This window comes from Schistocerca nitens, chromosome 2 (assembly GCF_023898315.1).
Source record: "Schistocerca nitens isolate TAMUIC-IGC-003100 chromosome 2, iqSchNite1.1, whole genome shotgun sequence".
Classification (NCBI taxonomy): domain Eukaryota; kingdom Metazoa; phylum Arthropoda; class Insecta; order Orthoptera; family Acrididae; genus Schistocerca; species Schistocerca nitens.
Window position 1 is genome coordinate 470,748,355 of NC_064615.1, and position 137,974 is coordinate 470,886,328.

The 137,974-nt window shown below is 40.5% G+C and overlaps 1 protein-coding gene across 1 annotated transcript; it reads right to left on the reverse strand.

The window, feature by feature from the left end:
• Nucleotides 1–16,209: 16,209 nt before the first annotated feature.
• Nucleotides 16,210–97,549, reverse strand: LOC126236388 (probable aconitate hydratase, mitochondrial). The gene is made up of 15 exons (XM_049945674.1): nucleotides 97,229–97,549; nucleotides 94,230–94,390; nucleotides 93,746–93,971; nucleotides 92,555–92,680; nucleotides 80,959–81,117; nucleotides 72,173–72,323; nucleotides 69,128–69,303; nucleotides 59,150–59,279; nucleotides 46,579–46,736; nucleotides 43,982–44,240; nucleotides 42,459–42,664; nucleotides 27,758–27,855; nucleotides 26,400–26,536; nucleotides 21,559–21,770; nucleotides 16,210–17,670 (listed from the first exon to the last, which is right to left on the reverse strand). The coding sequence occupies exons 1-15, from the start codon at nucleotides 97,259–97,261 to the stop codon at nucleotides 17,530–17,532; spliced, it is 2,373 nt and encodes a 790-aa protein (XP_049801631.1). The 5' UTR covers nucleotides 97,262–97,549; the 3' UTR covers nucleotides 16,210–17,529.
• Nucleotides 97,550–137,974: the final 40,425 nt, after the last annotated feature.

Consider the following 137,974-nt stretch of genomic DNA (forward strand, 5'->3'; position numbering starts at 1 on the left):
GGACTCTACAGATACGTCTGGTGGAGAGAGAAGAAGAATCATCAGCATCATATGTTGCTGCTACAGAAATAATAATAATAATAATAATAGAGCAAAGTAGATACATACTTTTCTGCTGCTTCCCCCATCTGTTCTGCTGGGCTGACTGGCACTTCATCATCCTGGCTGACTGACTGACTGACGACGATAGATTTTGAGCAGCTGCTGGGCTCTCCTTATATACACCCTGCCTACGTCATCATGATGCTGTGCTCCTATTGGCTGAACTGCACTCATATGACCTATTGCAGCGCTGTCTAGCGGGGAACTTGCGAACTAGCTCAGTTCTTTGGTCTGCTGAATCGGAGGCAGTTGTCTCTTGTGGGGTGGGAGCTTATATGTAGGTTTTAGAAATGACAGACAATTCTAGCAGAAACATGTTTTGATGCGTTGTGTACTGCATCTTTAATGCATCTCGATGCAAAGCATTTCCTCTTCATACGTTCAATCATTAATGCTCGCTTCCATTCTACATGTTTGAGGCTATCGGTGCAGTCCTCGGCTGTATGCTTACAGGCAACATGGCTTTTAAACTCCTTCCGGTCAGACACCAACAGCTCTTCGATAGAACACATTCTGCACAGCCATGAGGATGGGAATGAGCAGTTGCTCTTCAGTGGTATATATCGCGTGTACGAATATCCTTCCACTGCAGCGAATTGACATCAACTACCTGCCTCTTCCGTTTTGGGAGAGTGAATGCTTCATGTTGAATATCTCCACAGTTTGTACATGTGCATGAGCATGTGTTGGTTATGACATGCATCTCGGCTCCATCCCTCTGCATTGTCGCAATTTGCTGAACTGAATTCTTGTGCTTCTTCCTCCTACACTCTGCCATTATCATACTCTTCCATACCTCATGTAGTGAACTGTGGCTACAGGCCTCATTCGAATGTGTACATGTAATGCAGCTATTGAAAGCTGCTCCATCCTTCACATTCATCTTGATGATCGAACACATCACGATGGTTCCACAATGACAGCTCAGCAAAGACTGAACATGCGCCACCAATTCTGGTCACGTGAGTGGAGAAAAAAAAATTTCCTCCAAAATTCGAAATTCCCACCCATTTTCCAAGAGGATGACGCACCATCTTGCAAAAAAGTCGGAAAGGTGGGACCCATAGAAGCACATAATTCAGTTTCCCTCCAAAAATTCAAACTTCCCAACAGAGGGACGTGGCACTTTCCCGCCAAAAGCCGCCATCTTGGATAATGGTACTCGTGTCATCAGCTGACGTCACGGCCACCATCTTGGATGACCTCAGTGGGGTGACACACAGGTTGTCCCACTACTCAGGTCATCCTCCTCCACGATAATGCGCGACCCCGTACTGCAGTTCTGTCTCCAAGCTACAGGAAAAGCCCTGGACTACGCTTGATCGTCCTCCTTACAGCCCAGACTTATCACCCTGTGATTTCCATTTATTCAGACCGCTTAAAGGAGCTCTAGGAAGGCGATGATTTGAAGATGACGAGAGGGTGGAAGACTTCGTGCGCAACTGGTTGGTGGCACGACCCAGTTCTTTTTATGATGATGGCATCAAAAAGCTGCCCATACACTGGGACAAATGCATTTCCAAAGCAGGAGACTATGTGGAAAAATAAATTATAATTGCCTTGAGCTTTTCAATAAATGAATTTATGTAAAAAATAAAATCCCGTTTATATTTGATCCGCCCTCGTATTTTATGACATGTATGTTCAGTAACAACGTCACAAACCTAGCCAGAAACTGAGTGCAAAGCCCTTGAAACTGCAAAAAGCGAACTGCCACCTAGGTCATCTTCGTTTTATTATTTTTAAAAGAATCTTCTGAAATTTTCAAACCTTTTTTACTGGAATTTTGGATACTGAAGTTGGCAGTGCTGGAGGGAAAGGAATGCTTCCCTGCCCCCTGCCTCGCCCGTCTCACACATTCTAGCTGCCTACTGCAAATTTGTGGAATTATTTTTCTCTGGCAAATATGTGGATTGTAATAGGCTGTTGGAAAGGGTGGCATTTCCGGAAATATAGGAAAGAGCCGCGGAACTTTTAGGTTATTCTGGGCTAATCGTATCAGTGACCATTTTTATAAATAACAAGAACAATTGAGATTCTGAAGTCTGAAAAAAAAAACTCTTATCTTGGACTTGCTGGAGGCAAGACGTATTTTACGATTTGTTTGTAATAGAGTTATGGCTGTTAAGCCAGCTCTTTGCTAAATGTACTTAAATCTGTTTCTAATGCGAGACGATACGAGTGACTTACAAGAAGTCTAATGTTTATGTGCGAAGTGTGAATTTTGTTCTTTATGAAGCTCAAATATATCGATAGTTGTTGAAAAGTGTTCTTCGAGTACCTTATTATTCCGCAAGTAGAGAGAGAGAGTCTTTAAGGTTCCTGTAACAAGCATCTTTCTTCGGAGAAGAAGCTGGCTATCCAGAGAAGAAGATCGGCTGTGTACATAAAGTAAGTCGACTCGTATAAGAGAAGTGGGAAGTTTGCACATACACTTCACACACTCTTAGTCATGGTTCAAATGGTTCAAATGGCTCTGAGCACTATGCGACATAACTTCTGAGGTCAGCAGTCGCCTAGAACTTACAGCTAATTAAACCTAACTAACCTAAGGACATCACACACATCCATGCCCGAGGCAGGATTCGAACCTGCGACCGTAGCGGTCACGCGGTTCCAGACTGAAGCGCCTTTAACCGCACGGCCACACCGGCCGGCCTCTTAGTCATCAAAATCGTTCGAGTATGCATGGCATTTTATGACTGGCAATTGTTGGACAGATGTGCGTGTGTCGAATGAACGGCGAGTTGCCCGCACCTTCTCGAACGTGATTCAGTGTTAGAGGTAGATGATGTTTTAACGGACTTTGTTACTTTACAGTGGCTGCAGAATTTGGGTACTTCGGTTGCCAACAGATTAAAACTAACTTCGGTAAGTGGCGTAAATAACGGCCCCAGAACTTATTAAGTAGAAGTGAACGGATGTACACCAGCAAACATTTCACAGCCTTTTCTGTTTAATGTTAAGAGGCCGTGCAGAATACAGTGGTCTATGCAGAGCGACCAGTTTTCGTCCAAAGCTCTGGGCGAGACAGTGTTAGCACCTTTCAGCCAGTCGGCGATGGCACAATAGAGCCGCACACCCTACAGTCTTTCTGAAAGTAGCCTATTTAGATTTTTTAGATGAAATAATGTAATTTTTATGGGCCATCGATAGTTGGTGAAATGGTGAATGCTATGGGGTTTGGAACAACATAAGTGCAGACATTACATGTTTATTTTTGTACTGAGGATGCACTTTTTCATACGCTACTGACCTTACTTTTTCTCAGTTCCTCACTTAATAAACCACTGTCTCAGAAGTCTCTCACAATTGCATCTGAACAACTTGTTAGTGAGGTGACACTGTGTAAATTCTGCTATGTTTTGGCAAAAGAAGCAAATTTTAACATGGTAACAAGAGAAATGTGTAGGTTTTACTCAAAATTACCCACTCGTGATGGTTTTCTCCAAGTCACATATGGTTAACAAGCAAGACAAAAGTAAATCGCTGCTTTTGTTGCATTTCCATCAGAATTCTTTCCATATTGTACCCAAAGCAGAGGTGACAGATCATTTTCAATGGTCGCCACACAAGTGTGAGCCTGGAGGGGCTCCACTTAATATTTTTTTTTTTTTAAATGTGAGTGTAGGCTTCAGTTTACAATGGCACTACCCCTCCAGCACTCAGCATTTCCCCTACAACACGTCCCCATCACCCCCACCACTACTGCACTCCCCACATGTGCCCTAACAATTGCGCATTTACCAGCCAAGTTATTCTGCACACACTCTTGTTGAGTGCAACAGCAAGTGGTGGCCATCACTGCGCACAGTGTACAGACTCCAACATTGCCGTTAAACACAAGCAGTGGCTGGCCAGTGGTGCCATATGCAACAGTCTCGAAATCAGGAGATAGAAGCTTGAAAAAGCAGGCAATAGCAGTAGATACTAGACAGCCTATTCTCCATGCTAATGCTCCACTATCAAATGTTAATAGATTTAATATCAAACAAAAATGGCTACTGCAGTGGTTTCATAAACAATGTTTGGATAAATTCTATTGTCCGATACCACCCGTCGGCTTTGACCAATGACGTCATACGAAAGGCAAAGTTGCTGCAATGGACAATCTATGAATACAACGGATCATACTCGTAAACAAACGAATGTAGCATGCCATAAAATAATACATTTAATGTGACTATTATTTACGCGCGAATTTCATTTAAACGAGTTCAAGATGCCTCAAATAAATAAGAACACGAGAGCAATTATGAGTGCATATATTATATTTTCTACACGTACTGTAAAAACGATCTAAATAATGAACCGTCGAATAGTTGGATTCGGTAACTAGAAGCAACCTATGTAGGAGGTCATTTCTAGTTACCAATTGCAATATTACTGTTTGTTGCGCAAAAATCGTATAACATACCAGAAACGTGCTTAAAAAATGATCTTCTTAGTGAACTACGTAATACGACTAGACTTTCAAAAAATGAAAATCTTTACACACATTACTGCACACACAGAGAAATAAAACGCAAAAATGACCAAACCTTGCAACCGATAACTCTACTACACGAAAGTCACACCAGCTATAGTAGCTCCAAAGAACACTCAGTAAAATCGATACACCAGGAGTGACAGTAAAAATAAGAGAAGTGTTGCAGAAACATCGAAAAGGAAAACATAAAAGTGGCTACATAAAAAGAAACTTACCGCATATGAACTTCCGAAGGAGTCAAAGATCGAGGTTGACAAGGGCGAAATAAGGACATAACAAGAAATAATAATGTTAGAAGGTGAAACTGTAACGAAAGAAGCAAAATCCAGAATAAGTAATGAAAAAAATAATAATAAACACAATCTGCCAGGCACGAATGAGGTACCACACAAATCAGTTCTTCCCTACCACCCGCCTTCAATCAGACGCAAAATTTTAAAATAATAAAAAAAATGAAACCACGAGTCAATCACAAAAGCCCTCCGGCAAAGACACAGCAATACCCCACGGCCCACCATTGTAACCAGAAAATATTAAAACGACAGAAAAACCTCCCTCCAGAGAAGCCAAAGAAGTAGCACTGGCACAATACAGTAACATAAAAAACGCAACATAAAACAAGAAAAAAGTATCAGACCCACCAACAATTAACTAACAAAACTGGGCTTGTACATTTTGCTGACTACTTTCATAAATGCAAGAAATAAACAATAACCTTTAGGAATACTCTTCCTCCAACAGCATTCATCCAAATGGCCTTGCAACACAGAAATCCTTCTCTTTCCCCGCCCGACAATAGATTTTACAGCCCCCCCCCCCCCCCAATACCCCTCGAAAGTATTAGTACATGCCCCTGTCTTATAATCTTTAAACTGAATATTGTGATTCACGACCAAATGATGATAACCCCTTCCACCCAACCCCTTGTACGAGGCAAACCCATCCGACATGACTACAGAACCTTCTTCCACATATTCTTCTATTAAAGATGTCAAGACTTCCTTTGTCCGATTTGGTAAACCCTAAACACAACATCAGCACAATCTCCTCCAGAAACTACTACTCCAAAAACCCAAAGCCCAACAACCTCGTGCACCCTTTCGTACTTTCTCTTTCCAAAATGTGACTCATTTACTTCAACTACAACCACTGCCCCTACCCCCCACCCCCTCCAATGACCCCCTATACTTTATAGATTCCCTGCAGACTTCTCTACAAAACGAGAACCAGTCGACTACAGTGCCATACGAAACCCCTGCTTCATGCATGACAGATTTGCAAGATCATTCATAGCAAAAATAGTAGGTTAGCATGACATGAATTTGTCGGAAGTTCGTGATGACGCAACCTTCGTCAAAACCATATAATTTCCACGGACACTGCACTTGCAAAATTCAGTAAAGACGCCCAATGATTCCAAAAATTTTATAGTCGATTTACGGTCACTCATTTTCTGAAGCAGAATTTTCGCTGCAAAAACAACTGATTCATCCATAACGAACAGCGTCAGAAATCAAGCCTTTATAAATCACGGCTACTTATAAATCACTACTGCTTTCGTTGTGCCGAAAACAAATTATGAGATGAAAACAAAACAATCTACATCGAATTTTTAATATACACGCGTAACGAGGAAATCCAGAGAAATCATTTAAAGTTCATCGACAGCAATCTGCGGCACAAACAAAAAACCTATCACACATTACCTCATAAGCCGACGGGTGGTATCGGACACTAGAATTGACCCCAATGTTTTATATCTATGTACCTCTTTTATGCAATTATTGTTATTATTATTATTATTATTATTATTATCATTATTCATGTTGTTGTTGTTGGGGTCTTCAGTCCTGAGACTGGTTTGATGCAGCTCTCCATGCTACTCCATCCTGTGCAAGAATCTTCATCTCCCAGTACCTACTGCAACCTACATGCTTCTGAATTTGCTTAGTGTATTCATCTCTCGGTCTCCCTCTGCGATTTTTACCCTCCACACTGCCCTCCAATACTAAATTGGTGATCCCTCGATGCCTCAACACATGTCCTACCAACTGATCCCTTCTTCTAGTCAAGTTGTGCCACAAACTTCTCTTCACCCCAATCCTATTCAATACTTCCTCATTAGTTATGTGATCTACCCATCTAATCTTCAGCATTCTTCTGTAGCACCACATTTCAAAAGCTTCTATTCTCTTCTTGTCCAAACTATTTACCGTCCATGTTTCACTTCCATACATGGCTACACTCCATACCAATACTTTCAGAAATGACTTCCTGACACTTAAATCTATAATCGATGTTAACAAATTTCTCTTCTTCAGAAACGCTTTCCTTGCCATTGCCAGTCTACATTTTATATCCTCTCTACTTCGACCATCATCAGTTATTTTGCTCCCCAAATAGCAAAATTCCTTTACTACTTTAAGTGTCTCATTTCCTAATCTAATTCCCTCAGCATCACCCGATTTAATTCGACTACATTCCATTATCCTCGTTTTGCTTTTGTTGATGTTCATCTTATACCCTCCTTTCAAGACACTATCCCTTCCATTCAACTGCTCTTCCAAGTCCTTTGCTGTCTCTGACAGAATTACAATGTCTTCGGCCAAACTCAAAGTTTTTATTTCTTCTCCATAGATTTTAATACCTACTCCAAATTTTTCTTTTGTTTCCTTCACTGCTTGCTCAATATACAGATTGAATAACATTGGGGAGAGACTACAACCCTGTCTCATTATTCATACAATAAAATAAAATTGCAGGCAAAAGCATAAGAGCATAGATGACAGTGAGCATTATTTTCATTACTGTGCTTTATTACATACCAGATGTAACTTACCAAAATTGTTTCAACAGCCACAATTTACTTCATATAATCAAACAGCAGTATTAACGGTTTTAAGCCCATAATAACGCTTATCCACAATAATGCTTATTACACTTCAAATAGTAACAATGAAATAAAATAGATAAAAATCACTCAGCATTTACATGTGTCATGAAATTTTCCCACCAAAGACTGAAAGGCATGGTTATTGTTCCCCAGTATCAACATACATAGCTCTATTATGTCTCTTTAGCACTGAATTTGTAATCTCAAAGGAAAAACACTCGGAATTCTCATCCATCATTGTGTGTGCAATGATCCACATAATGTTTTGGTAACAACTTGTTTCTGCTTTTGGTGTTCATTGGCCCAATTGCAGAAAATACTCTTTCTGCGGCAGTACTACAGAGTGACCCAATAACAGGGCTGTATGCAACTTTGATGTTCTGGAGCAGATGCCATTCAGTATCTAATTGCTGAAATTCATAACCAGCCACAATTCTTGGAAAATATGTTATGGATTTTTGTTGGATCCAATACTTACAGTGACATAATTGCAGGATCCGTAAAAGAGAAATGGGACAAAATTTTCTGGACTGCTTCACTATAAAAATCTAAGCAATGTAGCTTGAATGCATATCTGAAACTTTCATTTGTTCCAAAGATATTTGCACCTTTCCTCAAGAGAAAGAAAGACATGAGGATCTCTGTGCAGTATTTTCACCAAATTTGAGAATTGCAGGTGTTTGTGTCAGACATAGCAGTCAAGTAAGGTGAGCAGTGAAGAAGAAATATTGTCTCTTAATGTATGCATCTGAGGTTCTTCACTTTGAATTTGCTCATTTGGTTGACTGAAAATCGATAGCACCAATTCCAAGGACTCTGCGTAGAGCTTATTTTAAGGAGATGAACTCTAAATACAGCTTATTTTAATGAGATTTCAGTTTCTGAAGAATTGTGTTGCATGTAAGTGACCAAAGTAAGAAAAGAACAAGTGCGTCACATTGCTGTAACACTCAAGAAACCACTGTTTGAAGGAACGACCACCTTGTTTGGCTTGGATGTAACAATTTGTGTGACTTGACTCTCACAAAAACTTGAAACTCCTGTAATACAGATCTGCTAGTATGAAGTAATTGAATATATCTTAAACCAGATCATCAGAGGCCCTTGGTAGTTTAGCACAAGCATAGTAGAAGCACATATTGAAACAATGGCACATGCATTTCATTATGAACAAACTAGGGAAATCTCTTTTCAAAGGGATAAACTGAGTTTTACTTGCCCATAATGACACTGGTTCTGTTGGCATTGAAACATTTTAAGTTTTTTTATATTGTGAAAGATGAAGTATTCAATCAGACAGTTATAAAGATTAACAGCATTGACCTCAGTTACTGGAATGAGATCTAAAAATGCATCTCCCATCCTTCCAAGTCCTAGGTCCAGAAACAACACACAAATGTTTAATACTACTGAGATCACTTGTTCATCAACAATTACTGTAAACTTATTTATGTGAAGCAAGCTACATACCATGTCTTTACTTTCACCACCTGTAATATGTTTCACAGTATTAGAGGCCTTCACTCTACTACATGTAACTTTTTTGACTGTTTCTGAATCAGAACATACTGACTCCAGTAATGCAGGCAAATGTTCCATAATGTTGAAAGATATGTTGTTCTCAGCCATAAATTCACAGAACCTTATTTGCACCTCATTAACTTTGTTGTTCACATTTGAGTCTTGGAATGAAAATGAAGTTACTTTCACCCACTTTACAGTACACAGAATTATTGCTCTTTTAAGATGTAGCCAACATTTAACTTTAACTTCACTTTCGCAATCACTTTTGTAGTTTTGAGTGTACTTTACTTTTTTACGAGCTCCAGGTCTACTAATTTCTGTGTTTAACTTTCATGAGAACAAACTACTGCAATACAAAGCTTTGCGCACAAACTGTAGGATTAGAAATATGCCACACACAGCTGATAGTGAATTGCGGCATCTTAACCTCTGCAGTGAAATGCAAGCCACTAATTGATAGCAGTAAGCACCATGATAACTGATTATGTTGTTTATAAGTTCAAACCCTTCACTCATACCATTCCAGTAACTCTAGAATGTTGACACAAAGTGGCACACCTTACCATCGCCATTACTTTATAACGCTTTGACTCTATAATTTTAGCTATGAAAATACAGGTATCTGGGAACAGCTTTACTTTTTGTAACAAATAACGCTGGGGCTACTGCAGATTTATTTTGACAGCATAATAGGGAAATAAATCACATATTTTATTTTTAGCTTAAGACTATTATGAGAATCTCCTAAGAATCTAGAATGAATTTTTCACTTTGCAGTGGTCTGATATCAAAACTCCTGCCAGATCTGTCCTGGCAGACATAAAAGAGTCTGTTTAGCTTCTCGCGGTCATATATAGGATGGGTAACATTACCCAGGCACGTATTATAAACAGAGACTTTAAATGATGTCCATGTGAGGAATAAACTTAGAGCAACTAGTCAGCACTTAGAATTAACAAGAGAAAAGTTTCTGAGGTGAGGGATTCTCAGAAGGGCTGTCCAAATCTTAATCAGTATCTCAAGAAATACGACTTAATCAAGTGGTGTACCAAAATTCTGCAAACTAAAAATTACTCTGAATGAATAGACACAAACATGATAAACAGGAGAGATACTTTTTTGTTTTTTAGCAGTCAGTCCTTTAAAAAGCAGGAAAGCCAAAACAGTACATCTGATAACAATGTGGCCGGCTAATGCTCTGAGGAATTTTTCATTGCATATTTCCTTCAGTTGGTGTTGACAAGAATAGGCCCTTCTGCTAACAATACCTTAAGTCTTTTGCATATTTGTGATGGGCACAATTTACAGTGCAAGGAAACTGCTGATGGAAAATGTCTCTGACACTGCGCTTCTCTACATCAGTTATATGGGTATTGCAAGTTTATTTCCTTTTCATCTGAGCTCTGTTTGCATTAATTTAAAACACAGTACTTATTTTTCTTATATGAACTGCTCTTAAACATTTGCATTAAGTTAAAACCACAATATCTAGTAATAGGCCATATTTAAATGGTCCTGAAAAAACTAAAAATAAAATAAGTCTGCCGAGTTGAATAAGTTAGAAAGGCAATGAGAAGACGAGGGCTTGCTGTATAAAGTAATGGCTTTGAATTTTTTATGTAAAAACTCTTAACTTTTAAAATAAAACAAACTCTATTCACATTCTGCATCTTTATTCTTCTTGTATACATATTTATTTCTGAACATAGTCATCCGGGTGACGAACACATTTCTCCCAAGAGACCAGTTGTTGATACTGTTGCAGTAGAGCTACACTATGGATACAGGAGAACATACCAATAAGTCAGGCAACACAGTTATGAATAGATAACATTTTATTACGAGAGAATACATACAAGATGTCTACACAATACAAAGGTCAAAACCAGACACTGTTTGATCTCTAGTCCCACAGATATCCCACTTTAGAGCTATAGCTCTTTGGTCTCTGACATCGATAGTGTTGTTGTCGCCACAGAGCCCCTCCTCCCCATAGTACACAGCGCTATTAAGAGAGGTGACTGGCCCACATCGACTGTGGTGTAGTTCAGATGCAGGTGCACGTGACTAGTCATGCCATGGCTCGCTGCAAAACAGGGCATGGCTGGACCATTTCTCACTGTCTGTAATGTGGTGGAGGCAGCATGTACTTGAAAGAGCCACGTGTGCTGGAGGTCGTAGTGTGCACCTGAACCATGGCTGCATTGGAGCAGGTGGTGGCGGTAGGCATCGCTCGGGCATTAACGAGATGCTGCAGGGGAAAGGGGCATACTGGTTGCTAGGAGGTGTCAATAGATGCAGTTTAAATACAGGTATGATGGTAGGGCCCCGCAGTTGACATGAGAGGGTACCCCCCCCCCCCTCATTCCAAAATTGCCACCTGGGCCAGACACCCCGCATGCACATGAGCCCGCTCACAAGTGCTCGAATGAATCTAATGTAAACAGTTGTGATGCTACACTCACGGGAGGCAATTTGTTGTTATGAAGCATTGCATAGTCTTCCTAGAGCCTTTGATTCATTTTGCTATTTGCAGACGCTTCTATGAGCACTGTGTTTTGTTGTTGTATGCGGCACATTTCCTTTGCAACGGAAGTTTTATTTTCGTTTTTTTCTCTAGTTAATGTTTCATTGCTGCAGTATTATTCTGCAATAGCGGTATACAGTAATATCCTTTGTTGGAGAACCGGTTCTTGCCAGCCAAAATTACAAAAATTTAACTGAAAACTAAATCAATGAAAAATTCCCGGAATTCTAAAAACTTCCAGTGTTTTTCCCAGTTTTCTCCTGGATGAAAAAATTCTCGGTTAATTGGTAGTGATTGCCACAGGGCAGCCAAAGGGGGATACCAACGGATTGATGGCTGTGAGACACATGGTCGATGACCACTAATATGTATTTACGGCTTTGTGATTTGGGAAGTGTGCCAAACAGACCCAGACATATGTGCCACAATCGAGTGCATGGTACCTCAAAGCGACTGAGTGTCATTTGTGCATGACACCCGATTGAGCTGTGTTCACATGACAGACAGGCCTGCACTCATGTATGGCAGTTTCATTTGGTATTAGGCCACATGAATCATTCAGTCATCAGCCATATCATTGGTTGAACACTTGGGTAAGCCAGGTTGTGAATTTGGTCAAATAGTGCATGTAGTCTGGTATGAGGGGGCTCACTCTATTTTGTGAGACCTCACACAGTAAGCAAACATAGATGCATCATAGCACACTGCTTGATGCATAAGATTAATGTGTTGTTGATGAGTTTGGTGATTAATGGGCTGATTGGTTGATCATGAACAAGGTAGTGTAGTCTATGCGGAAGAAGATCGTGTTAATGCAAGAGAAGTAACCTGCAACAATATTATCAGCTCCTCAAAAATATCCAACATTGGTAGTATACTGAAAGATCAAGTAAAGGTGACAGAAGTGATGGGTTGATAACCTCTGATGGATTGTGTATTGCATCTGCTACTGGTTTATGGTCCATATACATCACTACATGTCTTCCTTCAATGTCCTTGCACAAGAATCATACCGCTTCATACTCCATGTTTTGTTCTTAGTCAAATGCAGACCACTTTGACTATGAGGTTTTAAGTTTCTTTGAGAAAAAAGGTACGGATTGCATCTCGCCATCTATTACTTGCTGCATAGACTGCATCGACAGCCATTTCAGTTGCATCTATTGTGACCATGAAGGGTGCATCTGGAAGGGATGGGCAAGCACCATTGCTTTTCCGAGGTCGGCTTCTGCTCATTTGAGTGCTGTTTGCATTTGCAGTGTCCATACCAGTTTCTTCCTGCCATGCATGTTTGGTCTGGCGAGAGCATTGGTGAGTGGGGCTTTAATTTCAGCCACATGTGACTGATGGCAATGGTAAAATTTGAGAAGTCGAAGGAATCATTGTAAATTGTGATATTTTTGTGAAGCTGTAGCTGTCAGATGAATTCAGTCCATTGCGGTATGGGTTTAATGCTTGGCGTTCAGAGTGTGTCTGAGAAAGGAACCTCTGATTATTTCAGTTGCATTTTCTTCATTTTTGATGACCCAGTCTCTCAGAGGGTGGTGCGAACTAATTTGAGCTTGTGCGCATGGTCTTGATTGTTGTAAGAGGAAATCAAGAGATATGCATAAGACCAATCTAATTTAAAGAGAATACCATCAATTAATCTCTACCATGTTTGAGCAGCATTTTTCAGACTATAAGGCATGAACAGGATTTTGAACAGGGTAATGATCACTGTTTTATCATCTTCTTTATGCATTTGGTATTTGCAGATATGACATTTTGCAGTCTATCACACTGAAGACTGCACCTGTGAGTGAATACGTGAAGTACTGTGTGTTGAGAATGGGGTAACTACCCTATATAGTTCAGAAATTAAGCACTCTGTAGTCACCGCTAAGTCAGAGAAAATTGTTCTTTTTCAGGCCAAGTTTAATGGATGACACTCAGGACCTGTCAGAGGGGCAAAAACAATCCCTGACTGAAGGAGGTCATTGATTGCTGTCTTGAGTGCTTGCAGGAGCTAATTGGCATGCCTTGTGGCAAGTCTGTGGGCCAGGGTTAGTAAGGAAGTGACGCATTGTGCTGTTGCAAATGGCGCACTGGTGAGCATTTGTGCACATCATGTAGAGGGTAGAATGTGGAGTCCATGAACTGGAAGGCGAAACAGAAAGTGATAACTAACCTGTGTTTGCTGTGCTGAGTTGTGTTGCGTCACCAGCACGTCTGCTTGGTGGCGATCCGATGGGGTGGGGCCGTCAAGAGGGAGGGCAGTCGCTAGCATCTTATGTTACTCGAGAACGTACGCGAGATCCCATATCATGTTGTGAAGTTGAAGGTTTAGGTTTTCATTATCTCTGCAGAGAATCTATGATTGTTGATGAGTGTTGAGGTATTGGTGCTGTGTCATCATGATTGTGCTGACGACCATAATGCTTTCTTGGGTGATAGTCAAGCATTTGTCATTAACATTGTTAATTAACCAGTAGATTCCAAGGAGGAGTGCACTGCCAGAGGTGAAACCAGGGCAAAAAGCCCAGTGACGAGATGTTGGGTCTCACAGCAGCTGCTTGTTTGAGATCAGGTGAGAGGCAGAACATTGAAGGAAGTCCACAAATAATATGTCAGCAATGAGGAAAGTCCATGAATAGTGCAGATTTCTGCCGAGTTGAAACATGTGATTAATTGATCCACATACTGAGATCATGGAGTTGTCAGCAGCTCGTGTCCAGCTAAATATGTGTGAGGTAGCTTATTGTTCATGTGTGGCCCAATGTGCCTACTTCGCTCCACACTTGGCATTTTGGAAGTAGAGAAGCCAACAGTTGCATGCAGCGAAGCCAACAGTTGCATGCAGTGCTATCAAATTGCATTTGGTAGCAGTACAGTTGTGTAGCACTGGCAGTGGGGTTGAGTGTCACTGTGTTGTGAGCTGCAGCATTGATGCCACATGTAACTGGCAAGATCACAGGTTAATGTAAGTGCGATATAAGCCATTGCACATGTGAAATACTGATACATTAATAACCAGTGTAACCACCAGAATGTTGAATGCAGACATGGAAATGTGCATTAATTGCATTATACCGGTGCTAGATGTCAGTTTTTGGGATGGAGTCCCATGCCTGTTATGATTGGTAAGTCGGTACAGGTCCCTACAATGGAAAGTTTGTATATACTTTGTAGTTTAAGGGTAGATGTGCCCAGTACCCCCTTCCCCCAATACTGCAATGCCTTACTATTTCTAATGTTGAAATGTTTGTAGATTCTGGTGGGTGCTAAGGCTTAAGGCCAGCGCTCTCTGCCATCCCCCTCCCCCTCCTGGGCCTGTGCATTTGTGTGCCTGTTGTGTTTGTGGCATACATGCACCACAACAACAACGAAGTAAACAACAGCAGAATAAATACCTTAACTTTCCTATCATGCATACAATAATAAGAATGTGTGAAGGGGATTATGAGAACTAAAAATATGTTTCAGTCTTAAGTTTTGTAATCGTAACTATTCTTAAAGGCCACTCACTAAAGCAGTTAACTGTAGAGTGAAAAGATAATTATTTACGCTCTGATCAGATGGTACCGATGCCAGAACCATCTAGTGGCCCTAACACAATATACAAGTGTTACCTTTGCAATACTACCTGACAGTTGTATCTTATACACCATTTAAGGTGGATTTTCAATGTTTACAATATGCCCAGCTTATGTAAACAGATGTGCTACTGTGTTTTTGTTATGTAACAATCATCTGATTGGACATGGCTATTTGCCCAAGGTGCTTGGTTTTTAAATATTTTAGTTCAGGCAAACCTTTTGTAATGTGCTATTTTTTATGTACATGACTACTTGGTGTGAGGTCCAACATAAAATGAACACATTTCATAACAAAAAGATATTTTGAAGTATGTAAATGAACAGTTTCACTTCCATTTTTGTAATGCCAACCCTATTCCAAATATCACATCTTATGTTATGAGACATATTCCATGTACATGCACTTTTTTACAAACCTGAAGATGAGAGCAAAGTCTCTTGAAACTGGCTGTTTTAAATAAAGAAATATTCATGCGATCTTGGCTTTAGTATGTGTTTAGCAGGTAAAACAGATCGTCCCTTCTGTCTTCTCAAAATGAGAAAATTCAAGCCATTGTTTGTATTTTTTTTTCTCACGGTTTCCTAACGTAATTTTAGCAACCTCCCTTTCTCCATCCCCACATTCAGTGTCCCTTGACTGGATTTACTGATAAATTTTCTCTGTAATACCTTTTAAATTTTCTCTGTAATACCTTTTAAATTTTATCTTTTTCTTTACCAAAATAAGATATAAATATTTCCAAAGGATTGTGCAGTTACATTTGTAGTTTTGTGTGTGTGTGTGTGTGTGTGTGTGTGTGTGTGTGTCACTGCCACATTGTGAGCACAAAGATACTTTTTCTTTTTATCGATTTCTGATCATAGCTTTACTTATAAGGGTATTCAGCTTTGAAATATGAAAATACCACATTTATGTTCAGGCAATTTAACATGTACATGCACGCACATATACATAAAAAACTGCTAAATTGCTCTGAACTAATAGTGAATTACTGAGACTTTGTTAATATTTACGGATGAACATTGATGTAAAGGAGTAAATGACAAGACAATAAGAAAGTTGATTGAATATATGAAAAAAGCTTATATTCTGAAGTAAGCATCACAATTTATTTTCCATCTGAATAAAAAACTCCACAAAATGTGTTATATTTAAATCTGATTGAAATTCCAACTACAGAACAATGGAATGTTTAGAAAGCTCTCAGGGTCTATCTTACAATAGGTATATAGGAATGTAGATACCACATTTGTCAATGCAAACAAGTGTCTCAGCTGCAGAGACAGAAATTAACACACTTCAATTATTGCTTTTTGAAGTGTAACACCACAATACCCTAGTTGTGAGAAGAACGTATTTGCATGTTCCAGGCTCCTTCCATGCTTTAGGAAATGAGTATAAAACTAATAGCCTTACTTCAACTGATACAGTCTTTAGGGCTGCACTGGTCCATACTCAGTAAACAATCATATGACTCCATTCTTCTCCTTCTCCTTCTCCTCCTCCTCCTCCTCCTCCTCCTCCCCCTCCATTCATTTCCAATGTTCTTTATTCTCTTTGGTCCAAGCCTTCCCTGTCTTCAACTTCAGCTATTCCTAGAAATCTTTGTACATTCATAATTTTTTCTCATGCAGATTGTGCTCCTGGATATCTTTAGGAGAAATTTCCAGTTCTCTTGCATCTTTTTCAACTTTCGTGAATCTTGCTCCACTGATGTCTGTTATTAATTTTTACATACAGCAGACCATAATATTTTAGTAACATACCATCATCATGATTAGCACCATAATATACTACGTACAGCAGTTAAATGTTGGTGTTGATTTCAGTAATTATCAAAAATTACTTACAGAAAAGAAGGCACTGTGTAACAATAGCTCATTTACAATAAAATGGTTAGAATAGCTGTCTTAAATACTAACAATATGGAAAGGATAGATTGCTACTCACCACATATAAGACGCATTGAGTCACAGACAGGCACAATGAAAAGACTGCTCTACTTTTAGCTTTCAGACAGAAAAGTCCTTCATCAGAAGCGACACACACACACACACACACACACACACACACACACACACACACACACAACTGTTGTCTAAGGTGGCAAAAGCTTAAGTTTAACAGTCTTTCCATTGAGTCTTTCCGTGGCTCAGCACCTCCTCTATGTGATGACTAGCAGTCTACCCTTTTCATATTATTATTATTGTTGTTATTATTATTATTCCATCCTGGACTTCCCATCATTTTATCTTACAATTCTTCAGTGTGTGTAAATTACTGCACATACGCTCTATCACAAATGTGTAGTATTACGAACATAGAACAATATGTTCATCATATACACAAAATTTCACTTGTTACAGTCCTTCAATTGTCTACTTCTTGCATAAATAATGGTGTACCATATCTCCTTTACTTTCCTGCTGCAATTCTCTTCATATGATTAAGGGCACTCCCTGCCTTGAACCATTCTATATGCTGCTCGTTCAGTGTGTGATTCAATTGTATCTGTTCTTTCCTGCCATCTGCATGTTTCAGTTCTGCAGTTACAGGCTGAAACAAACAGCAAAATTTACAATCCTGCAGCATTAAAATATTGTTAAAAATGTGTTAACACAGAGTGAGCAAAATGCCAAATAAATAAGGCTTTCATATTCTACATTTACAGTCAGCAAACCACCAAAATGTATGTCAAAGGGTACTTCCCACTGAACCACATATTAAGGTTTCCTCAACTTATGGTCTGTATGAACTCCTTGAATATCTCTGTGCACATTGTAATTTAATCTTGTCTTTACAGTATCTAGGGGATCAGTATGTAGAGAATTCTAGTATATTCTTAGATTCTTCACTTAGTATCGATACTTAAAGCTTCATAAATAGAATTTGATGGTGTAGTTTATGTGTCTCTACCTCCTCTGTATACATTCAACATCCACTGTTAGTCCTATTTGGTGAGGTTAAATACACTTAAACAATATTCTAGGATGTGCTGCTTGAAAGTTTTATAAGCAATTTCCTTTCTAGACTTCTTTCACTTCCCCAGTATCCTACCGATAAACCAAAGTTAGCCACCTGCTTTACCCATAACTGAGTCGATGCAAGCGTTCCATTTCAAAAAGCGACAAACTATTATACTCAGGTTTTTAGTGAGATAACCGACTATGACTCACTCTAGGATACTTAGTTTCTGTGTTTAGTGAAGTGCACAATTTTACATTCCTGAACATTTAAACACGTTTCCAATTGCACAACTTTGAAATCTTCATGCGCTGATAAAATATTTCTGCATTTTTTCAGACACTTCATTATAGGTAACTGCATAATATGAAAAAGTCGGATGTTACTCTTAATGTTGTCTTCCAGGCCAAGAAGTATTGCATTAACCTGACAGCCTCGACTAGGATGTCATGTGGGGAAAGTGCAAGTTTGGATTTACATGGCCACGTTTTCAGAATCCATGCCGGTTGGCATGGCAAAGGTCATTCTTCTCAAGATAGCTCCTTCTGTTTGACCTAGTAATACATTCTAAGATTCTGCAACAGAAAGGTACTGAATGGTAGTTGTGTGGATCACTTCTGCAACACTTCTTGTAAACAGGTGTGATCTGTGCTTTCTTGAAACTTCCAGTCACAAATCTTTGTTTGATGGTTCTATAGTATATTCCAGTTAGCCGGGAGGCTATTGCAGTCACTGACTGTGTATAGAATCACACAGGTACTGCACTTAAGGTGTTTCTCAACTGTCACAAATATCACTGTTACTCATCTTTGCAGTGGTGCCAGAATTGTAATGTACCCGCAATCCTGGAAATTCCTTTAAAAAGGAACATTTGAAAAACAGAATTCAGCATTTCTATTTTTGCTTTTGCTATCCTGTGTAAGCCATGAGTGTATGGGCACTAACCTTGGTATAGCTCACAGGCTTTGCATACAACCAGAATTATGGGTTCTGGGAGACATCTTTTCATAAAACTTTCCTACAGCAGTTAATTATGGCTTTGTACATTGCTGTTTAGACAGACATGTTTGCCTTACCATTTCTGCACCCACACTCTTGTGCTTTGTTTCACAACTTGTATACAGCAATCATTGTTTATTTACAAGCGAATGTATATCACTGAGGCTCCTTCACACGAAGAACTGTTCTACCAAGTATCCAATACTTGGTCAACCTCCTAGCCTTTCTACCTGTTCATGGCCAGAGCTAAATGTCTGAAATTGCTCTAACAGATATGAACTGACAGTCTCTTTGTACTTTGGTAATCATTGCTGGTAAAACCACCTTATGGTCACCAAGACTAGCTTCAGTGTGTAGCTCCTTAGAGGGTCAGGTCTATTTGTTGTTACCATGAGATTTAATGCATTTCCATCACACACACACTTCCAACTGTCTGTTCTAGATTGTTTTCAGAGGAGGTATTCAGTACCATTTCGCAGGATGTCGCATCACATCCCCTTACAATACCACTATCAATTTTTGATGATTGATGAGTCTTCCATGATGACAGTATGATTGGGGAACCCATGTATTAGCAAGCTGAGGTCCTCTCTACAGTTCTCTGTTATATATTAAGACATAATTACCCCAAAAGTTTCACTGTTGCCAACTTCTGCAGCTAGTCATTAGAATTTTAGTAGACTCTTTTTTGGATCTTACAAAAATATTTCAGGGTGTCCTACATACATCAATATCTGAGCTTGATGGATAGCCACCTCATTCAAAATATCTTTTCGTGGAACCCACACAGTGTCTGTGGTGTGGGTAGCCACTTCTGATGTGTAGTACACCCCCGGTCCATATAGGGTACCCCCAAAGCTGAGCCACAGCCCAGCTTGCCACACAACATTCAAAGTCCATGGTTCATAAATTCCACTCAAATCAAAACCAGGGGGGCCACAAACAGTTTTGGAAACAATTCTGCATATTTCCAGTTACTAGACTGACCTAAGTTTGGCTTCTGAGCCCACACAACAGCCATCATTTGTTCCAATGTGTACCACAATATGCAGTTGGTTGTACCCTGTTCCACCTGCCAGAAAAGCCTCTTCAATGTGTTAATGAAGTATCCACACAAACACAGTGCACCGTCTTCCTCCCCACACATTGCTGCCATTTTTATATGAAGAATCATTATTCACTGCACATTCAAACTATCACACTACAGCACTAGCTCCTCACTGACGTGTCACAGCAAGCTTTCCAACAGGCGGAGTGTGTCTCACTGCCCCAGTTGTAAATTTTGTTGGGAGGCAGCACCAGAAACTTGGGGATGACTGCAATATTCTGATTTTGTTCTGGTCTCTGGTTTCCTTGTACAGTTATCTTTAATGAGCATGTCATCACTGATACATTAAAACCTAATTACTGCTCTGCAAAAACATTTCAAAAGAAAGTGCAACATTATATTCCCCTTTATAAATGAACATAATTCAACATTATCTCAAGTAGCAATATAACTTCAGAGTTCAAGCCATTAAAGCAGTCATATTCTTTTGCTCACTGAAATGTATAGACATCAAATGAGAAATGCAGCTGTTCTTTACATGAATATAAGAACAACTCATTCATCAAATTTCATTATGTAGGAATCCAAATTAGAGAACTATAGAGGGACAAAACCAACTACCTTAAATCACACTACCTCAATGAAATACTGATGAAAAATAAACTTAGGTTGACAACTTACAAAACAATGTTGAAGGGAAGGTAATATTTATACATGTATGAAATAGCATTCTACCAACAATATTGTGCAGGATAGCAGGAGCAAGTGTGATATGGGCATCTGGATCAGAAACATCAATTGAAATAATAACGCAATAAATTCCAAAAAAGAATCCAGGAATGTTTATTCATGAAATGGGAAGTACATCTGAGGCATCTGGGGAAGCAACTAACTGCTTAGGAAGGTAGCCACTATGACCAAGTCTCAAGGATGGCATGCGAGAGCAGAAGAGGGACATGTTTGCAGGTCAGGTGTAGGCAGGCAAGAGAGCGAGCCAGCAGCATGCAGTCCTGGTCTCACACTCGCATTGGCCGGGGACTGTGAATGAAGTCCGTTCACGGCATCTCACGATTAGCAATCCTTACCATGAGAACAGCAACAGGTCAGCAGTGCCTGCTGAAGCCTTGGGTAGGTTGTGAGCAGTCTGCACAGTATCTCAGCTCGGAGCAAAGGAATGGAAATCATCAATAAGCGTTTTTAAAATTTACTGTCCCTCCCCCTCCCAGCATGTGGTTCCTGTACAATCTACAGGCCAAAAGAGGGTAATTTATATTAACAGGCTAGCAATGAGGTCATGAGGCAGAGTGAGTGTTTTAACTATGAGTACCTAGCTATCTTCAATTTTTATCTCGTGAAAGATATTCAAGATACCATCTTAACTACGGAGAAGTTGTTGAAAGAGAAATAAATTATCAATGCACATCAATCCTTACCTTTCCAGGGGCAAGATTTTGAAGTCCAAGAAGTGAGATCTTATCTGAAGCCTGTATTTTGTCATAGTCTGCAGGATTAGCGAAAGTGAGTGGCAGTAGACCCTGCTTCTTCAGGTTGGTCTCGGCAATACGAGCAAATGACTTCACAATGATGGCTCGACCACCCAAATAACGAGGTTCCAGTGCAGCAAGCTCCCTGCTGCTTCCTTCTCCTGAGAAACATTTAGTGTTGAGTCACATAAGGAATAATAGTCTTTTCTTTCGTTTGTCTTTTTAAAACAGAACACACACTCAGACACTCTCATTAACTCCTTAACTTTTTTTCAAATTATGTCCCAAAAAATAATATTTTTTTATTACTGAAAAACATCTTATAATGAATGACATTACATAAAAACATATAAAGATAGCTTTAAAAGCTCAAAATAATGAGTTACAAAATTCTGAAGTTCACCAATAATAAAATCCTGAGTATACTCATACACTGTACTTTGACTAAAATATCCTGAAACTTGAAGACATTTTTGTTAGTTTCCGTATAGTTATGGAGTCTAACCGTGTATTTCACAGTGGCTTCCCGTGAACCTGAATCTTGGAGGAGCTGGCTGGAGCACAGCGGATGTATTTATCTCATACAACTGGTGAGTGCTTGTCACTCAACTGATGAACTGTCATCACTTTCAGTCTCTAATCAGGGTGTATACGCAGATAAGGAAAAAATTCATGGATTTTTTCCCAGATCTCCCGGTTAAAAATACATTTTCTCCTGGGTGAAAATACACTTTTTCCGTGTTAATTATACTTTCCCTTGGAACAGTGAAACTTATCCTTTGAGTGGATATGGTTTTATACAGCAGCGGAGAACTTTCCAGCACTTTAGAAAATGAAACTCAGGGGGGAAAAACACATTTTGGAAAGATTCTGCATGTGCAGTAACATGTACGCTGCATATTTTCGTATTATCATAATTGTTGTTGTAATTGTTATAACCTTAGCCGAGTGGTGTGACTGATAGTGACTGAATTCACACAACAGTGTGAATTCAATCACTACCAGTCACACCACTTGGCAAAGGTTATAACAACAGGGGGTATACGACCCGGGACAACCGGGAGAACTGGGAAAAACCTGGGAATTTTTTCATCCAGGAGAAAACCGGGAAAAACCCAGGAATTTTTTAGAATTCCAGTAATTTTTCAGTGTTTTGGTTTTCAGCTAAATTTTTGTGATTTTGAGTGGTAAGAACCAATACTCTAACAAAGGATATTACTGAATCCCGCTACTGCAGAATAATACTGCAGCAACAAAACATGAACGAGAGGAAACAAAACGAAAATAAAACGTAAGTTGCAAATGAAATGTGCCATATACAACAAAACACAATGCTCAAACAAGCATCTGCCAACAGCATAGTGTGTCGAAGGCTTAGCAAGACTAGCAATGCTTCATAACAACAAATTGCCTCCGATGAGCGTGACGTGACAACTGTTTAAATTAGAGTCGTTTGAGCAGTTGCAGGTGGGCACTTGCGCATGCGCAGTTTAGTCGCGTATGAGTACTACGTTGTCCCGGTTATGGTTACAGAAGTGTGGCTGGGTGCCACTACCTAATATTGCCCCGGTTTGGAAATATAGTAAATCTGGGGCTGATGCACAGAGCAGTTCGAGTTGTGGTGGGGAGTTGAGTCGTCTCCACGTGACCCGTGTTTACGTTCAGTGATTTTGTTGTTTTGTCTTCCTTTATTGCTCTCACGTTAAATGATGATGAAACGGATTTTTGTGGCCGGGAGCTATCAAATGAATTAAAATACGTTCGCTTAGTAACGGAAGGCTGAAATATGTTATTAGTTTCAGAATTTTTTCCAGTTTTCTGACAGTCAACCATTAATCGCCTTGCAGAACAATGAAGTTATTTTTGTCGGTTTGCTAAAGAGATTTGGCTTTTATTAATCTCTTCTGCTGAGGCAGTCAATGTACTTGAAATGAAGTGTTTAATTTCATACTCTTGGCTGGTTTCAACTGATCACTGCATTTCAAGTGCATGTATGGCATTATACCATAATAAAGAACCAAACATGAGATAATACAGCACTGGTACTCCAAGAAAATTTAGATCCGAATGTGGACATACTTTATGCACTATAAGCCGAATTATGCATTTTAGTGTGGATCACGAAACTCCGATGCTCTTGAAGTACCTTCTGATTTCTTGTTTCTTTTATGACATGATGTAAGATATTTTAATGTTTTGTTTTACCCTTACGAACAAATGGGCTTCCTGCGTTATCATAGCTGCGCAAGCGAGGTGATGCCTGTCATCGGGCGCTCTCTTGCAACTGCTGAAATGAAAGTATTTCTAACAGGTCGCGGGAAAAGATTGCGAATGGTGGTTTGAAAAGTGTTACATTCAAAGCAAATTTCGTTTTGCGCAAGATGAACTATGTGCGAGAATGTATGATGAATTTCTTAAATCACCAAGCATTTGACTCCATTTAAAAATCAACTCTTTGAGGACGACCATTTAGAAGAATTTAGAGCCCAGATCAGACATTTACGTAGTTATTAAAAATTTTACTGGCACATTTGTGAGATTTATCTTAATTTAAAGCATGAACTTTTCTTATTTGTGTGTTCACGCTACTTAAGAGTGATCTTGCTATTGGCTGACTACATCACGTGTCCTATGCTGTCATCAGCGGGCGGCTTACAAAAGCGCATCGCAATCTCGATTTCAATGCTTTGGAAAGTGACATGCGGTGTTTGGTGGAATTCAAATTTATACCTTCATAATACGAAAATATGCAGCATACATGTCCCGCCTCCCGGGAGTTTCGTTTCCTAAAGTGCCGGGAAATTCTACGTTGGTATATAAAACCATAAACATTCAAAGGATTGATGAGTTTTACAGTGACTAGGAAGAGTATACTGTCACTTAACACGGAAAAAGTGTATTTTCACCCAGGAGAATGTGTATTTTGAACCGGGAAATCCGGGAATTTTTTTTCTTTGTCCATGTATACATCCTGAACAATTACAATATTCTCACAACAAGATTGGTTGAAAGTTATGAACAGGTTGAGTGGTACAACAGACACATTAATCACTGGAAAAAAGAAAAATCGAAATGACAAAAGAAAATTCTGATCTTCGTTTAAGCTTCCGTTTTTCTTCCCTGGGGAATAAATGGTTTTCCCACCCCCTCTTCTCTGTAGAAAGGCAAGAAGCACTTGTTACAAGTCAATGTGAACGTTTCTGTAGGTCTGTTGTGATAACAAAGAAAAAATAAATTATGTTAAGGTAAAATAACTGGAGTAGCTGATACAGTTCTTACTGCAACAACACATATTGCATTGCTGCTTTAACACCAATCCACCACACAGCGTAAACAACAACAACAAATACATAAGGGACAACCAAAAAGTTTCCATTCAAAGACTGTACAGTTCAGAATCCACCCAGGAAAAACTGGCATAAGCACTGAGGCAATCATCCCACTCATGCATCAGTTTGAAGATACCTATTTGGTAAAACAAAATGTCCTCCTGTGTGGAGAAGTCCGTAACTACCTGCTGCACATCCTCACCCCAAACATACTGTTGACCCTTCAAGGTCTTTTTTTAAGGAACTGAAGGTGCAGTAAGAACAGCAAGAGAGATCACGACAAGTGGGAGGGGTGCCCTAGTGTTTCCCACTTGAATTGGTGTACCTTCTGCAGTGCTACATTTGCGATATTATAATGTGTGTTATCATGAAGCAGCAATACCCCTAGTCGCAGTTTTCCTGCATGTTTTGCCTTAACTGCAAGCTGTAATTTCTCCAGCGTTGTGCAGCACCATTCTGCAGTGATGGAGACACTAGGTACCTTGAAATAAATAAGCAATGGGTCTTGGTAATCAAAGAACAGAGTGAGGATCACCTTTCCCACAGATGGATGGCTCTTTAACTTCTTGGAATGAGGGGATGGTGAATCACACCTTTACATCTTTGACACTACCAACTCTGGTTCCCAGTGGTGGCACCATCTTTGGTCGGCTGCAACAGTGCACTCAAGGAATGTGTTCCCTTCAACACTGAAATTCACCATCAGGTGCTTCAAGCAAACAGCCACCCAGATTGTTTTTTATTTCGCATCTAATGCCTGGGGTATGCATTAATTAGCTGCAGAACTTGCAGTAGCCTGACTCCTGCCAGATAATGTGTTGCATGCTACAAAAGCTGATGTCGAGACCCTCTGCTAGTGCACAAATAGTTATGCGCTGGTCTGCCCTAATCACATCATCAACCACCCACTTGTTGTCCATAATTGATGAGGCTAGCCTCCCAGACAGTCTGGTGTCTTGTGTCAAATTGTGACAAGGACGGAACTTGGCACACTATTCCAAAATGATGATTTTTGACAGACATGCTGCACCACCCACCTTCTTCATTCTCTAATGGATGTCATCTGGTGCTTGTCCTTCAGCAGCCAAGAAAAGAATAACAGCATGTCTGTAATAACGTTGCACAGTTCATGTTTCCACATTTACCGCACACATGTTGGAAAGACACAAATGCCACAATTATCCCTTGCCTACGTGTTGGTGCTAGTGCACCTTCATCAGAGTTGCATTGTGTTGCATACACGCTGCAGCAACGTCCTCAAATGGAACTGTTTATGACTCCTTAGGCCTATAATGACTAGCAACAACGTGGAAGCAGGTAAGTTTTGTTTATCTCCAGAATCATCTGACACACCACCAATTTGTGTTTCAGCATGCTAATGGCTGTCAATTTTCATTGTGCCCACTTACCAACAAACAAGTCTTAGTAATGTATGAGACACCAGTGAAGCACACTACTCACCATAATTCTCATCTCCAACAGCTACCCAACGAATACCCTTAGCTTTGTAAGCTCTCGCGACATCTGGGACTGGTCCCCATTCACCAGTAATTTGATTTTTCACTTTGTTCATTTCACCATTATCAGCATTCACAGCTCTGAAATTCAAGAAATAATCAATCAACCAAACATTCATTCACTCGCTTTGCTACAGTAATGCCAGAAAATTAATGTACCTCAGGTTTCCAAATATGAACAAATCCCTGGGTCTTACAGTGTACACAATGGGAAAAAATTATATATGTATATTAATCCAATACTTCCGCTGTTATGATACCACCAGATGAAGAGACATGACAACCATAATCAAATTCAGCTTGCTCAGAAACTGACATCTATCTTACAGGGTGATCCATTACTCATTAACTGACATAAGTTTCTACTGTGACCAAGATTAATACTGACCTTAACATTTTATGTATAAAAATGAAAAATTAATGTCAATTTTCTGCTCCCATCTACTATGGTCCCAGTCCCTCCATACACAGTATCATAGATGATGTTACAACATAGCTATCATCATTTAGTACAACCAGCCCTGTTGTCATGCTAAAGGGCACCCACAACAGGTGCTGGAGGGGGGAGTCAGGGGAGGGGGAAAGGAGGAGGAAATCCCCCCCCTCCCCCCATCCACCACCTCCAGCTCTCAGGGAAAGAAAAAATAGTGTAGCCAGGTGTTTTCTTTCAAGAAGATTTGAAAGTCAGTATTATGCAAGTTTTTAACAGGGTTGGAACTGGAACTTTTCTACAGATGCTAACAAGTCCTACTCATCTTCTAAAATTCTAAAAATACTCCATACCCCTAGGTCTAGGCCCACCCCTACAAACTATTGTATGGGCACAGTTTGCCATGCATACTCTGAACTGCAGCACGAGTTACCGCACACACTCACTGTAGTTACTTTTCCCCCTTCATTTTAAGACATTTGATGCATGAGAAGATGTAGTGATTAGCACATATTGCTATTTGATTCATCTTGAAATACTGTTTAGCCAATTAAAAAAATGATACACCATTACCAGTTTCAGTATTGCATGACTGTGACTGTGTGTGTGTAGTGTCCAAGGCAACTAGCATGAACTGACAATCACTGTTGGTGACAACAAAAATAAGTAATGTTGTAAAGCTACTAGGCAGTCTTCTTGATGAATAAACTAATTTTTTAGGGCATTACCATCATTTTTCAAACAATCTTTTACCCTATGATTAAGCTAGCATCTTTTCTGAAAGTTTACTTTAATGTAATATGAACTTTGTGATTCTATTTTCCCTCCAGTTCACGAAAGAAAGTGGACTTAATGATTAACGAGTACCTTACCCTATGAACAGGTTGTTCGAAATGTTATCCAGATGGCCTCTATATTTCAGCCACGGTCCTGCTGCAGAGATGTGATCAGTTGTGCACTTGCCCTCTACCTACAGCAATGAAAATTATATTTAATTTTCAATCAAAACCTATAGCTGTAACGATATTCAATTCTGTGCTTTGTTACAAAAGCTGAAACCAATGAAGAAAAAATATAGTGTAGCCAGTTGTTTTCTTTCAAGAAGCAATTTCTTTCAAGCACCAATTTATAAATTTGTGCTAAAATATTTTCTCAAAAATGCTACACGAACTACCAGACAGAAATTATTCTGGTGACAAAAAAATTACATTTATAATCAAATGCATGAAAGAAGCAGTTTTTAACATTAAACAATACGCTATCAGCAACTAATACTGCCAATAACCAGTCATTTTTTTAGTAATCATACTGTATGTTCCCATATAATTCATATGCGGCTGCAGCATCCTTTGAGTGGAAGTAAGGTTTGTACTGAGAGGCTTAATTTGCTCTGTCACAGATATTAAAGTTGAGAATAAATTTAATATGGAATGTGCAGGGGTGCAAAATACACACAAGAAGTAAAGTTTACATGGGTATACAAAGGGCCAAATTTTCATAAACTACACATTTTGTGCTTTTGAGTCCATACTGAACAAAAATAGTTCCCCAAACTTGAGTGACTCACTGGTTACCATCTCAAAAAATTGCTGGCGCTGAAAAAAATTTGCCCACAGTATACAATAAATTTATGATGTGCATCACTATTTAGGGACTCAGTGAATGAATGCTATTTTGAGGCTCGTTAAGCAATAATTTTAAAAATATAAAAATGTCAAGCCTCTGTCATAAGTCTCTCCCTCATTCACTCTTTTTTTTTCTTCATATCTTTGTTGTCCTCATTATTGCTCGATGTCCCCCTTACATTATTCCATCCCAAGATGCCTTCCTTAATTTAAACTGAGCTCTACAGGGCTAAGCCTATCAAGCAGAAGTAATTAGAACAGCTGACTTTTCTTATTTTTTATATATTCTTTCACAACCAGAAACCCTACCCAAGTGTGCCCATACCAAGGGCCAATTGGGGGCACAGTCAATACCATGGAACTACTTCTATGGCTACTCCCCCCCCCCCCCCTTGATTTTTTTTTAAGAATCTAACTCCCATGTACACAAGAGCTTCAAAAGTCTGATTACTTTACATGTGAGTTAATGTGTTAAACACACTGAAGCACCAAAGACGCTGGTATAGACATTTGTATTCAAATACAGAGATATGGTAACAGGCAGAATATGGTGCTGAGGTCGGCAATGCCTATATAAGACAACAAGTGTCTAGCACAGTTGTTAGATCGGTTGCTGCTGCTACAGTGGCAGGTTATCAAGATTTAAGTGAGTTTGAACATGGTGTTATAGTCAGCACACAAACGATGGGACACAGTATCTCCGAGATAGCAATGAAGTGGGTATTTTCCCGTATGACCATTTCATGAGTGCAACGCGAATATCAGGAATCTGGCAAAACATCAAATCTCTGACATCGCTGTGGCCAGAAAAAGCTCCTGCAGGAATGGGACCAACGACAACTGAAGAGAATTGTTCAACATGACAAAAGTGCAACCCTTCCACAAGTTGCTGCAGAGTTCAATGCTGGGTCATCAAAATGAAACATCATCAATATGGGCTCACAGAGCCCACTCGTGTACCCTTGATGACTGCACAACACAAAGCATAGGAACATTGGACTGTTGATAACTGGAAACACGCCTGGTCGGACAAGCCTCATTTCAAATTGTATGAAGCGGATGGACGTGTATGGGTATGGAGACAACCTCATGAACCCATGGAACCTGCATGTCAGCAGGGAATGGTTCAAGCTGGTGGAGGCTCCGTAACTGTGTGGGGAATGTGCAGTTGGAGTGATACGGAATCACTGATACGTCTAGATATGACACTGACAAGTGCCACGTAAGCATCCTGTCTGATCACCTGCATCCACTCATGTCCATTGTGCATTGCGACGGACTTACACAATTCCAGCTTGACAATGCAACACCCCACACATCCAGAATTGCTACAGAGTGGCTCCAGCAACACTCTTCTGAGTTTAAATGCTTCCTCTGGCCACCAAACTCCCCAGAAATGAACGTTATTGAGCATATCTGGGACGCCTTGCAACATGCTGCTCAGAAGATATCTCCACCCCCTTGTGCGCTTACAGATTTATGGACAGCCCTGCATGATTCATGGTGTCAATTCTCTTCAGCACTACCTCAGACATTAGTCAAGTCCATGCCATGTCGTGTTGCGGCACTTCTGCGTGCTCGCTGGGGCCCTCCACGACATAAGACAGGTCTACCAGTTTCTTTGGCTCTTTAGTGTATTTCCTGATAAGAGTGTAAAACATTTATGATGAAGACACAAAACCCTAATTATGTTGGCTTTATTTTACCCCATTATTCACCCACAGACTAATGAAAAATTTACAAAAGTCTTGAAGCTATGTGTAAAGTTTGCTGGAAGTTGCTAAGTGCTCTCATTCTCAAATACTGGATGAATATAATCTGTGTAATTTGCATACCATGTGTTGCCCTGCCTCAAGACATATACACAGTTTCTAACTAGAATAATTGGTTTATTGTGATAAACCTTTAATGTAAGATTATACTGCTTAATGAGTAGATTACATTGGCATTTCAAATTTTTAGAGATGGTCAATAATTATATGACATCCTGAAAATCAATTTTTTCATTGATCCTGGAAGCCGTTAAACAGGCAACCAGCAACTTCATCCATGCACAGTTTTAGCTGGTCAGTAATACGAACGACAGCCTATTGCCTTCAGAACTAAAATATACCACCTAATCCTCTATACCATTTTACATTTTGCCACCAGTGACTACAAAACTACCATTGCTCTTTAAACTCACTATCCCTATATTTCTACTAGGAATACTGTCATTACCCTTTTTTTGTTAGTTCATTAAACTCTTTGTAGAAACCCCTTTTAGGGAGCAAGTTTCAGATGAAGCTTTCAAATTTCTGTGGCAGAAGGTATGAAAAATCAGTTGATAGAAGTGCTAGACAGTCTAGACATGACCAAAAGTAATCAAATGGGATAGAGTCTCCTACATAACCTGAGTAATGGTACAACACAAAGGAAAACCCATGTAAACATTTCCCCCAAATCAAAAGCTTCATAAAAATGGTAAAACAGACAAATGGGGCAAAGGACCTAAGAATGCAAGAACATCTAGTAACAAATGAGCTCTAAACTCAATTCTGCAAAAAATCTATACAACAATTTTAGAACTAGGTAGCTGGTTTGGGTGATAGACAAATGGAGCCGATAAAGAAATTCAGATCAACTACACTTAAATGGCTTCTGGAATTCTGCAATAACTGCTTAAAAGAGAACAATATTCCACAATCATGGAGGAAAACAAAAGTAATTGCTATCATGAATGTGGGAAAAGAACGTTATGATCCTCAGAGCTATGAACCATCTCATTATTATGCCATTTCTGTAAGATATGTGAAGACATGCTTTTAACTGTCACCAAAGATTGATAGCTTACATGTACATGAAAAGGCCAGTTTCAGACACTAAGGAAACTGCACAGCACAAATAACTCATCTAGGACAGCACACAGGGGACAGGTTTGAATGGGAGAAGATAACTGGAATGGCATTTATCATCATTTCATCAGCTCACTATACAGTTGCATTGCATAATGCTTCACATAACCTACACTCGGACTGAAGACTATGGTTTTATTAGAATAATTGCCACCTTACTGCACAATCGAAGATTATATGTTGAATTCCAAGGAAGACACAGCTTTTGGAGGAACCAAAGAAATCTTCTACTCATAAGGGAATGTACTGTCACCTGTGCTCTACAACATTTACACAAATGATCCGTCAAAACCTAATCTGTACAAAAGTTACATATATGCTGACGTCTTAGCTTTGACTGTGCTCTTCAGAAACAGAAAAGATGCTGAGCAGAGCTCTGGGGATGTTTTCTGATTACTATAACAAGAACCACCTGAAGCTGCACACAGAATTAGGTTTGCATTTTACACCTGTGAAATAAACAGGCAGGAAGGAAACAAAGTGATTTGGGAAGGCATTAAGCTAGAACACTGTTTGACACCACTGTACTTTGATTCTAACACTCACTGATGGCACTATCTTAATATCAAACTTAAGGTGTCCACCCAAAACATCACATGGAAACTTGGTAGCAATTCGGGTGGTCAGCCCCAGCTTGTCCATACTTCTACTATGGCACTCTGTTTCTTGGCAACTGGACATTCCTGTCAGGAAGTAGCTGCAAAAGAAGAGTGTAAAAGAAAACTGAGTTACACCCACTACATGGACATTCTCCACCAAGACCTACGCTGAAGTCAATATCTGCACTAAATATACCAGCCAAGAAAGCCGAATAAGAACTGTGAGCAGCTGAAATAAGTCATGTCCAAGCAGGGGTAAAGCCAAAAGAATACTCACCAGTCAGACAAAACTTTGATTGGACACAAGGAGATCACTGAACAGGTTACAAATGGGGGTTCGTTAATCGGACAGTCAAATGTAGTGGAGATACTTACAAGTGCTAACTCTGACGATGTGGAGAAGTACAGACAGTGATACATCTGTGTCATTATTTACATTGTCCTTGGAATGAGGAAGATTTGTTCAAGATACAAGAAAATGCTGTAACTGTGTTTCCGGGCAAAGACTGATTTCAATTTTGTATGTGCCTCTACATATAAATTCCTTTACTTTCTTGCCTGAAATTGTAAATTTCTTGAATCCTACGTGTACACTCTTGGAATCTTGGTTCCAATAAATAAATCAGTTCCCTCACCAAGACCCTCCCCTTCCTTCCACCTCGCGTTTCCTTGTGTATGTTTAATACTAATTCAGTGACGACACTATTAGGTCACTTCGTCCAATGGTCAACGATCTCAGTCACCTTCTCTCCATCAGCAGAACACTATGTGGTACTAAGGGTAGCAAACTTATGTGGCTGAATCTCTTGTGAAGTCATTCCTGGATACTGCAGCTGCAGTTTTGTCCAAAATGCATCAGACTGACTTGTTCCCCTGTGTTGTTTTGGGCAACTACACGTGAAATGTCTGTCAGCCAAGCCCCTACTACATCAACAAAGTCCTTTGCAGGTCTTCATTTCATACAGATATGTTACATGTGCACCATGAACTACTGAGAAGTAAATCGGACTGCCCAAGGTATTAAAAGAAAAATCATCTTGATTTTAGGAGAAATTAATTTACTTCTACATGCACTACATGTGTTTCAATCATTTTGCCACAGTTGTAAATTATATCTTATTTCTTTGTTCCTGTTGGTCTCAATTCCATATAATCTAGTTTCTTCTGTTTGATTACATTTCTTTAAACAATAGTGTATATACTTTCCTGATTTCCAGAGGATATGTCTGTAGGACAAACTTGGAATGCATTGGTTGGTGTCTTAAAGGAATTGTCTGTGAAGCTCAGTAGTACATTTTACTATGCTCTTCTTAAAGCTAAAGCTGGCTTCACAAACAGTAATCTACAGGTTCATATCATACCACATGACCAAGAGACAGACTGGTGGTGGACCTACACTCTGACAATTTTCAAAGGAAGCCCAAACTTCCTTTTGTTATGAATGTAATTTTAAGCATCAGTTTTGTTCCTGTTCTATCACTTCTACATGATGGGTTGTTTGGGGAAGGAGACCAGACAGCAAGGTCATCAGTCTCATTGGATTAGGGAAGGACATGGAAGGAAGTCGGCCGTATCCTTTGAAAGGAACCATCCCAGCATTTGCCTGGAGTGATTTAGGGAAATCAGGATGGCCGGATGCGGGACTGAACCGTCGTCCTCCCAAATGCGAGTCCAGTGTCTAACCACTGCGCCACCTCGCTCGGTCTTCTACATGATGTATTAAGTCTCTGCATTGATTCTAATCATTACATCATTTAGTTTTATTTTAGTACTTCATTATAGCTTCACACACACACACACACACACACACACACACACACACACACAAACCTCCAACTACACTGATCTCAAAGGATGGCCTTATGATGTAATTTCCAATCCAGAACATATCACCGATGCTATTTCACTGTGGTACTAGTGTCCTACACAGTTTTACAGCATTTCCAGACAAACCCACACCCTATCAAAGAATCATCCTATGTTTTAGTTGGAATACTGTTCACAGCCATAGTAAATTTCTTGAATAACCAATTTATCACACCAGCTGTTATTATTAGTATTAAATCATCCTTTTATTCTATATAATTTGCTACTATGTAGTTTAGGCTATGTATCTATTCTCAAGTTAGAATATAATGCATGTACTTCAAGAAAGAAGGAAGATTAGGATGGAACTTCCCTTCGATATTGGAATCATTAGAGGTGGAGCAAAAGCTCTGATTGTTTCAAACTGGAGGAAATTGGCTATGCCCTTTCATAGGAACCACCCCAGCATTTGCGTGGGTTTGGTAAATCATGGATTGAACTCCCTCCCAAATGCATGTCCAGTGTGTCAGCAGCTGCTTCTGTCTCTACGGCAGCACAGTGTTTTGTTTGTGATTTTTTTTTCTTTTTGTTACAGACTTCTATATAGAAGCAACTAATTTTGATTTACCTGTGTGCTTTGTAGCTTAAATTTCTTGCATGTTGGTGTATTTAATATACACACTCCTACATTTAAATAACTGTGTAGTGCAGACATTCCTAGACTTTCTGTTGTTGCATCCTACTTGACATTTTAGGAAATTTGGGTGTACCGCTATAGCTTGTTCACATTTTAACGAACATTGAGGTGGGAGAGGGGGAGTGTGGATGGTTGAGAGATGACTGCCGCAGGGATGCTATGGGAGGAAATATTTTGCCAACTTTCTCAGTGCAGACAACACACACACACACACACACAGTTTTTGTGTCATGTCAATCAACTACTAATACTTTGTGAGAGCATCTTTTTTCAAATTTTTTTTTGAGGTGTTGATGTTAGCATGTGGTACTGATTCGCAGCAAATAATACGAAATTAAATTAAGCCTGTTTGGATACAAACGTTCAGTGAGTGAGAGAGAGAGGAATGATATTTAAAATATTTATCTAACTTCTACATCACAAATAATATAATCCTGTTGGGCAAGAGAGTATAGTAAATTAGAGTCCAAAAAGCAAAAAAATTCAGGTTCAAATCAAACTGTGCCAGTTAATCAGGCTTCAGAATCACTAATTAGGTTTCAAACTTAGATTTTGATTAAAGAACATCTACATATTTCAGTTGGAAGCATGTTGCGGTTTATCTTTAGTCAGAGCTTCAAAATCTGCCTCGACTGTGCTCAACTTAGTTCTCAAGTTGTCATCAACACTAAGTCTGTCACTGCACTTATTTTTAATATAAGAAACACTTTTACTTCTGTAAGTATCAACAAATGATTGCTTGTTTTAAAAGACCCTGCTTTTGTTCCTATCAAAAAACAAAGCAGTGTTTTCTTTTAGGAAAGATCTTCTATTGAACTGTTCTAGCCATGTCGATGGAAGTTTCTTTCATGATTACTTCTTATTCTATCATGTTTTGTGTAATGTTCAGGAAACTGCTTTCCAAAACTTTTTTGAAGGACCTCTACATGTGTAATAATGTCTCTGATGAGTAATAATGTCTCTACCTAGATCTCCCATGGGAGATCTAAGAGTAGGGAATGTTAGAAATTTATTCTTCAGTACTTAAGAACTAAAAAGATTCAACTTCCTTTTGGAAGACGATATCCTGTTATCTGCTATTAAAGCTGTTGTGGAGAGAAAAAAAAGAAAAAAGGTTTTGTCACTGACACCCAAACTCCAGATGTCAGAAACTTATATCAGTACCAAACGTAGTATGTCGATAGAGTACCAACCAAAACTCTGATTTAATTCGTACTGTGTGTTGTCGTCCGGCAGAACGGGTGCAAGCATTAATTAAAAGTAACACCAGAACTATGGAGAACATCAGAAGCACAGCTATGAATAACTGACTGACTTTGCTTCCATGGGGAAGTTAGTAGAGTGTTAGATCCTCATGCTAAGGGTCTTGGTTTCAAAGCCTAATGACAACAATTTTTTTATTGTATTACGTGTGAAAGTGTTATACGGGACAACGTGTTTATGACATGTAAAATACCTGTTTCAAGTTTACAGCAATCTTCTCTTGGCAATCTGCTTTGAGTTTGTTTCTTTGAAAGTAGTGAACCTATAGAGCGCATTTGTAGTTTCACAGAATATACTATCAGAACAGAAAAATAAAGAAACAACTGCGTCACACGTGCATAACTAAACAGCAACAGTAATAGTAATAATTATAATTAATAATAAACAAAATAATAAGATCGATAATAAGTACATAACGTTCAACTAATGAAGCGAAAGCGCTGGCCGTGGTGGCCAAGCGATTCTGGGCGCTTCAGTCTGGAACCGCGCAACTGCTATACTCACAGGTTCGACTCTTGCCTCGGGCATGGATGTGTGTGATGTCCTTAGGTTAGTTAGGTTTAAGTAGTTCTAAGTTTTATGGGACTGATGACCTCAGTGCTCAGAGCCATTTGAAACGAAAGCAGACTGCCAAAAGAACATTGCTGCAGACTCTGAAAAGTCCTTTTACATGTCAGGAAAATGCTCTCCCATATAACAGTTTCGCACATAAACAGTTTTAAAAAAGTTGTCATCAGTGGGATTTGAATGTGGGACCTTTGGTACAATGACCGAACACTTTACCTTCTCACCCATGTGAGATCTACAATACAATCATTTACATACACATTTTTCCTGTGCTCCGTAGCTCTGGTGATATTTTTAATTACCATTTACACACATTCTACTGGACGATAACACAGAGCATGAACTAAATTGGTGTTTTGGTTCATACTCTATCAACATGAAAACATTTGATACCAATCTGAGTGTCTGAAATCTGGAGGTTTGGTTGTGAGAAACATAAAAACCTTGGGCCAAAGTTCAAATACTCAGTTTAAAATCTTGCTTCAGTATGAAGAAGCAAACTTTTTACCATCAGTTCTGAAGTTGTAAACAGTCGTAGTTGCATTTGTTAAGAACCAAAGATTAAAGTACCAATAGAAAGCAGTGAAGCCTGAATCATTACAGGTACTGAAAGCTGACTATAGCCTGAGATAAGTTCAGCTGAAATTTTTACAGACGACCTAACGGTGTTCTGAAAGGATGGTTTAAATACAGTGGTGGCATGTTTGTTGCTGTTAGTAGTAGTTTATCTTTTAGTGAAAATGAAGTAGATTGAAGAAACTGAAGTATGGGTAGCAGCTTAACTGACAACCAGAATCCATTAATAACTGGTTACTTTTACTAACACTTCCCCCAATTCCCAACTCAAATGATGCATTTGCAGAATGGTTCATAGAAAGCAAGTGAGTCATTTCAAATAGGTACCCCACTCATACAATTACAGTTGGTGGTGACTTAAATCTATGATGGCCAAAATACCTTTTCAAAGTCAGTGACAGGCACAAAGCATTGTCCAAAATCATACTAGATGTTTAGAGTAAACGTTATTTTGATCAATTAGTTTAGGAGCCAACCAGGTGCAAAAAGTTGTGAAAACACACTTTATTTCTTTGCAAGAAATAAGCCTGAGCAAATTGGGAGCATCACAATGGATATAGGGGCTCGTGGCCACCTAGTCATTGTAGGGAGACTCAATAGAGTAACAACCAAATCCACCAAAAATAAATGAAAACTATATCTAAAACAGCAAATAAAAATGCACTTGTTGTCTTTGTAAGAGACAATCTCAGTCCCTTCCAAAGTTACCATGGAAGTGCAGACCAGGTGAGGCCTAAATTCAAAGAAATACACACATCAAAAAAGTTTGCATCACCCCGGTTCCCAGAAATCCTGAAGACAGACGTTGACTGTGGATATTGTATCACAGACACAGTCCCTTTGACTGTTCAGAGATGTCACTAAACCCTCCACAGATGTAAACAACCATGCATGCGCAGTGCCTATTAGATGGAGTGGGTCCGACAGCCGATCAGTTCCAGGCATTCCACCAGGAAGGAGGCATACAGCTTGTGTTGTCTGTAATTCACCCATGCCTAGGTGGTTCAATCGCTTTGTACCAGGAAGGGCTCTCAACAAGGAAAGTGTCCAGGCGTCTCTGAGTGAATCAAAGTGATGTTGTTCGGTTATGGAGGAGATACAGAGAGACAGGAACCGTCGATGACATACCTCGCTCAGGCTGCCTAAGGGCTACTACGAATTATGGCTTGGAGGAACCCTGACAGCAACATCAGCATGTTGAATAATGCTTTTCATGCAACTACAGAACATCGTATTATGACTCAAACTGTGAGCAATAGACTGCATTAAGCGCAACTTTCCTCCCGACATCCACGGCGAGGTCCATCTTTGCAACCACAACACCATGCAGCGTGGTACAGATGGGACCAACAACATGCTGAATGGACCACTCAGGATTGGCATCACATTCTCTTCCCCGATGTGTATCGCATATGCCTTCAACCAGACAATCGTCGAAGACTTGTTACGAGGCAAACCGCTCATGCTGAATGCCTTAGACACACCGTCCAGCGAGTGCAGCACGGTGGAGGTTCCCTGCTGTTTTGGGGTGGCATTACGTGAGGCTGACGTACGCCACTGGTGGTCACAGAAGGTGCCGTAAGGACCGTATGAAACGTGAATGCCATCCTCCAACTGATAATGCAACAATATCGCAGCATATTGGTGAGGCATTTGTCTTCATGGATGACAATTCGCACCCCCATCACGCACATCTTGTGAATGACTTCCTTCAGGAAAATGACATCGCTTGACTAGAGTGGACAGCATGTTTTCCAGACATGAATCCTATCTAATATGGCTGGGATAGACTGAAAATGGCTGTTTATGGACAACTTGACCCACCAACCACTCTGAGGGGTCTATGCCGAATCGCCGTTGAGGTGTGAGACAATCTGGTTTTCTAAAATCCCTTCACCAAAGAAGACAAAGTACATGTTCCAGAACTCAAAGCAAGAACACCTGCTAAGATGAGTAGCTTACAAGCACACATTCTATGTGTAGCAAAGCAGCTTGAATCACTTAATAAAGGCAACTCTTCCAGCCCAGACTGTATACCATTTAGATTCCTTTCAGATTATGCTGATACAAGTGCTCCATGCTTAGCAACTATGTGCAACAACTAACTCAACAAAGGATCCGTATCTACAAACTGGAAAGTTGCACAGGTCACACAAACTGAATTACTAATTCATGTCATTGACATCAATTTGCAGTTGGATTTTAGAACACACACTGTGTTCAGACTTCATGAATTACCTTGAAGAAAACTATCTGTTGAGACAGAGCCAGCACGGATTTGGGAGAAAAAAAAAATATTCTTGTGAAACACAACTCGCTCTTTATTATCATGAAGTAATGAAAGCTGTCAATAGGTACCTAAAAATTAATTCCTTATATATCTAGATTTCCAGAAGGCTTTTGACGCCATTCCTCATAAGCAGCTTCTAACCAACTGGCTTGCTTATGGAGTATAGTCAGAGTTGCATGGCTGGATTCATAACATCCTGTCAGAAAGATCACAGTTCGTACTAACTGATGAAAAGGCACCAAGTAAAACAGAAGTGATAGCTGGTGATCCTCAAAACAGTGCTGTAAGCTCTCTGCTGTTCGTAATCTATATAAATGATTTACGAGACAATATGAGCAGCCTTCTTAGATTTTTTGCAGGTAATGCTGTCATTTACCATTTAGTAAAGCCATCAGAAGATGAAAACAATTTGTAAAATCATTTAGACACGATATCTGTATGGTGTGAAAAGTAGTAACTGACTCTCAATAACAAAGTGTGAATTCGTCCATTGTTGTTGTTGTGGTCTTCGGTCCAGAGACTGGTTTGATGAGTACTAAAAGTAATCTGTTAAATTTTGGTTACATAATAAATCACACAAATCTAAAGGCTATCAATTTAACTAGGGATCACAGTTACGAATTACTGAAACTGAAGGCAGAACCAAAGAGAGTGTTTTATTAGTGGAACCCTTAGCAGAATTATAGGCCTACTAAAGAGACTGCTTACTGTACACTCATCTGCATCTTTGCAATACTGCTGTGCAGTATGGGGTCTGCACCAGATATGATTGACAGGGAACATGGAAAAAGTTTGAAGAAGGGCAATTCATTTCATATTATCTGGAAATAGGGGAGACAGTGTCACGGATATGGGACATGTTGGGGTGGCAATCATTAAAACAATGGCATTTTTCACTGAGACAAGATTTTTTCACAAAGTGTCAGTAACCTACTTTCTCCTCCAAATCCAAAAATATTTTGTTGGCACCAATGTACATACAAAGAAATGATCACTGTAATAAAATAAAAGAAATCAGAGCTCATGTGGAATAATTTAAGTGTTTCATTTCCCTGCATGCTGTTCGACAGTGGAACAGTAAAAAAGTAATATGAATGTGCTTTAATGAAACCTTTGAATTTAAGTATGAATTGCAGAGTAGTTGTGCAGATATAGGTACCATTGTGCACATACTTGAGTTACAGTCAATGTACTTGTCTACATCACACAATTTTAGAAACAGAATGTCAGCCTTAGTATTACAGGCACAGCACTATGACCTGGAGTCACAAGGTGTTGTCGTCTTAGTTCAGTGCTCCACTTGATTATGCTGTGTAATTATTGTTTTCGTGAACACATGGTGTTATGCCTATAATTCCATAGCCCGGCCAATACAGCTCAGCTAAAATTGTGTGACTTAGGCAAGTACACTGATTGTAATCCAAGTATACACATTTCAGATGTCATACGCTACACCTGTGAATGGTTACACAGCCGAAACTAATTAGTAGCGAACAATATGAACTGATACAATGGTTTAACCATAACAATAACAGCCAGTGCAGAAAACTGATATCATTCAAGAAAGGCATGTTCTATTTCTTGCCTATTCTAAAGTCTTACTACTGAGGAATTATGACATGTGTTAATGTGGTGCTGCAATCCTTTAAACAAAAGCTATTCAAATATTTTATCTATAATATTTAGAAGATTAAATGGTCTGTAATATTTGGATACAATGATATTCTTGTTCTGCCCTTTACTGATAGTCACTAGTCGCTAGTCTCCAAAGGCTCGTGCGCCCTTCCTTTTTGAAGGTGCATAACAGGCTGCAGTAGACAATATCTGCAATAGTTCAGCAGGGGCCCCATTTGCTCTCTATGAAACGCCTCTACCTTTCCATATTTGGTCTGCAAATATGTTGAAACATTTATCCATGTAGCATTTGGATTCTTTTTTTCACTATCACTGCTACAGCTCCACCTCCCCCACCCCCCACCCCAAGCCCCTTGTTTCAATTTATAATTTCTGCACTGCCTCAAATCAAATAAAGGGTGTCTTGTGGTTTTACTATTCTGTTGCTTTATACGTGACCTCTTTCAGTTTATTGTTGCCCAGCACTGGACATCCCAGTTAGCTTCCTTGATTATCTTGCCAGTAAAAGAATGCTTTCAATGCTGTTTCATTTCCTTTCCAGTTATGGTGTAGTGTATGATTTTACAAGTCAACTGGTCAATGTTATACCGGTCAATATTCCAGACATTTACTTGGCTTACAACTGTGATATTTGCTAGAGTTGTTGCCTTCTACTTAGCCTAGTAATTCTGCTACAACATGGACTTTGCATTTGTATTGATGGCAACCACAACAGAGACCTTTCTGTCAAATACTAATGAAGTGGAAAAGGCCACTGATCAAGTTCCAAAAGTACAGCAATATTACATTCTGAAGCATTTGTTGCCTAATGTCCAGAGTAACATTTGCCTGAAAGTGACTGACATCTTATTTCACTGAATCATAGAAAGACTTCAGATACAGATTCTTACAGTCACATATGCTGAGACTATAAATGTAGTTTGTACACTAGCTCAAGAAAGGATTGGTCTGAAAGCTAGCAAAGTTTTCAGTCTTGTTTGTGAGCCTGTCACCAGCTCAATGCCTCTACTATCCAGTGACTTGTTACATTTACTACTAAATTAATTCTACTAATGTGAGACTTTCTAGGAAAAGCAGCAATGAAACAAAGCCATCACCACCAAAATTTACAGTGTGACCCTCTTATATCATAACATGAAATGAGAGGCACGAGGATGTTGTCAGCTTCCTGATTTATTTTTTGTGCATGGAAAGGGAGGGAGAAAGGTGGAAAGAGCAAGGTCTTTACCACGTTAGTCTGCCCATCAGTAGCTTAAATAATGAAAGAAGTAAAGGTGTTTGCTCAAGGTACAATTACAATTTTATGAATTACATATCTGAAAGCAAACAAGGACAAGAAGTGAGCATCAACAACAAGATGTATAGTGTTTGAAGTCTCCTTATGCCATTCCTTGTTAGTTTTGGAATTCCAAAATATTTGATTTGGACTGCAAATCAAAACAAGCAAGTTAGTGCATATTACATGGTCAGAGACAAACATCACCCATTTTCAATTTTAGATCACCTAACTAGTAACAATTAATTGTGTGTTATGTTTGAGTGTCTACTTCAACAACATTCACTGAAATTATCAATGACAAAATGCAAATTGTATCAAGATTGCATAAGAATACTTTCATACCTTAATGAGTATTGCCATGTCAGTGAGGTCCTTTCCATCCCATGCATCAAATGGTTCTAGAAGTTGTAGACGTTGGCTCTTAGGATCAACATTAACTTTCAATTTGCCACCATCTGCTGGAGGAGCCTGGTATGTGTCCTCACCTGGATCGAAGCCTTTAGGTGGCAGTTCATCAGCGAAGGGGTCATCCAACTTAAATTCCTTGCCTGAGAAAAGAAATGACCCAAATGGCTCTAAGCACTATGGGACTTAACATCTGAGGTCATTAGTCCCCTGGACTTAGAACTACGTAAACCTAACTAACCTAAGGACATCACACAAATCCATGCCCAAGGCAGGATTCGAACCTGCGACCGTAGCAGCAGCACGGTTCCGGACTGAAGCGCCTAGAACCGCTCGGCCACAGCGGACGGCTCCTGAGAAAAGTTTTTTCCTTTAGCAATAGCACACTTTTTTTAAAAAATCACATACAAAAACCATTAACAAACAATCACTCACACCAGTGATTTAAATCCAGTATTTAAGAAGTGCTCACAAAAGGGACCAAGACCATCTTCACATAAATAAGATTCCCTCCCACACTGCCCTGCATTCTAACAATATTATGACTGAATATGTTTTGGCAAACAATGACAAAGAGGAGGTTGTTGTCAGAAGTAACATTCGAGGTGGTGTACAAGAAAGCTGGACTTAAAAAGTTGCTGCGGAACCATTAAAATTCTGATTGGCTCCATTCGGTGAAACACTTATACCCAAGGTACACTGGACAGTTCAGCAAGCTGTATGGAGTTCTGTATGGGGTTTAATAGGGGCAGTTAACTGCTATAGGCAGGGTCTAGGAAAGAAAGAGTACACTATGAATTGTAGTGACATAGGTACACAAAGTCTAGGGGAAGTAATGCAAAATGTAAGGAGCAGAAACATAAAGAACACACTAGAAGAGATGGGATAGAGAGAGCAGTAGCGCATTATAATATATTTCTAATAAATTATTTAACAAATGCGGTTCAATTTCATGTTTAAGACCACATTTTTTCTCCTTGAAACAGTAACTGAAAAAATAGTCTTGACATTCCCACTGAAAATACAGGCAGAGGAAGAATGCACTTAGATTAACACTACTTGAAGTAGATCAGATGATGCTGCTACACATTTCTTTACAAGATCTAGAAAATTAAACTTCCATATGGCAAAAAGTGATTAAAAAAAATTACCTCTGAAAAATGCTTATGTATACTCCAGAAAACTGACATGTTGCAATTTTTTCCACTTTCTGAAGGTAGTAGCAACAGAATTCGCCTTTTCAGTGTGATGAAGCAATGACAACAATTCTGTATTTGAGCCATCCTCCTTTTTGCCTTCATTTTTTTTTTTTTAATTAAGACATACAAATTATATGGAAGTCTGTCTACCAACATGGTTTGTTAATAACCCAGAAGAGTTGTGAGCCATCATATACAAGGAGCTGTTACAGTTTATATTTGTTATGACATTAACAGCACTACTAAATCTAAGAAACATACCATCTGCTCCCTTCAGGGTATCCCTCCTGGGGTCAAAGTCAAGGGTGCCTGCAATGGACAGAGCAGTAACGAGCTCAGGTGATGTCACAAAGGCATGTGTTGCAGGATTTGCATCATTTCGTCCAGTGAAGTTACGGTTGTATGAAGAAACAATTGTGTTTTTCTCTCCTTTCTTAATATCTTTTCGATCCCATTGTCCAATACAAGGTCCACAGGCGTTAGCCAAGACTGTGCCTCCGAACTTTCTTAGTGTTTCTGCCTGAAATATTAATTATAGCACTAAAAATGTTGCAGTTCTCAATAGAGGACTATTATTATTATTATTGTTATTAATAGTAGTAGCAGTAGTACTAGTAGCAGCAGCAGCAGCAGCAGCAGAAGTTCCCATTAGTGAAGCAAACAACGCATAGCGAATAATTTCTTTCCCTCGAACTGATGATTCAGTCCTCATAATGGTCTCATAAAAAGCTATTATCCTAACATACAAATGGGAATTAAAATGACAATGTAAGGCCTTCTTCTTCTTCTTCTTCTTCTCCTCCTCCTCCTCCTCCTCCTCCTCCTCCTCCTCCTCATTACGCACTCATGGAAAATCTTGAGTAAAACTGGGACTAAATGAAGAATCAGCCATAACATCATTTAAGGGACTTTACTAGCATGTGTGTACTATGGTCAATAGTAGTAACTGTGAAAAGTTCAATCTCTTCTTCAACATACAACTTAAAAGTCTTGTCTGTTATATGTGGTTCAGTTTTACAGGGTGGCTACTCAAACTTGTAAAAAATTCAGAGGATTCCAGGTATGAGGAGGCGTATGGTGTCAAGATTCTCCTGATAAATTAACAGTGAGAGGGGGGAGGCAGCATATCACAGTAACGATTTTTGTTTCCTCTCAGCTGAACCATATACCAGCCATAAGCACTAGTTTCACCACAGTTCTCAAAAGCAGTAATTTATATAGAATTATATTCGAATAATTAACACATTTTGAAATATTATTTTAAAATTTGTAATTTATAAAACTCAATAAAATTTAATTTCAATGCTACATTAAAAATTAAGAACTCCCTGAGATTTATGAAATTCCTGGAATTCCCAGAGAAGAATTGCCACCCTCATTTTAGTTCATTAACTGAACCATATTATAATTATGAAAATAATCTACATTATGAGACATAATGTAAATTATGAAGGTGAGTACACCTCATAACTGTTTTGTTTTTATGGCCCTACAGAGTTATTCTAAATGATGGACCCATTTTCAAAAATTCATATTTATTCAAGTACAAATCCAAAATAAACAAGCTTTATACCAATGAAAAGATGAAGACTCAAAGTTTTTGGCAGGCAGCAATGGGCAGGTGGTGATGGTTTCAGAAGTGACCAGTCAAGTTCGCACAGCAATAAGGCCATCGTTCCGTTTCACTGTCAGTTGTGAGTGAGTCGCAAACTGCAGTGCAGCAGGCATTTCATACCAAATTCGGTATTCAACCACCAACTCACAAAAGCATTAGCCATTGGTTTAAGCAATTTAAACAGATTGGGAGTGTGTGCAAAGGAAAAAGCACAGGCCGAGTGTGTGTGTCAGAGGATGATGTCCAATGGATGTACGAAAGTTTTATGTGCAGTCCCAATAAGTCTACCAACAGAGCCAGTCAAGAATTTGGAATACACCAACCATCTGCATGGAAAGTTCTGAGATGGTGTTTGCTGTACAAGCCCTACCAACTACAACTTGTGCAGCCTCTCAACCCCAATGACAAAGAGAAGCGTCTCGCATTTTGTGGTTATGTGCTAGCAAAGATGGAGGATGACTCATTTCTACAGCGTGTAATTTTTAGTGATGAAGCGACGTTCCACCTTAGTGAAAAAGTCAGACACAATGTTCGCATATGGGGTTTGGAAAATCCACATTCAACATTGCAACATGAAAGAGACTCACCAAAGATCAATGTGTTCTGTGCTGTATCACGTACAAAGGTTTATGGACCATTTTTCTTTGCAGAAAGAATTGTAACGGGAATTATATACCTGGACATGTTCGAATAACGGATGTTCCCCAAGTTATGGAAGATTCCCACTTCATTTTCCAAAGGATGGAGCACCGCGACATTGGCACCATGATGAATGAGGCTTTTCGAATGACTCCCTTCCTCAACGTTGGATCGGTCACAGGGAACTGGCTCTGCACTTTTGGCCACCGAGATCTCCTGATCTCACACCATGCGACTATTTCTTATGGGGTTATATGAAGGAAGCTGTTTATGTCCTGCCTCTACCAACCACTCTGAATGATCAGCGGAACCGGATCACCGTCGCCAAGCACTCAGTAACAGCAGATACGAATTCGCGTGTATGGGACGAGTTTGGCTACCACGTCGATGTTTGCCATGGAGCCAATGGTGGCCACATTGAACATTTATGATTGAAACTTCCTCTTTTCATTGCTATCAAGCTTGTTAACTTTGGATTTGTACTTGAATGGGTCCATCATTTAGAATAACCCTGTGTTTATGGATTTCAATCTCTATATGAATGATTTAATTTGAACATTGTCACAAAACAAGTCTTTATAATTTAACACTGAGCTGCACTCACAATTCCATCCCTCTCAATTGTTGCTCGCACTTGTTCAGATCCAGGTGTTACATTGAATGGAATCTTCGATTTGAGTCCATGTTTTAGTGCTTGCTTGACAATGCTTGCACATCGGCCCATGTCCTCATAACTAGAATTTGTGCAACTACCAATGAGACCTAGAAAAAAGAATAGTGATGCATCAATAACAAAATGGCACATGAATGAATGTAGTCCACCATACAAAATTTTCCAAGTGAAAGTTCAATACTGACTACTTTTTAATATTTGTTACAGTTTGCCTATGACAACTGTAAGTAAATAATTTTAACCGTCATGCAAATCATTACAGTAGGAGAATGTATGGAATGGAATTGCTGAGCAGCCAAACATAATCACAAGATGGGGATTTATTTTGTGCTAATTTGATGTAAAAATTGTAGAAAAAGTATTGTGATGACATGCAGTATCCATAAGCACTGAGGAAAAAGTAGTACCTGGCCTGGACTGAGTGTGCAGTGACAGCAGCACAATAATACTCTGGCAGCCATGGAGCATCAGGATGCCATTGTTGCTAAACAAGAAATACAAAATTAAATTATGTACTGTCAGTCACTGGAATGTATTCCTGATTCACTGACGACATGCCTTACATTGAGTCCGCCAGGATTTTGTTCTGTTCAATATAGAATTAGAGTTTAACTGAAATATTTAAAAAAAATTGAGGGAATATATGAAGCATTGCAAGTGATATTTGTTGGAAGAATGCATGTGAAATCCTTTGTAATATTTATCCTCTCTATGATCTGCATCTTTAACTTAGTTGTGCGACAATAAGGAACTGTAATTTCTGAATTGAAGTCCAACAAATTAAACAGTTTTATTTCACTGTGGAAAAAATTTACTCTCTGGAAATGCTAGAATTTCTTATAGAACTGAAACTTTTAAGCCAGGGTCGCACTCACAACTAAAGTGACGCAACAGCTAGCAGCATACTGCTGTGGCACAACAGTTTTTAGTTGTGTTCCTCAAGAGATGAAACTTCTGTCATGCCAAAAAAGTTCAACTAAGTTGTACTTTGTGACACCAATATCCTCCCCCCACCATTGAGCAGCATCATCCAACTGGTCCATAGTAGCTGTATTTCAAAACACCAACAGTCTGTTGTAGTTATTGTGAAATAATATCTGCTGTGCTCCATTTGATTCCAATGTGTTTTCATATAAATGGTGGTCTGCTGTGTGTGTGTGTGTGTGTGTGTGTGTGTGTGTGTGTGTGTGTGTGTGTGGAGGGGGGAGAACAGGGAGGGGGAAGGTGGTGTGTGTGTGGGGGGGGGGGGGGGGGCACGCGCGCTCGCGCAAATTATTTGCAAATGACTGACGTATCTTGAAAGCTTTTTGTATGAATAACTACGCACCATAACTAAAAAAGTAAAGTTCTTAAAACCCTTAATTTGAGAGAGCAAGTACTGTATAAATTGTGGATTGTATGTAGGAAAGAGACCCTGAGTGTGATGCGGCTGCAGCAAAACTGAACATTAGAGGTACCATATTCAAAGTACCCACATTAACAAATACAATAAAATTCCAAAAATCTTATTTAGAAACCAGCTGTTGGTCGGTTTGTTAGACTGCATTTTCGCCTTCTAGTATCACTTCTTTTATAAATGTGTTTCTTGCCACTTCTCTGTTTGCATGAAATATATTTTTGGATCCAACATTTGCATTTCCCCCCTCCACCCTTGTATTTAAATCTAGTCAAAACTCTTAATGACCTGACCTGCACTACAACAATAATATCTGCCCATATTATTTCATTTGATGCCACACTAAAAAGTGTGCAAGTACATTGAATTTGTTGCATCCTGTACAACTGATAGCTCATGGAATGCTGTGAGCTGTGGTATCACTTAAGCTGTATGTGTGAATCTCAATTCACATTTTGTCCAAAGGGAGAACTTTAACTGCAACACAGTCATATCATTTTATTTTAAGCTGTCAATATAATAAACCATAGCACATGGCTTTGGAGATGTAATATTTGGCCCCTCCTGCAGGATATCTCAATTGGACAGAAATTAAAATTTTCTGAACAACCAGCATTGGGAGTGCGGAAGCAGATAGAAAGTCTCAAAAAGCATTCTTAATCACTTCATGATAGAAAACAACTCTGACAGCTACACACAACTCACAACAGGTACAGTGCCACACACTTTTAGACCATTTCATCTGAAAGGTACAAAAAGTAGTTAAATTTTGCAGAACAGTTTATTCTGAGAAAATACTGTCAAGCTAAATAGTACTCCAGCCAAACGATGCATAGTCCTATGTCTACCTAGCCAATAAATGACTGACATAATTGTTGACCTGTATAATGATTTAGTAATTAAGAATATGAGGCTTTTTGGAGGTTTTGTTATCTGGTTTTGCGTGTAATGAGTGTATGGACGGCTGTCATTTGTCTTCAGAGTGGGGCAGCGATCACAGTATTATCATAAGTGTCAACTTTGTGGGCTTTATATATGTTCCTTGTGTCATCCTACGTTGGAGTAACATGGTGGACCACTGAGTAAATGCACAAAACCTAACAATATAGCGTTCTGTCTATGTAAGACACAAGAAGAATGTTGAAATGTCACTAATGTCATTCTAATGTCTGAGCTCATGATGTATACTCCAGTGGTATTCCCTGTCTCGACAAGTTTGAAATACAAGAAGTTATTGTATTTTGTGCGATAATGTATGAGCTTCATTTCAGAAGAAATGCTTTGTATTAATCTATAGAATTTATGTGTTTGTTGAAACTCTTCAATTACAGCATAAGCAAGACTGCATCAATGAAGAAGTCCAGCATAATTGCACTAGTATGGTCCAAAGAAAATTTAATTTTAGTTGTGGATGCTCATGTCTCCAAATACTAACAAGCTCAAATTTGAACACTCATGTGTAAACAGGGGAACCTTACAACATATACATACCAAATGAAACCTATGAACACACATCCAGATAGAAGCATAGTATGGACACAAAAGCTGACATAGGGTTTTAACAGTAGCAGGTAAATCACTATTGACAGGTCACATTGAATTTACGTTTTTGATTTTATTTAATATTTGTTTTAGTGTAGCCACTGTGCACCCCTGACAATTTATAGATGCAGGAAAAATTCTAAATGATAAAGTAATGAATGACACAAAATCTTGAGTTTTTAGTAACTAAACTGTGATTAAATGACATAACACAAAACTGGCAGTACAAAATGAAAAATGTGAAATCTAAAGAAGTCAGTGGCAACTGGTAGCCATTTAATGTTGAAATTACATACTGACTGTTTCATCCTGGTTGATTATGGCACACTGCCAATGTTAGCAAGTAAACAAAGAAGTGTACAATAGTAATATGGTTGTCATAGCAGAGTATGGTGTTTCACTACCACTAATGTGTATTTTTGTAGCAAAAGTACCATTATTGAGCATGTAAAAAAACTACACGATTTAAAGTTCGATTAGACATCAAATTTCAACATTCGATGTATGGGTAAAAGCATGAGATCCTCTGCGTCTATCACACGGCAAAATCAACTTATAATACATATGAACTTATAAAAATATCATTTAATATTGCTGTAATTGTTTGGGTATCAATTTCAAGGTCACTTGGAGCATTTCTGCATTCAGAGAAAAAAGGGGACAACTATTTATTGAGTTGCAATTCATCTTGTTGATCTTTTTTTCTTATATAGCTGTTTCGCATAAATTTTCAAAGTTTGCAGCAATGCAGTGCTATCCATATTTTCTCCAAAATTCTCATTAAATCTTAAGTGAGAACATATTTGTCTCTATTCACTGTATCAAACTCTGTGAAGGATACATGCTAAAGTAATTCACAATTGAAAATGTCATAGGCTGCAGTGTGTGCTGATGCCAGGGCATGGGAATTATCACCGCTGAACAGTGCTACCATATGTCTATACTTTATGTTGTGTTTTTGTGTGCAACTACTGAGCTTGTTTTGCAAAAAATTGAATGGATGAGGCAACAAACTGTGGGGTTGGTGTTTTGCATCAGGTGGAGGAAGGCCTGTGTAATGTATGAAGTAAGGAGTATAAGAATACAAGATTCACTGCAGAAAATTGCTGCTATTTCCAGCACCATCACCAACTGCACAGAGAAAAAAAAAAAAATCAATCGCTTATGGTGCAATACCAACTGGTTATGTAAAACTGGTGAACAACCAAAGATTGGGCAGTGGTTCATACAAACCTACATGGTATGTCTAATGATCAGATGGATGTAGAATCTGAGCCCCTAACTTTAATGAAGAACGTAATCCAAAGACTGAAATTATGTAAACTTTTCATATTTATGGTAAACTGTTGTTATTTTCAAAGTCTAATTTAGTATTAGGCTGCAAATGTAATCAACATCAAATACAACAGCTTTAGGTATGAAAATAATTATTACTTTCTGTAAAACCACATTGTAGAACATACCAGAAAATAAATTAACTTAAAAATACTTATGAAATTTTGATGGTATTAATTTGTTAAACTTTAGCAAAGACTCGAGGATACTGTTATTATCAACCACTATGACAAAATTAAAGCATAAATCACCATTATTTTGTACTAATTGTTTAGAAAATCTACTTTTCAGTCTAAAAATATAGTGCTATCCCATTCTGCTTGTATAAAATTTGTAATCATATTTTGTAGTAAGTAATTCTCTACGTAGATTATCAAAGATGTACAACTTTCAACTGTAATTTCCAACTATGCTCTCATTTAAACAATGCTATGTAAAACGCTGTGATTGTTGTATATTTATAGACGGTGGGTCCACTGTCACATTTATGGCTCTGGTAGCCATAATATTCTATCCAAAGCTTCACTTCATGGTTGAAAAGGTATGCATTAGTTGATTTATGACATATGCAGGGGAGAGAACAGATGGTTCAACATTATCTTTTAAAATATAATTCAGATTTAATCAACAATCATAGTAGCTATCCTCTCAATACTAGCTATCATACATTGCACTGTGATTTTATTTTATGGTCATTTTTAATAACATTAGAATTACAATACACAGATGAGTGACTTCATGCCAGAAACTCACACCGAGCAAAGTGTTTTGGGCTGACCAATTCAGTTTAACAGGAGGGGCCATATAGGAAGCTTCTAAGCAAGAGGTAACACAATTGAGGTTTAAGTTGCATGCCCTACATATAACGAGTTTAAGAAATCACAACTATGCGAGCAGTGCAGAACACGAATGTACGATTGTAACTTAGCTGTAATTTCTACAATGTATTTAATGCACCTGGTTTATAGCTCTTACACACTTGAACAGTTTTACATGTAATGTTGTAGGCAAACATTTGTTAAATTCTTTTTTAGTGGTTTATGAATCCCTGCCGTGTGTATGTGTGTGTGTGTGTCATTAATAAAAGAAAAATCACTGGCATTCCAGGTGACCTTGATCCTTCATTTAATAGCTTAGTGAGCCATAGCCAACTTGCTAGAGACTTTCTTACAGCTGCCCACGATGAATTTACAGCCTGTGTGATACTTCTATGCAGGGCAAGGACACCCTTAGAAGATGCCAGGTGGGTGGACAATTTCAGAATCTGTCTTTCACCTGGATGTGGCAGATAACAAATAGGCACCTCACATGTACCTTACTCCCAGTACAAATGGGAAGTCATGTGCAATCTGCAGTAAACAAATGAGAGAATATGCAGAGCGCATTTGGTTTGGAGATTGCATCTCCATATGTATTTGTCACGAACATTTTTATACTTGTTATGAATTAATGAATTGAGAGACTTTCTTTTATTAAAGTCCATATAATGTAGTAACTAGTGATAAAGGAAATCAATGACCATGGAATATAAGATTGTTAATTCTACAAAATGTTACTTTTGAGAAAACCAATGACAATAGAGACTTGATATTATGTGCGACAAAACAGTATATTTATATCTGTGACTCCTACAATTTAGTATATTCATAGTAGTTCCACTGTAATAGTGTCTCTCTCTCCCTGACAATTCCCTTATTGGCACTCTCTCACCGACCCTGTCATTGTTATAGGATCACTCTGTGTCTTCCATGTCTGCAAGACTATATAATGTGTTATTAATTATGAAATAATATATGGACAGTTATGGTTGAAAATTATGAATTATTTAGGAATAAAGGAGACGGCTCACCACAAGACAGAAGCGCAGCGTCGTGGATAGGCACAAAAACAAAAGGCATGAAGCTTGACTAGCTTTTGGAATGCACTTCCTTTTTCTAGCTGTAGGAAAAACATGCACAGAAACACACACATATTCACTCACACATATGCACACACCTTTTGCCCTACACTGTGCTCAGCCAACTGCCAGTTCTTTAATGGCCCACAGTGAGTGACCTAGGATGAGGAAGGGGGTTTGGGATGGGGAGGGGTGAGGGATGGAGAGAGGCGTGAGACAGGGAGGGGATTTGGGGGGGGGGGGGGGGGCGTCTAGCAGTTTGTGAGAGAGTGGGGACCAGCTGTGGGCTAGCTGGGGTGCTTTTTGTTTGTGTGTGTGTGTGTGTGTGTGTGTGTGTGTGTGTGTGTCCGTCCTACAGCTGGAAAGAGGAAGTGCATTCCAAAAGCTAGTGTGTGTGTGTCCATCCTACAGCTGGAAAGAGGAAGTGCATTCCAAAAGCTAGCCAAGCTCCATAACTTTCATTTGTGTGCCTATCGACGACGCAGCACTTCTGCCTTTCGGTGAGTTATCTTCCTTATTCCTAAATAATTCATAATTGTGAGATAGAACTTTAGCTTGAACTGTTATTTAATGCTTCATTTCATGCATAGCTAGCTGAGCAGTCAAGACAACATAGAATCGCAGGAGCTACATTACATGGCAAATTTGATTTTAATACTTTTCTTTACACTCACGCAACTGCTCGTGCAGCTGGTATAACATTTCTATTTCACAGGAGCCTACAGACTTTGAGGAGATTTTATTTACACTGAAACAAGTAGGTGCACAATAAAGGATTGATTTTTCAGCTGGCCTGTCTGTGACCCAATAAAGGCATAATTTCAGGTCATGTTACAAAGGAAAGGTGTGGGACCATGCACTGTTTAACCATTAGAGTGGGAATATTTGCAATGATAGTCATTTACAGTGGCATAGTTGATTATGTGGTGTGAAAATAGGTATTTTACATAGACATAGTTACAGTCTCTTATCGTCACGAGATTTTTTTTTTTTCCTTCGTCATTGCTTATAACACCATTTACACCACATAATCACGATAATTAGGTGCAAGGCTCACAATTCATGATTACTGAAGTACATGTGGCTAAGAATTGTCCTGTAATTTATGTTGCAAATGAAAGTGCTGGGCTCAGAACCCATGCAATATTTTATGATCTAATTTCCAAACAATATCTGCCATTTATTTACAAAAAAAAACAGAAATAATTTTCAAACACTAGACTCCACACTGACACAAGACTGGCGTCACGTTCACTTGCAAGTTTCCAAGTGTTTCAGTAGCATTTTTATCATTGTATCACGCCTATACTGAGTAGTCACTGTTATGATTGAACTTAAGGAAGGTAGTCTGTGTTAGCTGTTGCTAGATCATTTTTACAAAAAAAGAGTGAACATCTGTTTAATTTTGTCTAAATAAATTGGATACAATAAATGAAGAAATTTGGAACAGCTGTCTCATTATTAACATAGTTACAAAAAAATCCAGGCAAATGACTGAATTTCAGTTCCCAGAGCTAAGTATACTGTTAATACTTTTCTTAGTTATATGTGTGTCATTTGAAATTGCAACTCACAGTGATGTACGTTGGCAATTGTTCCAATAAAAATTGTCTGTATATATTTAAAGTCTATTTTTTGGTACCGGTAATGATAATTATATTTTTTATTTCACAAATTTCCAAATGGTGAACGTCACATTTGGTTATCCACTCTTGCAGTTTCTCAATAATGTTCATGGGCCAAACAAAACTACAGACAGAGGTACAAACAATTATGCTTGCTTGTCTTTATTTGTATTTTTAAACTGTACAGTAACATTCACTCATAGTTACTTTCCGTGGGACACTTCCTTGTGGGCTTAAAAAATATTTTGCACACTCGTCATTAACGTATTCATTTCAGTTAGAAGTTTTATGTAGTATGAGTTGGAGTACAGTAAAATTCAATGTAATGTCATCCTGTCTCCATGTACCTGGGATCATCTCACCTATTGGTAAACCATACAAAATTAAGCTTCCTTGTAGGGTATACTGGTTCCTTGCCTCAGCAAGTCACTTAAAAAAAATTATGTAGACACAAATCTGTGTGGATGACAATTTCTGCTTTCTCATCTTGCAACAACACAGGTTTTTGAAAGATATGAAAAACTAAAGCCATAGTACCAACTATGTTCTCTACAACCTTTCTAGCCCCAGACAATCAGTAATTAAAAATTTGTTCATTTGAACCTTGGATATACACTGCTGGGTATAGTTTCATTTTTTTGTTTAATGGGAAAGTAGTGTCTGCTATGAAAATGTATCTTAGGGCCAGTCAGCTTGTGGCAAGTTCAGCAGTTTTCTGAGAACTTTTTCATTTACGATTATGTTCTTCAATACACCTCCATTTCTCTCATGGCAACCAATATCTGGATCATAGCAGACATCAACAACTGCAAGCACTACAATGCTATAGGACCCTTTTTAATTGTAAAATTTGCTCCCACTAGTAGCAGGGCACTGTATGACTATGTACTTCCCATCAATGCTCCCATACAACGGGAGAAGTGTTGTGGCTGAGAACAGGCATGCTGTTCCACACCAGTCTTTTTCAGTCTGAAATAAATAAATCTGATTTCAGGTTTCAGAAGATTTTATACTGGAAAGAGGTAATGAACAAGTTCCTGGCTCTTCTATATCATCATCATCATCATCATCATCATCATCATCATCATCATCATCATCTCCTCTTACACACAAGAAATTAAAATGAATGGGTGGCAAGATATGTACAATGTCTCTTCCCATCTACTTCTAGGAGTACCGTAGAATCAGGAAAATGAGGATACTGATGAATACTGCATCTGTGGCCTATAAATGGCACAGTCACTAAGAAAATTGCCATAAATATAGAGGGCAATGACAAAATAAAAGCTGAATGACATCTTGCTTCAGCCAGAGTTAAGCCTTCTACACAAGTATGGAGTCAGTGTGTATGGGTGTGTCATGTGCATCAACATGCAGCATTAATTTCCCAGTTATATTTGCAAGCAACACAACTGAGGAAGTATTGCTTTTTGATTGTGGGTGTCCAGCTCTTGAAAAGAAAAAATAAGAGAATAAAAAAATGGACAAAATACATATTTAATAAGCTTTTATGTTTAATTTCCTTTATATAACCCTCCAAGACTTCCAACAGTGGTCTACAACTTCAGGTATATTCAAGATAATGCTTGCTTTGAAGTGTGAAATAAACACGAAAGGCTTTGAATGAATCTCCTGTTGTCAAAAAAACATGGAGAGTAGCCAGAAAGTCTTTCATTGACTGGAAGTGCTCCCTGAAATCTAGGTCTGTTTTTGAAACACCTGATGCTATCAAATCTACCAGAATTTAAATATCTGTTAATGACATCGAAGAGATATTATAGAAATCAGAGCTGTCTTCCACATTCAGCTCCTGTAGCAAGTTATTCTCACACATGTTGTTCTGCAGCAGTTCTTCATCCACTAATGATGTGTGTTCTTTCATTTGCATGTACCTTTAAGTATTAATAGTGCTGCAAGTGTGTACAGCAACCTTAACACTAAGCAGTTTCAAACTTGTTGTGGAACACTGTTGGAAACACAACTGCAACAAAAAAATATATCCAGTAGCAGTGCGTACATGGCTTTCAGCCAACGAGTGTACTCACAGATGAGGCCATTGTGTTTCTGCTGTGCTGTTGAGCCCTGCTGAAGTGTGAAACCAGCAGAAACTTTGGCTGCAAGTATACAGGTTCTCTAGACAGCAAACTCAAAGTAATAAACTTCGGCAATTTTGGGGGTCTTGAGAAATACTATAAACAGAAAGGTAACACACAAGCAGTAGCGAGTGACCCTTCTAGACACATTAAGAAATGTGTTGCCTCTTTGATAATAATAATAGGTAATAACTTAAACCACGTACAGTGCAGGGCACATAAACTGCATCTGATTGTAAACATTTTTTCAAAGGAACTTAGTAAGTTGTACACTATTAGCAGCAATTCAAAGCATGCTTTCTTGAACACCAAGAAAAGGAAACAATTGTATTTGCAGTTTCTGAAGGAAAATAATGGAGACAAAAAGTTTTTTGCTCTTCCAGTTTTAACATGCCAGGACTCATTGCTCTCCACAGCAATTTCATGTAGCAGATTATTTTGAAGAAATGATTGAATTCTTCTGCAGTGATAAGTTCAGGAGCCTTCCAATGTGGGCAGAGTGCTGATTTCACACTTTTACTAGAGCCCTCTGTGATCAGCGAAAGTCAGCTGACTTTGTGCCACTCTGGAATGTTTACGCTCGTTGCCAACCACAGCTACCTAACAATATTGTAGTTTGTAACAATAAATAGCCATTGTGAATAGAGTGTTGATCCGTGTGTATTGTTGTGCATAATGATTGTATATATTATTTACATAAATGAGCGAAGAGGCTGTACCTGGTCCTTCTAGTGATTCCCCATAAACTTTCATGTCACTTCTGCAACACAATAATCATTAAATGTTCATTTCTTTTGTAAGCTATAAGCTGGGTGACATGGGAAAAGAAGGCAGGGCTTGTATCCGCAGCCAATGTGCTATGAGCCAATCACAGGCTTCTGCTCCCAGCATCCTCCACTCAGAGGTCAAGTAAAAGTGTGCAATCAGAATGTAAATTTGCTGTCAGATGATAAAGTGAATTGGACTCTTGCAGAGGCCAATTTCATTAAACATGCCAGTGACTTAATATAAGTATTTCCTTTGGGACTTCAAAATATCTGTCATCACATGAGCTCTACTTAAAGAATGTTTCAGTATTTTGTGCAACAAACAAACAACATTTTAAAAAAAGGTAAAGTGACAAGGGCTTCATGCAGAAGTATAGGAGGGATTGAAGCATACTGGGTTGCAGTTTTATATTAGGATAACTCTCAAGGCCACAGATCCAAACAAATCAGTCTTCAAGGCTTTAGATTTAGGTTTCAACCCAAGGGCAATAAGCTGGGACATTTACTACAGTGAAGTCTGTTTGATGGTAATCTAGACATAATGACAAGGTATTTGAAAAATTGTCTGCAGTGTTTGTCTGAAAGCGTAATTTTTTTCTTTAATTATCAAGCATAACAAATGACTTTTTCCTTTCAAGTCAGTGTAATGTAAATAATGGTGATGTGTGTAGTGTAATACATTAATGTAAATGATCAGTATAGTTTTGTTTTCAGCACAACATCTAGTTTGAGATCTATCAGTATAAGGGTTGTAAAAAAAAAAAACTAACTCCGTCTACAGGCCGCAAGCGACCCATCGGGACCATCCGACCGCCGTACCATCCTCAGGTGAGGATGCGGATAGGAGGGGCATGGGGTCAGCACACCGCTCTCCCGGTCGTTAAGACGGTTTCTTTGACCGGAGCCGCTACTATTCGGTCGAGTAGCTCCTCAATTGGCATCACGAGGCTGAGTGCACCCCGAAAAATGGCAACAGCACGTGGCGGCGGGATGGTGACCCATCCAAGCGCCGGCCACGCCCGACAGCGCTTAACTTCGGTGATCGCACGGGAACCGGTGTATCCACTGTGGCAAGGCCGTTGCCAGTATAAGGGTTGTATCATCAGTAAATATTAACAGACTTGTTGGATGATGAAGATCACATATATTTAAAAAAGTTAAAGTGCTAGAACAAAATGTTGTGGGACTCTTGTAGCAATTGGAAGGGCATTCAATCTTCAATTACTTACTATGACAACTTGTTTCCCGTCTAATATATACAATTTGATTAATTATAGTTCACTGTCATATACATAATGTTGTTCAAATGTAGGTACTACAGTATCATGTGATACAGTCAACTGCTTTGTCTAAATTAAGGAGCATAGCTCGGGAAAGGAATTGCTTTCAAAACATTGGAAAACATCTGAGAACATCACAGTGTTAATGGTAGACAGACTAAGCCTAAAACCATACGATTAAGAGGAGATTATGGACATGATGGATACTGTTCAATATCAGCCAAGACATTTTATCTTCCTTATAACTTGAAACAATTAAGGATTTCAAAACATCAGGGAAGTTTCCGGCATGGCACTTGCATTTTACAAGGTAAGTCAAGAGGAGTTGTTATGATATGAACGATATGAACGATATGGTTTAGTGTGTAATTTCAAGACACTATGGAGATATTTATTATGTTAGTTACTTCATTTACATGCAATTTGGTAAACAGTCTGGCAACTAACATGTGTCCACTCCATACAATGTTTTACCATTCCCTTTTTGATTAAGATGAGTAACACAGAATGTGAGTCTTTATGCAGATTAGTTTCATTTTTCAACATTTTCAAAGTAAAAATACTTACCCACTCTAATGTCCACAGGCCATCCTTTCTCCTTAGCTGTTTGACCAACTTTTGAAACAGGATGACATAAATCTGGAGTGAAAGGTCCATTGATGTGTGGTTCTAATGTGTCCAAGTTCAGCTCTATTATCTATATAAAAAAAGAAGAAAACTGAAATGAATTGTGTATCAGATATCATTTGTTTGTTATACAGATAAATAAATGGCAAACTCAACTTGAACAACACATAATGGAATAATAATGGCAATTTTTATGCCTGTGATGTTGACAGTATGAAAAATTAAACACACATCAAAACTGGAACAGAAGGTAAGAAATTGGACAGACAATAAATGACACACTGCACAGTAGTTGTTAAACAATTCTTTCACTTTCTTTATTTAAAATGCCAAGAAAAATGCTTTCATTTTAGAATTTCATTTTACATCATATCACATTACAATAACAGTGACATTTCTATATTGTTTAAACTGAAATATCCATGTAACTGATTAGTTTTAAACAATATAAAGTAATCAGACAGATAAAAATCTGCTCGCCAGCAGGAGAACACACATACAGGGTGGCGCATGATAAGTCACCTGATTTGTTTCATGAATAACACATTTGTTGTTGACAAGATTTGTAATTTATTGGTGTAGAAGTAAAGAATACAGCTTGGAAATACAACCTAATGAATCACATATTCAATATGACTGCTGTTTTGGTTTACAACCTCTTCAAGTTGCACACTTGCATTTGTGATGACTCTCCTACACAAATCTTCTGGAATGGCGCGGCATAACTCCACAATGATGGCCCTAAGTTGCACTGCATTTTGGGGTTATCTGTGGTACACCTTCTCTTTAAGGAACCCCCAAAGGAAGAAGTCACATGGGTTAATGTCCAGGCTGTGTGGCAGCCACATTACTCCTCCTGCATAACATTCTGGAAATCTGTTTGAAAATACACTAAGGCCAAGTCTTTTGTGTAGGAAATCAAGCACAATGTTGACAGTATGGGCGCGTGCTCCATCCTGCATGGACCATTGTGTCTGCAATGGAAGACATGAGGCCATGAGCTGAGAAAAGAACTGGCTTTGCAGCATGTATAAATAGCATTCACCAGTTACTGTATCATCAAAGAAAAATGGACCGATGATTCCATGCCTTTACATTGCAACCCACACGCACACTTTCTATCCATAGGTGTCTTTCGTGTGGATTATTCACGGAGGTTCACATGCCCAGAATAGAACATTCTGTTTGTTCACAATACCGTTCACATAAAAATAAGCTTAATCAGAAAACCATGTGTTGCATAGCATTGCCTCTTGGTCTTGCTCGATTGCCCACCTTGCAAACTGCAGTCTCTGCTCCTTATCTCTCGCAGTAAGCTTATGCGCCACACTCATCTTGCATGGGTACAAGCGAACGTCACATTGAATAATTCTTTGTACAGATCGGCGTGAAATTCCAAATTTGACACTTGCTCTTCTTGTTGATTTACTTGGACTACAAGTCAAAGCCTCTCGAACTGCTTCAATGTTTTGCAGCGAACATACAGTCCATGCATGTGGCCGCTGACACTCTGAAACAGTTCCAGTACCTCCCAATTTTTGATGTAATCTGGGTATTGTCTGTGGGCTGGAAGCCCACCATGTGCTGAAGTGAGCACAAAACCTTCTCTGCGTCAATGTAGCGCAGTTTGTCACCGTGTACAGTAACACAATCTTCATCTTTTGCACGACGGTCAACCGTCCTTCGTCCACCATTGTGGAAAACTGAAATGGTGGGCTCACAATGGAAGCGATGAACAGTGTGCTCCCTGCCGCCATTGGATAAGCAGCTGCAGCAGCAAGTCGTATACTCCTAGCTCACTCATTTGTTACATAGTTTAATTCTTAATTTCTTTGCGTGTTTTTGGTACTTGCATTGTTTAATTCATAAATTTTGGGCGTATTATAGTATTTGAGAGTTGTAGCATCGCGTTTTAGTACCTGAATAGTGTAAAATCGCGTAGTCTCCTTCCGCCGCCGAGCAGTGTGTCAGCAGTGCGCAAGTAGCAGCATTACTGCATTTACTAGGCAATCTTGTATTTTAATAACCGTTTAAATTTTGTCGATTTGTTTGCGCTCTCTGTAGATTAGTTCAGACGTTCTTTGCACAACAGTTTTTAGCATGGATAGGGACTGCAACTGCTGTGTTCGGATGCAGGCTGAGTTGGCATCCCTTCGCTCCCAGCTTCAGGCAGTGTTGGCTTCGGTCACACAGCTTGAGGCTGTTGCCAATGGGCATCACTGTGGGGGTCCGGATGGGGGTTGGTCGGGGACGGCCAGCTCGTCCCACGCATCCCCCGATCGGACTAAGACTGTGGTTGCCCGGGATACTGCCCGCATTGAGGCTGATCCCTCACCTGTGGTAGAGTGGGAGGTCGTCTCAAGGTGTGGCAGGGGGTGAAAGACATTCCGGAGGGTTGAACGGAAGGCCTCTCCAGTTTGTCTGACGAACCGGTTTCAGGCTCTGTCTCAGGCTGATACTGATCTTCGGCCTGGCATGGCTGCTTGTCCTGTTCCAGAGGTTGCCCCTCAGTCTGCAGGATCCGGGCGGTCGCAGAGGGTGGGCTTACTGGTAGTTGGGAGCTCCAACGTCAGGCGCGTAATGGGGCCCCTTAGGGAAATGGCAGCAAGAGAGGGGAAGAAAACCAATGTGCATTCCGTGTGCATACCGGGGGGAGTCATTCCAGATGTGGAAAGGGTCCTTCCCGATGCCATGAAGGGTACAGGGTGCACCCATCTGCAGGTGGTCGCTCATGTCGGCACCAATGATGTGTGTCACTATGGATCGGAGGAAATCCTCTCTGGCTTCCGGAGGCTATATGATTTGGTGAAGACTGCCAGTCTCGCTAGCGGGATGAAAGCAGAGCTCACCATCTGCAGCATCGTCAACAGGACTGACTGCGGACCTTTGGTACAGAGCCGAGTGGAGGGTCTGAATCAGAGGCTGAGACGGTTCTGCGACCATGTGGGCTGCAGATTCCTCGACTTGCGCCATAGGGTGGTGGGGTTTCGGGTTCCGCTGGATAGGTCAGGAGTCCACTACACGCAACAAGCGGCTACACGGGTAGCAGGGGTTGTGTGGCGTGGGCTGGGCGGTTTTTTAGGTTAGATGGCCTTGGGCAAGTACAGAAAGGGCAACAGCCTCAACGGGTGCGGGGCAAAGTCAGGACATGCGGGGACCAAGCAGCAATCGGTATTGTAATTGTCAACTGTCGAAGCTGCGTTGGTAAAGTACCGGAACTTCAAGCGCTGATAGAAAGCACCGAAGCTGAAATCGTTATAGGTACAGAAAGCTGGCTGAAGCCAGAAATAAATTCTGCCAAAATTTTTACAAAGGTACAGACGGTGTTTAGAAAGGATAGATTGCATGCAACCGGTGGTGGAGTGTTCGTCACTGTTAGTAGTAGTTTATCCTGTAGTGAAGTAGAAGTGGATAGTTCCTGTGAATTATTATGGGTGGAGGTTACACTCAACAACCGAGCTAGGTTCATAATTGGCTCCTTTTACCGACCTCCCGACTCAGCAGCATTAGTGGCAGAACAACTGAGAGAAAATTTGGAATACATTTCACATAAATTTTCTCAGCATGTTATAGTCTTAGCTGGAGATTTCAATTTACCAGATATAGACTGGGACACTCAGATGTTTAGGACGGGTGGTAGGGACAGAGAATCGAGTGGCATTATACTGAGTGCACTATCCGAAAATTACCTCGAGCAATTAAACAGAGAACCGACTCGTGGAGATAACATCTTGGACCTACTGATAACAAACAGACCCAAACTTTTCAACTCTGTATGTGCAGAACAGGGAATCAGTGATCATAAGGCCGTAGCAGCATCCCTGAATATGGAAGTTAATAGGAATATAAAAAAAAAGGGAGGAAGGTTTATCTGTTTAGCAAGAGTAATAGAAGGCAGATTTCAGACTACCTAACAGATCAAAACGAAAATTTCTGTTCCGACACTGACAATGTTGAGTGTTTACGGAAAAAGTTCAAGGCAATCGTAAAATGTGTTTTAGACAGGTACGTGCCGAGTAAAACTGTGAGGGACGGGAAAAACCCACCGTGGTACAACAACAAAGTTAGGAAACTACTGCAAAAGCAAAGAGAGCTTCACTCCAAGTTTAAACGCAGTCAAAACCTCTCAGACAAACAGAAGCTAAACGATGTTAAAGTTAGCGTCAGGAGGGCTATGCGTGAAGCGTTCAGTGAATTCGAAAGTAAAATTCTATGTACCGACTTGACAGAAAATCCTAGGAAGTTCTGGTCTTACGTTAAATCAGTAAGTGGCTCGAAACAGCATATCCAGACACTCCGGGATGATGATGATGGCATTGAAACAGAGGATGACACGCGTAAAGCTGAAATACTAAACACCTTTTTCCAAAGCTGTTTCACAGAGGAAGACCGCACTGCAGTTCCTTCTCTAAATCCTCGCACAAACGAAAATATGGCTGACATCGAAATAAGTGTCCAAGGAATAGAAAAGCAACTGGAATCACTCAGAGGAAAGTCCACTGGACCTGACGGGATACCAATTCGATTCTACACAGAGTACGCGAAAGAACTTGCCCCCCTTCTAACAGCCGTGTACCGCAAGTCTCTAGAGGAACAGAGGGTTCCAAATGATTGGAAAAGAGCACAGGTAGTCCCAGTCTTCAAGAAGGGTCGTCGAGCAGATGCGCAAAACTATAGACCTATATCTCTGACGTCGATCTGTTGTAGAATTTTAGAACATGTTTTTTTGCTCGAGTATCATGTCGTTTTTGGAAACCCAGAATCTACTATGTAGGAATCAACATGGATTCCGGAAACAGCGATCGTGTGAGACCCAACTCGCTTTATTTGTTCATGAGACCCAGAAAATATTAGATACAGGCTCCCAGGTAGATGCTATTTTTCTTGACTTCCGGAAGGCGTTCGATACAGTTCCGCACTGTTGCCTGATAAACAAAGTAAGAGCCTATGGAATATCAGACCAGCTGTGTGGCTGGATTGAAGAGTTTTTAGCAAACAGAACACAGCATGTTGTTATCAATGGGGAGACGTCTACAGACATTAAGGTGACCTCTGGCGTGCCATAGGGGAGTGTTATGGGGCCGTTGTTTTTCACAATGTATATAAATGACTTAGTAGATAGTGTCGGAAGTTCCATGCGGCTTTTCGCGGATGATGCTGTAGTATACAGAGAAGTTGCAGCATTAGAAAATTGTAGCGAAATGCAGGAAGATCTGCAGCGGATAGGCACTTGGTGCAGGGAGTGGCAACTGTCCCATAACATAGACAAATGTAATGTATTGCGAATACATAGAAAGAAGGATCCTTTATTGTATGATTATATGATAGCAGAGCAAACACTGGTAGCAGTTACTCCTGTAAAATATCTGGGAGTATGCATGCGGAACGATTTGATGTGGAATGATCATATAAAATTAATTGTTGGTAAGGCGGGTACCAGGTTGAGATTCATTGGGAGAAAATGTAGTCCATCAACAAAGGAGGTGGCTTACAAAACACTCGTTCGACCTATACTTGAGTATTGCTCATCAGTGTGGGATCCGTACCAGATCGGGTTGACGGAGGAGATAGAGAAGATCCAAAGAAGAGCGGCGTGTTTCGTCACAGGGTTATTTGGTAACCGTGATAGCGTTACGGAGATATTTAATAAACTCAAGTGGCAAACTCTGCAAGAGAGGCGCTCTGCATCGCGGTGTAGCTTGCTCGCCAGGTTTCGAGAGGGTGCGTTTCTGGATGAGGTATCGAATATATTGCTTCCCCCTACTTATACCTCCCGAGGAGATCACGAATGTAAAATTAGAGAGATTAGAGCGCACACGGAGGCTTTCAGACAGCCGTTCTTCCCGCGAACCATACGCGACTGGAACAGGAAAGGGAGGTAATGACAGTGGCACGTAAAGTGCCCTCCGCCACACACCGTTGGGTGGCTTGCGGAGTATAAATGTAGATGTAGATGTTACGACATCTGGCGTGATTTCCATGAACTGCATGAAGTTGAGCGCACAATTTGAAAGCTATTGCCCTAATAGTATACTCTATAAAGAAAGGTTTTAGATATGCAAGCTTTCAGAGCCAATAGCTCCTTCTTCCAGCACAAGGGTTGTAGGGTAAGGAAGAGCAGTGAAGGAAAAGGACTGGAGAGGGTTAGGAAAAGGGGTAGTGTTTGGAAAAGTCTCCCAGAACCCTGGGTCAGGGGAGCATTACTTGACGGGATGAGAAGGAAAGACTGATTGTTGAGGACAGTACTGGACAAGATTTGGAAACCTGAGAGCTTAAAGGTAGAAGACAGGGTAATATGCCAGACAGATTAGTGCTAAAACATTATGAACGAGTTAATACGAGTGAAAAGCTAAGCCATTGTAAGTAATACACATACAATGCTCTTAGCTTTGTATGTAATACACATACAATGACATCAAAAAAAGACGTAGTGAAGCAATGTAGCAGATACATGTGACTTTGATATCATCCATCATCCAGATTTGTGCATTAGCATATTAGATTGCCACAGTGACACAGATTCTGGAGGTGCAACAAAACATCTAGTGTCCTTATTACACTTAAAGATGGAGATATTTCCTGACAGTCAAAGAAAGGCAATGACTGCCAATAACCAAAACAGAGGTGGTAAGTGCAACAAAAGTAGATAACAAAATAATTTATCTGTGTAGACTTTTTAGGGGGAATGAGAAAACTGACTGACGTTCTAGTTGTCAAGGTTGATAATAGCCGGCCGAAGTGGCCGTGCGGTTAAAGGCGCTGCAGTCTGGAACCGCAAGACCGCTACGGTCGCAGGTTCGAATCCTGCCTCGGGCATGGATGTTTGTGATGTCCTTAGGTTAGTTAGGTTTAACTAGTTCTAAGTTCTAGGGGACTAATGACCTCAGCAGTTGAGTCCCATAGTGCTCAGAGCCATTTGAAGGTTGATAATATTGCAATATTGAGACTAAAAAAATCCTTAATTCCATTGTTGCACAAAATACATAAAGACAAGGCACTTTTTTACTCAAAAAAGTTATTTAAGGACAGTTAAAACATTCAGCATATTTCAATTGAAGATCATATAGCAGATGAAGCACTTGGCAAAACCAAAACTGTCAGTTTTATGTCATAAAATGGGTATTTTATCCTGAGATGTGTGGTTTCTTATTTTTCGTTGTTCTCTTTCTTAAATATTTGAAAATGTGATGTATTTGCATTTAATTAAGTGTCAAGCAAGGTTGACAGTACCTACTGCTAAGAAAAGCATTTCCATTTACAGTAAAACCCATTTTTAATGAGTCTCTGGGACCAAATTTTTTTTCCTTAAGCAGGTGTGCAGCTCCATACACTAACAAAGTGACAGTAAGATGGAGGTTTTTTTTTATATATTGGAAAGTTGTTTTATTCAACTGATGACAAATACAATTACAGAGAAAAGAAAAATCCTTAAATATTATCCTTTATTTCTTGGAGAGAAAAAAAAAAGAAGAAGAAGGTGATCCAAGAGTAGTTTGCTTTTCCCTGCCAACATAACGGGCTGGCATTTCTCTAGCTGCTTGATACACGGCAGAGCCACCTCATATACACTGAATGAGGAAATAATAGTTTCCAACACCTGCAGCACAACTTAATTCAGTTGAACCACACCGCCGCCGTCGCCACCGCCGCCGCCGCCGCCGCCGCCACCACCACCACCACCACCACCACCACCACCACCACCACCACAGATTGTGCATAAACACATGAGTACTTTAAATTTATGTAACTGTTGTGTTGGATAGACAGCACTGCCATTGCAGTGGTTAGCAGGTTAGTGCAGCGTGCCGTATCACAGGTGTCATCATCTTACACTGACAGTCACTACAATCAAGCAAAATATGGGTGAGAAGTGTGGCAAGTATATCCGATTACCACCAGATCATGGATGCTCAGTGCATGGAACACAATCTCCAAGGTTATGAAGGCACTGAGCATTTCATATGTTGTCATGTCAAGTGTACCATGAGTAATTTGATTACAGGAGAAGCACCACTTCCAGATTCCACTGATGGAAACGGATAGACTGCCCACAATTCACTACACCAATCTCCAATTTATGTTCAACAACTAAACAACAACCACAACAAAAACAAATGGCAAGCCGTCAGGAGGAGGCAATGCAGCTTGTTTGCCAACAGGGCACCACTCAGTATCAACACACTAAATTAACTGAAACATCTGTTAAAAAAAATGAGCTGTGCTGCTCGAATAAGAATGAATAATGTATCAAATTTCAAGTGGGTGAGAGTAGCTGCAGGCCAAGCTGAAATTCTAAGGAGTGTAAAGGCACTGATTATATGAACATCTCGTGTAAAAAGATGCAAATAAAAGAAAAAGCACATCTCCACCACTGAAAATATTAATGTTTCAATATTCATTTCATTTCACATTGGTTGGTTACCATGAGTACACTTTTTTTTATTTGTGTTTTAGATATGTTCCTGTCACAAGCATATCTGTAAATATGTGGAAGTGGAGTATTTGCCTCACATGCGAACTTTCACTACAGTTATATGCAACACAACCCACTTAAGTCACCGACATAGATGGAAGCCACACTGTAGAACAGTGTTGTAACCACAGGAGCAAACTGTTTGTAACACTCAAGGCATGAAAATAATGTATCTGACCCAGCATTGCAGCACCACCTTCCCAAGCCAACTGCACCACCCTGCAGCCAAGTGAGACGGCAGGCTGCCTTCCAAATTCCACTGCCAGAGCCAGAAATTTGCTAGCTGGCATGGTGACAACTTCTCCTCTGGGACAGTGGCAGTCAGGGTTACCACATGCTAAGCTCTGACACTTGCTCTCTGGGCCCCTTATGTGACTGGAAGCGATGCTCTGGCAAAATAAGACCATGATGAGTGAGCACAAATAGTATCCACTTCTGCCATACAATGGCTGTTTAGTACTGTCCACATCCTGAACGCCATCAAGCCAGCCATCAACCCAACGTACGTTATCCGGCCTAATCTACAAGTAGCCTTGCCTCTGCTAACCATTGGTCTACGGAGAACCATAGCTAGTCCTGATGCTTTTGGGGGTTGAACTGGCACCTACCAACTGCTAATCAATGCAGGCTGATACTGAATAACTCCTGGGTACCCCCAAGAGGTCCTCCTGCACCTGATCGCTGGTGAGCTGCTGTCTGGATGCCGCATTCGCACCTAATGGCATGGCTGGTCTGTACACAAGTGTGCCCCCACTGCACTTCTGATGCCTGCAGGCCCAACACGGCTGTGTACCAGCCAGCTGAAGCGTTGACACCGCTCCTTTGCTGTAGCCACCTTTCCAGCCTGTCGTCCCCACAGGCATCTCGTATTGTCACCTACTTCAATGGGCAAGTGGCACTGCCCAGAGTTATCACAAGCCACTGCACCACTGACTACACTGATTATATGAAGTCTGCTAAATAAGCATGCTGTTGTTACTATTGCCTTTACGATTTCATAGTGGCCGAGGAACTTGTTCTGCATACTGCTCCCAAGCCACCAACCTGCACCATCATCCTGACATGTAACAGGGTCAACAATGCTCGGACAACCCTGACCCCTCATACCTGATGAAAAGTAGCAAGACAGGGAAGCTCAGAGTAGTGATGAAGGTCTGCTAATTCCTTAGTTTAATACAATTTATAAACACAAACTTCATTGTTGGAATGGAGATGATGATATAACCTAATTAATGAGCCTCAGCAAATTAACTTACACATCTTAAATGTGCCCTCCACAACACCACCGACAGGCACTGCTATGTGTGTGTGTGTGTGTGTGTGTGTGTGTGTGTGTGTGTGTGTGTGTGTGTGTGTGTGTGTGTGTGTGTGTGTGCACACGCGCCCGTGCTGGGAGAGAGAGGAGGAAGAAGGGAAAAGGAGACGTTAGGAAGAGGGTGTTATACCTGATCATAAGTTGCTCCTGGATCTGCTGAGAAAAGTGACTCAACATGTTTGTCTGCCTCCTCAGCAATTTCCTCTCTATTTGTGGCTACCAAATAGTCTCTCATACGCCGATTGTATGGGAAAATTGAAGTGGTTGCACCAATCTCAGCACCCATGTTACAAATAGTGGCCATACCTGAAACAATGCAATGCTTGTAATTAGCATATCAAGATTTACAAGTGAAAAAAATTCTTGAACAGTTAGCCTAGAGAGGAGGTGAGGAAGAAGGGCCGGTGGGACACTGGTAACATGCCAAACTGTAACAGAGAAATGAAAATATTTTTCAAACCCAATATTCTTTGAACAGTGTGAAAAGTTGCAAAGAGAGATGACATAATGGAAGCTGTAGATGAATAATGGAGCTGTACTACATATCAGTAGCACAATTTTGAAGTTTAGGATACTAGGGACCAAATTGTTGTATTCATACCATTTAGCCAAATAAAATTTTCTTGTCCATGCTTTTAAGAGGAAAAAAACTTAGTATGTATGGGAATAATCAATGATCAATAAGGCAAGGCAAAAAGAAATACCAATGCAGTCAATTAAAAAGAGAATGCTAGTTCCAAAACAGCAGAGATCAAGGCCAAGAATGGAACTTTGATTTATCTATGAGCAGATGTCAAGAATTACCTCTCTCACTCTATCTTTACTTGTTTCTTAGTGCTGTTAGTCACAAGCTTGCCACCACATTTGTGTACATAACTATTTCCACTAATTTCTCACAGTGTGAAGTGACATTAAGCAGTGCAACAGTCCATGCAGGAACTGGAAATCCTTCCCCAAGAGCCATGTAACAGCATTCACGAGCTATGATTGGTATTTAAGATGGCAGAGTAATACCTTATTCTTGGTGGGCAACAACAAGAACAACAACAACAAGATACGCTTTTGATTGCAGTAACAAATATAAGCTGGTAACATAAGTAATACTTGTATAGCTTCATATTTATGACAGCAGACAAGAGTCCGAAGAAATATTATTTTGGATTTTTTTTTTTTAAATTCACTTGCTCATGATACAATTATGCTCGTATTACCTAACCTACACATTACGCTATACTCAGAACTGACTGCTACCAAAATTATAGAATTTTGTATTTAGTACAACACTTACTTCAGCATTACAAGTAAATGTAAAAGTCATACACAAAAAAATACTCAAAATGCACAATGTAAAGAAAGGGCATACATACTTTAACATTTAAATACCCTCTGGTGGCCAGATTAATTCTTACTCTAAATTTAACAACTGTGTTGCTGACGAACGCAACAAAAATACATCAGCCAACTCAAGGAGAAATTAGATCATCATACCTTAACTGATAACATACTATTGGACATAATGCACTGTTACAGTAAGCGGCAGTTTATGAGGGAGTTTGACACTATGACCTATCTGCCAGTACTGTGTCCTCAGAAAACCAGCTGCATTTCCCCAATCTGTCAAATTCACCTGACATTATCTCCAGTGCAGTTATCAGTAAGCTGCACTCCAACATGTGAATTATGCCTAATTATGTTTTCTGCCACACAGAACTAATCACACCTCACCAGTATAGTTAGGAAGAGCCAGATATAATTCATCAGACATTGTCCAAATCAACAGACTTCCACAAAATTACCAATCACGACCAAAAGGTCATCAGTGATGACAATATCACAACACTTGAGTAGAAAGCAGCTCAATAGTACACCACGTCTAACCTATCTTCACACTCTGGAGTGATGTGCCAAACATGATATTCAACTATACTCATTAACCACTTGCGTTTAAGCCTCAGCAGGTTGTCACCAGCACAAATATACTTAAAATACTTCATAAAGTTCAATGCTTGTGTTGCTTTGCCTAGACAATATTATTAGCCCAGTATGAGCATTAACAAAGCTTACTGTGCAATCAAGGCAGAAGACACTTGACGCACATTCGCCCATTTCAACCTCCGAGGCACGTCTCTCTTAACAATGGCATGTTGCCCCACTGCTCATGATTCTTGATGGCAGTGACATCAGACACAACAGCCTACCAAATATTAATTGCAACTGCAATATCACTCTCTCTGATTGGCTTACATGGAGACAAACTCTAAATGTTACTTTAATGAAAGCTGCAGATTCTCTACTGTCCACAACAACAACAAAATTGAGGGGGACTATTTTTCTCTTTGACTGAGTCCACTTATGGACTTATTCACAGGATCCAAGGTGAAGGGGTGTCCAACCCTGGAAACCACCCATTAACTTTTACTCCGCATTGCTTTTCAGCATCACTCTGCCTGCTCCTCCACTTTCCAGACCATGCTGAATTGGTCTGCTCTGCTGACTCACAATATTGAGGGGGGGGGGGGGGGGGTTGAAGGGCACTGGTCCTATCTACCCCTGAAAGCTATATCTTGCCTCCTTGCCTTTCACCCTCCAATGAATAAATTCTGATAGACTCACTTCATTAAAACACAAGTATGTCAAATATACATATTCTGATACTTAATTTTCATCATTCTTATTGCAATAAAACACTACATCAATTAACAATTACTTTTCTTAATTATTATGATTAATTGTATAAAATTATCAAGTTGAGTGGGCAGAATGTTGTGACAGCACAATGCCATGTCTTAATCTGCTGCAGAGCTCATTATTGGCTGCCCCATACTTCACACAATGACTCATGTCAAGAAATCAATATCTTGCACAAGTGCAGTGTGTAAATTGTTGTCAAATGTGTGTCCCTACTTGATATCTACCCATGAATGCTCACCTTTCATAACTGCTCACCAAGAGCAATTTTTGAAAGATCAGTAGTTTCAATCTCACCTATCACTGACACTACATTCCTCAAATGCAAACATACTGTGTTCCATCTAATGTTCTCTTGAACTAAGCCACAAATGTGCCATTGGTAGAGCAGTAATAGTGTTCTCAGTTACTATTTGTGGCATGTAAGGCTCCCATGTGTAGATACATTTAGATGTGTTGTCTGTTGCAGTATACACACTTTACTCACCAGTGCACGAAATTGAGTCCACTCCAGGACCATGGTACTCCACAATAGCACCAGTGCCTCCTTTCACAGTGAGTATTCCAGCAACTTTCAAAATGATATCTTTGGGTGACGTCCATCCCTTCAACTTGCCTGTCAACTTTACTCCAATTACCTGCAAATGACATACCAATGTAGAATTCTCCAACATCTGGCAGCATATAAAATGACTCAATACAGAAAATTTTCCAATAGAAATGCCCAATCCTAGTACAAAGTTAACTCAGAGAACTAACATAAAAGGTTCAATGAGCAAAGGAACTGAAGATACAGTAAATCATAAGTGTCAACCTACTTTCCATTATAAACTGCAAAACCAACTTCTTGAGTTACTGCAGGGCTTATGCTCTTTCAAAGTCTCAGAATGCAAATCATTACAAATTTTCTGTTCAGTACTCAACCAGTCCTTAGAGTAATTTCAAATTTTACTTGTCATGATGCATTGAACAGTATGTTCAGTGTTTCACCTCTTTCTGCATAGAACTTATCTGTATGTTGTGCTGAAGAACCTCTGAAAATTTATTCTTCTACCGCAGGTATTACACTTACTTACTAAACTCCAATTGGATTCTTTATAAAATTTCCAAGTGAGATGTCCCCAGTTTTAACCACAATATACTACAGATCCTCTAACAATAAATGTGCCCAGTAGTTAGAAGAAAGCAAAGGTCACACCCGCCTACTAGAAGAGTGCCAGAAGGGTACAACAAAACTTTCATCCAATCTCATCACTGATTCACCTACTGTGGAATCTTAAAATATCTTTACTTGTCTCTAACACAATTACTTCCTCCATGCCAGTCGGCATGGAACAAGGCAATCTGTAGTACTTCTCGATTTCCGAAGAACACTTTTCTTGTACCACAATAATGCATATTAATGGAAGTATTATCATAAGTGGAATGAATTTGTGTGTCTAGTGTAAGGGTTTCTTGGCAAGTAGGATATAACATGTTAGCTTGAATGTGTGTTTTGGGATCACTGCTGTATATATGTTATATTACCATCTTGATAGTGAATATAATGAAAATAAGAATAAAGGTCGGAGATGGGGATACACTTATAAGGATGGCCTGCACCTGAATAGGATTGGGTGGGTGTGTGTGGGGGGGGAACATTTGCTGAGTATCTTGTAAAAAGTGTAAGGAGGGCTACAAGCACACATGTCAAAAGTGGCACATTTTTTAGGTTAGAGTCAGTTTACGGACATTGAGAAGCATGTGCTTTTGAATCCTTACTGCAGGATACTTCTCCAATAATTGTAAAAGTCTACAAATCCCCTCTAAGAAACTTTCAGCTATTTATCAGAACTCTAGATGCATTGCTAAGCTACATTCCGGAAAAGAAGAAAAGGTTTGTCACTTATGGAGATTTCAATGTAGATTTATTAAAAGATACTGATAGGAGAAATGAACTAGAATTATTATTTGGGTATTCCAATCTAATTTCAGTGGTCTATTTTTCAATGCATTAATATAGTAAGACATACATTTTTATAGACAGTGCTCAGGCTGAAACAAAGTGTACACAATCGTCAATGGACTACCTGATCATGATGCACAATTAATGGAAAAAAAAGAAAGAAACACTATGGGACCTTACAACCCTCAGACAGGATCATACAAAGCTGTGAGGCATATTAATGAGAAAAGTATACAAATGTTTCAATGGTTAAGTTAAAGGGGTGGTATGGAATGAAGTACCATATATGTAAAAAGAGATGTGAATGTCAAATTCGATTTATTCCATAGTAAATTTGTGTCAACAATTGAAAGTTTCTTTTCTAAAAAGAAATCCTGAAAATCAATTTAAAAAAGAAAAGGGTAAGGTGTCAAGAACTTGGGGAATTAAAATTTCATGTAAGAAGAAGAGAGAAATTTGTATAAATGCCAGAGTAAGTCATGTCCTGGGCCCCCCTCCATTCAAACCAACACGCGTAACAAGCAGGTAAATCATGTGAGACAGCTCTCCACCAACTCGTCGGGAAGGTGGAAAAAGCACTTCACTTTCAAGAAATAGCCCTCTGCATCTTCTTAGATATCGAGGGGGCCTTCAGTAACACGACCTTCGATTCCATGGTAAGGGCAGCAGAGGTGCATGACCTGGGGGACCACTATATGCAGGTGGACAAGGGCCATGCTTAGTGGAAGGAAGGTAGAGGCTACCATGATGAATGAAAAGATGGTAATTAACACCACTAGAGGCTGCCCACAAGGAGGAGTTTTGTCCTCTATTGTGGAATCTACTGGTGAACGAACTCACTGAGGAATTCCAGACAATGCTTCTGCCAAGGATATGCAGATGACCTTGTCATAGTAATACTTGGCAAATTTACTGACACAGTTAGAAATATGGTACAAGGAGGTTTGGATATTGTGCAAAATTGGTGCATTAAACAGGATCTGAAGGTTAATCCTAAGAAGACTGTTGTGGTGCCATTTATGAAGAGACATATTCAACACTCAAGTTGGAATCTAAAATCTCTTCGATGAAACTACCTGTGAAGGGGCTAGTGAAATATCTAGTGGCAACATTAGATGAGAAGCTAACGTGGACCCCTCGAATTGTATCTGCTCTAAGGAAAAAAGTACTCTGGTGAGTACTAGAACGGCTTGTGGCAAAAACTGAGGCCTAAGCCCCAGGAGTATGCACTGGATATACATCACAGTGGTCGGACCTAGGATTTCCTACGTGGGCCATAGTGTGATGGAAGAAGGTTGAACAGTGCGTTCCAGCTAAGGAGCTTGCTAAGGTTCAGAGATTGGTCTGCTTAGCCATAACTGGAATGGAAGCCATGCTGGACATGCCTCCACTACACCTTTGGGTCAAGGTGGAGGCAGCAGCTTGGGCGCACAGACTTAAAACTGGCAGAAACTGGGATTCATTCAGATATCGAGAGTCACACACTAAGATAGTGAGTGAGGTAAATATAGGAATGGCTGGGGAAATGTCTGCCGACTATATAATAACTCCCTAATGCTTTGACAAACCTTACAATATAATAATTGGAAGCAGGGAGCAGTGGGAAAAAAAACAGTACGACACCATACGGGAGACATCGTTGGTTCACTGATGGGTTGAAAATAGACCAAGGCATTGGGGCAGGGGTGTATGGGGTTCAGCCAAGACCAGGGGCCATAATCTCTCTAGGAAACCTGGCCTTCGTATTCCAAGCTGAAATTACTGCAATCAGGGCATGTGTGGAGGAGAATATGCATAGGTGCTACAAGGTTCACAACGTCTACATCTATTCAGACAGCCAGGCAGCCCTGAAATCATTGGCAGCTCCTGCAACAAGATCTAAGATTGTTGCAGAATGCCACAGGGCTCTGGTGGAGCTAGGGGGAAGCAATAAAGTAAACCTAGTGTGGGTCCCTGGCCACTCAGGGATCTGTGGCAATGAACAAGCTGACAGACTGGCTAGGATGAGGGCAACAACGCCATGTATTGGACCGGAACTTGTCCTGACAATCACCAAGGCTATGATCAAATTAGAACTACAGAACTGACTTAGAAAAAATAACATAGGATATAGGACCAAGGTCCATAAACAGAAACATGGTAAGGTAATGATGCCCAAGCCGTGTTTTAAAAGAAGCTCTGTAATCTTGGGATTGAACAGCAAAGAGATCAAACTCATGACTGGATTGATGACCGGCCATGGGAATTTCAAAAAACACATACACACAATGGGTATAATGGAGGAGGACCCTAAATGTAGGATCTGTAATGAGGGTGAAGAAACTGCATCACACCTAATCTTCGAATGCATGCTATTGGAGAGTAAAAGATACAGAATCTTCGGGACAACTAGACCTGAAGGAATTGTGTCTAACAAAAAACTGGTAGAGGGACTAACTCCTTGCACTATTTAAGGGCACTGGCTGGCTTTACGCACAATAAACTTAGTTTTGGTGTGGGCAGTGGTGGGTTAGACCAAAGCTGTTTTAGCTTCCCTGTAAAAATCAAATCAAATCAAATCAAGCCAAGATCCGACACAACATGCTTACTACAAAAAAATACAGTAATATTTTAAAGAAAGGCAAATGTTCAGAAGTATGCATGTCCCAACAGAAATAAACAATGTAGATAATAAGACTAAAAATATTTGGGATAGTGTCAAATGGGAGACAGGACAGACAGTCAGTGTACAAGATAACATAACAGTTAAACTAAATGGCAATGCTGCGACTGATAATTCACAAGCTGCAAGTACTTTTAACAATCACTTTATAAATGTAGCAGCCAAAACAGGATTAAATGGTTTCATTTAAGAAGCAAGAGAATATATTAAAATGCCATTCCACATAACTGTAAGCAACTGTAAGTAGCACCAACAGCCTTCACTTAAATTAACAGAATTATAAAAAGCAAAAGCTCCAGTGGTGTTGATGGAATTTCAGACAGAATTCTAAAAAGTTGTTCTAACTTAATAAGTAATGGCCTTAGTATGATTCACTGGTGCAGGGAATTTTTCCAGACAGTTTAAAATATTCAACTGTTAAACCTCTTCATAAGGTGACAAGACAGACTTAAAACAACTATCATCCAATTTCCTTACTGACATCTCTTTTACCAAATATTCAAAAAAGTAATGTACTCAAGAGTACTCTCACACTTAAGTGGAAACAATTTACTTAACATATCAAAGTTTGGATTTGAGAAGGGTTGCTCTACCGAAATTGTTATTTATACTAGATGGTTATAATTAAACTTTCCCTATTTACCGCATTATAACATGGAAACTAATTACCGTACCAGTACCAAACTCGGCAGCATTAACATCCAGAGTATGGGGTGCATGATTTCCATGCATCACAGCACCACCGTCTAGTTCTAACTATGGCCACCAGGCGCCATGATCAGTCATCATGATGCTGCTGCTGCACTTCGAGACTATTGCTGTCTGAAAGGATTATGGAAGCGTCCTCTTTCTCCACCTACTGTGCATAGCACGATGAAGTTCAAATCAACTTGAGAACTAGGTGTCGCTCCGTGAAGAGGCTGATGACCGGTTGCACCACAGGTGGCTGTGAAATCGCTGTTGCTATGGCAGACAATGCTACGTGCAATTCACAATCATCAGGCAGTGCACATGCTGTGTCATGATTGTTGAATTTCCTACGGTCCAGTGTACAGAAGGTGCTTCAAACCTGTGGTGTCACCGCCACACACCACCCTTGTTAGGTGGTAGCCTTTAAATCGGCCATGGTCCGTTAGTATACGTCGGACCCACGTGTCGCCACTATCAGAGATTGCAGACCGAGTGCCGACACACGGCAGGTCTACAGACACTTCCTAGCACTCGTCCCAGTTGTACAACCGACTTTGCTAGCGATGGTTCACTGACAAAATACGTTCTCATTTGGCGAGACGATAGTTAGCATAGCCTTCAGCTACGTCATTTGCTACGACCTAGCAAGGCGCCATGTTCAGTTGTTATTGATATTGTAAATAATGTACAGACAAGACCTACGTTCAACATTAATGGATTAAAGTTAAGTATTCCACCAGTTACCTCCTTTTTTCTGAAGTCTAAATTCCTTGTCCTGTTCCAGACCTCACACCAGCCTGAGTGAGCTTAAACGCGTGCCTTTCGGCTTCCTCTCAACTTCTTGGGTTGGCTCCTGCCAATCCACAACAAAACCATTCTCAAGTAGTATCCATACAAGATCCATATGATACAGTAGCTTGCACCACAGGACACACAACGACGTTTGACTTCGCCCTCCACTTTCTTGCAATAATTGGAGTTGAGGGTTGGCCCTAAACCATCCTATGGACAGATGAAGGACATTTTTCTCTGACTGGTGCGGTGAACACACAGAATTGTCAGGTGTGGGAAACTTCACCTCCAGTCACTGTGCATGAAGTTCCTCTGTATGGTGAATGTGTCACCATATGGTGTGGCTTCAATGCTTCATTCATCATTGGCCCATTCTTTTTTGAATAGGATGGCACTCAAGGCCCAAACACGTGCAGTGTGGCTGGGAAACATTACTGCAATACGCTTTGCCAGCATGTCAACTCGCCCTACAGGAAAGATGCATTGAAGTTAACAGTTTTCTTGCAAGATGGCGTCCTCTACACATCGCTCATAAATTTCACGTGCTTCTCTGAAACACATTTGGAAATGATTGAATTATCAGCTTCTTGTTTCCAAATGCTTGGCCAGCACAATCACCTGATCTCACTTCCTGTGATTTCTGGTTGTGGGGCTACCTGAAGGACAGGGTTTGCCAGGAGAACATTCACACATGTGCTGATCTGAAGTGCAGCTTATCAAGAGAGGTAGCCAGCATACCTACTGGCATGTTTCATGCAAATGCAATCCTGCACTTTCAGATTCTTCTGGACACTGATTGGCACCATTTGAGCCCTTTTTGTAGCAGTAATGGTATTGGTATGTAATGGTATTATGTACCATAGTAGCACATTAAAAGTGTTTCTATTGAATTGATTCTGCATTATTTCCCTTTCCCATGTCATTGACATTAATGCTACCAAGTTTGGTCCTCATATGGTAATTAGTTTCCTTGTTATAACGTGTTAAATTGGGGATGTTTAATTATAACTGTCTGGTATATTCACTCAAAATAGTATAAGCTTTAAATAAAAAAATATCTCCAGCTGGTATTCTTTTTATCTTTCCAGCGCATTTTGTTGTGAGATCATGTTACCCTCTTAGAAAAACTTGAGTTTTACAGAACTGATGGCTTTACACACAGCTAATTTGAATCATGTTCAGCAAACAGACTACAAAAGCTTGTGCTGAATAGTATGAACTATGCTGAGAAGTTGAAAATTTTAGTGATAAGAAAAAAAAAAAATCGCAAAAGGAGTCTCATAGCGTTCAATTTTGGGTCCAATCCTATTCTTTAACATTCAACAAGCAGAATTGGTACTTTTTGCAGACAATCTAAGTGTTATAATAAATCGTATTACAGAGAAAACATCAGAAGATATGGTAAATGATATTTTTCAAACAATTAGAAAGTGGTCCTCAGAAAATGGACTCTCCTCAATTTTGGAGGAAAAAAAAATACTACACAGTTCTGTACAGCAAGTAGAGTCATACAAACAATTGAGGTACCACATTAACAGGAATCAGTAAATAGAGCAGAACACTCCAAATTTTTGGGTGTACATATTGACAAAAACTTGAAGTGAAAGAAGAATATTACTGAGCTTCTAATGTAATCAAGTTCAGCTGCTTTTGCTCTTCATATAATTGCTTATCTTGGAAACAAACGAATCAACCTCCTGACATATTTTTCACATTTCCACTTAATAATGTCTTTTGGTATTATTTTCTGAGGTAACTCATCAGTTAGGAAGAAAGTATTGTTTGCACAAAAATGATCAGTATGAATAATGTGTGATGTTCACCCACAGACTTCATGTAGGTATCTCTTCAAGAAGCCGGGCCTTTTAACTGTGCCATCACAAAACATACATTGGCTTAGGAAATTTGTCATAAAGAATCCATCACAATCTTAGAAGAACAGTGATGTCCATACCTAAAACACCAGAAGGAAAAAGTGACCTTTATTAGTCGTTCTTAAAGCTCTCAGTGGCTCAGAAAGAGAGTTCAATATGTAGCAATACAAGTTTGATCATTTCCCCAATAACATAAAATGCATAAAAGGTAATAATGCAAGTTTTAAATAGAACTTAAAATCATTTCTCCTGGACAACTCCTCCTATTCCACTGACAAATTTCTACTTAAAAACTGGTAGCCAGAAACAAAAAACTGTTTTAAGTGTAGCTGCACAACTAGGACTAAAATAATAATGTATTCATTAAGATTAATGCTAATCATTTATGCATACCCTGTAAACTGACTTGTTTCACATCATTTTGATAAAAACTGTTCACATGATCTATCAAACATGTAACTAACTAACTACCACAATTATGATTATTAATGGAAGTGTTATCACATGGGGAATCAATTTTTGTGACTAGAGTGAGGATTTCTTAGTAGACAGGACATAACATTCAAGATATTGAATGGAGAATAACTTCAGTCGTGCCACAGGAGTGTGTTCTGAAATGACTGCTGTGCTTGTTTTATATTAATGACCTGATACTCAATAATAACAGTAATCTCAGAATTTTCACATAATGTGGTTACGTATAATGAAATACACTATGAAAAAAAGTTTATGCACTTTGTTTCATAGTGTATTTCATTATACATTGAAAGTGGTCCAGAGGTTGACAACTTGCTTTAAATGTTCAGAAATGTAAAATTTTGCACTACACAAATCTCAAAAACAGGGTGCTATGACTACAATATCAGTAAGTCAGAACTGGAATCAACAGTCATACAAATACCAGAGAGGAACAATTTGTATTTATAAAAAATGGAATTACCATCAAGTGCAGTAAAGCACTTGGCAGACGTAACTGGGAAAATGAAGTCACCCTATCAAAGGAACTTGCCTACAGAACACCAGTGCACCCATCCTAGAATACTTCTGAAGTTTGTGGGACACATGGCAAGTAAGTACAGCAGGGATACTAAAAGGGCAGTTAGAATAATCACAGGTTTGTTTGACTCATGGAACAATGTCGTAAAAATGCTGAAAAACCTGAACTGGCAAATATTTGAAGACAAACGCATACTATCTCACAACAGCCTACACACATAGTTTTTTAAAGAGAAATCTTTCTGAAGAAAGCTCCCTGTATAAATTCAATGAGGACTACATGGAAAATAACATTTCTGAAGCTGTAAACTTACCTTTGGGCATCTGAGTTCCCATGGAATATCTGCCATAACATCAACAGCATCAGCTCCGCCAACTCCAATACACAGACCACCAAGCCCTCCACCATTTGGTGTGTGAGAGTCAGTACCAATCATTAACAGTCCTGGGAATGCATAATTCTCAAGGATAATCTAGAACACAAGGTAATTAACTGTTAAAAGACTATTCAATATTTCTCGATAACAACATGTTTGCCATGAGCTATAAGTCTTTGACAAGCACATTGTAAATCAGACAAACACACTTCTCTTAATAAAAGCTCTTTGTATGCATTGTCAGTTAATGTGAAGTACATAGTAACCTGTCAACAAATATCAGGGAAAGGTGCAAACAAATTAACTGTTTAATGTTTTTCCCTATCTGTACTTGAGCAATGTAACACTTCCCAACTTTTTATAATAAAATAAGGAGGAAGGAAATTGACTACTTCCTGTTCAAATTTTCTCTAGGAAAGTACACCAAAATATTTCATAATTAAATATGAAAAATATACTTAATCATTATAAGAATGAAGAGCAAAACTATAAAAAATCTCTTGCCTGTGAGAACAGGAAGCAAAATATACGACACTAGCTAATCAGCATATCTGCAATCTTTCCAGCTTATATTGTCGGAGTTTGGCAATCTCAAAGTTCTGTTTCAGTTTTGTGTGAAACTTGAGTGGTCAAAATGAGAATATGCTAAACTTAACCCTCGCAATACCAAACCATTTTCAGTAACATGTATTTCCAAGAGGAGGGGGGAGGGGGGGGGGGGTACTTTGTGCCCACCATAAAAAAATTTAAAAAATAACTAAAATTCATTAATTGTTCTTGAATTACATTAATGACATACTTTTGAAATATCTGTTGATGCATGATCAGGATCCAGAACCTGAATATTTCTTTTAAAACTGTTTTCAAAAATGCATTTTATATCTTTCACTTACTTTGTCATTTAAGTCTAATTATCTTGAGAACAATTAGTAGTAAAACTCATAGTGCTATTGAAGTACACTTTACTATAATTAAAAAAATATTACAAAAACTTGAGGTAATATACAAATAGCTTAGGTACCTAACACAGTTTTAAGAGAAGACTTATCACTTTCTTCGGAATCTATTTCACTCTTGGAACATAACAGTCTTTTTGCTGTGTTTATCACATGTGTATCTCTTACAATTGTTGCAAATTTCTGGTGTTTTGTTCACTTTGTTGTACTTTTCTCCTTTTGAACGGCTTTCACTAACACACAAATGACATCTACCTTTACCTCCATGAGCCTCCTTTTCACCGAAGTTCTGCTTGATTTTCCATACCCGAAACTACAGGCTTTGACAGTCTTGCAATATTTGTAGCCCTTTCTTCAATGTATGGTTTCATGACCTGTAGTCCCAGTTCTTGAAGAAGAAGTTGTCGCTTATTAGGTTTTTTCTTATTCCAATACGGGAAGTTCAACAAAAATAGTGTGTAACTATTTACTGCTGCTATGTCCACAAGAGTATACAAAAGAGACAGTGGCCACCTCCCTGTAGCCCTCTTAGTTTAATATTTCGTCACCATTTGATCTATTGTATCAACGCCACCTTTAGTCTCATTATAATATAAATTTGTAACTGTTCTCATCTTATAGTGCATACCGAATTAGTTGCAACTTTTGACAGTTCAGTATGGGGCGAGTGATGGGTAGCGTGGTTGCCAGAGCATGCTGAGTGGGGAACCTGTCAACCTCGCTTGACCACGTGAACAGCAAGCCACGCAATCCGACCAATCTGCAGTCTTTCTCAAACGATTTTAAAGAAACTGTTTGGTACTAAACTCTGATTCTCACCCTTCTCATAGCTTCATTCGTCAGCTTCATGGTGAACTGCCTATCATTCCGTTAATGGTAATCGTTTTTGTGATATTTCGATATTAGGTGAACTACTGCTCAAAATTCTTAAAAGTTTGCAATGAAAAACATGGGACTCTATGAATTTGCATTTGGTATGTATTAGGTTATATGTAGTTGCATGCAATTTAGATGACATATTGAATTATCCTTTAAACTTGGAAGGATGTCACTATCTGTTTCCAATGTCGTGGATATGGAAAGTATATAAAGGGCTCCGTCAAGAACGCAAACACCAGTTAAAAAGACAGAATGAAATATTCATAAATCCCTCATATCTCATAAAAGGTCAGAGATATGGAAACAAGTTTTTAGCAAATGATGGCACACAAAGCGGAGTATTATTTTGCAATATGAGTGATATGCAAAAATACATATCTACTGCGATATTCAAACAATACACGTTTTTAGATTGAATAATGTGACATTTAAGGACCACCAATAGCTGGTGAAACGAGATTTTCTGTGGGTTTTGCAGCAATGTAAGTTAAGTTACATATGGGCTTTTTCATAACTATCGACCAGTCTTACCCTCAGTTGCTAGTTCGATAATACGCTGTTTTAGGATTCTGTCACAATTTCAGCTGCATTAAAATGCTAGTGGGATGAATATTTGTAAACTCTTCCTTGTTTAGGAATGGCACATGAGAAGTTATGTATTACTCAAAACTCATCACAGTCTTTCATGAATACATGTCTCCTCAGCTACCTTCTTGATATGGCTGTGGTGCAACATTTGCAATGGCTTTTTTTATCAACATATACCCTGACTGAGCATAAATTTCTTGTTTTTTGCTACATTGCTTTTCACCTAGCCCATATATTCTCAGTAGAATTTAAATGAGCACAATAAGGAAGATGTCTGGTTAAAATATACCCTTTAATGTTAGCCAGTTCATCAAGCTGGTAGCATGGAGTTTTTGGCTTGTACAAAAGTTCTATTAACTCCACCTTACGCAATCTATGTTCACCTTTAGCCAATGGAACATTTATTTGTACCAGAGCAAAATATAAAATTTCCTCCAAGCATTGTGATTTCCCTAAGTCACTTCAGGCAAACACAGGGACAGTTCCTTTAAAAGAGCATGTCGACTTCCCTACCCATCCTTCCCTAACCCGATGGGACCGATGACTCACTGTTTGGTCCCCTCCCCCAAATCAATGAACCTCTATGCATTGCTGGAGCTTTATACGACGTGTGGCTAGAAAAAAACCGGACTAGTACTGGTGAAACAATAAAACGAATGCAATAAGGCTGAAAGTCGCGTAGCCTGTCACGTGACTCTCGCTCCGCCTACTGCTCGAGTTTCATCTGCCTCCTGCACTCAGTCTGCCCGTGGCGTCTGTTTTAAGTAGTTGACGTTTTGTCTGTGCGTCGGAAAATGTTGAGTGTACAGAAAGAACAGCGTGTTAACATCAAATTTTGTTTCAAACTAGGAAAATCTGCAAGTGAAACGTTTGTAATGTTACAACAAGTGTACGGCGATGATTGTTTATCGCGAACACAAGTGTTTGAGTGGTTTAAACGATTTAAAGATGGCCGCGAAGACACCAGTGATGACACTCGCACTGGCAGACCATTGTCAGCAAAAACTGATGCAAACATTGAAAAAAATCGGTAAACTTGTTCGACAGGATCGCCGTTTAACAATCAGAGCAGTGTCTGAGTTAACAGGAGTTGACAAGGAAAGTGTTAGGCAGATTCTTCATGAAAGTTTCAACATGAACAAAGTGTGTTCAAAAATGGTTCCAAAGTGTCTCACAATTGAACAGAAGGAACGCCGAAGAATGATTTGTTCTGACATCCTGGAAAACATTGAAAGTGATCCCACCTTCTTACAAAATGTTATTACTTGCGATGAATCGTGGTTGTTTACTTACGATCCCGAAACTAAACGCCAATCGATGCATTGGAAAACTCCTGGTTCTCCACGACAAAAAAAAGCACGAATGTCAAAATCGAAATTCAAGGCAATGATGATTGTTTTTTTTGACATCAAAGGGATTGTGCACATTGATTGGGTACCAGAGGGACAAACAGTGAATCAGCATTACTACATTAGCGTCCTGGCTACCCTACGTGAACGAGTACGGAGAAAACGGAACGATTTGTGGAGAAAAAAGTCATGGATCCTTCACCAAGACAATGCCCCAGCTCACAGTGCGTTGTCAGTGAAGATGTTTTTGGCAAAACACAACATTCCCATCTTAGATCATCCACCCTACTCACCTGATTTGGCCCCCTGTGACTTTTTTCTTTTCCCTAAAGTCAAGTCAGCTTTGAAAGGAACTAGATTTGAGACTGTTGAAGCAGTAAAAGAAAAAGCGACGGAAGTAATGTATGGACTTACCGAAAATGATCTGCAGCATTGCTATGAACAGTGGAAAATTCGTATGGAGCGGTGTAGAGACCGAGGAGGAGAGTACATTGAAGGAGATAACATGAAATTGTAAATAATTGTAAATAAATGTTTTTTCCAGCATCAGTCCGGTTTTTTTCTAGCCGCACCTCGTACATCAGAATGGAGTGATATGACGCATTGTCCATTACTATTGTCTTATTCGGAGGAATATTCTGCAGGCACAACATTATCTTCACATCTGCTAAACATGTTCGGACGACCACTTTTATTGTGAATCTCATGCTCAGACGTGCTGCACTGTTATTATTAATATGAAGCCAATGCAAAACACTTTTTCACAATATGCAACTTCTGCAGAATACTTCAAGATCAGAAAAAAATAACTTACAAATAGAGCTAAGGAACGTAGTTGCATCTAATGCGTGACACTAAGTGGTGCTGTTTATCCACATAGTGGCAACAGGGGTGCTTTACCAGTTGAACTGCTGGCAGCGTGGTATGGAAAGATGGCTCGCCATTGGTGTTACCTGGGTGACGGCATCATGTCCCCTCAGATGAGTTAAACATCAGAAGTCGCAACTAATTTTAAACGCACTATAGTGTCAGTAGGAGAACCCACTGCAGCATCATAATATTGAGATGATAGAAACAGCAGATTTCTTTTAGGTTTTTCACGGGGGATATAAGGAACAATTGTGACTGGAATATATCCAGTACCGGTGTCACTGAAAGCAAGTTTACTAGAATATAATTCTCATCTTGAGATATCTTCCAGTTCTTCAGGCGTATGTTTCCTATTAGCCTGTAATGTTACCACAAGAGTTAGATTGTGATTCCTCCATAGATCTTCAGCCAAATCAATTGAAGTGTAATACCTGTCTGTAGTGACATTTTGCCCTGAATTACGTATAGGAACCACCAGGCGTTTCTCCACAGCTGCAGTGGAATTTGATTGTTGTGTACCATCATTTCTTTTCCCAGCATAAGTCTCCATGCTGATAACATATCTGGTTTTAGCGTCTGTGAGCATGTGTATACATATACCGTATTTAGCAGGCTTTTCCTTCATGAAGACCTTGAGGGGACACCTGCCACGGAACAATGACAACATTTCATCAATAACAGTGTGCATCCCAACAGAATAATATTTTGCAGTCATTCATTCATTTTATCAAAAACTTCTCATATTGCAGCAAATTTATCATGTTACCTGTGATTGCTTCATGACTCTCTGTCATCAAATCTTAATATTTTAGTTAACTGTTATAATCTGGTTCAGCTCATGGTGGCAGTATAAACAAACTTTCCTGAAGTGTAGGACCATAAATCTGTAACAGATGATTTAGGTCATTTTCCTTCCCCATAATAAGTAGCCCTATGTATGTCATGAATTCAAGTCTGTGTGTCTTCGGTATTTGCTGCCTCAGTACCTGAGTAGGTTTCAATATTTTCGAAACTACCCCCCCTCCCCGATATTGCGAGGGTTAATCTTAGGTTTTTTGCTGCTGGAAGACAATGTCCTGGGTGTGTTCATCTCATGTTGCCACTCATAAAATATAAGACAACCACATTTTAATACTATTAAAATCCCCAATGAAATCCAGTAAAGTGTGTTTGGAATTTAACCCACAGAAACAGGGAACTTTGTAGTTACAAAATGTTGCACAGCACCTTCAATAATCAGTAAAATACAATGTATGTTGTTCACAAAATTGATATCTTCCAGATCCACATATCACAGAATGCTGGCTATGGACCTTAAATTACATGTAATTTGTGCACTGGATACAGAGAAAAGCTCTAAGATGATTAACACAAGAAGCAGAATCTTTTGGAAGAAATATTGAAACTGTGGTGATTTTACTGTTTAACCCTATTAGTGGCATTCTTGGAGGCATTTGAACTACCTAACAATCAATTTCAGCACAGCTTCTACTTGTGAAGAATGTGTATGTAATCTTTTATACCAAATATGCTTAGCAGAATTGTAAACTACTTGTCTCACAAGATCTAAATCAAATCAATGATATTAATTTACATGTTATTCACCTTTGGCAATTTGAAACTATTTGAAGGTTACATTTTTATCTTCACTCCAGTCTTGTATCAGAGCATCATAAGTTTCCAGCAGATTATGTCCATCTCTCAACGTACATACTCTTCAACTATTTCGAAACACTCCCAAATCACTGCACAGTTACTCATGACCCTTTTCCCTGCACGGAATGTACTGGTGTCAGCTATGTGATGGATAAGTTCAGACAAAAGTAAGAGAAGAATTACTGCCTCTTCTTCAGTGGTTATTGCTACTTTTTCAAATGCAGTTAACATTTTTTTCTACGTCACGCAACAGACACTTCCCTTGGTGTAAAGAAAATCTGCCAATCTCTACTTTGTAGAAAAGAATCAATGTCTTGTGCAAGGTAAAGTCATCTTGAAATACCAACTTTTTGTTCTTTAATATGTTTCAATTAAGCAAAAATAAACCCATGTTTTATTACCATTAAAAGTTATTAATGTGACAGGATGTGCCATACAGAATTAAGAAGAGATCTTTCACCATGACAGCGGCATGCATAGTTTTTCATAACGTGCACCATAAACAGTTAATGTTATAATTAGGGCCCGGATTTTAATTACCTAAAAAACAGTGAAATATGCAAGCATTTATGACCTAAAACTTACATAAATATGACCTTAAAAAATAAAATATGACTTAATAGAAGTTTATTTAAAGCACACTTGTTTGTTTATTTAATTTTTTATTTACCATAAAGTAATACAAAATTCACTTCTCAAAATATTGTAAGTATAGTTCTTTCTTTCTGTAGGGTCTGTGGCTAATTTGCACCTATTTTTTGAATGTCTGGATGTTTTATTTTCTAAACACAAAGTACAGTGAAAAGATCATGTATTGAAACAGTAGAACAATGTTTTTATTTCTACATAGTATTTAAAGTGTTTCACATTATTTAATACCGTATGTCAATCTTCAGTATCTGCAAAGTTGCACTGGATAACAAGGTGCATTTTCAGGTTTTTCATTGTCAAAGATCTACGGTTGTCGCTGAGGATAGTTTTGTACCTGGAAAAGTTCCTCTCCACTTCACAAGACGTCACTGGAGCGTATGTGAAGGCAGCCAGGTCACTGGAGTTCAGTTTTGTTTCAGTATCTTCAAATGTTGCAGCATTCCCTGAAAGACTGTCACTAATTTTGCACAGCGTAGAATATCCAGGATACCGTTTGAGAACACTTTGCAAATTTGGTTTTCACTTTGTCAGCCACATGACCACGAGCTCAACCCAAACTCTGCACATGTTGCACAATACTCAGGGCCTCACATAGCTGAGTGTCAACAGCTTCCAGTCGTTTGATGGCTTTTGATATCACTGAAAAATTGGCATTGGCGTATGCCAAGTTTCTAGACAATGTATCTATAAAAACTTCTTTCAAAATTTTGATAGCACTTGATTCTTTGCTATCAAACTCACAGAAGATTGTCTTTTTTTTTTTTTTGATGATGTTGGTGCAGTAATACTCAGCAGCATTAAGCCAAGAACCCCATCATGTAAGAACAGGTTTAGGTGGGAGGGGCGTTGAAGGTGCTTGTTCCTTGAATTTCTGCACCGTAGCGGAGCCTTCACATAGATTTTCTTGCCACAGGAAATTAATTTGTCCATGTCAGGGTAATCTGATCGCACCTCTTCGGCAACTCTGTGCAACGCATATGCAAGGCAAGTGGTGTACACCATACTGGGGTAGAGAATCTGAAGCCCTTTGGTTGCTTTAGCCATACATGAAGCACCATATGTTACAAGCAGCAAAACGTTGTCTCTTTCCACACCATCCGGCCACAGTAGCTTCAGAGAGTTGTCAAACAAAATAGCAATCGTCGAATTGTTTACTCTATCGAGAGCTTCACACGTTAGTAGGAACATATCCCCAGGGCCATCAACTTTTAGAACAACAACATTTGCAATATATCGCCCACTAATATCCGTAGTGTCATCTATCGACAGCCAGATCTTTTGCTCAACAATAATTATGCGTATTTTGTTGAGCACATCATTGTAGCATAAGGATAAATAGTTCTTTCTCAGTGTAAATTCATCTGGAACTGGATGTGTTGTGTACCTCTCCAAGAACCGTCTTAAGCGTGGATTCTTTAGCTTTTCCAATGGGATGTTGCAGGACACCATCATCTCACACAAATTCTTGCAGAATGATTGCACGGTTGACGATTGACCTGTCTATTCAAATAACAGCGTTTGCCTGCTGTTATTTTCAGCACTTCGTTTCACACAGCTGCTGTGTTTAGCGGTATTACAGTGTTGTTGCACATTAAAGCGCTTTTCTGCGCTAACTTCACACAGTTTACAAAATAATATTTTCCCATCAGTACTAAAGAACTTCTCTCCAAATTCTCGAACATATCCTCGCAACTTCATGCTGTCTGAGTACTTTGCTTTAGGCGTGTTGAACGAGGCAAAGGCTGTATTCAAACTGGTTACTGGGATCACCTGAGCAACTGCGATGATTATTACGGCAGAAGCCACCTTTGTTGGCTCCGAGAGAGTATTGTCGACTCTGCGAAACAATGTTCACGAAATGACTGTTGTGGTACACCGATCTTCTGCTACAGTCCTGAGAAATAAAGCTGTGTACTAATTTATCTGTTTGTCTTTCATAATAGCACGTTAAATATTGTCGCGTGAGCAACATATTCATTTTCTTATTTGTGTGCCCCATAAGATACGAGAAAAACGGTATGTGCATTTTTGGCAAAATTTGACAGAAATATGACCTATTATATTAAAAGTTAGCCGCAATATGACCTATTACTAAAATTTGTTGAAATATGACTTCATATGCACAATCAAAATACATTTTTTGACACTAAAATGCCTAGATTTGTGTATAAATTGTTCTAAAATTCACCATATAGTTCAGAAAAAAATATGACTTGTCATTAAAATCCAGGCCCTAGTTATAATATATGCAGTAATGTAAAAATGATATTATTCAAGTTGTTTTGTGCCAAGGTCATATGATTTCATTCATGTGACTGGAGAAACGCAAAGGTCATGAAGCACTGCCATTCTCTTTACATGTAGTTCATAGGGAATGTTCTTGTGATTACATATCATTTAGATTTGTACTAATATTAATTAAAAGTTTATTATGTCACCCTGCAGCTGTAGCTTTTTGTATGAGTGCTCACCCATGCAGTTCTGTACGCGTGAGGGAGTGTGGAGTATTCAGTAGGTGAACATCTGGAGAATGAAGAACTGTAATTTGAATGGGTAATATTGCTCTCTCTTTGCCCTAAACCTCATCACAATGCCAACTCAAGTCGGTTCCAGTAACCGTACTTATGAAGGCAGCAATGTCTCTTCAGCAAAATGGTCAAGCAAGCTGTCCCAAAAAAAAAAAAAAAAAAAAAAAAAAAAAAAAAAAAAAAAGCTACTAGACCACACAACTTCTGCAGATAGACATGGTAGAGACATCGCAGTACTAGACAAGTATGTTTCTTTAGTAAACAAATACCATTTTTTTGCTGCATGAGATTAATGTACTAATAAATTTTGTGGCTACAATGTGAAGCAAACACATTCAGCATCTATTTCACTGGAAAAGCTAAACCTTACATGGAAGTAATTCCATTTAGGCTGGAATACATATAAAATACAGTACAAGCCACATTCGGAATTACACACCAATGGTGTGTTGGAGCAAAATGCGGTTGGAATCCCTGAACATGCAGGTGTTTAATGTCTAACTCCCGGGAGTTTCATTGTTTATGTCTGCTAGTTGTCGTACAGTGCTGTATTGAGAAGAATGTTGCGTCGCACAGTCTGCGAATTTTGAGATGGCAGAGTTAGGGGAGCAACACTTCTGCATTAAATGTTTTGTGAAACTCGAGAAAACCTTTACAGAGGCACAACAAATGATGCAGGAAATCTACGGTGACAACTGCTTAAGCTGTACTTGGTGTTACAAATGGTTCACACAGTTTAAAAATGGTTGGGCAGAAGTTAAAAATGACTTCATTAAGGACACCCTTCAACATCTAATGATGACATTCATGTCAGGAATGTCAACGAAATTGTGTGTGTCAATTGAAGACTGAATTTCAGAGAGTTTGCAGAAGAAAGTAACATTTAAGGTGGATCTTGTCATGAAATCCTGGAATGCATTGGTTGCCGCCAAGTTTGATCCACGGCTCACGACTCAAGAGCAGTAGACCTTTACCTCACAATCTGTGAAGAGGTTTTGGATTGCGCAAATGAGGATGGGATGTTCCTTAAGAGAATCATAACTGGTGATCAGACATGGGTCTACAGTTCTGATGTTGAGAGCAAGGTTCACTCTTCACAATGCGTCGGGAAAGGTTTTCCAAGACCAAAAAAGTGCAACAGATTAGGTCATATGTCAAAACCATGTTGATAGTTCTCCTAGACTTTGATGGATTAGTTAATCATGGATTCATACCATAGGGACAAACTGTTAATCGATGATACTATCGGGACGTGGTGCGACATTTCCAAAAAAATGTGAGAAGAAAATGACCCGAAATGTGGCAAGACAATTCATCGCTCTTACATCACAATAATGCACTCACACATTCATTCCTGTGGGTGCGTGACTACTGCACAAAAACCGATGTCATTGTGCTGCCTTATCCTCCATATTCCCTAGAACTGGCGCCTACGGACTTTTTTTATTTCCAAAGTCGAAAACCCCACTGAAAAGACAAAGATTTGCAACGACAGATGATATCAAACAAAATTCGCACACAGAGCTTCGCACAATACAGCGAGGGGCATACCAAGACTGCTTTTGGAAGTTGAAATGGCACTGAGAGGTGTATCAATTGCAAAGGAGAGTACTTCAAAAAATACCGAGCACAATAAATATAGGGTAAGTGTCAAAAAATTTTGTGGACAAAGTTCTGTGTAATTTTTTGAACAGACCTCATATAAATTAAACAGTGACTAAACAATGACCTTCAAATAATAAGATAACAAAAACATATTCAAGTGCTACACATTTTTTTCAGAACTTACATTACAAGTCTACTTCAATTTATCACAAAAATTACTACTATGTGAACACCATAACATTTCCAAGGTCCACCCTCCTCAACCTGAATGGCAAAATAACCTCTCCTGTGTTCAGTACTTTTGATATTGAATCTCTATTCACTACATGCAAAGATAATTCGATATTAAAAGCTGTGCATTTCTCATGCATATGTGACAACTTAAATATCATCACAAACCAACACAAAAAGAAAAAAAAAAAAACAGTAAGTGCTGAAAGAGCTAACCAACCTGATGAATGATCCCAGAACCAGGTTTCCAGAAACCAATTCCATACTTGGCACAAGCTGAACTCAGGAAGTCATACACTTCTTGGTTGAGATTCTTGGCTCTTGCAAGATCTTTTTCACCACCAACCTAAACGTCATACAGTCTCAATTACTCATTCATGATTAATGTGAAAGAGGAACCTTTCTAATGGCCCTCAAATTATAATAGTAGATAGGACAAGTTCAAAAAGATATTTTCTGCATTTAAAAGTTATGTTAATGAGGTGACACACACATCACACAGTGGAATGGTGGCTGATACCTGAGACACATGTGACAGCAATGTGGCACCAGTCAGCTCACTCTGACAAGCATGCACAGATAGTTATGCACAGCGCAAAATGATGTTCAGGAGGAGATTAGGAGTGGGAGGCAAAACAGATGAAAAGGGAGGCTGGGGGGGAAATGGGTGTGAGTTTAAGATGAATGAGGTTGGGGCCATGAGGCAGCATGTTTCTGTGGAATTGACAGCAACGGCTATTGGGGTCTGAGCCCACGATAATTACAGGATTGAAATATGTTGCAGGAACAACTCCCATCTACATAGTTCAGACAAACCAGTGTTAGGGGGGGAGGGGGGTTGAGGGATGGGGGGGAGGGGGAAGGATCTAGATGGCACAGGTTGTGAAGTAGACATTAAATACTGAGCATGTTGTGCTCAGCTGTAGGCTCTGACACTGAGTGGTCAAGTCTGGTCTTGGCCAATGTTTGATGAAGCCACTCATTTGAGTGGAGGTTGGTGGTCATGCCAACATAAAATGCTGTGCAGGAATTGCAGCAGAGCTGATATATGATATGACTGCTTTCTTTGGTGGCCCTGTCTCCGATGGATCAAATAAGCATGTGACAGGTCTGGAGTATGATGTGTTGGGTGAGTGTATTGTCCATGTCTTGCATATGGGTCTTCCACAGAGATGTGATCAACTCTGCAAAGGGTTGACATCCTCGTTAGTTCTTGAACTCCAGGCAAGGTGATACCTCAAAACCACGCATCATCACATTCAGTGGCCCATATTAAAATCCAACAGCTAATGTCCGAGTGGTTTTTAAGATATCCACTTTAAACAATTATGATGCATCTGTTACACTATTTGTCAGCATATTTTCAGTTTATTCTGTACTGTCAGATAGTCTTGACAGAACAGATACATACCTGAGCTTCAATAAGATGATCACAGTGTATTGTTGAAGGGACAGCAACCCTCGGCAGACCTGATGAGATAAACTGCAGCATTGCCATCTGTGCGGTTACATCTTGCATTGCAACACGGTCTGGTCTCAATCTGAGGTAACTTTTGCCACGTTCAATATCCTGCTTCTCTGGTTCATCCAAATGAGAATACAGAACCTTTTCAGTCAATGTCAGAGGACGAGCCAGTCTATTACAAAACGGAGGTATAGTCATGCGTTATTCATTATTTTACCAACTTAAGCACCTAAACAGAATACAACTTCCATGCACTCAACCTTAATGCAACATTTCTAAGCAATTGCAATTTAAACTACAGATTTGTCATGAACATAAATGTATTGCACATTAAGTGTGCACAACATTGCAAATTTCAAGCAAAAAAGGTAGGCTTTGTATTTTCCCCAAACATTAACAAAAGCCAAACAATCAACAAGTAGATACCTACCTCTTTTTAACAATACCCAGGTTCTTTTCAAGTTTCTCGTAGGGCAAGTAACTGTCTTTGTCGAGCCTGCTCGTGGCAACTTTCCGAGCTGCAGCAGCAAGCGGCGAAACATGAAAGCATCGCCGTTGAATTTCTTGTGCAGCAATCAGCCATGGTGTTCCCTAAGTAACCAAAAGTAGCAATTGCTAACAAACACTAACTGTTCATGTTACACAGAAAAAGTTATTTCATAGCACACACACAAATACAAAATATTGTGCAAACAACATCCAAACTCAAGATGGAAACTACTTGCAGCTACAATAATCAGATTTGTTTGTCACAAACTTTTCACTAGCAAAAAAACTAATGGCATCAAGTAACAGGCATTCTGAAATTAAAGCATTAGCAGGAGTGACATAGTTGCAAACTTTGATGTGAAAGGCACAAAATGAGCTTGTAGGAAACATTTGAAATGCAGTGTCACCTTGATCTGTGAACCCCAGTAAAAACATTTATGCTCTAGTGTGACACTGCAATCCCCCCCACCTTTTCCCTCTTGAATTCCTGGTTGTGTCTGTAGTGTAGCCTAAGGTCTCGGTCAGGCTGAAAGGTAATAATTTGGTTGGTTGATTTGTGGAAGTGGGTAAGGGGCTAAGTGGAGAGGTCATCAATCCCTCGATCAAGTGGTCATTCATCTGGAGGTAGTGATGTCTACTACAAATATGCCATGATGAGGAAAGTGCACAGGACCGGTAAAAGCAAGACACTGAAGGCAAAACTAATGCTAGACCTGAAAAATGAATTACGCACAAGTAAAAGTATGTGGATTGGATCAATACGTCGGTTAGAGCAGATAAGTGGTCTCCCAGGGCTCAGCTCCCATGTTATCAGTGGGGCCCCAACTGAAGGATACATGACAACTACATAGTAGATTGGCTACTGTGTCCGCTTTGAAGTGTATATAAGAGTCTATGCAGGTGCTGTGAAAAGATGATCTTGAACACTGCATACAGTAGGTGCTATTTAAGATATTCTTCACCAATCCATCCACACTACGGGAAGAAAAGAAATTGAAAATGGTGAAACCCAGAAGGGGTCCAAAAATTACTTCAGCCAGTTGGTGATGTAAGATAAACAAATGAATATATATAAAAAAGCAGAACCTAGTAAATAACCAGGTCGAACAGGAAAGGCTGCCTTCATGACAGATAGAAAAGGAAGGATAGTCAGCTATGAGAGATTGCAGGAAGTAGGTTCTACAATAGTGTGCTCACCACACACACACACACACACACACACACACACACACACACACACACTCAGCGAAGTGTCGTGACCCCTGAGGGGGCGAAAATTTGGTTGAGTGTTGGTGAAGCAAACAAATGTGAATGTAAAATGAAGGTTGTGGTAACAGATCAACCTGTAGTGTAGTGTAATTTTTATTTGACAAAATATTTAAGTGCACTTTGCCATATTTAACACACTTTTTGTCATAAATACAAACCACAAGGTAAATTCAAAAAATATATATTAGGTAATGAGGATTCTGATGCATATCACATACATAATCCATGAAAAACACAAGGGAGGGGTCCACTAAGAAACTTTTACCCAGGCTTTATTAGGCACTGTCCTATTGGAGGCTGGATATCACATCATTATCAACTATTGTTGCAACTTGGAGACTCAACGAATACACACTTAACTTTGAACAAATTGTAAGACAAGCAAGGAGCTGAATCTTGAGCATGAAATAAATGGTCAAGATTGATATGCAATATTCCAATTTCTATGTGATTACAATGACAATTTTACTGTTCACAGAATTTCACAACACTGTGGTCTGAACTGCAATATACCACTAAAACGCCAATTTTACTTCATTGCAGATACAGTGTAATCCAAACACAATCCCCCCCCCCCCCACCACCACCACCATGCCTGGTCAATGATCTAGCTTTTGAAAAGCTTAATTAAATAGAAATTTATATTACTTATTGCAAAATATCCTAGCTATTACAGTAAGGCTACAACAATCAATAGTGTTGACAGATGCAGTTTGCAGTATAAAACTAAAACGTGGCAGCGCCCCCAAGGCCAGTTTAAGGTCCAAGTGACAAGTGGTCACTTACAGAGCCAATGCAAGAGGGACGCCAAAGATTTACTTTTCAGGTGTGAACAAGAGCCAAACCAAAGGAAAGGCAACAAATGCTGGGGGAGTAAACGATATGACACTTAACGTGGAATAATGTGACATGGCCCAGAATGTCCCATTTATGACGGTAATATTGTGTTGTGCGGTGCAGTATTTTAATGCTCATATGTGCAGTATGGTATGTTTGAAAGTTTCACACAGTGAACTACATTATCAGTTCTTGATATATTATTTGTAGGATCACACTTCCTTCAGACGCCACATAGTAAAACATAACTTATGGCCACTGAAACGCTAAATTTTCATTGATCAAAAAAAATGATCATCATCAATTTAATTCATGGCGTCGGTTTGGCATATTGTGAAGATGAATTGTGAAATACGATAGATGGAACACCGTACAACACCTACGCATCTACTTAAAAATATTGCAACAGATCTGGTGTGGTACGGTACGCATTTATCACATAAAGATCGGCACTCGCCTTGGCAAAAAAAAAAAAAAAAAAAAAAAAACACCGGTAGACGTGTCAGTGAACTGGCCGTGATCCAAAAATCGCGGGCTATAATTTAATCATTCCCAATTGTAAGCTAGAGGTTAAGTTCAAGTAATATCACTCTTTTATTCCATATCCGAAATACTAAAGCGATTACAATGCGAGTTGATACATCAACGATTTTACTCTGATCTGCTATTCAAAGCTGCGAAGTCGGCTTATGCTGTCTTTTAAGTCATAACACCGTTATTACCTTAGCTAGTTGTTTCCAGTACGTAGGATTTACATGCCTGGTCACTGTACAGTATAGTACTTCACATTTTTTAACAAATCATAATACATCAAAACAAATCAGGTGTTCTTACCTGGCTGTGAAGAGCCCGAACGCAGTACATCATAGCAGTAGCAGACGACGCCAGTAATATCTGCAACTGTATCTGATAGCACTTCGCCTCTGCGTTCAGCCTTAAATACCGGGGAACTTAATCTCTGGGGCATGTTACGATAGGACGCCGATTGAAAGAAATTTCATTAAGTGCTACATTGCGACACTGCTTCTGTTTCGACACTTTGTCAACAGTCTGGCAAAATGTCATTCATCCATATTCTTTCGAAATACAAGTCCTTACCTCAATTTCCCTTTATAAGTACTTGCTTGCACTTTGATGACAAAGCCACTGGGCAAGAGAGAATAAGAGATGATCGTTTGGCTGCGATACAATACTTGTGGGACACTTTTGTGGAACATTGTCGTGCTTATTACACACCATTTCACCACAGCACTATTGATGAACAACTTCTAGGCTTTCGTGGTCGATGTGGATTCAGGGCATACATGAAATCAAAATCAGGCAGGTATGGTTTGAAAATAGTTATGCTGAACGATTGTAAGACCAGTTACATGTTAAATGCAATTCCTTACATTGGAAAAGTAAAAACCCTGAACTGTGAACCTGTACCCACGTATTATGTGAGGAAGCTATCTGAGCCAATATATGGGACAAATCGTAATATTACCACAAACAACTGGTTCACGTCCATCCCATTGTTCAACAAAATGCTTGCCGACCACAAACTAACAACGGTTGGAACAATGAGGGCTAACAAAACTGAGATACCTGCAAAATTATTGCAATCTAAACCTGCAGGAGAATCGTTATTCGCTGTCGACCATAAGGAAACCTTAGTTTCCTATAGCCCAAAACAGAAATATGTTATTTTGCTCTCGATAATGCATCACAGTGCAAATGTAGATGCGGAGACCAAGAAACCCAAAATAGTTCTTATCTACAACTCAACAAAAGAAGGGACTGATATTTTTGACAAATTCTGCCATGGTTACAGTGTCAGCTGGAGAACGAAACGTTGGCCAGTAAGATTCTTTTTCGGGATGTTGGATCAATGTCGCGTCAACTCTATGGTTTTGTACCTTTTGAATGCAAAACACAGCTGAAGGAAATATTTGCAGATATTGGCAAAGAACTTGATAAAACCATGGCTCTATGAACGTCTGGAAATTCCAACGATTCAGAGAGGAATCAAACTTGCTATTCGAGAAATACTGCAGATTCCAGCAGAAGGTCAAGTTGCAAATGACATCGAGCCACCTAGAAAACAATGCTGCTGCTCCTGCCCTTGAGTAAGAGATTAGAAAACAAAACTTCTCTGTTCATTAAGCTGATCTGCTATGTGTGAGGAACAACATGCAATGGTTTGCAGAGATTGTACAGTTTAGAAAAAGGACATAAACCACTTCAAGGCAAATAATCAATTTTTCTTACATTTTTCACTTAATGGTAAATTAATTTTGTTAAAATTCAATGATCTAAAATTTATTTAACATTATGCGAAATAAATGTAGTTTATAGTGTGTAAATAAAAGTCCTGGGAACATATTTAATTAGTTTTCAATTTATACCTATTTTATAAGAGCCTATAACTACAATGTAAGAGGATTTGGGTAATTTTCATAGTAAAAAGTATCTTTTTTGTGTGGTATTATAAGAAAATCTTTAAATGCTTTCACTTCTCCAAAAACACTAAATTATTTTACTTTTTGTGTACTTTCTGAATATATCAAAAGATTCAATCCAGTTTTTAAATTTCAAATTTTATTTTATTTTATTTTATTTTATTTTTTTTTTTTTTGGAAATAGATACGTTTTAGTAAATAAGAATGTAACAACTTTTGAAAAATGCTACTAAAATTCAATAAGACAAGTTTTCCAAACAAAAATTGTTTCAGCACGATTGAATGTACATGAGGAATATGTAAACAAAATATTTACAAAAATTTCAAAAAACTTTTGTCAATATAAGAAGAAATACATTGGGGTCCATGAGACCCCAAGGTTATATTTTTGTATATTCTAATAAGTGTTGTATTTAAAGATTAATTGTTTCTTTGGTTCATCTCAGCCAACAATTATCTACGAGGCACATAGAATTTCATGTCTGGAATAAAAAGAAGAAAACAATCAATAATTTGGTTGATATATCGACTTCAACGTACCGATGAAACCCACTAAATAAAATAGGTGTTTGACAAAATAAAAAAACCAACATCTATTGTCAATATACAGATAACGGACTCACAAAAGATCGATGGATCGCAGCGATCTGGGCCTGCGATGACACGTGTGGACAAATCAAATGTGCAAATCGCAACGATCAGTTGTTGATTACATGAAAATCCCATGCTATCTGGTGAATCACATGCGATTCTTGCATGCAATACGTCTGCATGGGTGGGTAACTGCGATCAGTTTGTTTACACATAAAACAGTTTTATCATCAGACCCATCCAAAACAGTGTTGAAAATGAAAGAGGTTAATACTAACTGACAATTCCTGATAATCCATCATCATGCTAGTAATTTACATAAATTGTTAACCAATTGAGGCCATTTTTGAATCACACTACAATACTTTTTACGAAAATAAACCAGCAGGAGTAATAGCAGTTGGAGTTTTATTCGTCTGCATTCATTCATTCATTCATTCATTATCGATCCACAGAATCATTTTGTGTACAGAGAATACTACATGATATGGCATAAGTCATTGAAGGAGGTAAACATTTAAAAAATATGTAACACATAATTAAATACGCCTAGACTTACACAACTGTTTGATAATTATAGATTACGAGACAGAGCATTATTATACCCATAAGTTGTTCAAAATTAAGATCAACAAGGCCTAGTTAAAATTAAAATTTATGGATACATTTAAAATCAAATTAAGTACAGATAAGCATTACATAACTCATACAATAGTTAAGATTTACTAGATATATAATAAGTACATACAAGTGGATCAATTTTTAACAATCGGTAAAGCCTTATTGAAAGTTACATTTTGAAGATAAATTATAGTACAGAAAGATAATTGTGCAAATATATTACATACGAAAATCACATTCAAAATATTCATATAAGTTATAAAAGGAGTACTTTAATAATATAGATTTAAGCCTTCTTTTAAAATGTACTGGATTATTGGTGTTTTTTATGTTTAATGGTAGATGATTGTAAAGTTTAATCCCCATGCATTTTACACTATCAGCATATAATTTGGTGGAATGGGGAAACTGTGTCAACAAGTATTTCCTTCTAGTGTCGTGCTGGTGATAGTCCTTATTCTGCTTCAGGCTGCCAATATTTAGCTTGGTAAAACTTAGTATCTCAAATATGTACTGGCATGAAGTGGAAGAATACCTAGCTTTTGGAATAGTTGTTTACACGAGTCTCTCTGCTTTTTAAATAAGATTATCCTGGCGGCTTTCTTTTGGAGTTTAAATATTTTATTGGACTCAGAACTGTGGTCCCACAATATGAGGCCATATGTTAGTATTGAGTGAAAAAGAGCATGGCACACTTATGTTAGTATATTTATACTCATCACTTCCCTGATTGACAGAAGCATAAAACATAATTTACTTAGCTTGGCAGCTAAGCTGTCAGTGTGCCTTTTCCAGCTTAGAGTGTCAGAGATAGATATTCCAAGAAATTTAGTTACATTTTCCATTTCAATACTATTTCCACCTATTTGTATAGTTGGGACAGTGGGGTCTCTGTTCTGGACTGTATGAAATGTTAGGCCTTTTTTGCATTAAGAAGTAGCCTATTAGCTGTAAGCCATGAATCTAGTAGAGCTGTACATTGGTTAACTGCAGCTTCAATGCAATCATCTGAGTCAGATATCAGAATATTGGTTCCATCAGCAAAAAGGAAGGTATTGCAAGTCAGTAGGTGTAGAGGAAGATCATTAATGAATAGGAGGAATAGGATTGGGCCTAAAACTGATCCTTGAGGGACACTATGTTTTACGGTTTGCATATCAAAACATGAAACTGTGGATTTTCCTGAAGGGGTGACCTCACATAACTTTAAGATGGATACTATTTACGAACAAAAAAATAACATAATTCGTGCACACAGGCATTTACATAATGACAGATCTAATCTGACAAGGAATGCGGCAGTTAGTCACCGTGACCTGGGATTTGCCTGAAGTAATTTACCACAGAAAGCCTAAGTCAGGGTGACTGAGTGAAGACTACAGCCTCCTGAATAAACAGCCTGCCTGTTTAAAGAAATTCTATGTCGTTTGGTATAGGGAGTGTGTGAATGTAGCATTTGTGGCTCTAGCAGCATCACTACAGCAGAAAATTTTATGTATGAGAGATCGAGAGGTCAGCTGTATTACGGCGCACGTCTTCTGTATAGCATCCGCCACTACAAGCCTAAATTCATGTTGGCTTCCAGAATGTACAATGGGACTCGTCGTATTTCAAGTCTTCCTCAGTATAGAAAAGCATAGACCCTCAAAACAGTACCATATCATGATTTTGAAGCTCAGAAAACATTCGGGGAGGTAGTGTCCGGCAAGTGTGTAAGAGAAACTGGTGTCAATCAGAAACCTTATGTGGCTGAACTCGCAGTTAGTCGCGTAACTAAGTTTATTGTAATTGTGTGATATGAGAATGTTATAACGTTATTGAGTGGCATGTGCAGTGCCTCATTTTTTTTTTCAGGTAGGCTGTGACAAAGATGATCCAATATGAATGTGAGTGTTAAGCAGACACGCCAGTGCGCTATAAACGTATTGCTACATTGTGCTGCTTCATTAATAGTGAACGAAATTTTTCTAAAACACTCATATTGCAACATTTGAAAAATCTTAATGGTTCTTGCTGCAACTTGTACTACAAGAGAGAAATGACTGAAGAAATGTTTCACGCCATAAAACACACACATTCTGTTAAATATACAGCAGTGGATCGGCAATCTCTTAAAAAGAAGAAACATTTGAAAAGGTTAAAGAGGTTTTGTACTTTTTCTCACATATTAAGAGGAAAATGTGAAAGTGAAGCTAAGGTCATGATTGTTAGGGAAGTTCGTTACGTGCCAAAGGCAAAATAAAACCAAGTAATTTGTCTTGTACTATTAGGCCTATTGTTTCAAAGCGACATTTTCCATTTTTCGAATCTGAAATGTATATGTATGTGTATGTTCGTACTAGACATGTGCCCAGGTTTACTTTGCAACGAAACGTGTTCTCTGAGTAAAGCTCCCATATTCAAGTGCGATAAACACAAAAATTAAGACACAAACAAACTGAGTAGACTTGTAAACATAACAAGAAAATGTTGTCTGAAAGAATTTTAAATGGTCGAGTTTATCTGCACTGGACAAGGAATACGATAATTTTAAAGATCTGTGGGATGCAATACCATCGTAAAACCAGAATTTGAATCTCTTTACTGAAAATGTTTTGCCATTGAATTGCGCGAACAGAGTACAATGGAAGCAACTGCATTTGTCGTTTCCAACACCTGAAATAAGATAGAAAGTAACAGTGATATCAATACGTCAAAATAGGGAGCAAAGAAAAACCGTCATATAATAAATGTATAGAATTTTTGCGTTCACGAAGCAAACAGACACTACTGTGATTATGTAGACACGATCTCTGAATACACGTGCATATTTTGCTTTACTTCACACCATTCTAAAACTTGTCACAACAAGTAAAAGCTCGTGATAAACAAGCAAGTACAGAGAACACAGCATAGGAAAAATGTCCCACACAATATTCCTTTTCTTTGTACGCGACTTGTCGGTCAATCCTGAGGCCACTACGTTAGACACCCCCCCCCCCCCCCCACCCTCTTGTTTTGACCATGGAGCACCGGAGGTGAGGGGAAATTGGTGTTTTACTGCTCTGCCCGCTCTTGTTACCACTGCTGGTCGCGATGACTTAAGTTGGAGATTGCTGGGCGCTGGCGAGTCTTCCGCCATGTCGTTCAATGCCCTCGTCATTTGCACTGATAGAGCCAAATGGAGTAGGAGTTGTAGCCTATGGCCTCTGGTCCATTGCGTCCTCCTCCACATGGGCTGACTTCAGTCGTTCGATAGAGACTGTTTCTTCTCAATCATTCCACGCTATGTTGAACGTGTTTACTCCATGGTGGATGACTTTACACGGTCATGTGCAAGGAGGTCTTAAAGGTGGTTGTATCATATCTTAGTGCAATCAAACATGTGAGGTTTTGTTATGGGTTCTTGTGGACGAAGATATGTTTAGTACCATGCTTCTTCGGAGAAGTTGTCCTTCTGTTGTGGCTTCTTCCATAGATAAAAGTCTTCGTTTGGCAGAGATGATTTTGGCCAGATGTCTCAGATGCTCTCCATACACCAGGCGAGCTGTGGTGTAACCCAAATCTTCCCTCAATACCTTCTGTAATCCTAATAGCACTGGAGGTAACGCCTAGTTCACTGATCTTCCCAGCAGATAATGATCACCTATGTGCTCCGATAGAACTGCTCTACCATCCTGTTGCTAGTGGGATGGTAACTGGTTGTTGCAATATGCGAGCAACTACATAGTCATAGGAGCTAGTGCATCAGTAACGATTCGAACTGCCTTCTTCAGTCTGTTGTTATCATCTAGGATACCCCAAATCTTGCAATCCAGTCATTTACAAAAGTTCTGTTCACCATTTCTGTGGCCATATCAGTGGTTGAAAAGGCCTTGGACAAACATGTATATCTGTCAACCACAGTTAATAAGCAACTTAACTGTCCCGTACATGGCAAACGTCTCACCATGTCTACACGAATATGCATGAAGCGCGCCATAGGTGTGATTATGTTGCCAAGGGGCGCCACTATGTGCCTGTCAATCTTGTACTATTGGCATCTGGAGCATGCTACAGCGCGTTTTCGGCAGTCGTTCTTAATGCCCAGCCAAACCATCTTTTTCGTTATCCACTTGACAGTTGATCTAAATCCCAGATGCGCTAAATTGTGGAAGGCCTCAAAAACTGGGCATCAGATTTTCTGGATAGAAAAATGTGCAGAAGGTCCTGTGATATGGCACACCACAATGAAGCTTGCAGTGGGGGCACATGTCTCTGTGACAAGTTGAGGCTTGACTGCAACTCGAGTGTGGGATGTAGGCCGTTGTCAATCTGTTGATGTTCTGCTGTGCTGTCCGATGGGATGGCCTTCACACTTGCACAAAAACTTGATTAAAAAAACCAGCAAACACATTTATACAGCTGCTGATGAGTTTTACATCTGATATGAATTGAGAAATGTATTCAGGCTGTCTACAGTAACTCAGTGAGCCGTGTGTAGAGACTTTAGAAAAGAAGTTGGTAAATGGAGCATTGTTGGTCTAGATGGTGAAGTGTTTGCCTTCCACTGAGCCAGGGAAATGTTGCATCGCAGCATATACAGCGTACAATTCTCTGTCTATTGTGCTCCAATTTTGCTGTTTTGTCTAATATCATTTGCGAGAAAAATGGTAGTGGCTGCCAGACTCCATGTACAAGTTGCTACAAGGCAGTCCGACGGCATGGCTGATGTCCACCATTAATGCCATCAATGCATTATGCTGTGGGTGTGCAAGGAGCACTACCTGAACTGCATATTCTTTAACTGAGTTAAATGCTGTCAGTAGTTCTTCACATCACTTCACTTTTCTCCTACAGGCCATATATTTTCCTTTCAATCACTCCATGAGAGGTACCTGCAGTTCTGCTGCTTTCGGTACGTGCCCTCTGTAATAATTAAGCTTTCTGAGGAAGCGGCACAGATCTTTGTATGTCTGTTGTATCGGCACTTTGCGAATGTTTTTTACCCTCTCAGGCGTAGAAGCTGATACGTTAAAACCGAGAAAGTTTACATTGCTTTTTCCCAAGAAGCTCTTGTCTTTTTTGATGACAATCCCATATTGGCCTAGGTGTTGGGAAAGATGTCTTAGATGGTTCTCGTGTTGCTCTAGAGACTCTGAAAACATTAGAATATCATCCGTGTAACAAAATACAAAATCAATGCCTGGTTTTGCTGCCATGTTCGTGCCACATTTTGCATACTGTACGGCATGACGTGATAATCGGACAGATCGAACGCGTTAGTGATGGCTGCCTTTCTTATCATTTGTGGCTGTTGAGAGCACGCTGCTTACAATGCGTGGCCCAAAGCCAGTGTGTGTAGTTTGGAGCCATCCGTCCCACAGTATTTTGCTTCTGGACTGCCAATGTTGTACTATAAACAACTTGCAGTGGCTTGTACCTCATCCGCTAGCACACCAAGCGGCAACTCTGTGTCTGCTGCCAAAACAATCCAAATGTTTTGATGAAGCCGTTTTACTCACAACCTCTGTAAGCTCCTTTTTGTATCTTTCGTGAGTGCTAAATTTTAGTTTATTAAATTGGAGAGTGACGACGTCTTCGACCTCCGGTTTATTCTTATTTAAAGCTAGGAAGACGAGTCACACACTTCATTAAAATCTCTTGAAAGAGTAATAGCAGACGTAACGCAGCTTGACACCGTCGTAAATTGTTTATTCACAAGCCCTGTTATTAAGCAAGCTCATTCAATTCGGTGAACAAGCACTATTTGATTTTAATTAGAATTAATTTCAAACACTTAGAATTGAAAATACTCGTTTTATTCGTCGTAATTAAGTTTTCACGTCAGATTACACGCTGAAAAGTCAGAGAGTTTGCTGCAATGTAGTTGGTGAAATTCTTCAAATGCAAGATAGTCAGCCGATCTGTCTGTGCTGTGATCGGAAGTTAACTTTTTCATGAAAATTTTTTAACTGCTGTTGGATTGAGAGTGCGTATATGAGAAATGGTTCAAATGGCTCTGAGCAGTATGGGACTTAACATCTGAGGTCATCAGTCCCCTAGAACTTAGAACTATTTAAACCTAACGACATCACACACATACATGCCCGAGGCAGGATTCGAACCTGCGACCGTAGCAGTCGTGCGGCTCCAGACTGAAGCGCCTAGAACCTCTCGGCCACTCCGGCCGGCTGCGTATATGAGAGGCTGTAATATGTAAGAAGGAGCGGGAAACTCACCTTTCAATTCCCCTTTTGTCAGAGTATCACTTACCCGCCATATTCTCGTGAATCTTCGTCTTCCATATATAGCATTTGAGTCCACGTGGTTTTGATGAGTAAGAGATATTCCCCGCGAATTGACAGACACTTGCTAATTCTCTCGATATCCCATCACGTTGCGACAGCGCTGTACCATTAGTCAGAAATCTGTCTGCTGCACCATCCGTTACTGACTAGGCAGAGAGCTATCACAACAAGAAACATAGCACTTAACATTTTTTTATGCAGTGACATCGACGTTGCTGCCCTGCTTTTCCTATTTATCTCTTTCCTAAGGTATTTATATAGCCGTATTACCTTCTTTCCGTAAACATTTTATACTTCCTCGATTAGTATGTCGATCAGTTGAGGTATAGTCGCTAAGTTTTTCATTGCAGCCACTTCGCGAGACTTACGTGGGAGGGAGTAATATTTTACCTCATTATGATTAGAAGAAGCCATAAAGAGATCACCTCTCAGCCTCCCTTTATCAGAGTATCGCTTACCCCCCCCCCCCTCCCGCCCCATATTCGGACGAATCTTCCAGTCTTCGACATATAGTGATATTTAACCCCAGCCAAGTCACAGACCCCTGCTAATTCTCTCGAAATTCCATCACGTTACGACAGCGCTGGCCAATTAGTCAGAAGGCTGTTTAGCCCTCTATCCGTCACTGTCTATGTAAAAAGCTACCACAACGAGAAAAAATAGCACACTAACGTCCAGAGAAATTCATAACCATGCGGATGCTTGTGTCGAGGTATTTTTTACAACTGGTACTGTGGTGTCACCGCCAGACACCACACTTGCTAGGTGGTAGCCTTTAAATCAGCCGCGGTCCATTAGTATACGTCGGACCCACGTGTCGCCACTGTCAGTGATTTCAGACCGAGCGCCGCCACACGGCAGGTCTAGAGAGACGTCCTAGCACTCGCCCCAGTTGTACAGACGACTTTGCTAGCGATGCTACACTGACAAATACGCTCTCATTTGCCAAGACGATAGTTAGCATAGCCTTCAGCTACGTCATTTGCTACGACCTAGCAAGGCGCCATTACCAGTTTATATTGAGATTGTAATTCATGTATAAACAAGAGCGATGTTCTCCAATTATGGATGAAAGTTAAGTATTCAAGCAACTCCGAACTTTATTTAGTAGACTCAACTCCTTTAACTGTTCCAGACCTCATGCCAGTCTGCATGAGCTTAAACGCGTGCATTTCGGCCTCCTCTAGCAACATGGTGTTGGCTCTTCTGCCAACACATCATATGGCGACGAGGATGGGATTTCCAGCGACGTCGACGCACACGATTTGTGGGACGAACACATTCACTGTTAGAAAGAGCGGCACTGGGCGGAGTGGAATGAACTACATGAATTTCCATGGGCGAAGGTTCATGAGCCTGAGTAGTCTTGGTTCGATTCCGATTCCGGCGCGAAGCAAAGGGCCTGGAATGGTTGTGAGTGTCCGTTCTGAGCTTTTTCTGGCAAACACTTTGAACATGTCCTTTTTTATTACAGAAAAAGCAAATAGCTTGGCGTGACGGGCAATTCTCATGCGAATGTCTAGTAGCACACCGCGGGCATGATTTTAGCACTGCATTTGCTTGCTTGTGCGGCACACGTGGCGGAGAGCTTGGCGGCAGCTGCGCGGACGGGCGCAAGGGCTGTTTACTGTTCCGTGCAGCGCGCCCGGCGGGCCGGTTAATGTGACACACAGCTGGCAAAGTTTCAAATGATTCCTGAGCAAAGTCAAGTGTGTCCTGCCTATCCAAGATGTCCATCACTTGTTGAAGGGAGGGATTGACTAGTTTCAAAATCTATTCCCTTCTACAAACATCAGAAACGTTCTGTGCAATTGCATCACGTACCATAGTATCTGAATAAGGGAGTCCACATTCACATGCAAAAGCACAATCCCTAGTAAGGCCTTGCAAAGTTGCAACCCACTCCCTACTCTGTACGTTTTGCAACTACATTGACTGATTCTTTGAAATATGCATCTAGTGCAGACAAAATTTCTTCTTAGGACAGAGTTGCTACGTCGCGTCGGGGAAACAATTTCACTATCACACGGTAGGTGGACACTCCTACACAAGAAAGCAAAAAAGGCTACCACCTAGCAAGTGTGGTGTCTGGCAGTGACACCATATTCCTCCCCCGCAAATCGGCGTACGCTTGTGTTATAAGGCTTCCGCCCGCCGTGGGGAGGACCCCATGTTGACGTATGCGATGAGGTGGACGAAGAATCTCAGCGCGTTTTGGTGGTTAAAACGCATCTTGGTTAGTATCGATTCAAAAGACTGCCATTCGGGTGTGCATCCGCCTCTGCATTGTTTCAGCAATATCTGCAAACTGTTTGTGCCTCCGTCCCTACTGCAGCAAACTATCTGGACGATATTGTGATCTCCGGAAAGACGGAAGAAGAACATTTAGCCAATCTCAGAACATTATTTCAGGTCTTGCGACACAATGGTCTTCGCTTGTGGAAGGACAAATGTGTGTTTTTTGCTCGTGACTTACCCTATCTGGGACATGTAATCAATGCCCAAGGCATACATCCCAGTCCTGAGGACCTCCGTGCCATACAAGACTTGCCTTCGCCGCCGAATTTGAAGCAGCTACAGAGTGCGCTGGGAAAAATCAATTACTATAACAGATATGTGCTTCTTCCATTTCAGCTCCACTTCATCGCTTACGCCGTAAAGGTGTTCCGTTCGTCTGGACGACGGAATGCGAACGCGCCTTTCGCCAGTTGAAATCGGCGTTGCTTTCCACTACTTGCCTTACGCCATTCGATCCCCAGAAACCCCTTTTGTTGATGGTGGATGCATCGGATTTCGGGACCGGCGCTGTGCTTGCGCACAAAGATGGATCGCATGATCGCCCTATTGCCTTTGCGTCCAAATTGCTCTCGTCTGCGCAAAGAAATTATTCACAGATCGAGAAAGAAGCTTTGGCTCTCGTATTTGGTGTTACTAAATTTCATGATTTCTTGTATGGTCGTCACTTTACCATCATCACAGACCACCTACCTTTGACATCGCTTTTTCATCCGAACAAGCCTGTACCTCCACGTACAGCACAGAAATTCATTCATTGGTCTATTTTCCTCTCGCAGTACCGCTACGATATCTTGTATCGGTCCACTGCTCAGCACAGAAACGCAGATGCGTTGTCCCGTTTGCCTGTTGCTGAGGATAGAGCATTCGATTCTTCCGAACTTGCTTGCATGTTCATTGCTGCGGAAATCGATGACGTGGTCAAATCGTTTCCGATTGATTTTCGTCGTGTAGCTACGGCCACAGCTGCTGACCCTGTCCTTGCTACCGTCTTGCGTTTTGTTGCTAGTCAATGGCCCTTGTCAAAGTCATGGATCGAGGATCCGTTGGTTCTCCGATTTTTTGCTCACAAGGCGAGACTTTTTGTACGACGTGGTGTTTTGCTGTTGCGTTCTGATAATGATCAGTCCCGGGTCGTGGTCCCACGTTCGTTACAGTCCTCTGTCTTACGGCTTCTCCACCAAGGACATTGGGGTATAGTGAGAACGAAACAACTTGCTCGTCAGCACTGTACTTGGTTCGGAATCGATGCTGCGATTACGAATATGTGCTCTTCTTGCATGGCGTGTGCCGAACAACAATCCGCACCGCCGCGGAAATTCTTTGCATGGCCAAAAGCCACTTCCCCTTGGCAGCGCTTACACATCAATTTTGCTGGTCCATTCTGGAATGCTCGATGGTTGGTTGTGGTAGATTCATTCAGTAATTTTCCTTTTGTTGTCCGGATGTCTTCCACGACGTCATCTGCCACCATCCAAGCGTTAACTGCTATCTTTTGTATTGAAGGTCTTCCACAGACTATTGTTTCCGACAATGGCCCACAATTCATGTCCGCAGAATTTCAGTCGTTCTGCAAGGCCAATGGTATTCAACATCTGACATCCGCGCCGTTTTCGCCTCAGTCAAACGGTGCCGCTGAACGATTGGTCCGGACTTTCAAGTCACAGATGTTGAAGTTGAAAGAGTTGCATTCTCGGGAGGACGGGTTATTGCTCTTCTTGTCCTCGTATCGCTCTCAGCCCCGAGATGGTCGCTCGCCGGCTGAGTTGCTCCACGGTCGTCCTCATCGAACCTTGATGTCTTTGCTACATCCGCCGCATCAGGTTCCTTTGCAGCGGCAGCCACCTGCTTTTGCTCCAGGCGACGTTGTATACTATCGTAACTATCGAGGTTCACGGCGTTGGGTCGAAGGGCGCATTCTTCGCTGCCTCGGCCGCGCTATGTACCTGGTTTTGGGGGCCTCTGGTAAGGTGCGTCGGCATCTCAATCAGCTGCGCCTCTGTCGTCGCCTGGGTTCTGCCGCTCCCCGTCTGCTTTCAGCGACGGTGCCGTCCGGTCAGCGCCCTGGGGACCCATCTACTGGCTCGCCTCATCCCCAGGTGTTACCGTCGCTGCCTTCCATTTTGCCCCATGGCGACGCGCCGCCGCCGCTTGTTCTCCCGCTGGCGCCGCCCGCAGTGGACGCGTCGCTGCAACCGCCAAGCGCCTCCCTGGGTCACGCGCCGCCGATTGCTTCCCGTGACCAGCTGTCCTCCGATATGGAACTCTTGCCCGCTCCGGACCAGGTGTCGTCTTCGCCCGTCGGCTGCCCCGTTCTGATGGAGGTCGACCCTTCGGCCCCTCCTGTCTCTCTGCGGGCGGATACGCCGCATGTTGGCGTGCACCCTGGACTAGGTTTTCAGGCGTTTCCTAGCTCCCCTCGGACCGAATGGCAGGGTGCGGGTGGCCCAGCCTCGCCTGTTGTTAGGCTCCCCACCTCGTCACATACGTCAACATGGGGTCCTCCCCACGGCGGGAGGAAGCCTTATAACACAACCGTACGCCGATTTGCGGGGGAGGAATGTGGTGTCACCGCCAGACACCACACTTGCTAGATTGTAGCCTTTAAATCGGCCGCGGTCCATTAGTTTACGTCGGACCCGCGTGTCGCCACTGTCAGTGATTGCAGACCGAGCGCCGCCACACGGCAGGTCTAGAGAGACGTCCTAGCACTCGCCCCAGTTGTACAGACGACTTTGCTAGCGATGCTACACTGACAAATACGCTCTCATTTGCCGAGACGATAGTTAGCATAGCCTTCAGCTACGTCATTTGCTACGACCTAGCAAGGCGCCATTACCAGTTTATATTGAGATTGTAATTCATGTATAAACAAGAGCGATGTTCTCCAATTATGGATGAAAGTTAAGTATTCAAGCAACTCCGTACTTTATTTAGTAGACTCAACTCCTTTAACTGTTCCAGACCTCACGCCAGTCTGCGTGAGCTTAAACGCGTGCATTTCGGCCTCCTCTAGCAACACGGTGTTGGCTCTTCTGCCAACACATCAGGTACTGCTTATTGGGATTTGTAATCAGTGAAGTAATAAAATCGCAGCAGGTCTCTTCAGTTACTTGAGATTCAATAGTTACATTTATCTACATTCAGCTCCAGCGCCCACCAGTTCTCAATCCTCTGCAATTCGCTATAGCTTACTGGTGTTGCAACCCGGCTATAAAAAGAAGCCTACATCTAAATATGTATTTGGCAAACCACTGCACGCTGTCGACTATGTAGTAGCAGTAGTATAGATTTCTTAGTTCCTTTTCCAGTCACGTTCGTAATGATCGAGTGAAACTGAATGTCTGTGTGCCTCTGTGTATAATCTCAATCTCTTCTATAATCGCTATTCCAGATATAAGCTTTTTAACGGCCAATGTAGCCTTACTGCTGCACCTTTAGTATATGAAGTCGGCATAAAAAGAATCTGATATACCGTTTCTACACTTCTTCAGTATTGAATGATTGTCTTTAAAAATGTCCCTGTACATGTTCTAATCTCCCTTACTGTATTACATTGATCATTACGCTAGATATGCGACGGCATAATGGTGTTAGAGTCTTCGTTGACAGCGTAATGTTTCAGAAGAATACGTCACCAGTTTTCCAATTGGGCTGTACTTCCATACTACAATTCGAACAGTGTCACAGAGCTTCCAACACGCACGCTCCCCACTGCACCAGCCTTGTACCTCCACACACAATTCAGAACCACTGCAAGAGTGGGGAAAGATTCGGAGTTTAATCATTGCATTGTTCATTTTTCTCCCTATGTGCTCTTGGGGAGTGAACTGACATGATACCATATTCTGTCTTGAACAGTGAATATCCATTTGAAGGTACAAATATGTAAGCGTAGTTATTTATTTTGAAAGAAACCTAGTAGGTGGTGGTGGTTAGTGTTTAACGTCCCGTCGACAACGAGGTCATTAGAGACGGAGCGCAAGCTCGGGTTAGGGAAGGATTGGGAAGGAAATCGGCCGTGCCCTTTCAAAGGAACCATCCCAGCATTTGCCTGAAACGATTTAGGGAAATCACGGAAAACCTAAATCAGGATGGCCGGAGGCGGGATTGAACCGTCGTCCTCCCGAATGCGAGTCCAGTGTGCTAACCACTGCTCCACCTCGCTCGGTAAAGAAACCTAGTACTTACACACTTATCCGACAGTCATACATTAAGAACAGATTGACCAATAAGTAGAAGCCAGACCAAATTAGCGTCGATGTTTCCTCTAGCAACAGCAGTCATCTTAGTGCCCCTTACATCTCAATACGAATTGTAGTGCCATAGTCTCCAGTTGACATGCCAATGGAAATTTCAGCCACTTGCCTCCTACACTGTCACTTCTTAGTGGGTGGATTATGCCCCTTTAATAATCCATGCACATAGATTTGTGCCTGACATATTCTTCTACTTTAGCTCACTGAACTGTCAGCCTTCAGCATCTGGGTTGCTTCCCTTAAGATTCCAGCCAATAAATCCGACCCAACACGTGTGTTCTTCTTCAGCTCCCTCCAGATGCTTACTGCTGAGCATTTTACTGCAGTTAATGCTTCCAATGATCATGTATGTGATTTATAGTTCTATTACTGTGCAATAGATTTTGTTATGATTAGATCACCTGCAAACTCCACAACAGGTCTTACTGTCTACTAGCAGATGACTCCATCACCTACGAACATCCCACATCTAGAACAAATACACAAAGAGCCACTGTACAGTGCATGCAGACTTCCCCCTATTAAGGTACTGATGTACGGCATCATGCTTCCATCCAACAATAACTGCATACATTAAGAAACCAAGTACCTTCAAAATTTGTTGTGTAATCCTTTATACTAAAGTAATATGATGCATGGTTGTAGGCAGCACTCGGATTTTCTTTTTCTTCCTACAATACACTTCAGTACAGAATGCAGTCGCTACTAGCTTAGTGGGGTATACACGTCACAAAGGCTTTTGTTACTGGATCATATAGGACTGTGTGGCACAGATCTTATCAACAGTACTCCATTGGGGCCGAAATTCTGTTGGTTTTTTTTTTCTTTTAACCCCATGGAAGACTGCCTACATTGACAAAACAGTGGTATTCTATGTCAGTTCCATGCTTCGAGACTAAACAAATCACTGTTCTTCAACACAGGTCAGGAGGAGTTAAGATCACAATCTTACATAGCTATCATACTGAGCAGACTTAAGTGTGATTGGTGTAGGCAAAAACAAGAAAAGAACGTATTTTAACGATAAGGCTTTACTCTTCACAATGGGCGTTAACAAAGTAACCAGAGTATCTCATAAGAAAATGATACCTCTTACAACATCGTTACAGAGTGACCTGCTTTCAGAGCTTCCTTTATACACTATGTGATAAAAAGTATCCGGACACCTGGCTGAAAATGACTTACAAGTTCGTGGCGCCCTCCATCGGTAATGCTGGAATTCAGTATGGTGTTGGCCCACCCTTAGCCACTCTCGCAGGCACACGTTCAGTAGGGTGCTGGAAGGTTTCCTGGGGAATGACAACCCATTCTTCATGGAGAGCTGCACTGAGGAGAGGTATCGATGGTCAGGTCAGGACTCTGTGCAGGCCAGTCGATTACAGGGATGTTATTTCGTGTAACCACTTCGCCACAGGCCGTGCATTATGAACAGGTGCTCGATCGCGTTAGAAGATGCAATCGCTATCCCCAAATTGCTCTTCAACAGTGAGAAGCAAGAAGGTTCTTAAAACATCAATGTAGGCCTGTGCTGTGATAGTACCACGCAAAACAAAAAGGGGTGCAAGCCCTCTCCATGAGAAACACGACCACACCATAACACCACTGCCTCCGAATTTTACTGTTGGCGCTACACACGCTGGCAGAAGACGTTCACCAGGCATTCGCCATACCCACACCCTGCCATCGGATCGCCACATTGTGTACCGTGATTCTTCACTCCACACAACGTTTTTCCACTGTTCAATCGTCCAATGTTGATACTCCCCACACCAAGCGACGCGTCGTTTGGCATTTACCAGTGTGATGTGTGGCTTATGAGTAGCCGCTCGACCATGAAATCCAAGTTTTCTCACCTCCCACTGTCATAGTACTTGCAGTGGATCCTGATGCAGTTTGGAATTCCTGTGTAATGGTCTGGATAGATGCATGTCTATTACACATTATGACCCTCTTCAATTGTCGGCGGTCTCTGTCAGTCAACATATGAGGTCAGCCTCTATGCTTTTGTGCTGTACGTGTCCCTTCACCTTTCCACTTCACTGTCACATCGGAAACAGTGGACCTTGGGATGTTTAGGGGTGTGGAAATTTCGCATACAGTCGTCTGACACACCCAATCACCTGACCACTTTCAAAGTCTGTGAGGTCTGCAGAGGGCCCCATTTAGTTCTCTCACGATGTCTAATGACTACTGAGGTCGCTGATATGGAGTACCTGGCAGCAGGTGGCAGCGCAATGCACCTATTATGAAAAACGTATGTTTTTGGGGATGTCCGGATTCTTTTGATCACATAGTGTATATAGCCTACTCTAAAGGTACAAGATGCTGATATTTCTGCTCACATTATCATGATGTCGCTTCTGGCCACATATTCTAAATTTGTTTGTAAATGAAGTACCGTTGCAAACATCTAGCACAACTGTGCTATTTTTCTCTGTGTGTGTATTGGTTTCGCATGGGGCTCACCAGACCCTATTCCAGACTTACTGCTGGAGAATCCACCTTCAGACACCACCCCAGACGTATCGCAGGTGTATTCACATACGAAATCTACTTTGGACCTACTGAATCCACCTTAGGACTCAGTCCTGGACATATCATGGATAGATTCACCTTCAAACCCTATCCCGTGCATAATGCTTGGTTGATTCATCTCTTGACCTTAACCCAACCAAACGCATGATGGATCCACCTTCAAACCTCCTCCTAGATGAAATGCATGGTGGATCCACCTACAAGATCTATTCAAAAAAAATGGTTCAAATGGCTCTGAGCACTATGGGACTCAACTGCTGTGGTCATAAGTCCCCTAGAACTTAGAACTACTTAAACCTAACTAACCTAAGGACAGCACACAACACCCAGCCATCACGAGGCAGAGAAAATCCCTGACCCCGCCGGGAATCGAATCCGGGAATCCGGGCGTGGACAAGATCTATTCCTGTCCTATCCCCAACCGACACTGTACCAGAGCACCTCATGTAAAACCAAGACACATACACATAGAAATGTAGCGCAGTTGTGCTAAGTGTTTACAACTGTGCTACATATACTAGCAAATTTAGAATCGTGGCCAGAAGTGACGTCATGATCACGTGAGCAGATGTGTCAACATCTTGGATCTTTAGGGTAGGCTATATAGAAAGGGAGCTTTGAAAGCGGAGCGCTCTGTGACATTGTAGATGTCTGTGGGTGTTGGGTAGGTATATCGGTGTGTTGAACTGTTTGTTTTGTATGATACTTGTAACGTGTGCAGAATGGAGATACTCCCACATTCATCTCCTGAAGCAGCATCGTTATGCAGTTCAGTGTGTGATGTGCAGTTGATTAGGTTAACTCACCCTAAATATAGAACATACAATGCAAAGGCTGGCGTCTTTTAAAGGTTGTCTTCAGCTATTAAGCAACGTCTTAAGAAAGTAACTGAAGCTGGATTCCTTGATACTGGCGGCCAAGATGAAACCTTGTGTTTCCATTGTTTGCAACTAACGTTAAACCTCCATCAAATCTTCTGAAAGCAGCAACAGAACACCATGTGACTGTGTGAACTTCTGACAATGCACACCTGTGTAGGGAGGGAAGAGAAGGGGAGGGGAGGGAGAAGAAGGGAGTGGAGGGGAGGAAGTGAGATGGGACATGAGGGGAGGGGAGGGGAAGGGATGCTTGTGCAGGTGCTGGTTGCATGCTTGTGCTTAGGTATGGTTACCCCTGAGTTAGGCAAACTGCACGATGTTGCGCACGTTTTCTTTGTCTTACAACTGTCAGTGCTAATAGGCAAGCAACATTGCGTGAAGTAACTGCTGCTGTTGGCTCCATGTTGGTGTGGACTGTGTTTACATGGAACAGACTGGGTCCTCTGGTGCAACTGAACAGATCATTGACTGGAAACTGTTATTTTTGGCTACTTGGAGGTCAAAGAATAATGGAACTTTTGTTGATGATGATGCGCTATGTCACTGGGGCACAATTGTTTAAAATTGGTTTGAAGAACATTCTGGACAGTTTGAGCAGATGATTTGGCCATCCACATCGCCAAACATGACTCCCTTCGAAAATAATCGAGAGGTCAGTTCGTGCTCAAAATCTTGAACTGGCAACACTTTCGCAGTTATAGGCGGCTATAAAGGCAGCATGGGTCAATGTATCTACAGGGGACTTCCAACGACTTGTTGAGTCCATGGCACATCGAGTTGCTGCATTAAGCAGGGCAAAAGGAGGTCTGACACGATATTAGGAGGTACCCATGACTTTTGTTACCTCAGTGTGTATAGGCACAGATCACAGGGGAGAAACGGTATCATTACATTGATGTCACATGCAGCAGCGTAGGTGCCTCTCCCGCCATCCTGCTACCACTGCTGCCACCACATTTGGTCAATAATCAGTCAATTAGGCAATGATTGCCAGCAGAAAACACTTCCCAGATTGCTTTTGACAGAGATAAAACACCACCACCCAGCTACACACATCTTAGAGAGGGTGCTCTTGTAGCCATCGTAGGACAGTGGGTATGGTGTTTCATTCATAAACAGATAATAATCCAACCAACTTGCTAAGCTGCAGTGACTACATACATTTAAAAAATTAAGGGAAAAAAATGCATTTCTTATTTGTCAGTCCTCACAGTGTAGTTGTAATAGGTGGTATTTGCATTTAGCAAAGATGACATAAATTAATTTTTTAAAGTTGCATACACTGCTGCTAATACACTCCTGGAAATGGAAAAAAGAACACATTGACACCGGTGTGTCAGACCCACCATACTTGCTCCGGACACTGCGAGAGGGCTGTACAAGCAATGATCACACGCACGGCACAGCGGACACACCAGGAACCGCGGTGTTGGCCGTCGAATGGCGCTAGCTGCGCAGCATTTGTGCACCGCCGCCGTCAGTGTCAGCCAGTTTGCCGTGGCATACGGAGCTCCATCGCAGTCTTTAACACTGGTAGCATGCCGCGACAGCGTGGACGTGAACCGTATGTGCAGTTGACGGACTTTGAGCGAGGGCGTATAGTGGGCATGCGGGAGGCCAGGTGGACGTACCGCCGAATTGCTCAACACGTGGGGCGTGAGGTCTCCACAGTACATCGATGTTGTCGCCAGTGGTCGGCGGAAGGTGCACGTGCCCGTCGACCTGGGACTGGACCGCAGCGACGCACGGGTGCACGCCAAGACCGTAGGATCCTACGCAGTGCCGTAGGGGACCGCACCGCCACTTCCCAGCAAATTAGGGACACTGTTGCTCCTGGGGTATCGGCGAGGACCATTCGCAACCGTCTCCATGAAGCTGGGCTACGGTCCCGCACACCGTTAGGCCGTCTTCCGCTCACGCCCCAACATCGTGCAGCCCGCCTCCAGTGGTGTCGCGACAGGCGTGAATGGAGGGACGAATGGAGACGTGTCGTCTTCAGCGATGAGAGTCGCTTCTGCCTTGGTGCCAATGATGGTCGTATGCGTGTTTGGCGCCGTGCAGGTGAGCGCCACAATCAGGACTGCATACGACCGAGGCACACAGGGCCAACACCCGGCATCATGGTGTGGGGAACGATCTCCTACACTGGCCGTACACCACTGGTGATCGTCGAGGGGACACTGAATAGTGCACGGTACATCCAAACCGTCATCGAACCCATCGTTCTACCATTCCTAGACCGGCAAGGGAACGTGCTGTTCCAACAGGACAATGCACGTCCGCATGTATCCCGTGCCACCCAACGTGCTCTAGAAGGTGTAAGTCAACTACCCTGGCCAGCAAGATCTCCGGATCTGTCCCCCATTGAGCATGTTTGGGACTGGATGAAGCGTCGTCTCACGCGGTCTGCACGTCCGGCACGAACGCTGGTCCAACTGAGGCGCCAGGTGGAAATGGCATGGCAAGCCGTTCCACAGGACTACATCCAGCATCTCTACGATCGTCTCCATGGGAGAATAGCAGCCTGCATTGCTGTGAAAGGTGGATATACACTGTACTAGTGCCGACATTGTGCATGCTCTGTTGCCTGTGTCTATGTGCCTGTGGTTCTGTCAGTGTGATCATGTGATGTATCTGACCCCAGGAATGTGTCAATAAAGTTTCCCCTTCCTGGGACAATGAATTCACGGTGTTCTTATTTCAATTTCCAGGAGTGTATAATATATATTTACAGTGGCTGATAAATGATTCTCCCAGTCATGTGGGAACTCTTGAAGGTAAACATTTCGATATACATCTCAACACTCCCCACTGCAAGACAGCCCTCATATGTGGAGATGTCGCACGATGCGAAATTAACGCTATTTACCATTACTTATATGTTCCACAGAAATGCTTACTCTCCCTCAGTGATACTCAGTGATCATACAAACTCTGTGTGAGACTTCATAAGAATAGTGAAACTGTACAATGAGAGAGGGAAAGACTTCACCCTTATACAAGAACATATGTTTAAGAATCTCATGTATATCAGTTATATGATCCTATATGTTCTAGACCAGTAGTAGTCAGCCTGGTCTCTACCACCCACTAGTTATCGTTCAAGCTTTCATGGTGGGCAGTAACTGGAAGGGTTTTAAAACATTTTCATTGTGTTTTCATAAAATTCCCCACTATGGTTTAAATTTCAGTAAACATGTCGAATTGCATAGCAACAGTCTCCACTAAAAACAGCACTCTTGTGAGCAGGTGACACTCAACATGAAGTTAACACTATTTAACATGACTTACAGCCCAAACATCAGTGGCAGTAAACGCATTAATGTGGGAATGATGTCAGATAATGAGTTCTATCTGATGGTAGTTAAAAAAATGATATAGTGATATCAAAGTCGTATTATCCCTGGATGAATTGATTCATCTGTGTGACACATCAGTGCAAATTGTGGTTGTTTCACAGAACTGCTCATTCTCTCTCAGTGATACTTGTTGGTTATACGATCTCTGCAAGGAACTTCACATGAAGAGTTAAACCGTACAATGAGAGAGAGAGGGAATGAAAGAGAGAGAGTACACCCTTTAACGAGAACACATACTGAAAAATCTCATGTATGTCAGTTATATGATCCAACATGCTCTAGACCAGTGGAAGTCAACCTAGTCCCTACCACACATTAGTCAGTACTCCAGCTTTCATGGTGGGCAGGGGTGGTAAGGGGTTTCAAAACAATTTTCATTAGGTTTTTACAAAATTCCCCATGGCTAAAACATCTATGCTGTTAGTAGTGCCTACGGTTAAGTTCACATTATGTTATGTGAAATTAAATGGTGCTGTGGTGTGACTACAAGCAAAAGAGTCTTACTCAGAATAGCTCGTGAATTTCCCATGACTTACCACCAATAGACAAGCAGAGATGATACCTGATGCTGTTCCCAACTCAGCCCCAATCCACAATGCACGAGAGGCATCTACAGACAATGATATATGACGCAGGCTCTTTTGTTTGGAGTCAGTGCTAGTGCGGGTATTGAGCATTACACGACCTGTTCAAGTAGTAGACGCCACAGTTCGAGAAATCTTGGGCTTTGTTTGAATTCCGATCGCCACACGATCTATCGATTTCTGTTGGTGCTATCTTCAATGGATTTTAGTGGATTTTAATCATAAAAACAACTGTGAAACACCTACTGCAGTGTTTTACAGAGCACAGGTCGTAGTTAAACACAGCCATTAATAAATAAATAAATGATCACAGTCACGATTCATTCTAATTCTCGACCTCTGTAGGGGCTGTCAATCGAGATTAGCTCGTCCTGCTATATAGTGACGTCTGTAGATACTATGGGTCTTGTCACTGTTATTACTTTATTCTCACGATGGCAATTACAGTCAGTTTAATGAGCTTCATTTTCATTTACTGGGTATTCAGTTCTCTATTAATTTCTTTCTTGTTTGATCTGAATGTTAATAGCTTGCAGAATGAAATTTTCACTCTGCAATGGAGTTTCAGAGGAGAATTTCTTTGAAGTTTGAAAGACAGGAGATGAGGTACTGGCTGAAGTGGAACTGTGAGAACGCTTTGGTAGCTCAGGATGTAGAGCACTTGCTGGCAAAAGACAAAGGTCCCAAGTTAGAGATTTTATCTGCCAGGAAGTTTCTGTTAACACTCTGTTTTAAAGACTCTTAAAAACTGTGATGTTTTTACTCATTATTCTAATATCTTAACAGAAATCGAAATGCTCATTTGCAGTTCACTTGGTAAATTAATATAGTCTCTAATAAATAAATAAAAGATTTATGAAGTCAGAGTTGATAATATTTTAGAAAGACATTGCCTTCGCCTTCGTTATCTATACATAGATAATCACCATACTTTTTTCTGTTAACACTGTATGAGAACTGTTATTGGAAATAAGTTCAAATACAACAAGAGTTTGCATGACTGATGGAGTAGCACCTTATACTGTATCGAGATCTGTAGTGTATCAGGTATTTTCAAGCTTATTTGAATGTTTCTTTAGTCAGTACTGTCATTAGACTGTTGTTTATTTACAGTGTTACATTTACACTTACATAATCATGATTTCGACTTAAAAATGCCATTATCAAGTGTTTTAAGTGTTACAAATTTCCTAAGGTAGCACATTGTCGTATTAGGCAATTTATAACACTTAAAACACTTGATAATGGCACTTTGAAGCTGGAATCATGATTGTGTAAGTGTAAATGTAACACTGTAAATCAACAACAGTCTAATGGCAGTACTGACATTAAAGAAATATATTATGACTGTGGCCGTGCATTATAAAAAAATTATTGCTTGAATGTATCATATGCCCAGCAGTAGTCAGTACACAGTTAGGTTTATAAGAATGAATATATACCTACAACTTCAAACAAAATATTGTGAGCGCATGTCTCAAAAAAAGAGATACTTTAGTGCCATTGGTCAGAGAAACTGACGATGGATTTGGTAGAACCTGTTTTAAATAAACAATTCCCAATGTGTTTACTCTGTTATATAACATAATCAAAAGAGGCAATGAAACCACGTCAATTGTGAGAACATCTTTCCACAAAGCATCCAAATGATAAGGGCAACCTCACTGAAGAAACAACCCCATTTAAGAAACGACAGGCAGCAAATGAAGATAGATAAATTGCCACTTATCATATTTAATAATTAACTGCAAAAAGTGGTACAACCTATAATATTCCAGAAACTATAAGAATACCCTCTATAAAAGAATCTATCTCAACAGCAGTGCATCAGAATATATCCGAAATTTTGAAATCGTTGCCCGTAAGTGACAGCACAGGAAAGTGATGAATTGAAGAAATGGTAGTTAATGTTGAAAAAACTTGTAAGTATTCTTGAAAACTCTTCATGCTGCTGAATGAGTCTATCTTTGCAGATAATAATGCTCTATTGATTGCATTTGTATGATATTTTGATGAAAACAAAACATTACCAGAAGAAATGCTATTTGCAGTAAATATCATTAAGACACAACAGGATTATCCATGTTTAATACAATGAAATCATATTTTACAAAAGATAATATTCCTCTGAATAATATTGTTGCATATGCTACTGATGGAGCACCACCAACAGTAGGTCGCTATCGTGAATTTGTTGCTTAATTGAAGAAACAAGTGCCAAATATTTTATGTATTCATTGTGTGGTGCACAGACAACGTCTTGTAGGAAGGCATATAGGTACACATCCCCATTCATCAGTAACTATAATAATCTGAGCCATAAACAAGGTCAAATCCAGCTCGAAAAATAACAGACCATTTCGGTCAGAACAGTAATGAAAATTTTATTAGGTTAAGTTTGCTGTGAAAGCGTACCTCTCTGGTTCGTTTTGTAGCTTTATCTGATAGGGTCACACAGTATTTTGAAAATAATAGTGAGACTGATCTGCTTCAACAATTAAAACAATAAAGAAAAGTGCCTCTCATTTGGCAGATATTTTCAAGAGATTTAGTTACATCAATTTACAGCTTCAAGGGGCTAATAAAACTATTTTATTTTGCCAAAGTAGAGTGTCATTTTATGTGGACCACGTTGAACTACTTCATTATAATCTATTAAATAAAGAATTTTATAACTGTCCTGAATTAGCTTCTACAAAAGATGATGTAACTCCAGAGGATAGTTGCAGATTCAGAAGCCACCTAAATGAACTGAAATTGGACATGGAAAAACGATTTGAAGATATTCATAACTAGTAGGTGTATGATAGGATGAAAAATTCCTTTACCGCAGTTACTACTGAGGCTGATAAAACAAGCCTAGAAGAACTGTTAGAAATGAAATAAGACAGAGAAAGTAAACATAAATTTGATAGTGTTGGGTGTGAAAACCTAACGTACTACAAGCAAATGTCTGTCTTACATCCAGATATCTATGAAATGATGTTCGGTTTATGCATACCTTTCACTATCTCATATCTTGTGGACTCAGGCTTCAGTCCTGTCAGTCATATTGTGGGCGAAGAAAGAAAGCACCTGAATTCACTCTCAGACGAAAAAAGAAAAAGGCTTACCAAAAAGGAATTGCCCGAATGAGGCGGACATCAGTAGATATGATTTATTCAAGAAAGAGAGATTTACAAATTGAGGAAGTCGGGTAATGCGTTGGTCCATCTGTGGCCCTTATGCAAGCAGTTATTTGGCTTGGCATTGATAGACAGGAATGTTGGATCTCCTCCTGAGGGATACTGTGCCAAATTTTCTCCAATCTGCGCGTTAGACAAGCAAAATTACGACCTGGTTGGAGGGCCCTGCCCATAATGCTCCAAACGTTCACAATTGGGGGAAGGTCTGGCACCGTTGCTGGCCAAGGTATGGTTTGGCAAGCACAAAGACAACAGTAGAAACTTTCTCCATGTGTGAGCTGACATTATCATGCTGAAATGTAAGCCCAGGATGACTTCCCACGAAGGGCATCAAAACGGGGCATCGAATATCGTCGACATATCGCAGAGCTGTAACGGTGCCACGACTGACCACGAAAGAGGTCCTGCTACAAAAAGAAATGGCGCTGTAGACCATCACTTCTCGGTGCACAGCCATGCGGTGGATGACAGTCAGATTGATATCCTGCTATTGTCCAGGCCATATATCGAGACACGTCTTTGCTGGTCATCAGGGCTCAGTATGAAGCAGGACTCGTCACTGAAGGCAATTCTACTCCAGTCAATGTCATTACGGGCAGAATATTTGTCTGTAGGTGCCTGGGCATAGGTGGGATACATACCTGATTGTCGTATGCCATATGATATGACAACGAGGAGTAATAGTCTGCAGTGCCATTCATTTTTATAGCAGGACCCGTTTGGTTGTCATCCGTGCCACCCTCACAGCACAGCTGTACGTTGACGATATTTTATGACCCATTGTGTTGCCCTTCATGGCAAGGCATCCTAGGCTTACATTTCAGCAAGATAATGCCAGCCCACACACGACAAGAGTTTTTACTGCTTGCCTTCATGCTTGCCAAACTCTACCTTGGCTACCAAGGTCGCCCAATCTCTCCCTAACTGAGAACATTTGAAGCATTATGTGCAGGGACCCAACCAGCTCGGGAATTTGACGATCTAACGTCCCAATTAGACGGAATTTGGCACGATAGCCCCAGGGAGAGATCCAACAACTCTGTCAACCAGTGCCAAACCGAATAACATCTTGCATAAGGGCCACATGGGAACCAGTGCGTTGCTGACTTTCTCAATTTGTAAAGCTCTCTCTCTTGAATAAATTATCCAATTTTCCTGAAAGTGTAATCATTTGTTTGACTGTGCGTATACATCACATCTACCGATTTTCGTCCCTTTCAGCTAATTCCTGCGTGATAGGTCGCTTTCTTTTTCTTTCTTTTTTGCCTTATAGTGATTTTCCGCAGGAGGAGACCTTCGTTTATTCCTTACAAAAAACGAGCCAGATATTTAGTGTTGCTGTCTCAGTATCAGCCTGAAGGATCTTATTAATAATGTAATTACCTAAATTCAGTTTCATAAGAATTCATGCTTCTATATGTGCAAAATATAAATAAAAATATAGATTTAACTGGTGTAAGTCGTTTTATAATGATTTACTCTGACAAAATTAGAGAAAGTTTGACATAAATTACTTAGTAAGTTATTATTACTGTATGTTTAACTTGCTGTAATTCTGCTTTATAAATCGTGCAAAGTAAGGTTACTGCCCTATTTTATGAATCTGTGTCGATAAGAAAATTTACTGCTGGCAGAGATAGAAAAGAGGACGGTAAGTATAAAAAGGTTGACTACCCCTGACCTAGAGCCTCCTGATGGCGGTTGTTTATCTCACACCGGTTTTGTTTGAGACGTAACAGGGAAAGTATCTCTTCACTCTCTCCAAGTGCCACTGGCTCCGTTCAGTCTGAATCCCCTTCATTCCTGGACGACATTTGCTCAACTTTCGCTGCCAGAGTGTCTACAAGGGCAACTATTTTTTCGGCTACCTCATAAGCCTCAGCCCCGTGTTTTTGCAACAAAGTCTCTTATTGGATGACTTGTTGGCACATTCGTTCGAGAGTCTCGTGGTGTTGGCCATAAACCTTTCGATAACCCCTCTTATCTTATCGATATCTGTACTCGTCCCAACTCCTGTTGGTTCCCTTGAACCTAATCAGTTTTCATTACTATTTTGTCTTTCCATTGGGTGACCACACTAAGCTTTTCCGTTATTTCAGCCATTTCTTGGTGCATGGATTCTGCAACAGCGTTAGTCTCTGCAACTACCAATTCCTAATTCTCCAAGCTTTTTATCCAGCGTCTGTCGTCTCTCTTTGAACGTCTTGTTTTGATCGGCAATTTTTTATCTACGCTCGTTTTTGATCAAGTTATTAATTTAACTCTTGTTGATCATCAAGTTTTTTATCTAGCACCTGTTGTCTCCCATTAACAGTTTTCTCTAATTCCCATTGTTCATGTAACGACAGTGCGAGGATTTCGGTTAGTGAGTGTCCCGAGGTTGGCATTGTAATGTGCCTGGCGCCTCTATCTAGACAGATTCAGCTCTTGAGGTAAAAATTGTCTCTTCGCCTTGTTGTCTACTTGCAGTCTCCGCTGTGCCGATTTCGGAATCTTTTCTACTGTCCTGGTATATAGCCAGTCGCGTCTCTATCTGTAACTCCACGATACTTACCTTATTTTGATCAGAGTCGCCAGCCTCGGTTTCTCCACCCTCACAACGTGGCTACTCACCGTCCATTGTGTTGAAAATTTAAGCTTTCATTCTTTTATTAACTTTCATTCCTACTACTGCCGTAATATGACCTTCAATTCTTTACCATACTCCCTCAAAAATAGGGAATAACAAACCACAAAATAAAAAAGTCTACTATTACAAAAATCAACCTGAGCACTTATTAAATAAATTTCATATGAACATACTCTCTTAAACAAACAAATCCCTAAAAGAAAACACAACTCCGTTAACAATGCCACTATGCAACTGCGGATTTTTAACACAAGCAGAAAATTACAAGTTATTAATCATCCTAAGATCCACGTTTGTTACAAAAAGCGCATATGAATACATCTTTCGTAAGAAGTCACCGAATAAAAATGATCTATTGTGCCCATCATCTCGACGGAAGGTTGTAAAATGAAAGTTGTGCGTCAAGCTATTACTACTATCCCGCAAGGAAATTGCCGAATAGAGCACTTTTGTCTACTTCGAACTATTTCTTTACCTTTGATTTACTCCTTCATGTTGGATTCGTTACCTGTTGCTTTAGATACTCGGATAAAACAATGGCCCAATGAAAACGGTAATCTATACTGAAGTGCCAAAGAAACCGGTGTAGGTATGGTTATTCAAATACAGAGATATGTAAACAGGCAGAATACGGCGTTGCGGTCAGCAACGGCTATATAAGACAACAAGTGTCTGGCGCAGTTGTTAGGTCCCTTACTGCTGCTGCAATGGCAGATTATCAAGATTTAAGTGAGTTTGAGCGTAGTGTATACTCAGCACACGACGATGGGACACAGCATTTCCAAGGCAGCGATGAACCAGGGACTTTCCCACACGACCATTTCACGAGTACCGTGAATATCAGGGATCTGGTGAAACATCAAATTTCCGACATCGCTGCAGCCGGAAAAGATCCTGCAAGAACGAGACCAACGATGACTGAAGAGAATCGTTCAACATGACAGAAGTGCAGCCCTTCCATAAATTGCTGCAGATTTCAGTGCTGGGCCATCAACAAATGGCAGCGTGTGGAAACATCATCGATATAGGCTTTCGTGGCCGAAGACCCACTCCTGTACCCTTGATGATTGCACGACACAAAGCTTTACGCCTCGCCTGGGTCCGTCAACACAGACATTGGACTTTTGATGGCTGGAAACATGTTGCCTGGTCGGACGAGTCTCGTTTCAAATTGTATCGAGCGGCTGGACGTGTACGGGTATGGAAACAACATCATGAATCCATGGACCCTGCATGTCAGCAGGGGACTGATCAAGCTGGTGGAGGCTCTATGTAATGGTGTGGGGCGTGTGCAGTTGGAGTGATATGAGACCCCTGATACGTCTAGATACACGAGTCTGACAGGTGACACATACGTAAGCGTCCTTTCTGATCACCTGCATCCATTCATGTCCATTGTGCATTCCGACAGACTTCGACAATTCCAGCAGGACAATGCGGCACCCCACACGTCCAGGATTGCTACAGAGTGGCTCCAGGAACACTCTTCTGAGTTTAAACACTTCCGCTGACGACCAAACTCCCCAGACATGAAAATTATTGAGCATAGGTGGGATACTTTGCAACGTGCTGTTCAGAAGAGATCTCCAACCCCTCGTACTCTTACGGATTTATGGATAGCCCTGCAGGATTAATGGTGTCAATGCCCTCCAGCACTATTCAGTCAGTAGTCAGTTCATGCCACGTCGTGTTGCGGCATTTCTGCGTGTTCGCGGGGGCCCTACACGATATTAGGCAGGTGTACCAGTTTCTTTGGCTCTTCAGCGTAGTTTTGCGCAATACGCGATAAAGACTTACAAGCAAACAGGTGTCGAGAAGTGAAATGGTCGAGTGCAAATAGCGTTTGGACGTATTGTACATAATTCAGTTCAGACGTGATTAAATACTGAAAGGAATTATTATAAAACCTCTCCTACTATTTCTGTTTATGCACGTTTTGGTGTGGGTAAAGTCTCGGAAATGCACGGGATCTCTTCGCATAATAGTGAAACGCTTCCACAATTTATATAATGCGTGTCTTTTATTTCTTTAAGCAAGGTCAGATTGTTCACCACAAAATCTGAATCAGAACATTTACAACAACAAAAAGTGTTCCCCTAACACGCAATATTCTAAAATTCAGTTAAATCGTCAAAGAAGCACTCTTTGAGGAGGAAATGAGGTAATCATTTGTGACAAAGAAAAATTATTATTCTCTCGTATTCATCGCAGATACACATAGACAACATGTCTTTCTATTAATTACTACTCACTACGATAAAACAACGGTGAAAGAGTGGGGAAATTGTACTACCTAATGTAGAATGGAAGTCCTACGAAAGTCTTATCGAATCCAAAATGCCTGTAAAAGGGAATAACAACACGAAACATTTCACTAACATAACTGAGCTGAAACAATCGTAATCTAAAACGATAAATCACAAAGCTAACAAACCGTCAAAAAATGCTCTGATGAACACATCTGCCCTCTTACCCAGTTTGCCAAAAGTGTTCCGAAAACACCCCCACAGGCGGAATGACTTCTCTGCTGTTAAAAATAGGAGGGTGGATTCATTTACTTCGAAATGACCAACCAAAATCTCTTGCAGCCTTCCTAACTTTTTTATCCCTGTACGAAGGTGTCTTCTTTTCTGCCGTGTCTACCATCACGCTATCTAGAGAACGGTTCCTCTGTTCAAAAAGCAGAGTGGAAAGGTTCACTGGTTTCGAACTGTCAAACCACACTCTCACTCTAGGCCTCAACTTTTTATCCTTATCATTGTCTGTTCCTTTCTCTGTCGTGTCTAAAACGAAATGCTCAAAAGACTCGTTCCTCTGTTAAAAAAGTACAGTATCAGAGATTTGTTGGTCTTGAAACTACCAACCAACTCTCTCATCCCGGGCCTCATATGGCCCATTCCTTCCTCTGCCTGCATGGTTCGTTAATTATCAAACACCCACACAGTTATCTAAAGACACTCACTTATAAAATACAGGGTAAGGAAAAATAAAACAGCACCGATAGGAATAAATGAAATAAGACTGTTCGCTTGGTCCACCTCTCCAAAAGTTTAGTGCACGGTAAATTTTAGCGTGGCAGACGCGATAATGGAGCAACAAAAATCTACATCTACATCTACATCTACATCCATACTCCGCAAGCCACCTGACGGTGTGTGGCGGAGGGTACCCTGAGTACCTGTATCGGTTCTCCCTTCTATTCAAGTCCCGTATTGTTCGTGGAAAGAAGGGTTGTCGGTATGCTTCTGTGTGGGCTCTAATCTCTCCGATTTTATCCTCATGGTCTCTTCGCGAGATATACGTAGGAGGGAGCAATATACTGCTTGACTCTTCGGTGAAGGTATGTTCTCGAAACTTTAACGCCCGTACCGAGCTACTGAGCGTCTCTCCTGCAGAGTCTTCCACTGGAGTTTATCTATCATCTCCGTAACGCTTTCGCGATTATTAAATGATCCTGTAACGAAGCACGTTGCTCTCCGTTGGATCTTCTCTATCTCTTCTATCAATCCTATCTGGTACGGATCCCACACTGTTGAGCAGTATTCAAGCAGTGGGCGAACAAGCGTACTGTAGCCTACTTCCTTTGTTTTCGGATTGCATTTCCTTAGGATTCTTCCAATGAATCTCAGTCTGGCATCTGTTTTACCGACGATCAACTTCATATGATCATTCCATTTTAAATCACCCCTAATGCATACTCCCAGATAATTTATGGAATTAACTGCTTCCAGTTGCTGACCTGCTCTTTTGTAGTTAAATGATAAGGGAACTATCTTTCTATGTATTCTCAGCACATTACACTTGTCTACATTGAGATTCAATTGCCATTCCCTGCACCATGCGTCTATTCGCTGCAGATCCTCCTGCATTTCAGTACAATTTTCCATTGTTACAACCTCTCGATACACCACAGCATCATCTGCAAAAAGCCTCAGTGAACTTCCGATGTCATCTACAAGGTCATTTATGTATATTGTGAATAGCAACGGTCCTATGACACTCCCCTGCGGCACACCTGAAATCACTCTTACTTCGGAAGACTTCTCTCCATTGAGAATGACATGCTGCGTTCTGTTATGTAGGAACTCTTCAATCCAATCACGCAATTGGTGTGATAGTCCATATGCTCTTACTTTGTTCATTAAACGACTGTGGGGAACTGTATCGAACGCCTTGCGGAAGTCAAGAAACACGGCATCTACCTGTGAACCCGTGTCTATGGCTCTCTGAGTCTCGTGGACGAATAGCACGAGCTGGGTTTCACACGACCGTCTTTTTCGAAACCCATGCTGATTCCTACAGAGTAGATTTCTAGTCTCCAGAAAAGTCATTATACTCGAACATAATACATGTTCCAAAATTCTACAACTGATCGACGTTAGAGATATAGGTCTACAGTTCTGCACATCTGTTCGACGTCCCTTCTTGAAAACGGGGATGACCTGTACCCTTTTCCAATCCTTTGGAACGCTACGCTTTTCTAGAGACCTGCGGTACACCGCTGCAAGAAGAGGGGCAAGTTCCCTCTCGTACTCTGTGTAAAATCGAACTGGTATCCCATCAGGTCCAGCGGCCTTTCCTCTTTTGAGCGATTTTAATTGTTTCTCTATCCCTCTGTCGTCTATTTCGATATCTACCATTTTGTCATCTGGGCGACAATCTAGAGAAGGAACGACAGTGCAGTCTTCCTCTGTGAAACAAAATTGGAAAAAGACATTTAGTATTTCGGCCTTTAGTCTGTCATCCTCTGTTTCAGTACCATTTTGGTCACAGAGTGTCTGGACATTTTGTTTTGATCCACCTACCGCTTTGACATAAGACCAAAATTTCTTAGGATTTTCTGCCAAGTCAGTACATAGAACTTTACTTTCGAATTCATTGAACGCCTCTCGCATAGCCCCCCTCACACTACATTTCGCTTCGCGTAAGTTTTGTTTGTCTGCAAGGCTTTGGCTATGTTTATGTTTGCTGTGAAGTTCCCTTTGCTTCCGCAGCAGTTTTCTAACTCGGTTGTTGTACCACGGTGGCTCTTTCCCATCTCTTACGATCTTGCATGGCCCATACTCATCTAACGCATAATGTACGATGGTTTTGAACTTTGTCCACTGATCCTCAACACTATCTGTACTTGAGACAAAACTTTTGTGTTGAGCCAACAGGTACTCTGAAATCTGCTTTTTGTCACTTTTTGTAAACAGAAAAAATTCTATTTACGGCTGAAATCATCGATGCCGTAACCGCTTTATGATCGCTGATTCCCTGTTCTGCGTTAACCGTTTCAAATAGTTCGGGCCTGTTTGTCACCAGAAGGTCTAATATGTTATCGCCACGAGTCGGTTTTCTGTTTAACTGCTCTAGGTAGTTTTCAGATAAAGCACTTAAAAAAATTTCACTGGATTCTTTGTCCCTGCCACCCGTTATGAACGTTTGAGTCTGCCAGTCTATATCCGGCAAATTAAAATCTCCACCCAGAACTATAACATGGTGGGGAAATCTACTCGAAATATTTTCCAAATTATCCTTCAGGTGCTCAGCCACAACAGCTGCTGAGCCAGGGGCCCTATAGAGACATCCAATTACCATGTCTGGGCCTGCTTTAACCGTGACCTTCACCCAAATTATTTCACATTTCGGATTTCCATCAATTTCCTTCGATACTATTGCACTTCTTATCGCTATAAACACGCCTCCCCCTTCACTGTCCAGCCTGTCTCTGCGGTATACATTCCAATCTGAGTTTAGGATTTCATTACTGTTTACGTCTGGTTTCAGCCAACTTTCTGTCCCTAGTACTATATGGGCGTTGTGACCGTTTATTAATGGGAGCAGTTCTGGGACCTTTCTACAGACGCTCCTGCAGTTTACTATTAGCACATTAATATTGTTATTCCTTGTTGCATTTTGCCTACTCCTACCTTTCTGCGTCTCAGGAGGTGTCTTGTCGGGCCTAGGGAGGGAATTCTCTAACCTAAAAAACCCACATGTACACTCCACACGAACTCCGCTACCCTTGTAGCCGCTTCCGGCGTGTAGTGCACGCCTGACCTATTCATGGGGACCCTACGTTTCTCCACCCGATAGCGGAGGTCGAGAAATTTGCACCCCAGATCTCCGCAGAATCGTCTGAGCCTCTGGTTTAAGCCTTCCACTCGGCTCCAAACCAGAGGACCGCGATCGGTTCTGGGAACGACACTACAAATAGTTAGCTCTGATTCCACCCCGCGAGCGAGGCTTTCCGCCTTTCACCAATTCCGCCAACCGCCTGTACGAACTGAGGATGACCTCTGAACCCAAACGGCAGGAGTCATTGGTGCCGACATGTGCAACAATTTGCAGTCGGGTGCACCCAGTGCTCTCTATCGCCGCCGGCAGGGCCTCCTCCACATCTCGGATGAGACCCCCCGGCAATCAGACAGAGTGAACACTGGCCTTCTTCCCCGGCCTTTCCGCTATTTCCGTAAGGGGCTCCATCACCCGACTAACGTTGGAGCTCCCAATAACTAATAAACCCCTCCCCCCGTGTGCCTGCTCGGACCTTGCTGAAGGAGCGGCCACATATCCACTCACAGGCAGAGCGGGCGATGCCACACGGCCAGCCTCCACATTGACCCTCCGTCTCGTGCGCCGTGAACGCAGCTGAACCCGCCACTCCCCTTGGGGAGAGGGTGGCCCAACCGCGCCCGGTACCCGCGAAGATGTCTCGACAGCAGGGACAATGGGTGAAGCATGTAACTCCCCACTGCCGCTACACTCCGAGGCAGCAGCCTGAAGACGGCTGACCGCGGCCATCAACACGTTCAGCTGTTCGCGAACAGTGGCCAGCTCCTCCTGCGTCGGTACACAGCAGCCACACATCCTATCCATCCTAAGAAATCAATTTACTGTAGAGAGTTAATCAACTTTTAACTAGACTGCTAATTCAGTAAAGGCGGCTGACTAAACTGACTAAACTGTGGTTGCTAGCCACTTCTTGTAGAAAACAATGTCTCTGGACTGTATTGAAAACAAACACTAGCACTACTGGCACTATGGTTGACTAAAGGGACTCTCTGACTGTATTCAAAACAAACACGAAATCTATGGAACACTATTACTAGCACTCGACAATTAAAGCTTCCTAAAAGCAAAAACACACGGAAGAAGAAGTGACACAATAAGTCGATGGGCATGTTTCAACATATCTCAGTGATGACATGGAACCTTTTTGTTCACAATTAGCGCCGAGCTTCACGTTGTTTAGTGGATCTGGAGATCTCTTATTGTATCGACGTCAGTGTATATGAGTATAAACGAATTTGAAAATCACGCGCTTGTCAGTTTGAAGCATGGGGGCGGAAGAGGATGGAGCAGGATATGAAAAAGAAGAACTAAAGAAGGGACGAAAAGGAAATAGTAAGTATTCAAAACAGTGCGCAGTCTATACATTCAGTATTGTATTGTCTAACGCACAACGTCCGACTCTCCAATCATCTCTTATGCAGCTGGTCGAACGAGGTGGTTCTGTGATTAAACCTCTTGACTCACAGTCGGAAGAACAGCGGTTCAAGCCCCAGTCCATCCATCGTGATCTGCGTTTCCCATGGTGTTCGTGAATCCCTCACGGAAAATATCAGGATGATTCCCTGGAAAAGACTCGGCCGATTTCCTTCCACATTCAAGAAAGTCTGAGCTTAAGCTTCATCTTGGATGACCTTGTTGTCGACGGGACCTTAAACACTGATCTTGCTTTCTTATCCAGCTATTACCCTTTAAGAAAAACTATACGTTCAGACATCCTACTTTCCCCATGTTGTAACTCAGTTGTTTGAGAATGGCGAGTTCACATTATCTTATCAACAAATCGAGTCGTATTCTGTTCGCTAACAAAGTATTTGTAAAGCGAGCTTGCTGAAAATTGCATGGAGAAATCTTCCTGTGGCCATATTCGGCACTAACGCAGTGGGCTCCCGACTTCTATACACGGTTCGTCAGTAACGTGATGCTGGGGGTCTTATCTTGACAGTGGAGAACATTGTACCTAATCAGGCATGAGTGCCGTAGAAAATTACGCCTTATCTAACAGCCTCGCACAGCGCAAATACGTAGAAAATCAAGCTGCACAGCAATGTGGATGTCAGGGTCTGTCAACGTGGATTACGTAATTGACTTGTTGACTACGTACTGATAAGGACAGCAAGGTCGTACACAAGTTGGAGGATTATTAATAGCGCCAGAGCTTGCGGTGAAAAACTACGCCACCTGCACATCTGGAAGATAATATTAATTGCCAGAGTGCCTGGCACCTATGGGTAGAACAGTTACGTTATACTCTGTTTCTTACTTAACCTGCGTAGGTAGAACAACAATTCGTTGATTGTGTATTGGAGAGAGATCCTGTTGCTTTCAAGAGGAACTGTAAGATTAATGAACAAAGTTTCACGCCTACACAGCTGACATTAATTTGTTGCAGAAATCTAAAATTTTAAGCTTAAGATATCAGTGACCAAGAGCAAGGCGATGGGTTTCCTATGGAAACAATACAACATTTGAAAAGTAACTAGTGTATTTACAACTGATGTAACTGTGGAACAAATACTCAGTTACAACTGATAAGGGTGTTATGTATCTTATGCTGAAAGAATGGAGCTTAACAGCATAATAAGTATATTTAAAGTGATGCCGGGTTCAAGCAAAAAATGGAGAAAAAGAGGAAAAATGGAGAAATCACTACAACTGAAGTTCTCTGATATGATGGCAGTCCCCGTGTTAAATGTACAGTAAACAGAGCAGACGGAGAAGAATCAGAAGTTGCCGAGGTGAGATTTTTAAAATCTACAGGGTGTTACAAAAAGGTACGGCCAAACTTTCAGGAAACATTTCTCACACACAAGTAAAGAAAAGATGTTATGTGGACATGTGTCCGGAAACGCTTAATTGCCATTTTAGAGCTCATTTTAGTTTCGTCAGTATGTACTGTACTTCCTCGATTCACCGCCAGCTGGCCCAATTGTTGGAAGGTAATGTTGACTTCGGTGCTTGTGTTGACATGCGACTCATTGTTCTACAGTACTACGTAGCATCAACAGGTTAGTGTTCATCACGAACGTGGTTTTGCAGTCAGTACAATGTTTACAAATGCGGAGTTGGCAGATGCCCATTTGATGTATGGATTAGCACGGGGCAATAGCCGTGGCGCGGTACGTTTGTATCGAGACAGATTTCCAGAACGAAGGTGTCCCGACAGGAAGACGTTCGAAGCAATTGATCGGCGTCTTAGGGAGCACGGAACATTTCAGCCTATGACTCGCGACTGGGGAAGACCAAGAACGACGAGGAGACCTGCAATGGACGAGACAATTCCTCGTGCAGTTGACGATAACCCTAATGTCAGCGTCAGAGAAGTTGCTGCTGTACAAGGTAACGTTGACCACGGCACTGTATGGAAAGTGCTACGGGAGAACCAGTTGTTTCCGTACCATGTACAGCGTGTGCAGGCACTATCAGCAGCTGATTGGCCTCCACGGGTACACTTCTGCTAATGGTTCATCCAACAGTGTGTCAATCCTCATGTCAGTGCAAATGTTCTCTTTACGGATGAGGCTTCATTCCAACGTGATCAAATTGTAAATTTTCACAATCAACATATGTGGGCTGACGGGAATCCGCACGCAATTGTGCAATCACGTCATCAACACAGATTTTCTGTGAACGTTTGGGAAGGCATTGTTGGTGATGTCTTCATTGGGCCCCGTGTTCTTCTACCTACGCTCAATGGAGCACGTTATCATGATTTCATACGGGATACTCTACCTGTGCTGCTAGAACACGTGCCTTTACAAGTACGACACAACATGTGGTTCATGCGCGATGGAGCTCCTGCACATTTCAGTCGAAGTGTTCGTACGCTTCTCAACAACAGATTCGGTGACAGATGGATTGGTAGAGGCCGGTCAATTCCACGGCCTCCATGCTCTCCTGACCTCAACCCTCTTGACTTCCATTTATGGGGGCATTTGAAAGCTCTTGCCTTTGCAACCCCGGTACCAAATGTAGAGACTCTTCGTGCTCGTATTGTGGACGGCTGTGATACAATACGCCATTCTCCAGGGCTGCATCAGCGCATCAGGGATTCCATGCGACGGAGAGTGGATGCATGTCTCCTCGCTAACGGAGGACATTTTGAACATTTTCTGTAACAAAGTGTTTGAAGTCACGCTGGTACGTTCTGTTGCTGTGTGTTTCCATTCCATGATTAATGTGATTTGAAGAGAAGTAATAAAGGAAAGTAAGTGTTTCCGGACACATATCCACATAACATATATTCTTTCTTTGTGTGTGAGGAATGTTTCCTGAAAGTTTGGCCGTGCCTTTTTGTAACACCCTGTATATTCGCTCCCCAATTAAAAACTAAGTAATGAAATGTCGAAGAATGGAAATTTTCTGTATAAAACAGAATACAGGACGATAAACTAAAACGGAAAGAGCATATTGAACAAATGAACAATAACAGATTTCCGAATATTTTGCTGAAATATAAACCAATAGTACGTAGGGTTCTAGGAAGACCGATCATCATGTGAGAGAACAATTTCATCTGAAGAAGGCAGCAGGTGATGTTGATGCATTCTGCAACATATCCTGAAAGTGAAAATAATATGTTCGTTCTAAACTGGACTAACGTACTTTCAAAAGTAGCGTGGAAACTGAAAACAACAGCCGTAGGTAAGCCGGCTCGCAATCTCTTCATTCAGGAAATCAAGAGTTCTTAAGTAAATACGATAAGGTGTGCGCAGCGTTATTCTACCAAGAAGTCATTACAGCTCACACTTCAGGCATGGAGGTAATTTAAAACTGGCACACACAGTGTTACTACATTTTCTCAAGGCGGCTGGTTAATAATAGGGAAGTTTGACAAGATATGCAACTAAGTTAACGTTTTTAAACTAATTTACGTGGCTGGCAATCATACCCTTTCTGTTCCATTCCAAACATGCGGTTCATACTAGTGCTTTATGAGCAAGACTGCCAAATCTACTGGATTTTATTCGAACCACTATGCAATGAACCATTCTGTGTGGACAGGTGCATTTTCAGCGCTACTCAAACTTATCGATTACGAACTGTTGCTATGGTCGGGGACGCATGTTATCACCTACTGTGGTATAACGCTGTTTAATTCCACCACGATTTCTGTCAGTCACGGATCTACGGCAGCTACTCACTCGACATACAATCAATTGCTTCAGACGGAAAGCTCTTTGTTCCTCACATACCTAAATTTTCATACAGTAAAAATTTAGAAAAAAGGTTTAGAAAACATGTTAAATAATATCACACAGCTATTTCTGGAAAATAGCAATGCCGGTTTCACTTTGAAAGTAATAGTAGGGTGATCTGAACCGTAACAGAGAACAGCGTGGAGTTCTGATACAAAAATTTCGTAACATAACGTCGTTATGCCGTTAAGTGTTGTCACAAACGGTAAGTACAGACAGTTGCTCACGAAGTGAAGGAGCTGTTCGGTGATTTCAAAAACAATTTCATTTTGTTAAATATCACCTAATACAAACCTTGTATCTATTCCTGCCGTAGCTATTGTATTCTTTTACCAGGTGTCTTCCAAATGATTTTCGTTAGTTTCAGTACAAGCTACCAGTCATGTACGCATCTATCGCTGAATTTTACTTAGTATTTGCGATGAAATATTCGAACATATCTGCTCTTATGTGACCCTTCATGTAATTCGGCCTAACAGACGTGTACTTGTAAACAACGTACCTCGTAGTGTCAGATCAGAGAAATGGGACTGACAGATTTGAGGTCCTCTTCGCTCTATCCTCTGGCGGAGAAACGTTTGTTAATCACAGGCTGTAGAATTTCCCGTGTTATAAGTTCAACGGGTATGATGCAGATACCACACGTTTATACTGATAACTCATATCTTTGAAACTTCCT

Coding starts and splice junctions, on each gene's coding strand:
- LOC126236388 (XM_049945674.1), bottom strand. CDS start 97,261: ATGATGTACTGCGTTCGGGCTCTTCACAGCCAG. Junction 92,681..93,745: donor ATCATCTTATTGAAGCTCAG/GTATGTATCTGT, acceptor TATGACGTTTAG/GTTGGTGGTGAAAAAGATCT. Junction 69,304..72,172: donor GGACTCAATTTCGTGCACTG/GTGAGTAAAGTG, acceptor GCATTGTTTCAG/GTATGGCCACTATTTGTAAC.